The sequence below is a fragment of the Narcine bancroftii genome, chromosome 8, assembly GCF_036971445.1.
Source record: "Narcine bancroftii isolate sNarBan1 chromosome 8, sNarBan1.hap1, whole genome shotgun sequence".
In the NCBI taxonomy this organism is placed as follows: Eukaryota; Metazoa; Chordata; class Chondrichthyes; order Torpediniformes; family Narcinidae; genus Narcine; species Narcine bancroftii.
Window position 1 is genome coordinate 16,296,589 of NC_091476.1, and position 101,695 is coordinate 16,398,283.

The 101,695-nt window shown below is 39.7% G+C and overlaps 1 protein-coding gene and 1 long non-coding RNA gene across 3 annotated transcripts; both read right to left on the reverse strand.

Annotated features, from left to right (window-relative positions):
* Positions 1–273: 273 nt before the first annotated feature.
* arhgap20b (Rho GTPase activating protein 20b) lies at positions 274–89,385 on the reverse strand. Of its 2 annotated transcripts, XM_069892972.1 has the most exons (15): positions 89,089–89,385; positions 40,922–41,007; positions 31,991–32,161; positions 30,070–30,219; positions 29,938–29,979; positions 26,798–26,882; positions 25,258–25,335; positions 24,232–24,298; positions 21,568–21,756; positions 18,092–18,270; positions 17,312–17,473; positions 15,175–15,284; positions 13,270–13,459; positions 8,073–8,190; positions 274–3,761 (listed from the first exon to the last, which is right to left on the reverse strand). In XM_069892972.1, exons 1-15 carry the CDS (start codon positions 89,173–89,175, stop codon positions 2,023–2,025), a joined length of 3,453 nt encoding a protein of 1,150 aa, XP_069749073.1. In that variant the 5' UTR covers positions 89,176–89,385; the 3' UTR covers positions 274–2,022. The 2 variants fall into 2 exon arrangements, with proteins under 2 accessions (XP_069749073.1, XP_069749074.1); XM_069892973.1 differs by lacking the exons at positions 40,922–41,007; positions 89,089–89,385 and adding an exon at positions 34,566–34,841.
* On the reverse strand, positions 63,378–65,221 carry LOC138740399 (uncharacterized). Its single transcript, XR_011342886.1, has 2 exons — positions 65,003–65,221; positions 63,378–63,855 (listed from the first exon to the last, which is right to left on the reverse strand). It is a non-coding gene; the product is annotated as an uncharacterized lncRNA (long non-coding RNA).
* Positions 89,386–101,695: the final 12,310 nt, after the last annotated feature.

Here is a 101,695-nt window from a genome sequence, read left to right on the forward strand (position 1 = left end):
CTGCTGGGATTAGGTTCCACTGGGCAATGATACCCATTATTATCTTGTGTGCAGGCATTCTTTAAACATGGGTTGCTGGTTATTGAGCTGCTGGGGCATCACATCTAAACCCAATGTTACCTTTAAGTAACATCCAGGCACGCACGATGGATCAACGGAACTTTTTTTTCCCCCTTGTCCTTTCTGATTGAGATCAACTTCAGTATTATACGGAGTATTTATTCCTTTTACCTCTATGTTCAAATATTACAAAGATACAATGTATTAACTCATTTTTTAATAAAGCTTCATATATTTTTTAAAACTTTAGTGTTCATTAGTTGTAATAAATATGGTGTCCTACAATATTCTTCACAACGAGTAACATTCAAGGTAAGTAACAGTTCAGATTAAAATAAATGCAATAGTTTAACGTTTGCTTTGGAACTATACACAATACAATCAATGTTGTTCATGTGGGAACAAATGAACTGCAATTTCTTTTAAAATAAAAATTATAAACATCAGTGACATTGAGAAATGGGTACCATTGTTAAAAAACATCCAAATGCAACTCTTGTCAAAAGGAATGTACCGAACTGTGTTTGAGGGCTGCATTGCCTCTGTCTCATTGGAAATTAACTGCATAATCCATATAAAGTCAAGCAAAGAACCAGAGACCTAGGCAAATAAATACCCAATCCAATGGCATTCATCAGGAAAATAAGAAGCATTGATGCCATTTTTTATGTGTTTTCTCTTTTCCGTGTTTTGCAGGACATACGTGTGCAATCCTGTGGTGTATTAGGCAGTACAGACACCAGGTATATTTTGCTCATGACTGATACTAATGTACACATGCTAGATAACAAGTCTGCAGCATTGACTCTCCCTAGTCTGAGGAGAAGCCAATTGTAATATTCACCCCTGCTTTACTTGAGATGAGATCAGTAAATCTACATGGGCCATATCCTTGCTGATTATAAATTATACGATACTTATTGAACACGACAATCGGGGAAAAATGGTCAATCAACCATTTCAATGGTGTAGAAAATCTATATATGCAGAATTCTGGCTTCCTTCTAAGATGTACAGATTGGGTCCAAAGAGGACAATATCTGTTGGGTGGCATAATGGCACAGCCAGTTGAGCTGTTGTCTCAGTGCAAGCTACTTGAATTCAATCCCAATCTCTCTCTGCTGTTGTCTGTGTGGAGTTTCCATGTTCTCCCTGTGACCATGTGACTTCCTTTGAGTGTTCCTGTTTCCTCCCATATCCCAAATACATGCAGGTTGGTGGGTTCATTCACTGCTGTAAGTTACCCTTAGTATATACTGTCAGTGAGTGCTAGAATTTGGAGGGCGTTGATGGGAATAAGGGGAGAATAAAATAGGATTAGTGTAGGATTCACATAAATATATGCTTCATGGTCAGGTGGATTCAGTGGACTGTTGAGTCTTGACCTCAATTCTCAGCATGTACGCATGGAACTTAGGGGTACCAATTGTGTGTAAGGGCTATAACTGGAGTTCAACCCTCTAAAAACCTGCAGCTTCTCAGTAATCATCCCAATGCTTGCTTAGTTACTGCAATTCTATTTGTAAGAACAGTCAAATTGATTAGTCAATTGTGAAGTATGGATCTGCTTGGTTTAGGGATCAGAAAATAAAATCTTCCTGATTGGCTTGATATCAAAGAGAAATTTCCTAAAACCTGGATATATTTAAGCCAAAGGTAAACAAAGATGTCAGAAAATATGTTATGATATAAATTTGAAATGTTATATGCTTTCAGTATTAGCAATGTCCTTCATCCACAGTTTTAAAAAGTTTAAACATTTAGGTTTCCCATTAAAATAATGGGGGGAGGAATATCCTACAAACATGTAAGAATAGCTTCTCGGTCATTGTAATCGCGCCTGTGCACAAGAATCACCCAAGTCATCTTTCATGAAGGAAGTGGGTATGTCAGTAGCAAAATGTGAAGAGCTGACCAGGTTTAAAAAGGTGTTATGAAAACATTTGTTCAACTACTACATTTTCAAACATAAGATTCATCTGTGAAAATAGCATTTTCAAAGTCTTCCAATTTTGAACTGTATCGCCTGCTTTGCCATTCCTGCCTCCTCCTAATTAGTTCACTCTCAATTCTCGTAGTGTCTCTGAGGCAGTGTTTAGCCTCATGATGAAGGAAGTAGTCTTTGACAGTACTTTTAACTGAAGGAGGTAATACAATATGAAAAGTATGTCTTTTATTACTACCACTACTGTTGCATTGCTGAGGACATAGAGACTGACTAGAGCAGTCCAAAACCTCCTTGTCATTCTGTGAAGGAGTGTCTCTGGAAGGACTTCTGTTTAAGATGTCCTTAGGTATAAAGTTTTGCTCAGATGGTTTGGTCCTTTCAAAAATCTGTCTTCGCCCCACAGATTGAAGAACCAAGGATGAATTCTGTCCATAAAACACAGATTGTGGAATGTGGACCTTAATAGTCTGTCCTGATTGTCTTACACTTTCACTTCTAGATGGAACAGTATGATGTCCTTTGTCATCTTGCTCGGGATGTGTAACTTCAGGGTTTTGCTTCTCTTCATCGCCCTTATGCTGTACAGTTAAGACCTTTCCTGGAGCCATGTAGAAGGTTATTTTAGTGCGTTGAACATTGCAGCAACTTGGCTCCTCAGGTGATGTAACAAATTGTGTTGCGCTAGGAACAGTCAAGCTATTTTCTTCCTCATACATTTCTCCATTTAACATTTCTGTATTATTTTGGACAAGGGTTGTCTCGTTATGACCTTGTCTAGCATATGCTATATTTCTTAAAGCTCGAGTATCTTTCTCAGAACTCCCAGCATCCAATGACATTTGACTTTGATGCTCCATTGAGATTTGGACTGGATCCTCTCTCTCATTCTCACAGTTCACGTCTCCTTCTTTCCCTACTTCATTGTACCAATACATTTCATCAAAGCAGCCAGCCATTGAAGATAGCATTGCCTCAGGTAATTTGCAAGAAAGTCTATTGGATGTACAAGGTGAGAAGACCTGGTTTCTTCCCAAATTCCCTGACATACAGAGAAATGAGTCATTGCAACCAAACACTGATGAGTCTGAATAAGAGAAGGCACTCTCTATTGAACTAAGTGATGACTCTGAGGCTGACGTTGTTGGAGAAGATAAACTAGACAGGCTTGACCTTGTTGACAAATTCAATCTGTGGGGTTTAAATTGTTTCATTTTGGTATTAATCTGAGGAGACTTCCAAAATGTGTATTTCACTTTATTAGAAGCAGATCCTTTTCCATCATCTAATAGCTTCTGACTTTCAATCTGAAGCGTTTTCAACTGTTGTAAGTAGTCAATATGACGATGAGTCATGGTTGCATCACAGCTGGATTGGCGGGCCACTGGTTCATGAGACAAAGCAAGATGATGCGATAGGCAAACACTCGGCTCTGAGGAGCAACGGTCCCGAGCTGAGTCAATGCTTTGAATAGCTGCAAGTGAAGATACAGAAGAGCAAGAATATAAAGACTCATTTTCTGATTGCTCGCAGAGGTCTCCACTATCACTTTTCTCCAGCAGTTTCTTGGACAACACCTCTTCGTTGAAGAATCTTTGCTGACTCCAGATGTCTTTTGTTTCTTCAGCAGCATACTGCTTGGAATCATTCAAGGTGATAAAGATGGAGTTCCTTTGTAGTTTCTTTTGATGTTTACTTTGATCGGAGAGTACTGAATCGGCATCAGAAGAATACTGTGGATGGATTGAGTCCACATCTGCAAAAGGGACATTAAAAAAAGATGAACATTTTACATTGCTGTTTTTTTTCCAAGAACTACAACCCAACAGAAGCCAACAGCGGAACCCCTTCCAACATAATTCTTTTATCCACGCTGCTTACACTGTCAACCCACTACAGGAAAATAAATTTAATGGTGCACATTGGGAACGAATGATGTGTCATTCACTACTGGGTGCAGTAATCATTGGACATGGTGAACTTTGAGAATTGTGCCACTGGATATTGGATGGTATGCTAATAAAGAAAAACAGTGTGGCACAGGCCCCTTAGACAACTAGTCAACGCAATATGGGCTTCTGGGCTAATCCCATCTCCCTGCACTTGATCCATATCCCTCCAAGGCACAACTGAATGAGAAATTAATATTTTTAATTCATTAATTTTGTCTTCAGTGTTATCTGTTTGTTTGTAAGTATCACGTCTCGGTAAGGCAGCTTTTATTAATATAATATACCGTTGATCACTGAGCTTCATTATGGCATGAAATGATGCCTTTATATTTTAACTTCAATATTTGATTAGCAATTTTGAAAGCATGATTTATGTTTTTAAATGCATGCCATATACATTTCAATACAGATTTATTATCAACTGATTTTGGGGGGATGGGGTGCTTTGAAAGAATTTAATTCTGAAAAGATTTTTTGGGGAAGGGTGGTTCAAATGTTTTTCTCTTCTCTCTTTTGGGATGTGATAGGTCATCCCTCACTGGTGATTTCATTGCAAGTAGCCAACACACGGAAATTATACAACTTGGCAAAATAAGAATGTTTTTTAAAGCTTGGATGATTTATAATGCATCTTGTTTACTCAGAAATCTTACCCTCTCACATAGAAATGAACGGGAGTGTTTTAGCAATCTAATTACTCGTGCTGTTAGATTTTGTGTGTGTGATTTCACTGTTGGTTCCTGACTGAGTCAAAACCAACCGAGCAGGACAGGCAGCTCCAGCAGACTGATGAATTTTAAACCTTGTATTCCATTTACAAGTTGGTGCTGTTTATTTGCTAAACCAACTGCGTGTGGGTTTACGTTTATTTGCGATGTATTGCCGAATGTTGTTTTATTTGTATGTTCGTGTGATAGTGTGTGTCTTAACTGCATTACTCTTCACAGTCATGCACATTTCCCTAGCACTGGCCACAGCCAGAGCGGTTCCAGCTGTGTGAGGAATTATGGGTTTCGAAGAAGGCCATTGATCCCGCACTGAGCCGCCACTGCCGCCCTGAGCGGCCCCATTGTTTTTTGATTTCAGTGAATAGGAGAATTCCAACCGATAGGAGTGTTTGAAAGCTACAAGTTGTTGCAGTTTTTAAAATAATTTTAATATTGTGGCTTATTTCCCTTTGGTATCATTAAAGTAACATTTCTTTTGTTGTATCTCTTATTTCTATTGTTGTTTGACAAGCCCCCTTACCGTTTGGGGCCCCTAGGCTTCAGCCTGCTCAGTCTAATGGTTAATCTGCCACTGATTCCACCTTAAGCAATCCTTCACTAATCACAGAGCATTTATGGCATAGGGATTACTTAAGGTGCAATGTGAGTTTAGGGGGCAGTTTGTAAAGCATTGATCTAGACAAAGAGTTCAAGAGTTTCATAGCCAAATTTGTGGATATGAATTAAATGGGTGGAAAACAAGTTCTAATAAGAAACACGCAATAAGAATACAAAGGAATTAATGATCTGGATGAGGGGATTGGATGTAATATCTCCAAATTTGCAGATGACACTAAGCTAGGAGGGGTTGTGTGCACGGAAGAGGGGGTCAGGAAGCTCCAGTGTGATTTGGATAAATTGAGGGACTGGGCAGATACATGGCAAATGCACTACAATGTGGATAAATGTGAGGTTATCCACTTTGGTAATACAAACCGGAGGGCAGATTACTATTTGAATGGCAATAGATTAAGAGATGGGGAAGTGCAGAGAGACCTAGGGGTACTTGTACACCAGTCTCTGAAGGCGAGCATGCAGATACAGCAGGCGGTTAAAAAGGCAAATGGTATGTTGGCCTTCATATCAAGAGGGTTTGAGTCTAGGAACAAGTATACCTTACTGCAGCTGTACAGGGCCTTGATGAGACCCCACCTGGAGTATTGTGTGCAGTTTTGGTCACCTGATCTAAGGAAGGATGTTCTTGCAATGGAAGGAGTGCAGAGGCGATTCACCAGGCTGATACCTGGAATGGAAGGAATGACTTATGAGGAAAGATTGCGCAAATTGGGATTGTACTCGCTGGAGTTTAGAAGATTGAGAGGGGATCTCATAGAGACCTATACAATTCTGGCAGGACTGGACAAAATGGATGCAGATGGGATGTTTCCAATGATGGGAAAATCCAGAACCCGGGGCCATGGTTTGAGGATAATAGGCAAACCATTTAGGACCGAGATGAGGAGGAATTTCTTTACCCAGAGGGTGGTGAATCTGTGGAATTCATTGCCCCAGAGGGCAGTAGAGGCAGGTTCATTAAATGTATTTAAGAGGGAATTAGATCTATTTCTTCAGTATAAGGGTATTAAAGGTTACGGAGAGAAGGCAGGGACGGGGTACTGAACTTTAAAATCAGCCATGATCTCGTTGAATGGCGGAGCAGGCTCGAAGGGCCGAATGACCTACTCCTGCTCCTATCTTCTATGTTTCTATGTTTCTATTAATATAATTAATGAGGCCAAAAATTTGTTTATCAATTTTAGTAAAAGAAAATAGAATAGTAGATTATTGTTTAAATGCAGATAGACTTCAAAAAGCTGCTGTGTTAGGATCTGGGCGCTTGAAAAAGTGAAAGTGAGCAGGCAGGTATGGCAAATAATAAGGAAGGCAAACAATAGGTTGGCCTTAATGAGGTGGTGTGGGGGAAGGGGCATGTTGAGGTATTTGAGTATAAAATTAGAGAAGGTCAAATGCTAACAAGGTGAGTCCATTAGAGGGAAATCTAGAAATAAGGGCATTGATTCATCATAATAGTTGATTCATTTAAGACCAAGCTGAGGAAGAATTTCATCATTCTGAGGGTCATGAATCTGTGGAATTCTCAGTGTTCTGAGGGTTAAGTCATCGAATATATTCAGTGTTGAAATAAGCAGATTTTTGCTCAGTCGGGGAATAGGTTTATAGGAAACAATGAAGAGAGGAAGCCAAGATCAGTTGAATGATGAAACATGATAGAGCGAAGGTCTGGCCTATTCCTATTTCTTGGTATAAATATTCTACAGAGGATAAAATGGCAATATTACAAAACAAGAACAACTCATTCAATTCAACATCACTACCACGCAAAATGGGAAGAAGTGCATGCATATATTAACGAGAAATTACTCCTTATTTTAGTCCAAACATATCTCTAGTACAAGCAATAAAATTAAATATAGCGACAGAATACAAGTCTACTATACAACATATTTCTCGGGCTAGTCAGGAATTAAGTTCCAGACAATAAATGGCTTTGCAGTTGATGTAGTATGCTAATGAGCATTCCAGTGCTAAAGTTCCAACTCGACACCTAAACATGTGACTTATAGCGAATTAAATCATAAAGGAGCTTATATGGTAACCTAGCACAGGTTTAACCTTTTGTAAAAGGCTTCTTGCTCAACAGATGTTCTGTTATGAGCTGGTGATGATAAATCTCTGTAAAGATTTAAACACATATTTTCAAGACATCTGCAGAGGATCAGAGAAAATGAAAAGAAATCCACAGAATCCTTTAGTCCAGTGGTTTCAAACTGCCCTCCCCCCCTCCCTCCCCCCCCCCCCCCCCACACATTCCACTTTAAGTATTCCCTATGCCATAAATGCTCTGTGATTAGTATGGGATATTAAGGGAGTGGAAAGAAAAAGGTTTGAAAACCACTGTTTTAATTGACTCATTATGTGCACGGTTTCATAACTCCAAAGGAAATGGGCCAATGACAGTTTTTCTCAAGCAAAATATTTCAGTCACAATTGGGTCTAGAGCAGTGATCCTCAACCTTCCCTTTCCACTCACATCCCACCTTAAGCAATCCCTTACTAATCACAGAGCCCTGAAGGCAAAGGGATTCCTTAAGGTGGAAAGTGAGTTTAGGAGGGCAGTTTGAAAACCACTGCTTTAGTCCAACATTATACATGAGTGGCGGACAGGACTCTTTAAACCTCCATTTCAACAATTAAGCGCTGTGCCAAGATGATCACTATTCATTCTAACCAGATGTTAGGTTTCTGCTGCTGGAGCTTTTGCGCTTTTCTGTCCACATTTTATGGATCTGATAATTTAAAAAATCTAATGAGCAAGACACCACAAACCTAGAGAGTCCTCAGAATTGGAATGCTGGACATCTTGTGATTCCCCAAAGAGTGAATTCAACCCATTGCCAAAGATTCGATAAGAGTTTTCAATCATAAACTGTACAAGTATAGCGACCTGAAAGAAAGCAAACATGAGTTGATGCATCCCTGTATTGAACATATACTATTTCACACCAGTGATGTTCTATTTCAATGGGATGTTGCAGGTTAAAGGAAGAACAGGACCAAAGGGACTTTCTTGTTTAACTCCAAAGAGTTAATGATTAATTGTGGAAGTCAATTATTACTTCACCATGAGAATAAAATATACATTTTACAATTTTGAGCAATACATTATGGAAAATCTTAGACCATGTTAGTAAATAGTAGTAGATCAAGAATGTCTACTTTACAGTTAGAACAAATGACTGGACAACAAGGATTTAAAAAAAAACAAATACTGGAGAAGCAGTGACCTTTATGTAGCAAAGTTAAAGATACAGAACCAAGGATTCAGGCTTGAGCCCTTCATCAGGAGTTCTCCAGCATTGTGTGTTTTTTACTTCAACCACAGTGGCTACAGAACTTTGTGATTTACTTCAGACCACAAGGATTTTGCTTCCTGGACACTTTTGGGTGCATTTTATAGATTATAAGCTGCTGATCATAAAAGCACCTTAAAAATAAGGAAGTAGAAATGTAGCTACAGAGAATGAGAAGGAGAATAAATGAAATCTCAGTGATCATGTTGCAGTCTTGGTAGAGCAGTATATGAAGATCACTTCAAATTATAGAGTTGAGGTCATCAAGGTCCAAAATTGGAAGAGACTTAAGAACCTTATGTTAAGTATAATGATACTGACACATTTTGAGACTGTGAGTAAAGAATGGTGCAACTTGAATGTTGAAAAGTAATAGATATCCATAACCTCAATCACTGTTTGTTGAAATGACAATGCTCTTGTTCACGAATCAATGAGTTTTTAGGGAGAAACAGAATGAGGTAGAGCTTTGCTGTGATGGTGAGGGTTATTGTACTTTCCAGTTTTGTCAATGGGCCTTTCTCGTGTATCTGTCTTGAGCCTGAAAGCAGAGAAAATGCATAAACATTTGTGTGCCAGAATTAGGGAGTTAATATAAAGAGTTAGAGATAGATGGGTTATGAAAGAATGTTTGGCCATTACAGTAAGCCAGAAGATAATCTTCTCGTGATTAAGTGTCAGGTTCACTTAGCTGGGAGTAAAAACACAATGTTAGAGAATCTCAGCAAGTCAAACAGTGTCCTTTATGTAGCAAAGAGTTTGGGTGCCTGCCTACATTGTGCTCATACCTTAATGAAGGGCTCAGTCTGAAACGTTAGTTATAGTATCTTTACCTTTGCTACATAAAGTACTCTGTTTGACCTGCTGAGTTTCTCTAGCATTGTCTTTCTACTTCAATCTGCAGACTTCTGTGTTTTCTTCACTTAGCTGGCAACATTTTTGTCCTATTATTGAGCTGAAAGTACCATCCAGGATGACAGAATTAAATGATGCTTTATGCTAGCAGGTTAGAAAGTCCTTCTTGGTCACATGTACCAAATGTGCTCAATAGCGGAATCAGCAGGTTGTACTGTGTTCCACATCCAAAATTTAGTTTCATTGTACTGGAACTGTATTGTGCAACAGCTACTTTAACACGAACAAAAAATGAATTTTAAGTGAAGAAACCTATTGTTATCTTTGCGTGAATGTAATTAGTTCACAAAAATAGAATTGGTGAGTATTGGTACTATGAACCTAACACAAAAGCGTAACATTGATAGATCTGATCACCTGCTTGTACTCTACTATGTTGGAACTGCAGGATTGTGAAATCATACTACAAATCCAAGCAACCCCTTGAGTCGGAGTTCAATCTGTATCCGAAAACATGAATTTACGTATTCAACCTTATCTGGCAGTTGAAAGCAAATCCAGTTCAAATTGTCATTGACTTTAATGAATTGCAAACATCTCATGATTAGAATTCACAACTGCATCAAAGATTCTAGGTGAATGGGCAGGAGAAGTATAGACTAAATATTTGATTTGAAGAATAACATCCATAAATAGCTATTTCCTTTCAACTATTTGCCAAGAACATGATTGATAATTAGTTTATACTTTTGCTGTCATTCTATTCTCTCCCTTTTCATCTTGTTTCTCTTTACAAATGGGGAGGATCATGGAACGACGGTGAGATAAAGCTGGCAATTCATATCCCAACAGTCTGCTGATACAGCTCCCAGTCTAGTCAACAAACGAGTCTGAAATCAATGCATTATGTAATAGTGTTGTAGACTTGATGGCCCCAATACATTTAGAAGATTTTTGATGTAACATGAAACAAATCTTTATGATAGATATACACAAGAATATAGTGATAAGGAATGAAAATATCCAAATTATTGTTACATTCTGGGAAAATCGTTGTTTTCAACGAGGTGGACATTGGACTTTGACAACAATAATTGTGGCTTTTAATGTAACAAAATATCCCAAAGCTCTTCACCCACAAAAATAAAATCTGACATTTGAAGCTAGATATTGTAGCAGAAGTCAAGAAAAAGTTGGTGAAATTGGTATTTTAATTCTGCATCTTTAAGGGGAGAAGAAAGGTAGAGAATATAAATAATACAATAACGCAAAGGAGACTGGGACAAACTTCAGATCTCCAGGCACTGGAGGCTGAAGACATGAGCTATCAAATGAGGGATAATCAGTGGTGTAGGATCCAGAGGGCTGCAGTGGTAGAGGAGGTACTGTAGCTCCAGCACTATATGTTTCATCCTGACCTTAGACGTTGTCCACATGCAGTGCGTAGGTTCTACCAGGTGCTGTAATTTCCTCCAGCTTAGAAAGTTGTGGTTAGTAGGTTAGTTGGTGGCTGGAAACTATTGAAAGTTTGGGTGATAATAGAATCAGAGCAAAGTTGAAAGGCTTGTGAAAAAGAATAAGTTAAAGGAGAGAATAAGTTGGGGAATGGAATTGAAATTTCTCTGTGAATGGCATCCTTCTCTGTCTCAAGGGAAAATTAATGTAAGGGTTGAATATAGATTACAGAAGTAGGAGAGAGCTTTGGAGGGCATTGAATGAGAAATCTGAAATTGAAGTGCTACTTAAAAGGGAACCATTATTGGTCAGGAAGCATAGCAACAAGGGTTGAATTAAGGCACAGGAGGAAGAGTTTTGAATGAATGCAGGTTTGTGCATCAGAACGAGAATAGGGAAGTCCAGAGGCAACAAAATCATGAAAGTTTCAGCAGCAGGTTGAGTTGCCAGTCCTTACCAGATTCTGCTGTCATATGGAGGCAATGACAAGCCCTTTGGACACAAAGGGTTGCAATGATCCTTTCCAAGGGGGGGGGGGGGGTTTCAAGCAAAGAAAAGCAACAGGAAAACAAAATGCAGTGACAGGTCGGGATTGGGGAAGGAAATGTAGATGAGGAGGGAAGTTAAAAATAGTATGTCATTGACAGAACAGGGAGGAAGGATGAGAGAGAGAGGTACGGGACTCGTTTATGATCAGTCATAGTGTTGGAGTCCTTGTGGTGAACCTACTGGCAAAGAGTTGAAGAAATGGTAATATACTTCTAATACAGGATGGTGTGCAGTTTGGAGGGAGTCTTTCAGGTCCTTCATGTTTTCACCATGTTGCTGCCACAAAACAAAATAAAATTGTGACATGTTCATGACAATAAATTCTGATTCTGATACTGACCCCATGTTTGGAAGAAGTCATTTTGACTTCAGCAAATGTCTACAATGCATCTTATTGATGGTACATGCTTGACTGGTTGAGGAAGTGAACATTTAAGGTGGTAGCTAGGTTACCAAACCCATGAATCCTTTGTCTTGGATGGTGTTAAGTTTCTTACAGTACTTGAGAAGAGTGTTCTATCATACTCCTAATGTTGGCTTGTTGGCTTGTGTAAAGGCTCTAGGGAATCAAATGAGGAGTTGCTCAATTCAGAGTACTCAACTCCTGAGAAGTTTTGTCACCAAGTTCACTATGTAACTCGTAGGTTTGTGGTTACAATAACTACCAAAATATTAATGATGGGGAATTTGACAGTATTACAGATGAATGAGGAGGTGGTGTCTCTCTTGTTGGAAATTACCTTTGTATGGAGTCAATGCTATTTGTGAAAATGTAAAGTGGTCTGGGCCTTGAAAGTAAATGGGACTTGCTCACAACCTTTTCATTTTTGGTTGGGCTCCAAATTGACATTCAATGTAATATAGAAACATTAAGCCATACGATTCATTTAGATAAAAACACAATGCAGGAGAAATTCAGCTGGTCAAACAGTGTAACGTTATGAGCCCAGAGGACCCCAAAACCCAGCAGCAATAGAAATTCACCAAGACAAATGGTTATATAAACAAAAGTTGTTTTTAATTATCTTTAAACATGAAAACAGGATCAAACTTTAACTTATTACTATTAACTTAACTTAACCCTCTTCTAATTCTAAGCGCACATGTATGTAATGTGTATATCAATTCAGAAAAGTTCTTTGATTCACAGTCCAATCGCACTTCTCACTCCTCCAAGTTCATCGGTATCAAGCAATTCTTATACTGTGCACAGAATTTAACATTTATGAAGATCAACAGGCTTTGGTGCTTGAAAGATAAATGGTTACCACTCAGGAAGTTTCTTGTCGGTTTTCGGAGAGAGATTTGTTGCTCGTTGGACAGAAACTGATTCCTTCCGATCAGCCACTTCAGTGTCTTGCTGAAGAAACTTGCCCCATCACGGTTTTCCGGATGATAACCTCTTTCTTTCAGGTCCCTTATTTCAAGAGAAACATTATACAGCCACCCATCTCCTCTTGTATGGACTACAAGGGCTTTGAACAAGCTGAATTAAGAACTCACAACCCGTCTTCAAAATTGAGTTTTTCCACAAGCTTGCCAGCTTGTCTGGTTCCAGTCCCTGCTGCTGAACTGTAGAACTGAATTCTCTCTCTCTCTCTCTCTCTCTCTCTCTCTCTCATAACATAATCTGTCATAATACTTTATACTTGCTGAGTTTCTCCAGCATTTGTTTTTACTTTACTCACTGCATCTGCAAACTTTTGTGTTTTTTCTCATTCAGATAAATGCCCCTACAAACTTCACCGAATAATAGGATCCTTTAAGTTTCGAACTATCGAGAGAATTGTGGACATCCAAAATAAGTTTGTTACCTTTCTTGTGCATTTGCTCTCTTCCTCTGGGCTCATGGCACTAGGAAGCCACAGCATGTTTGGAGCTATACAAAGAGCCAGGTTAAAAGCTGTCATCTGGTTCTCTTCTGAGTGTTTTTCAATTCGATGCAAAACACCAAACAAGTGACGAAGAAGAATAACATTTGCTTCTGGGAGCTCCTCGATCAGACTGCAACACATCAAAAATAATTCATCTTCCTGTTATACCTCCAACTTTAACTTTATTTCTCTTAAAACAGGTGTTGCCAGACCTGCCAGCCTTTTGCACCTTGTTTTGTTTTGATTTCAGATTTTGATGACTTGCAGATTTTTTGAGGGGAGTGCATTTTCTGAAAATCTAAACTGTGCAATAGTAATTAAAACTGAGATTATCCAAAAAGCCCCAGGTTGGATTCCCATATTTGTATTGGTCTGGAGTACTGAAGTAGATCTCAGTGCAATTTGGCTTGGGAGAAAAAAAATCAATGGGGGACTGGACCTATTCAGTGACTGCTCTTGGGGCAGGCACATAATGGATAATTGAAAGAGGATCTTGAAACATTAATGTAAATTTACATGTGGCAGGTAAAATGTGCAGTTTATTCTTCGACCTCTCGACCCTGACCTTGGGTGCTGACCGTGCAAGGTTTGCATAATCTTTCTGTGTCCATGTGGGTCTCTTTCAAGTGATCTAATTTCAACCTATATCCCAAAGACATTTTGGTCGGTTAATATGTTTCCATAAACTAGTTCATTGGTGTTGGTAAGGCAGAGTTGACGTCGGCGCTAGCTTTAATAGGCTAAAGTATTGATGAAGCTGGACCAGTTAAAGTTGGGAGTCAATGTTTCATTGAGACAAGAATACAGCAGTATAATCTTTACAGGCAGCTACAGCTGGGAGCCAGAGAGGTCATGTTTTGACAAAAAGGCTGGAAACCATCCTAATAGTATCTTAACGATATATTTTTACAGTTTGGAAAAGTCATAATTAGGTGTTAATTAAATGGGGTTCCATTTAACCTACCAGATGAAATTTCACATTTCTAGACACCTGGTTGCAAAAGCAGTTCCTGACTTCCGCAAGGCCCTCCATCATTTGCAGGGTACAATGTACGATTTTGTTGAGAGCTTTTCATTAGTCTCAATGAGTTTTGTCTTCAATTCCACATTCATTGGATATCCCTACCAGTGACAATGCCAAAATGAAACATCTATTCCTAATTGCCTCTGACCTGAGGAATCAGTTAAAAGTTTGCCACATTGAGATTTAAGAAGTCATACATAGGCCAAACTGGTTGAGGATGGCAGATTATCCTTGCTGAAGGGTATTAATTAATCATTTGGAGAAACTCATGATCACCTGTAGTGAGACTAATGGTTCAGAACTCTGGAAGCTAATTAATCATTGAGTTCCTATGTCCCAGCAGAGCACCAGCAACACTCAGGAAGCTCAATGTCATCAACAGTTACCCCTTCTTCACCAAAGGCTACAATGTAAACCAGAACCTAAATGCAGTGCAGCCACTCACCAAGGATTTGTTTAGAAGCAACAACTCTAAAATCTATGCCATCCATCCGTGCCTCAAAAGACCAGAGCACTACCTGCAAGTTTCTTTCCAAGTCATGGATTACCTTCACTTGAAAATATATCACCATCCTAGTTCATCACTAGAACTTTCTATTCAATAGCATTGTGAGGGAAGCTGCACAGGACTGGACTAGCTGAAGAGAACGGCTAACAACCAGAGCCACTAAAGATGGCTAATATAATCATCAATGCCTACATTCCATAAATAAAGGTTTGCAAAGCAATTCACTTGCTGAGATTGCTTAATTTGGTTTGTGTTAGCTCTGCAAAGACAAAACAATTATACGTAAATAGTCGGAAAATAATGGTGGTCTCACTTCTTTATGGACTGTATTTTTCCTTCGTCCTTCTCATTTTCTATTCCTTCCATCCACTTTTCATACAATTCAGCTGAGAGAACACTGCCAGGGATATTACGTAAAAAATCCTATACAAAAAAAGTGCAATCAAGTTTTTCTCAATCTTTTAGCAAGAAAGTTTTCATTGATATATAAATCAAAAATCCTGCACAATGTTTTTAATTTGATTTTGCTGATATTAATAAAGGGTAAAATTAGCTGCACATGTATTAAAATGAAATAGTTTTCACCAGCTAACAATGATGCAACTATTAATAAAGAAAATGAAGAAAATGTCAAAAGTGAAGAAGTTTGTTACAGTATTATATTTGCGTAATCATCAAACTTTTCCGACCAAATGTTTCAGGTCAAATTGCTGGGGGGAGGTGGGGGGAGGGTCCATCTTTTACAAGGGTCAAACTTTTGATCTTGGTAAGTACCTGTGTCATTCAAGCTGCAGGAGCTCAGATGGTTGGGATCATGTGATTAAGTCCGTGCTCAGAGCATCAGGAGCTTAGATGGGCGTGGGGGTCGGAGCATCAGGAGTTTGGGTGGGTGAGTGGCCAGGGCAAGGTCAGATAGGTGGGCGGCGGGAGTGAGGATACGTGGCCATGGTGTCAGGAGCTCTGGTTGGCAGGCGGCAGGGGCAAGGAGTGTCAGGACCTTGAATGGGTGGACGGTCGTGGCCAAAAATAGGAGGATTGACTTTTAACTGGTCATACGTAAAACAGATTTTTGAGCCAAAAAATGGGGGTTGTCTATTACATGGTATCGACGATTACACAAGTATATACCATAGTTGTAATCTACATAGCATTGGATGAAGGTTTGGAAAGTCTTTCTGTTATTTTTAAAGCAGCTTTTCCCTTAATTTTAACTTTTCCTGTAAATCTTTTTGATGTTTCTGAGTTCAGTTATAAATAATAATCATTTAATTCTGTTTCTTGTAGTCTTGGTGCGAAGTAAATAGACTCAACGTATTTGATCGATTCAAGAATATACTTTCAACTGTGTGTGTGATTTGTAATCCCTAATATGCTGTTTGTAATGGAAAGCTCTTCATTAAACATGAGGCATACATGTAATTTAGTCTTCATGCATTGCATGCTAAGGGAGCATACAACATAATTAGTCTTTCATTGCTGTTTGACGATCTTGTTATGTGTAAAGGCTGTTACATTACCTGGATAACAACAAATACAGAATTTATAAGTGACTCCCCCTCCTCTGATGAGTGCTCTCATTGAATTAAATACTAGCAAATAAAAGGTGCTGGTTTCTAGCAAACGGTGGAGGGAGTGTTTTAACAAGTATGTAAGAGATATGCTGAGAATGAGTTTTTGGAGGGATCCCAGGAAACTTTGAGAAACATAATATTTAGTGTGCAATGGATACATTTTAAAAGTAATTATTGTAACTGGTAAAAAGTAGTTGTGCTATTACCCACAGCTTGTAACACTGTACGGTTAGTGCAAGGCTATTACAGTGCCAGTAACTCGGGTTCAAATCCAGCGCCGTCTGTAAGGAGATTATACTGTATATTCTCCCCATGCATGTGTTGTTTCCTCCCACCCTCCAAAATCATATGGGGTTTGGGCATGGGCTTGTGGTCTAGAAGGGTCTGTTACTGTGCTCCATCCCTAAATTTAATTTAATAAAACAAATTGTTATAATGCTTTACAGAGGCCTCTAATGACCAAGGTATAACTACATTGTGACAAAAAAAACCCCAAGAAATTATGTTTGTGGAATGTATCCATGCACACGCAGACATATAGAGAGATACTGCGTAGAAATATCAAAGTCGTTTTCTGACAAAATAGTCAAAAGTGTGAAAAGAATAGAAATTATTTTTACAAATTTGTCCATTTGGTTTTACTGGATGGGAATTATGTCTATGTGTCTAATCTATGTTCCAAGAAGCCAATGTTTCATGTTGAAAACAGAGGTCTGTTAGATTTACTCTTTTAAAAGAATGTAACACAGTTAGCAATATGTCATCAGTCTGAACTAACTTCTCCTTACCCTCAAGTATAATATCCAAGATAATATATAACATATTTAAGGCTCAATGTATAGCTTGTACTTTTGATTGGAAAGGCATGAAAACTCGTACCGTGATAACAGCAGCTGCCACAAAGACAGATTTTCCGTCGATATGCACCTCATTTCCAGAATTTAGTTTCTCCTTCAGTTCCTTGCAGGTCTTGGCATTGGCTGAACGTCTAAAAATGCCTTTGGTGGAAGGGCCTTCATGGTACAATAGAACAAGCATATCCTGTACAAAATAGCACCAGAATCTATTAAAATATCAGTTAATTGGCTGTGCTATTTTTACATACAGCTGAGCTACGGCAGGTTATTTTGGAGGATTGAAGAGATTTGTAAAACCTATGAACTAACCTTAATTGCAACACCAATGATAGCACAAATAAGGTGGTTCACTTTATTCTAATTAAGAGACTAACTTTAACCCTGCCTTCAAGTATTATCCAAGCAAGAAACACTAAAATACTAAGAAAAATATGATAAATATACATATTACCTAAGCCCAAGAAAAAGGTTAACAGACTTCATGCAAAAAAAAACACAAGAAAAATCTCCAGGATCAGGCATTTTGGCTCCACCAATTATTTTTGGTGCCATCACCATATCCCAAGATTCACGTAATATATAAAAATCTATTGATCTTAATATAAAACATGACTTGAAACCCTAACTAAAATAAGGGCAAAATACTTGTTTCAATGAAGCAATGCAATATGTAGGAACCAAAAAAAACCCATAAAATAGGAAAAAAGGCAGGAAGCAAATAAAATTCCTGATATAGCATTTTTGCTATATCAGGTTTCACGGTCATTTCTGGGGAGCAGCCATTGCCAGTTGCATTCCTTACCATGATTGGCTTTGGAAGGGTCCCATTCTTACAGATGGAGGGCAGTGACAGTCCAAACAGTTTCCTTGGTGTGATTGGAGATTCGGAGGTGGGACTGCTATCTGATTGGTTGCTGGAATTGCGCCTGAGAGCCCAATCGATTATTGACTTCTTCTTTCTAAGAATTTTTGGTGTTGATTCTGGAACACAATAATCAAACATGAGTGAGATTACAGTCATTTAAGCATTTAACAAACCATGAAAGAAAGGGTTAATTAAAGAAATAGCAAGTGGAAACAGGAGAGGGGATTGGCAAGAGGGGGAAATTAAGTATAGTGTATTTTGGTCTATTGCACTTTAGAATTTACTGGTGGATATTTGACTCCTTGGCCCTCTTGCTTGTGTGTAATGAAATATCTACTTTTTCAGATTGTTTAACATTGATAAGATTTGGCTGGTGCAGAGGGATAGATATGATTCTTCACTGAGAGTACTTGGATACAAATCTATTCTGGAAAGATGAGATTAATATGTTCATTTCAATAAGATTCATTTGAAACAGGCTTGAAGGAGCTTCAGATTTGGTACCAAATCGGTAACCTGGGAAAGCTTATGTGGAATCTTGAAAGGTTAATGCAAAGTTCTGACCACCAGCTAGATACTTGAGGCCTAGTACAGACAGAATGGATCAAAGGTCCTGTTTCCATGCCTGGTGATTCTATGATTCTATGACACCATGAGGTTATGGACCTATACATATTTGATGTGCAAACATTCTCCTTATTGCTCACGATAGATGCAAACACTGATTGACGCCAGGCACTGAACCTTGCTGCAGGCTCAGCAGTCTCTAGTGAGAATCAGAGACACTTCAAACTGGATAAAATAAGGAAGAGGAAAAGCATGCAGTTGGGCCCAGTCGATCTGAAAACTACCATTAAAGTGCCCTGTTGACATTGGTTTCTGAATTTTCTGTTACTGATGAAGACGATGAAGAAACAGCCACATATTGTTGACGCACTCTAACAGTAGAACTAAATGCAGGGATGGTTTTCATGTCATGATGGCATAAAAGTTTAAGTTAATTGCAGGCAGCTATAAAGGAGCCTGAGGGACACCAGCAGACCACTTCAATCAAAAATGTTACAGTGACTAAACAACTGGAGCAACAGGAAGAAATTATCTCCAAATACGCATGTTCTGTTCCAACATTAAAATAGCAATTTTATCTCAAAGGATTTCTTAATTACATGATAATATCATTGTTTCACTTAGACTTCAGAGTAGCAAGAGTGACCGGACAGAACAGAAGATTTCAGTTTTAATTCTGTGATCTTTGCTAACTTGGATGAGCTTGTTATTGGATTGCACACAACTAATCTCTGGGGTAGGGTGGGAAAATCAGCCAGAATCCCCAAATCTGGTGCACTTGAATACTTTCTAAAAGCAACTACCTAGAACTTGAATTCTGTAATATTCCATGATTATGGGAAATGCTAAACAGGGGTGAGAAACTGAAAATAGGAATTGATTTTCTTTTATAACTTTATTCCCTTTTGGCTAGCTGAACTTTTTTTCTTCCATAGCCCAAGCAGCTTTGAACCAATTACTATGGGTAACTGTTACACTGCCCAAGACAGGTAATTCTGCACTCTGTACACCTTGGCAACTCACTGGAAATTGTCTCAAGTCATCACACACCTCTGATTCCAATCTTTAAAACTGAAGGGTGCCTCATATACTCCAAAATGTACAGGGTTGGTAATTTAATTGGGAGGTAAGGGTTTTGCGTACTGGAAGGGCTGTGCTGTATTGTTAAAATTAAAATTTACAAAAAAATCTCGCCAATTAACCTGTTAGATCTTTGGCAATGATTGACAACAGGCTTATAAACACTGAGGCCAATTTTGATCTTGCACTTTTGATGCTAACATATTTTGTGTTTTTCGGCCCCAGTCATAGTTAATGTTGTTTGGTATTTTCCCAGTCTAAACAATTAATTGTAACACTCAAACTGCTGTAGTTTGTGAGTATAGGGTGTTAATAAGCCACAATGACATCTCTTTTTGGATTTTACTAACATTGGATGTTGACAAAAAATAGGTTTGTAACTAAAATAGTTACATGGATAATGACGGCATAAACATACTGAATAGAACTAAAACTGTTTTCTTAGATATTCTACCATTTCCCTGACCAATTGCAGGGCATTGTGGTACAGGTGGGTCAATTATAATATTTAAAAGATGCTTAGACAGGCATATGAACAGAAAAGGTTTAGAAGGATATAGGCCAAATGCAGGAAAAAGGGACTAGCTTAGGAAGACAACATGGTCAGTATGATGCTGTAGCAATCGACATTATGAAACTGACACATTGGCTTGTCAAAAAGAGAACCAGCAGAAGGAACTATAAATCTAGTGGACCCTAAGGCAAAATTTGCTACTTCCAGTTGATTTCAGAAATCAAATTTCTATAACACTGTCAACTACAAGCCATGAAATCTTTTGAATCTTGAGCTTTTGTCAGAGTCTTTAAGCATGGGGTTCATTATGTCCCTAGCCATATGTGTCCCCATGATGAGGAATGAGAAGGAAATTCTAAAAGACATGCAGGGTGGAACTATACCAGAGATAAGACCAATGTTGGGGGTTCATCTTAAATCCAGTTGCATGCCAACATTCATTGGAAATGAGGGAAATGACAGCTAACCATAGGCAAGGTTTTATTTTCAGATGATGATTGGCTCGAACCTCAAGGACAGACACCAATATCCAGTAAAGCTAAAAGGAGATGAATGGACAATGATATTGCAATGGGAAAGTTGTGGCATGGGGTAATGTTGAGAGGGGAAAGAGAATTCCAGTCCAAACTTCTGTTAATAACTTCACAACAAATGTTTAAATCAGTGGTTCTCTTTTTCCACTCACATAGCACCTTAAGTAATCACTTACTAACCACAGAGCACATATGGCATAGAGCATTGGATCGGAGTTCAATCCTCAGGTCCCTAAGGGCAGCAGAGAGGATCGCTAGGTCTCCCTCCTTCCCCTATCAACATGATCTACTGCGATCTCATTGTCTGAAGAGGGAATGCAAAATCATTGAGGACCCCCTCCCCCCACACACTGCATCTTTCAGCTGCTCCTGTCAGGAAAGAGATGCAGGAGTATTAGAGCCAGCACCACCAAGCTGAGGAACAGCTTCTTCCCAGTGAGAATTGCTGAATGATTGAATAAACTGCTCATACTAACCCTCTGAGACTCTACTATTTATTAAATAATATTTATATATTTTTATATGTATATATGTACTGCATATGGATTGTTTGTCTGTATGTATGTTACATCTGGATGTGTGTCTGCATGTTTTTACACTGAGGACTGGAGAACACTTTCGTCAAGTTATACTTGAACAATTGGATGAAAATAAACTTGAATTTTTCAATGAAAACCTTTGCTCAATAAGATTATTTTGATATTTCATCCTTAACTCACCTCTGGTCATGTGAATATCTGAATGGGGTCTTGGCTTCAGAATAAACTGACATTGATGAGCCTTTGGGAGTTCTTCGAGGAGGACATTCCTGTTACTTCCCTGGGAGTAGAAATTAACATCAGATCTCTCCACATGGGCAGTAAAGTCTCTGAGACAGTTCATTATAACACTAAATGGCTGCTCGTGACCTGAAACACAAATTGGAAAACTCAGACTTTTAATTTATTGCCAAAAAAACCCAGTGAAACAACTGTTTGTCCTTAAATTTCTTAGCAAAAATATAGTATCATAATCCTCAACCTATAATTGTCCATGGATAATGAATGTAAGATGATCCATGACACATCCCCAACAAACATTTATGTAATTCTCAGTTTTCCTGCTTTGAATAATCCCTCAATGAACACTGAGCAAATAATTGACAGTGCATTCACTTTTGCTTGTTGATAATATCAATGGAAATATGTGCTACATTCAAAAAAGTGACTTTGTGGGTTAATTCTCATTTCACAAACTGATGGACAACCTTTCAAGCCGAACTGAAAGGGTAATGGCAGTGCAGTGTCAGACAGACTTGGAAGGAACATGAAGCATACCATGTAGAGTAGACCTTGAACATGGAGAGAGCATGAAGGAAACTAACCAAGGAATGTACAACAGCAATTGGATGCTGGGTGAACCAGAGTGAAGAGGGGACTAATAAATGATCAAGGAAAAATGACAACATGAAAGTGATGCACCAGGTATGGATGAGAGGGAGCTTGCTGGATGGGACTTGAACAGAGGATGACAGCTGAAGGGAACCTGAAGGGTGATGGAGGCTTCATGTCATGGGGCCTGGAAGGAACGTAACATGGAGCTGGAGCAGATGTGAAAGGGTGCTGCCTCAGTGGGCCGTGTAGGGAGAGCCAGTCACAGCATAGACAGAGCAGAAGGGAAATGGATCAAAGCCGGGCGCAGCATTGATTGGTGTCCGAATTAAAAAGGGTGAAGAGGCTTATACCTGAAGTTAAAAAGAAGGTGGCAGCACGGCACCCAGGTGGAATTGTAATGATGACATCGTCGTGTTACTGAAGCGGATGCAGAAGGGTGATGGCCACGCGGACCTGGAAGGAACATGTGATCGTGGAATGAACCAGTAACATGGACTGAGTGGAGAGGAGACCAACTGAGGAATGTACGGTAGTGATGGGATGTTGGGTGAAACAGAGTGAAGAGGGGTCAGGGCAGCGTGAGGATGAGCAGGGTGACAAGCCAACGCAGCAGGTATGGTTAAGCTGGAAAGATCTGCATGGAATATGGCAGGGTAGTGCTCAATCAGAGATGAAAGCCTGCTGCTGTTTCTAGGGCAAGGAGGGGATGGTGATGGTGTGTATTCCACTTGGATCTGAAAGGAACATGGAAACGTGAGCTTCAGTGAACCTGAAAGGATGATGGATCTGGAAACTGTACATGGTAAACCAAAAACTGGGGATGGACAGAGCATAGAGAAAAGTCATCGCAGGAAAATGGCAAACTTGCATTTCTTTCCACTCACCTACCAACTTGAGCACCAATGGCATAGGGAATACTTAAAGTGGTATTTGAGTGGAAAGCAAAAGGTTGGGAACCACTAGTTTAAATATTTCACCAGTGTCGCATTGTACGAAAGGCAGCAGCCAATCAGCACCCAGAGCCTGAAATGTAACAATGACCTGGTGTTCTGTTTTAGTAATGTTGAAGGGGAGCATGTCCTTTCCTATCGCACTCCCACCAAAGTTTTGGTCTGAATGTCTGGTGTAGTTTTTTTATAACTAGTAACCTCTTGAATTTGAAGCATCAAATTTAAGGTCAAATAATAATTAAATAAAATTCACGATTCTGTTGACATTTAACATAAATTTGATATCATTGCTTCTTTTTCAGATTTCAGATTTATTGCCAGAGTACATTCATGGCTTTATGTACAACCCTGAGGTTTTTTTGTAAGAAAAAATAGATGGTAATGGGTGTGTGGTTGAGAAGGGTTAGATTGTTGTGGAGTTCATTTATATGAACCAACTGTGGGTGAAGAGCCTGGTCTGTGCTGTAATATTTTATGTTAAGGTGAAGTTTAACATTGCGAGGACAGCAACTGACTTTGACAATCTGTTCAAAACACAGTCAGTCAAATCCAAAACTAAGCTTAGACAAGTTACGTAGCATCGCACAGCCTGTCAATGGCCATGAAATATTCATCTTAGAAAGTCACGTCAAATGTATTTCAAGACATTTTAGTATCTCTTTGGGAATGAGGAAAGGGGAAGTGGTGGCTGCAGGTAGAATCATGGTGGAAATAAGAGAAGGAACATTGGACACTCCAAAAGAGGTAAACCATTAACATGAATTCAGGGAAACCAAGACCTAGGACTGTGAATGAACAAATCTTCAATGCGGACTTTTGTGTTTTATCTCAGCATCTGTCTTGGTTTTCTTTAGCGAACTCAGGATTGAAACTGGTCTGCCTGGGTGATTAGCTCGACCCAGCTTCATTTTACTCAGTGGGCCCTATTGCAATCAGGTAGCAAAAAAAAACTAATTCCACTTCCAAACATAAGAAAACCCTTTTAGTGGGCCTTTTTAAAAATTTTTTCTAAAACTATCACTTCAAGATTTAAAAAAAAATTCTTCAGGACAACACTCACCAATCAGCGGATACGGTGCTGCTTCCTTTCCAGAAATCACCCAAAGCTGATAATTACTTGCACTGTCCTGTTTGTTTTCAGAAAGAAAGTATCATTTATTACAAATGAAGTGTTACCAGTCCACAGGAACATACATTAACAAACAGTCCCTTAAAATGATTGAGAAAAGGTTGCAATCGATGGGGAAAATCAAATGAGAAAGAGAAGTCATCTCTTTTTGGGGTAGAATTGCAGGGGCAGGTCTGGGGTTGGAAGGAATGCTTTCCCTACCCATGGGTAGAGTGTAGATTTTCATTCAGGTTCAGAATGCAGGGTAGTTCTGAGTTGGTTGTAAATGAGTGGTAGAAAGGATTTCTGGAAACGTCTCTCGCTAATTGGCTGCTGAGCTTTTGTTCCTGGAGGCCTGTTCTCCTCCAGGTGGACCCAAGATCCAATTCAACATGTAATGGAAGTGTACTTTCAATTGGGAACCTGGGATAGCAAAGATTGCTGTCCATTCAGGAGAAGAGGCTATCAGGCACACCTCAATCCTCAGTGGGGAAAAGTTGGGAGGCTGCATTTGGAGCACAGGTGGGGACTGGGAGATTTAAAGGAATGCCATGAAGGAAAGAAAATTAGAGTTTAATAACCAGATTTTTGTTCTTTTGAGCTGAAGTGGGTATTCTTGAAATGGAAGCCACTCCTTAAGCTGGATATCAAAATCGGTCAGGCAACCATAACTGAAGCTTTACGTGAAATGACATCTACGATGTGGAATTTCCTCTTGTTAAAAATCTTGATTACTTGTGTCAAGTGATTGTCACTTAATAACAACAATTGCTGAGCTGACTCGTTAAATCTAAAGTTTACAAAGACCCTTTGATAGGGTTCAGAACAGCCACAGTCTGGGTACAGTCGAGGTTAGCAGTTGAATATCATTGTTTTCAAAACCATCCGTGAGATGCAGATTCCACAATCCAGCAAGACACGATACCAAATTATTCGGTAAGTATTGTACAATCATAGATATACAGACATTAAACTTACTTTTGCATGGAGCTGTTGAGCTGCCATTTTAATGACTTTTCTTGCTGTATCTGTGTTACCCACCTTGAGTGTTAATGCCTATAAATTAAAAAAAAAACTTCAAATGAAAAGAGCATTCTGATTTTTAAAATATTTGGAAATGAAATACTGTCTATTTCAACGGTAAGTGTTACAGTCTGATAAAGACCCTCTACACTGTGCCAAGCACTGTGCTTAAGCCGATGTAGTATTCTTTTACTGGTCACCTCCTATGGGAACTAACTTAATTTGATGGCAATAACCAAGTTAAGGGTTAGTATGATGAAAGTCCAGCATAGATAGAGCCTTCCCTGCTGGGAATGAATATAAATAAGTTAGGATCACACTGCTCCCACTCTCCCAAACAGACCCCAGATATTTTTAAATCAGATTAATTTAATGAATATAAATTTCTTGGGAGAACTTTCTTGGCTTTGCCAGAAGTGCTCCTGTCAGAGTATACTCTCGTGCTGGGAGTGAAAGGTTCAGACTTACATAAAGAGCACGACTTGACTTACTGAGTTTCTCCAGCAATTTTATGTAAACTACAATCACAGTGTCTGACTTAATAAAATTCTTGTAGGCAGCAGACACATTTTCTACCCTAGCAGTTAAGCGGAGTAAGAGAGTCGATATGGTTTAAGGCAGTGGTTCACTACCTTTTTCTTTCCACTCACATACCACCTTACTAACCACAGAGCACCTATAGCACAAGATGAGCTCTGTGCTCAGTAAGGGATTACTTAAGGTACTATGTAAGTGAGGGGAAAAAGTGGAGAACAACTGGCTTAAGGACAACATTGCGCTCACAGGTGAGGCTCCCTTACGGGTCAATATGTAGTATAATAAGTAACATGAGTGACCAGAGGGCTGTCAGGGTTAGGCAAGGCAGGGTTAAGTTTCTAACAGTATCATGGACTGGATGTGTGTACAGATATGTTTTCCTCCATTGTACAGCCCCTACCAGTTACTGTATATATGAGACTGGCCTGCCCACTAATGACTCATCCCTTAAGTCTCCTCCCCTTTTACCCTTTAGAAATCACTGCAAGTTAACAAACACTGCAGAAGGCAAACAAAATGTTGACCTCCATCATGAGGGGATACGAATACAAGAGTAAAAATATCAAACTGCTATTGTATTGGTCCCAGTTGAACCTGCACCTGGAATATTGTGCACAGACTGAGTCTTTCACCCAACGAGGGAAATAATTGTTCACCAAAGGTTTACCAGACAGATTAATGAGATGGGAGGGTTGTCCATTTATGAGAGACTGTGCCCAAACATTTATTCCTTCCTCTGATTATGAGACAATGTAAAGTTCTCCCAATGTAAAATTCAAGCCAGGATGGGATCTGCCCTGGTATGATGTCGTATGGGCTCTCACCATTCACTATTTAGAAACTAGGCAACAGCAATCATCCACAGCACATTTAAAGCCCCTTCTGAGCCTAATGTTAGAAACACAAGAAAATGTGGTTGCATCTACATAAATACAAAGTAAGAAGTGACAATACGTACGGAGGCACCACTCTGCACTGACATGACTAACATTTTCATTGATATTTTCTTTGGATGTTCATCTTGTTTCATCTCTTTGATTTGCCTGTACATAGTTTAAACAATCATGGTTAGTACCACTTCACGTAAACTGCCAAGAATAAGATGAATCTGTGAACAATCTGTTTTGATGCGGTAACAATGGAACATGATGCATTCTACAGGTAGTTAGCATTTTTTCTTTCATATGAAGTGATTGTTTCTTCCATCTGTCTTGCACACTTCCTTTTAGCTCCACCAAAAGAGTACAGGTTCATAGTTCCAGCCCTTTAACCAAGTGACTATCCTTCAGGGGTCTGCCTTGCCAAGTGTGTCGTAGGAGACCAGTTGCCTGCATGGGACGTCTTACGAAAAGGTGCATTCTCATTGGATGTTCACCTAAACTTTCCGAAATAACTCCTGGAATGCAATAATGAACAGGGGTCTTGGCTTTTCCCTCGCCTGAGATTCCTAACGCAAGTAAAGATTATGGCAGTTTATTTCAGTCATCCCCTGACCCGAGATCGATGGAATTTTGAAGCAATTTGTATGTAAAAAATAAATTGTATTCTCATTATGTTATTCACAGCTTTATTTTGATTTCGAATTTTGATTTCTCACTATTGCATAATTCTATCCTGCGGCATCAGAACTGAAAGTAGAGGCAGAGAAAGGAGGTGGGCACATCTGCATTTATTTTTTATAACTGGAATTATAAATGGCACAGCTCTCATGTTAAAGTGAGATTATTGGAAGTATTTATGGCATTGATGGAGCAGGGCTGAAATCTTGAAGGGTTATAGCACACAGCACCAACTATGTCATGAACAAAACTTCAAAAATAGTTGGTCATCTGTGATGAACTGTGGCGTCCTCTGCACTGTGTACATGGACTCTTTTCCTGAGTCAAGCTAACTGGTATGTTTTGGGCTACTGTCTTGCAGCATTGGTTGACTGGTTGGCCATGCTGTCCTCAACCAAACCAATTCAATTTTTTCAAGCATTTTATGTTTTATGTTCAGCATTTTACTAGCACAGATTTTCCAAAAAAGGGGACAATAGCATGAAGGAAGAGGCATTGATGATGTATTAATTACTCATTGCTCCAGAATGATTTTAATCAGGCATTAAGTAGCAACACTGAAATTTAGCAGGTGATTATAACAAAAATAGGCAATTTTTGATTGAACAATTATGAAGCATATGGATTGAATGACAGTGTGTCCTTCAATTTGTTTATGCAGAGCTATTTTAAGGGCAACATTAAGGATGTCATTAGTCACGCCAGTTTAATGCCTGCTGATAATGTTTTTCGACAGTAGGAAAACTTTATTATTTGGCTGTAGGAAAACTTTATTATTTGGCTGCAGTAAAGAAGGAATGATGTGAATGCTTAAAATTTCACAGAACCACTGACTTTCCCACAGGGCCAATAGTTGAACCCATTTTGCCAATCAGGCTTCTCTACAAAATTATTCAAAGGGTACAAAGGGAACCATAGAGCCAATGCCTGCTTCCTGATTAACTCCCATCAACAGCCACTTCACTTCCTGAGGAGACTAAAGCAGGCAAGGCTACCGGCCACCATTATGTCAACCTTTGAGAGGAGCATCCTGGCCGGCTGCATCACAGTGCGGTATGGTTGCTGCAGAGAAATGGATCGGGGGTCAATCCACAGGACCATAAGAGTGGCAGAGAGAGTCTTCCTCTCCCCCATCAATGTGACCTGCTGAGATCGTTGTTTGAAGAGGGTGCACAAAATCATTGAGGACCTCTTCCATCCAGCACATAACATCTTTCAGCTGCTCCCATCAGGAAAGTGATCCAGGAGTTTCAAAGCCAGCACCACCAGGCTGAGGGATAGCTTCTTCCCACGGAGAATGAGAATGCTGAATGACTAAAGAAACTGCTCACACTGACATTCGATATTCACAAAACAATGTTTATTTATTTATTTGTACATACGAATACTTCTCCTGCATATGTATTGGTTGTCTGTATGGGTGTTATGTCTGGTTGTGTGTCTGCGTGTTTTGAACTGAGGACCTGAGAACACTGTTTCATTGGGTTGTACTTGTGCAATTAGATGATAAATAAAGGAATTAATTTCCAGGGTAAATGAAGAGAAAAAAACTCAGACATCCTCATGTAACAATAAACCAGCAGAATATACGGCAAATTTCTCTCAACAATTGCATCTTAAATCTTTATATTTTTGGAATTACAAAAGACTCTCTAAGCCCCCAGATCTTTAGACTTATTACCACCTTTAGTTTAGTCTTAAATATTAGAATAATCTGACAAAATATCATGGAGGAAATGACTATTGCTTTCAATACCCACTGGACTCCCAATTCTAGATGTTTTCTCAATTATGGCAAACCTAAAATATTTATTAAAAGGGCAAATCACTCTTGCCAGCTTTGCATCCAAGCCACCTGCTCTTGGAAAGACCTTCAAGTAATTTATTTTCCTTTCTTATGATCAGCTCCTAATATATGTTACAAATGGCAATGTTTACAAATCAATGTAATCTTTGTTTTCTACATATCTGATGAGATAAGGATGTTTTAACTTTTTCAGATGGGTGAAGAATAGCTCACTGTTCCTTCCAAGGCCTTCCTTTTTTGGATGCTTTGAGCCTGCTGGCAGGCAGCATATGTCCATGAACAACCTTATGGGAAACTAGCATTCATAATCTTCTCTGGGCCATGTTTGGGGCAGAAGTGGTGGTAACTGGATATTGTGTACACGCTGAGTCAGCATTGTTCAGAGCAATTTTCTCCATGCTGCCATGACATTACTTCGGAATATAACGCTGGTGATCATCTGCAAGTTTTGAGAAATTTTTAACATGTGTGGAAATTAAGTTAGGTCAGATATGTGTCAGGTTATGACCCTTTCTAAAACTGAACAGATGGTAGATATTCACTGACTAGACTTGGTCATGAAGAACGTACCCATGGCAATTAGCCAAAACCAGTGAAGCTGTACCCTATTTCAAGAAGGAAATTGGGAAAAACTGTTTCCTATTTTCAGATTTTTGTCATAATCGCACCACAGAGACATCATCCTGTACAAAACAGATGTGTTTTGTTAGAAGAAAATTTTTAATTTCTTACCATTGCAGTACTGAAAGCCACTTTTCCTTCAATTCTGATGAACTGGAAGGTATTTAGAAAAAAAAAACATAAGTTTTTGTTAAGTAACGCCCTTCTGAGAACTTAAACAGAACAAAGGAACTGATCTTTTACCTAAAGGTGATCACACAGTTAGTTGTGGGCCATCCAATAACAAAGGAAGTTTCTGGAGTTGCTTTCCTCTCACACACTTCATCAATGCAGAAGGCTGTCCACATCTCACACAATCTGACCTGGTTCTTCAGCTTTAGGTTTGTCGATGACCTGTATCATATTGAAGAAGGAAGCAAAAATTCATCTCTGATGAAAGATGTCTGAAGGTCAGGTGAAAACCTTTTGAAGTTAACTAGCCAGTGAGATATGGTGCCCTAAGATTTTCTATGAGGAATTGCTAATTGGGGGTGTTCTTCCATGGGATGTATAGGGAGAAAAGAAAGAGGTATCAGTGGAAACAGATTGGAGTCAATCTATTTTCTAGTTTCCAGGACAGTATTTCTATTAATATTGATTATCCTCAACCAGAAAGATCAAACATCAGTCTTCAAGCACAACTTGCACAAATAATATGAAAATTAAATGTGTGCATCTACTTTGTAGTAGAGGTTTGGGGTGGTATGGTTAGCATCAAGGTTAGCACAATCCAGTGACCTGGGCTTGAATCCACCCCTGCCTGTAAAGTGTGCGTACATCCTCCCTTTGACCGCATGGGTTTTCTCCAGGTGCTCGGGTTTCCTCCCATGTGCCAGACGTAGGGGGTTAGTACGCTAATTGGTCATATGTGTGTCACTGGGCTTGTGGATCAGAAGGAACCGTTACTGTATCTCTAAAATTAAATTAAAATTAAAGGTCACGTAGCGCTCTTTATGGCACAGATAACTAAACAACATTTTGGGCCTGAGCCCTTCATCAAGAAATGAGAAAAAAGTCATCCTTATCACCTATATCCACCTCCTCAACCCTGCCCTGCCCTGCTCTATTTTATTCAGGCACCTGCCTGCTTTTTGCTCATACCTGGATGAAGGATTTGCAAAAGAGCTCCTGTCAGAATGTACTCTTGCATTTGGAGTGAATTTTAATAATCCTCTCATACCTTGATGAAGGGCTCAGGCCTGAAATGTTGGTTACGTATGTTTACTATGAAGAGTGCTGTGTGATCTGCTGAGTTTCTCCATCACATTTGTGTATTCAACTACCACAGTGTCTGCATCCAATGGGATATTTTGAGTAATACTAATCAGTCTGGTGGAGTTGACAGTCTGATTGGATCTTTCGTACTGGCATCCCATAAATGCAAAGCAATTAAACCCATGTATTCCAAACTGATGACACTCCTACAGCCCATCTACATGACGTGTCTGCAGCTGAATGCTCTGTGACCCTTGAAGGGCAAGGCACTTTCGAAAATGGTCTGGTCTAAAAATGCAACAAATACTTTGCAAATACTGATCGACACCAAACTAACCAAGTCCTATTCCAGCTTTGGAAGTATTGCAACATGGGTCTTTGTAGAATCAAAAACCACCCAGCCACCTGGCCATGGAAATACACAAAAGAACAGCAACACAACGAAAGCCATTCAATAATCATCCATATAGTTGCACGATCCTGGCACCGAACTATCCATATCTTTCACCAGCTTTTTTCCAATGGTTGATTTAAAACTGCTTTATCTGGATCAATGTCTACCATTTTCAGTGTGCCGTTTATACACAGAACACATACTGGAATATATGTTGCTTCTCCAAACAAATGAAGTCTACAAAGGAAGTTTTCCATTTGTGTTCTAGACTGCACATAGTTAATTCCCACAAGGGTATATTCCAGTACCAAATCTAAATCTTCGGTGTCAAATCTCAAGAATCAAAGCTTATGAAGATCTATGTGTTCATGTATAATCACTAACAATGGATACACATGTGACTCAATATGAAGGAACAATTAAATGAGGTAACACAAAGATATATTTACTTTGTTCTGAAAAGGAGTAGCATTTGAGATGTTGTCAAGTTAAAAACAATGAATATGAAGTCCTTACTTTAATTTAGTGATCACCAAGACATCACTAAAGAGGAAGAGGTGACGTTCCTGTGTCTGCAGTCCTGTTGTGAGCTGGACCCGTTCATCCATGATAAAGGCTGTGGTGGTGCTGCTAAAGGCCCGAACCAAGGATTTATGGTCAGGAGATGTCAGGGAAGTCAGTCCATCTCTGTAGAGAGGCACATTTTTTAAATGAACTAAATGATGGAAAAAACCTTGATAGATATTTAAGATTTTTTTATTTTGTCCATCAGCTATAATTACATTTTATACCTTGGATTACATCTTTCCTTTTATAATTATTGTCTTTTTTCTCTCTCATGGTGCGTTGCATAAATTTAATTTATACTTTTACGTACATGTGCAGATGGCAGCAAACAAGCATTTCACTGAATCTGCAGACTTCTTATGTACAAGATAATAAGCTCTCATCATCGTCCTTTCCCTTAGATAACTTCGGATGATTTATCATGTGGACAGTTTGTTTGAAATGTAAATTGTCACTTAAATACTTTCATTTTCCTTGAAAGAAAACTCAATCAATGTTATTAATATCTCTATAACCTCCCTCCCTCCTTCTCAACAAATGTTTGGCATAGCAGTCAGTGGAACGCCTTTACAGCCTCAGCAATCGGGACTGGGGTTCAAATCTCACGCTGTCTGTAAGGAGTTTGCATGTCCTCCCCATGTCTGCGTGGGTTTTTTCCTGAGGGCTTCAGTTTCCTCCCACCATTTGAAACGTACCAGGGGTGAAAGGTAATTGGGTATAAATTGGGTGGCACAGGCTCGTGGACAAGAAGGAGAACAGAAATGATGGAAATTGAGAGAAAACCGAGCGAACAAAATAACAGAAAAATATATTTTCTGAATCTTTATTGAATAATAAGTGTGAGTGAAATTAAGAAAAGAACAGTGGTGTGTTATTGAATGTTCTACAAAGTTAAGATTTGGAATGGGAATTTTTAAGATGGTTTATTCAAATTTTAATTGGCTCCATTTAAATGGGGGCCGATTGGTATTTGTTGAGAAGGAGAGGTGGGAGGTCATAGGGGTATTTATAGCAATGATTGGGTTTTCTTTCAAGGAAAGCGGAAGCATTTACTGCTTCTTAAAACAGAGTAGCGACAAATGCTGATTATGGAGAATGGGGAGGGTAGTCATGATTATAATAATTAGATGTTGATTCTAAAAGGACCACGTTTGAGCTAAACAACCTTCTCACTTTTGATAATTCTTAAAAAGTTGTTGATCAAAAGTTTTTTTTTCTTTTTGCTTCAATGATTGTGCTTGATCCAAAAGTAAAAGCTCCATTCCTCAGGTGTTGAAATCCTTTGCTTTTCACCTAATTTTCACCAAAGTTGGAATGACTGTGGGATCCTAGGGACAAAGACAAAATGGTGCTGGGAATTGTAACTAAGTTATTTGGCCTTGTTTCAAGGTTGGCATAGTGGTTGGTGTAGCAGTTAGTGCAAGACCTTTACAGCACAGCGATCGGGACCAGGTTTCGAATCCCAAGCTGTCTGTAAGGAGTTTGTACGTTCTCCCCATGTCTGCTTGAGTTTTCCCGGGGGCTCCGGTTTCCTCCCACTGTTCGAAATGTACTGGGGGTGTAGGTTAATTGGGTGTAAATTGGGCAGCATGGACTCATGGGCCGAAATGATCTGTTACCATGCTGTATACTTAAATTTATATTTACATTTTAAAAAATTAAATATTAGTAAATGAAGATCTAGTTTCTTACATTGTAGGCTGAATGAAAATTAGAATGGGTGAGAACTGAGTTGTAGGTTTCATCCATGCACACTGCTTTAGCTGAGTTGCAGACACATTTTAAAGCATGCACGTGGCAGGAATAATCTATAAGTGAAATCAATATTAAGCCAGTAGGTCTTGATTCAGATTCCTAATCTGTGGTAAGACAGGTAGAAGAACACTGGGAGTGTTGCAATTGAAAATGAGACAGAGAAAATTCATCAGATTCCTCACTCTTGAACATTCTTCAATAGTACCCGGCTGGAAGTTGGATGTTTGCAATATCAGGGAATTTTTGGATTCTTGAACTAAACAGTCCTTGATGAGCCACCTTGTTCACCTCATTTCCTTGTCCCTTAGATTGTACATAGTTTTATATGGATGGCTGTCATTGTTCCTGTTTCTATCCAGCAATGCATTTGGAATCTAAACACTTCCCTGAAGTTGCCATCAGTTCTTAAGTAATGTCCTCTGCTCATGGATCCTTCAACCATTAGAAAAAGTTTCCCCTGAAGCACACTTAGTTGTGCCTGGACAATTGAGCAAAGCACCAGAAAATCTTTGGAGAGTTTGGGGAATAATATCCTCATGGAGATAACAACACTCTCAGAAAACAGGAGTAGGAATACAGTATAAAGATAGAAGAATAAACTACTGAGGCAAAATAAAACAAGACTTCAAGATGCAAGGTGCCCTGTAAATTATATAAAGATAAACTCTTCTGTTTTGGTTACATAGTTTGTGTGCAAAATTTGAATCAGTTTGTTTTTAATTAAAAATATTTGGACAATATGCCAGAACTTGTAAAAGTTGATGATTACCAATAATGGCTCTTCACTTTTCTCGTGCGTCAGAATAGCGTCAAGTCGTTGACAGGGAAAGGCTGAACCTGCTTTTAGGTTGCATAAATTCTGGCTTCTGTAAACAGATCAGGAGCAAGAGAATTCCACTGATGCTCATGCAGTCGATGCCAAACTGACAACAGTTCATTAGAGAGCAATATATCAAAGCAGCTGTTTGGACTTTTCAGTCTTAGTTTCCAGGATGGAGAGATTGTTTGTGCAGCCATTTGCCAAATAAAGTCAAGAATTTCTGAGAGAGCAGAGAAGACTGAAATCCCACACTGAGCTTCAGCCACTGTAGTCAATGAAGTACACTGAGCATGTGCAGCACATTCCAAAGGATGTTGGGGCCTGGAAATGATGCATGTTGCAGAGAACGACAGTTCAGTATAAACTCCATCAGGGAGTTCCAGCTTTTCATTATGCTACATAAGCACAGAGTCCTATTGAGAGGTGTACCAGGAAGATAGTCTGTGACTAGATAACAGAAATTGGTCAAAGAAAGGAAAAGTAATTTAATTGCTAATGGGAAAACAAAAGGAGACAAAATGAAGCTAAGGCAAGTAAAAGGTGACCATAATTTATGGTTATCTTTAAAACTACAGACATACTTTATCAGAAATTGAATCATTAGAATTATAACCACTTTCAAAATTATCCACAACACTTTAATTTCTCTTCAGTTTTCTTCTAATTTTCTTACCCTGCTCATTTCCTGAATTGATATGATTTCCTGAGAAATGGGCATTTGGTAGATATTAATAAAGTACATTGGCTCACACAAACTTTAATTACATAAGCACTGGAAGTTAGTTGATTTGGGGAGATAGTTCTGGCAAACCCCTGGGCTGTGTACCTATGCCAGCAGGGTTAGGCAGTTTGACAAGCAGCAGTGAGAAAATGTCTTTTCATTGTTTTCTTTTTTGAAGTCATGATTGTTGAGGTCCAATATACTGTCTCTACTTCTGTTCAAACTATGATCAATTGAATCAGCTACAACAATGTTTTAGTGTAAAAAAAAGGTAAGGTAAAGGTTCCATTATTGTCACGTAATACTACATTTAGAATGTAATGTACATGAAATTCTTTAACCTTTGTCTACTGTAAGGTAGACAGAGAGTTGCCACTTTGTCCAGTGCCCCTCACAGAAACCTACAGCACCTGGTGTTCCTTGCCGGTCTTCCCTCCAAGTACTGACCAGGCCTGAGCCTGCTTAGCTTCCGAGATCACAAGATCACAAAATCACAAGACAAAGGGACAGAAGCAGGCCACTAGGCCCATCGTGTCTGTTCCGTAAAACTTCACTAAGCTACTCTACACTAGTTCCAATTTCCGGCCTTTTCCCAATATCCCTTGATGCTTTCACTAATGAGATACTTGAATATTTCTTGTTTAAATACTCCTAGTGATCTGTATGCAGGAGTGAGTTCCACAGATCCACGACCCTCTGGATAAAGAAGTTCTTCCTAATCTCTGTTTTATATGGATAACCTCTAATTTTCAGACTATGACGCCTTGTCCTCAATTCACCCACCAAGGGAAACATCTTACCCGCATCCACCCTATCTAACCTTTAAAAATACGAAAAGCCTCTATAAGATTTCCTCTCATTCTCCTATACTCCAATGTATACAACCCAAGAGCAGCCAAATGCTCCTCATACGTTAGCCCTTGTATTCCAGGAATCATCCTAGTAAATCTCCTCTGCACCTTCTCCAACAACATCACATCCTTTTTAAGTTAGGGGACTCAAAACTGCACACAGTCTTCCAAATGAGGTCTCACCAGTGCCCCATAGAGCCTCATCAACATCTCTTTACTCTTGTACACTATTCCTCTTGAAATGAAGGCCAACATAGCATTCGCTTTCTTCATTACCAACCCCACCTGGTCATTAACTTTCAGGTTTCCTTCCTCGAGGACACCCAGGTCCCTTTGCACATCCAAGCTCTGAATTTTCACCCCATCCAAATAGTATTCTGCCTCTTTGTTTCCACTGCCAAAATGTACAATTGTGCATTTCTCTATGTTAAATCTCATCTGCCATAATTTTGCCCAGTCTCCTAATCTGTCTATATCCTTCTGCAACTTTACAATCTCAGGCGTACTCAGGCCATTAGTGTCATTAAAAACTGTAGTAAATACTACAGTAAGATAGGTGGTAACTGGTGGATGACTGCAGGAATTAGTACTTGGCCTCAGCTGTTCAGATATCCTTCACTGATCTGGTTAAGAGAACAAAATATAGGGTTTTAAAGTTTGCCAATGACACTAATCTGAGTGGAATAGTGAATTGTGAGTGGAATGCTTTTTCTTTCCACTCACATATACCACTCTAAGTAATCCCTATGCCATGAGTGCTCTGTGATTAGTAAGGGATTACTTAAGGTGGTTTGTGAGTGGGAAGGGAAGGTTGAGAATCGCTGCTCTCGACCGAATTGTTACTGAAATATTTTGCTTGAGAAAAATTGTCATTGGCCCATTTCCTTTGGAGTTATGAAACCATGCACATAACGAGTCAATTAGGTACAATTAAAACAGTGGTTTTCAAACCTTTTTCTTTCCACTCACATACCATCGTAAGTATTCCCTTACTAATCACAGAGCACCTATGGCAAAGGGATTACTTAAAGTGGTATGTGAGTGGAATGAAAAAGGTTGAAAATCACTGCTTTAAGGCAACAGACATGTTGAGTGAGTGGACAAAAATATGGTAGATGTGAAGTTATCCACTTTGGAAGGAGAATCAGGAAGGCAGTTTTATCTAAATGGTGTTGCGAAGTGTTAACGTACAAAGGTGTTAAGAAGGTCTTCATTGCAAGAGTACAGGAGCAAAGAGCTGTGGTTAGGATTATCCAGGGTCTTACTGAGACTGACTGCAGAACAGGAGAACTGCCTGAAGCTTTCTAAGAAAATATATATTTGAAATAGAGATAGTGCAGCGAAGGTTGGCCCAGACCAATTCCCAGGACAGCGAGACTGCTTTTTGAGGAGTGAATAGTTCAATTGAATTTAGAAGCATGAGGGGGATGGATGGCGCAACACGACAGCAGGAAGTTCTGTCGTTTCGCAGGTCCAGGTTCAATCCTGATCTTGACGGTTGTCTGTGTGGTGTGTGCGTATTCATTCCACAATGGCATGGGTTTCTCTGGATGCTGTAGCCTCTTCCCACATCCCAAAAGACAAGCTGGTGGGTCAATGCTTATTTTAAATCTCCCCTAAGTGTGGGTTCATGGCAAAAGAATGAAAGTGCAATGTATAAAAGAATAAGTAACAGGTGTATAGGGCAATAATGAGAGGGAGAATGGGACTAATGGATTTGCTTCTTTGGAAGCCACATGTAATTGATGGGCTAAATAGCCACTTATTCAGTCACTAAAGTAAAAAGAAATCTAAGGCACTGAGCGAGATGGTATGCAAGATTTCCCTCAACCAGAGTGTCCTGAATGAGAAGCCATGGTCTCAGGATAATGGGTAAGATATTTTGAATTGAGATGAAAGGAAATTTCTTTAATAAAAAATCAGAATCGCCAATGTGACTTAAACAGCCATAGCTCAGGCAGAAATATGGCATATAGTCTTAAACCAGAGACCCTGGGATCCCCTAGTGGGGCAAATCCTTTGACAATCTGTTGGGGTGATCCAGTAAAGAAATGGGTCTGTGAAGATTTCCAAAAGAAACAAAAACTACAGATGCTGGAATTTGTGACCAAGCAATGAGAAAACAAAATTAATCAATATGTAGGGTTTAAAGTGGGGCTATCCCCAAAAATGCCCCTGACTCCTAATAGATTAGTCACATTGATGGTGGACAAGAAGATCCCGGACACCTGGTGCCAAAAGGGGGTCAGGTGTATTGAGGGCTGTTATGTGAGAGGGCAACTAATGAAATTTGAGCAACTCAGAAATAAATATGATTTGTCAATTAAGACATTCCTCTGCTACCTTCAGAAAAGATCTTTCTTGAGGGACAAATTAGGTCTATCCATGACCTAACCTATGTAGAGTGACATAGAGACCCTGATTCGAAAGGGGAACACATGGAAGTTCATTTCGGTGATGTATTTCAATACCAAGCAAAAGGTCCTAAAACAGGCGTTCACAAATCAAGTCAAAGATGGGAGTCAGATTTAGGAACAACGATTGATGAGCGGTGCTGGTCAGATCTGTGTCAAAGCAGCATGTCTGCAAGTATTAATGCACGGTATAGACTGATGCAGTATAATTTTTTTTTACCAGGTATATTTGACATCATGAAAATTGAATAAGGCTAAACCAAAAATTTCAGACCAATGCTTCAGATGTGGCATTACAACAGGAACCTTTGTGCATGCAACCAGGACATGTACCAAGGTGAGACCCTTTTGGGTCTAGGCCAAGCCCTAGAAAGAAATCATAGGTAAAGAATTCCCACAGGGCCCAGAGCTTTTCCTATTGGGAAACATAATGGACACAAGGCTTAAGATGAGGCTGTCCAAATTCCAAATCCAATTTGTATTAATGGCAGTGGCCAGGAAGTGCATAGCGGTTACCTGAAAATTTGACTCCCACTTGTGCGCTGGAATACAGAATTACAAAGCTGTGTTCCCCTGGAGAAAATTACCTATAATTTAAGGAAAAAGTATAACACCTTCCTAAAAAATTTGGCAACCATATTTAAATTTCATAGGAGCACCATTATAGTGGGCACCTGCGTGTCTCACCGCCCTGCCTTCCCCATCTATCTTTCTACTGAAGGAGGGTGGGGGTGGGGGTGGGGGGGGGGTCCATTCCATCCCAATTAAGTAAAGTCAAGAAAAATGTAACAGCCTAGGTGTTGGCTGCTGGGCCGTGACAAATCCCTGATATGTTTTCTACCTTTGTTGTGGATGTCTTGAATGTTGTGTGTCACTGTGTTCTGTTGAGCTTGGCGAAGGGAGGGGGAAGGGGGAAAATGGCTTGGAATCAATGGCGAATTTTATGTATAATTGATAACTGGAATTTGTGATTGATTACTGGAAACTGAGTTTGAAAATTTATAAATAAAATATTCAAAAGCAAGCAATAAGAAGTTGGAACTCAGCAGATCAGGTTGGGAACTTTTATCAGGATTCCCAAAGATCTTCCCGTGTCACAACCAATGTGTTTAAAATAGATTTGCAGGGGAATGGGAACCAGAGTGCCAGAGCAGATATTGGAGTGGAGGTGTAAAAAGATTATGTCGAGACTGCATATTCATGTTCTTAGGTGCATCTATTTCAATGCAAGGCACATTGAAGGGAAGGCAGAAGAGCTTAGAGCATGGATTGAGACATGGAATTATGATTTGTGGTCATTAGTGAAACTTGGTTGCAGGAGGGGCAGGACTGGCAGCTCAATGTCCTAGGTCTCCATGGTTTCAGACGTGATAGAGCGAGAGAGATGAAAAGGGGGAGGAGTGGCATTGCTCATCATGAAAAATATCACAGCTGTCCTCAGACAGGACAGACCAGAGAGATCACCAACTGAGTTTATACAGGTGGAGCTGAGGAATGGGAAAGGTATGACCACATTAATGGGGTTGTATTATAGACCCATCAATTGTCAGCAAGAATTGGAGGAGCAAATCTGTAGTGAGATAACAGACAGCTGCAGGAAACATAGTTGTGATTGTAGGAAATTTTAACTTTCAACATATTGACTAAGACTCTCATACTGTTAAAAAACAGCTGGGCGGTCTAGAGTTTGTCAAATGTGTTTAGGAAAATTTTCAAAATCAAAGTATCAAGGTACCAACTAGAGAGAGTGTAATACTGGATGTCCTATAAGGAAATGAGACAGGACAGGTGACATAAGTATGTGTAGGAGAACATGTTGGGTCTAGTGATCATAATGTCATTAGTTTCAATTATGGATAAGGTCCTCTGGCTGAGATTCAAAATTGGAGAAGGTCCAATTTTGAAGAAATGAGAAGGGTTCTAGAAAGCGTGGATTAGGCAGGCTGCTTTGGAACCACACTCTCTCCAAGAGTTAGTGATAAGGGCCCTGCACAATGTGTTAACAGAAATTCATAATAATTAGTGCATATAAATTTGTTATGATGTTGTTAACTTTCAAACAATTGGCTTTAAAAAAAAAGCTAAATGCACCTAAAGGACACAACTGATTATTTAGGAAATTAAAAAGGAAGCTTTGCCTCCTCATTCTGGTTCAGAAACGGTGGCATGCTGTGTTCTGTACCTTATCAATTTAACAATTCTGACATTTGTGACAATTCTTTTCACAATTCTGTTCATTTTGGTGGCTGCTCTATCTGGTGTTCTGCACACCTGGCTCAATTACATCTTTTAAATTATTTAGAAATATGAATATCCTACCTGGATGGTAATCGAGATCTGATGAGTGCTTTACCAAAAGCCATTGTAGGTGCTGAGCGTTTCCTCTCTACTGTAGGTTTCATCTTCTGTGAGATAAAAGGGAAATCATAATTTCATTTCCTCAACTTTGTTTTTTTAACATTGATCTAATATTACATCTATAGCCCACAATATTGAATACATTTTTTCTGCTCTTCATTTTATTGACATAAATTCAGTACAGTCTATAACATTGTCGAGGTTCCAACCCTTCAGTCTGTGGGGTGGGGGTGGGGTTTGATAATAAATAGTCGTGGTTTTAAAGTTTGGATTCATTTGTACAGTTTTTTCCATTGCAGAGAAACAAAGAACACAGATATAACACCAATTTAGAGGATGGGATCCTGTACAAAGTCTGGACTTTCAAGACTGTGAATATTGTAAGAAAATATGGTGAGTCCGTAGGTGACTCTGTCACTCCAATTAAGAAGCTCCGAACGCAAGGAAAAATGTGTGTAGAAGTACAGGGCCACAAGAAGGAATTTGTGTAAAAGGACAGGCCAAACACAGGCTGGAGACAATACAAGGTCAGGTGAATCTGACAAAACATCAGAAAAGTCAATTCTTACTTGAAGCTTATAGAAATCCTCTTTCGTGTCAATATAGCATACAAAATTATAGCAATAACAAGGATATTAGAGAGTAAAAGAAAAAGCTATTCTTTTTATGGAAAATTAGCTTATTTAATGGCACCCCACAGCATTGCTGATGTCTTATTTAATAAAATTGAGATAATACAGAGCTACTTTAATCGAGAACCATTAGTTTCAAAAGTTAGAAAACTGCGACAGGGTGTCAAGAAACAAAAGATTATTAAATGAGAGAATCAAGAGAGCCCCTGTAACTGCTTTACATCATTTGTGCAAAAAGTTTGATTCGTGAGTCAGCTTATCCACAATTATATTCACACATACTTCAAAGCAACAATTCTATGAGGTAAATTGAGGAACATGAGAGAGTTTCTTTAAATGCGGAATGTAGAAATGCATGCCGTGTGCAAGCTGGTGGATGCAATTCTCAGTTGTGTGGACTGAGAGGCTGGAAAGTCTTGCTTCAGTTCCAGCACAAGCAAGTATGAAGTCCAATCCTGATGTCGATGTAATCAAATGGACCATATATTGTTGGTCTTTGACAAGGCAGGCAAATCACAAATGCTATCTTTGTGAAAAGTACATCTGCTTTCTAATAGCAAGAAGGCAAGCTTAGGAAGCAATCCCAGCAAGGTACCCCACATATATTGAACTTAAAAAAATGTCAAGAAGAATGCATTTTAAATGGAACAGAAAAAATAACGTATTTTAAGATCAGCATGAATAGTCAAGATTTCAAGATGGATGATGATATTTTTACTGAATGTTCAATAATGGGTTGAGAAATAATGACCAAATATTGTGTAGGATCCCAGTGACCAGCACAAAATAGTTTCCATACCTATCTGAAGAAGTTTAACGATACTGGATCAAGTGATATGGATTGTTCTTCGTTGCTTATCTGCGGCTGTATTCACTTGAATTTAGAAGGAGAGGTGATCTTATAGAAATGAATAAATTATGAAAGGTATAGGTAAGATAGAAGAGTATGTGAGTTGTTTCCACTGGTAGGGGAGACTAGAAATAGGGGACACATCCTCAAGATTTAGGGTAGTAGATTTAAGATGGAGATGAGGAGCAATTGCTTTTCCCAGAGTCTGGTGAATCTATGCAATTCATTGCCTATTGAAGCAGTGGAGGCGACCTCAGTTAATATATTTAAGACAAGATTGGATAGATTTTTTTATACAAAATATGGAAATTAAGGGATATGGGGAAAATGCAGGTAGGTGGAAATGAGCCTATTATCAGATAAGCTATGATCTCATTGAATGATGGACCAGGCTTGACAGGCCAGATGGCCGACTCCTGCTCCTATTTCTTATATGAATGAAGAAGTTACATTGTCAATGATGGTTTTCACCTGCACACGTAGATTGACTAGAATCAGATGTGCTGTGTTCATTGCACATTCCAACATTCTCTAATATAAATATCCTGGGGTTTACCATGGACCAGAAACTGAACTGGCTACATGACACAAAGTGGCTACGTGAGCAGGTCAGAAGAACTCCCCAAACCTGATCTGCCATCTACAAGGTGCTAGTTATGGGTATGATGGAATACTCTCCCCTTGTGTGAATGAGTGTAGGCTTCAGCAACACTCATGAAGCTCAAAACCGTACGGGTCAGACAGCCTGCTTGATAGGCAGCCCATCCCCACTCCATACATAGTTACCAGCAGTTTTTACCATCTACAGCAGGGGTGTCAAACTCAAATTCACGGAGGGCCAAAATTAAAAACTTGGACTAAGTCGAGGGCCGAACTAAATATTTATTGAAAATTTTCAACAACATCTGCATGTTTTCTCTTCTTTCAACATATGTAATGTTAAACTTTAGGATATAACTTTAGGAGGATAATGTTACAGGTCAGGAGTAGGTAGCTCAAGTTCACCCATTGCTTGACCTGAGGGAAACATATTTGGTCCCTATGAAGATGTAGTCAGCATTCACAGGCTGCGTCCATTTTGGCCTGTATCAGGACTCAGCATTTCCTGCTCACTCCTCAGGCTCTAGGCCTCTATTCACCCTCGACCTACCATCCCTCTACCTGATCAGTCCTTTACCCAACCTCTACTCACCCCTCACTCCACTCGCTCTGCCTCTACCCACCCCATCCTATACACGCCCCTCTACTGCCTCTCCCCTCAACCTGTTCCTCCCTCTACCCGTCTCTCACCCTCTAATCACCCCTCCCCTACTCGCCCTGCCCCTCCCCTTTTACCTCTTCCCTATCCACCCCTCCTTCTACTCATCCCTCCCTCTAACTGCCCCTCGCACCACCATAACTTCCCCTGCCCATTACTCCTCACCTACACCCTCTGCCCATCCTGCTTACCCACCCACTCAGGCCCAGCGCGCTGCCGATCAGCCTTTGCGGACAGCCACCATCTCTCTCTTCACGTGCAGGGCCGAACCAGCCGTCCCTGGGGTCCGCGCGGGTGCAAGCGCTGAAGGCCGTGGCGACCGGGAGAAGTGCGCTCGCGCTGTGGAAGGGCCGTCTGGTGCCAGTTGCGCGGGGCTCGCGCTGCCCGGGGGCCGTGCGCAGCCTGCCATGCCCGTCGCGCCGACAGGAAATCACAGGCGCTCGCCAATCCGCCGCACCGCTCGACAGGTGGGAGAAGTGACTGGTTGTGTGGGGAGCCTTCCAACTGGCTTGCCGGCTGATGACATCGACAGACTTCTCGTGTTACAATTTCTCGTGTTACAATGGGGAAGGATGTGCAATGAAGGGGGAGGATGGTGGGGATGACATTACCATAAAACAGCATCGGCTCTCGCTGCAGGGCGGGCCACCTCTAATACATTTTTGAAATGATCTTGCAGGCCAAATATAATTATATAACGGGCCAAAGTTGGCCCGCGGGCCAGAGTTTGACATGTGTGATCTACAGGATGACTTCAGCAAATCGTTTAATAGTACCATCCAAACTCATAACTTCTACCAGCTAGAAAGCCAAGGGGAGCAAAAGTATGAGAAATTGCCCTAGTGGTTTAAGAAGGCAACTCACCACCTCCTTCTCAAGGGCACATCCCTAGAGGGAACAATTTTTTTTAAAAGTAGATATGTATTTACCACCAAACTCCAGGCTCACTTTTGACAGAGATTTGACACTGCAGTTCTCTGTGCCTTTGCAATGCGAGGAAAGGAAGAGTCATTTGACACACCACCAGTACTAAGAAAAAAGTGGAACGGAGAACAAAGTCTTTGGCCAAATTACGTAGACTGGTCGTTGTGTCTTTTTGCTACTGTTGAAAACCTGAACTTTGGAAAAATATTAAGGGAACTGAAAGACACATTGAGTAATAATGTCACTGAAAAGGAACTTACAATTGCTGGGAATTTAGTTACGTAAACTCTGAAATTGAGGAACAACTAAAAAGGGGTTTGGAGTACAATAGGGGAAAAATGCTGAGACAAGCAGTTAAGCCTGAGGAGACATGCCACAAATAAAGTGATCCAGGTTAGTTCATTTTCTGAAACTAAATTTTGAAAATGATATTACCATCAGAATTTTTAACTCAGACCTTTGTTGAGGAAAGCAAACCTCATTCTATGTTGAATTTGAAATAAAAAGGCAACAGAATCAGTGCTGAAACAGAAATAGTGCACTGAGGTTGGGGATCAATGCATTGTCCATTTCACGAGGTAAATTCAGGTTCAATGGTTTCAAAGTTACACAAACCTCACAGGTGTAAAACCAACAGGTGTGTTCTGCTGCAAAAACGGCTCTCAGAAATATTTTTGAAACAGCCCTGTCAAACAAAATAAATAAAGTTGACAAGCACACAGGGTTTGCAATTGCCCAACTTCAGTCTACTGAGGAGCTCAAAGAGGCTGCAGCATTTCAGCAAGGCCTATGTTGATAAGGTGAGTTGTGAGAGTGAAATCCTCCAATCAAGGGCAAGGAGGCGGCAATAGATACATTATGGCGGCCCCACCGCCACAGTCAGCAACTGGTCTCCGGGCGGCGAGCGCAGCGTGAAGCCAGCAGACCCCGCACAGCGGCACTGGCCCCAGTGACCGCACGGGCAGAAGCAATGGCTAAAGCGGCCTAAAGGGCCAGCGACCCCAAAATGGTGCTGGCCCCGCTGTACAGCCAGCAGACTGGGGTAGTGTGCAGGGAAGAAGGTATTGTCATGTAAGGGTGGACCCGCGTGTGGGAAAACCCGCCTTTGTTGTGCAGAATGTTGACGCCAGTAATCAGAGTGAACAACGGGAACTTGAATGATATAGAAGTCGGGCTTGAGCCCTAATAAAGCAGAGCTTAACCTGACCACACTTGTGAGTCCTGTTCTTCCATGTAGCGCGTGGCTACCAACAATCATTTTTCTTTCTTTTGCCTCAACTGACAACACTCTGAAATAAATTGTTAAAGAAGCTGAAAGTGCCAGAAGCAAGCGACAAATGAATTCTGGAAGCTCGCTGGAATCTGACCTCAAGAACTCATAACCAATAGTGATACAAAATGTGTTGAAGTAGAGATGAAAGACGTAGAAACTCAAGAAAGTGAAACTACGCTTGAATGTGCATAGTTCAAGTGCCAAAGGCATTGAGACAGTTGCAGAGCTAGTGGATTCACAGGTAGAAAGGTAAATGGAATGGAAAGAGGGATCTCACATTGGCTGATCTCATCCTCCAAAAAAAACCAGATAGATTGTGGAGGAATGTCAATGGTTTTTGATTAGTTCTGAATTCCATTTGGCAACACTACTACTTCATTTTAAAAAATTAAAATAGAGGAATTGTGGAATGAGTCATACCTCCCAAAATGATCTTTCAGAATGCTATTATAGAACACAAAATTACAAAAAAGAAAGTCTCCAAATATTTTGTCAAAATCTGAGAGGAATGACTGATTTCTTGAACACAACTTTAATTTCCACCAAAGCACCATTGTTATGGAGGTCTGAGAGGGTGAGAAGATCCATGGTATGGTTAAATCAGTCACTTGTACAAATGCAAATAATCTTTTCTTTTAAAACCAAAGGAGATGTCATTTCTAAAGGACTATTTGTGGCTTTAACCACTCTCTAGTTTGCAAATAGTCCATTCCTCCAGTCTCTGAGAAGCCACTGTGATCATCAGTCTCACCTCTTTCTAACTTGTGATGTTTAGGTGAATTTTCTAGGCATCTCACACCACAGACAACAGTATCAAGTTTCCACATGAACAGACTGGTCAAGTCTTGGCAGCACAGAGCTGGTGGCCATTGAGTGATACACAAGCAACCAGTGGAACCAGGAATTTGCAAACACTTATTCAGCCTTCTAGCCTGACATGTCAGTTATGGAAATTATTCCTTCTCAGACCAAGTTGTTCACTTGGAGTCTGAAGAAACATGTTGCTGATTCAAGTAATGAAACCTGCTGAACCTTTGATGAGATGAAGGAAAGAGCAAAGTGTGTAGTCAACCTCTGTATGGAAGGCACCACCCTAAACTTCACTGAAGTACACAACTCCTGAGCCACTGATGCCCAAGCTCTTCCTTTGAACATTTATAAAAAGACATCATCCTTTGCTCTGTTGGTGGACTCATCATATCATTCATTCAGGTGCCTTGCTGTTTGGTGTGGGCGATCATGTTTCTCCATCCCCCACAATCTCTGACCCTCCGAATTGTAATTGTCGCCTCCCCTGGCCTCCTTCGGTGAAGGCTCCATCTTTGAGTTGAGACCGTAGTCAATGTTGAGTTCATGATTATACTGAAGTGGTTTCGCGTTGCCTTCTTCATTTGCAATGTCCATAATGGACGGGTCACTCTGGCCATTGATCAGCAGATTCATCTGTCCCGCATTTTTTAGTTTTACAACCATAAATTCCAATCTGTAGAATCTGCTTGCAAAAGCCATATAACCATATAACCATTTACGGAACGAAAACAGGCCATGTCGGCCTTTCAAGTCCGCACCGGTTCACTAGAACAACTCCACTAGCTCAAACCTCCCGCTCACCACCACGTGATGTTCAGGTTGAAATTTTTTGATGCATTGATAAACATATCCAGATCTCGGTTTTTCAAATACACAGGAGTCCTCAAAGAACTTCATCAAATTTGTCAAACTTAGCATGCCCTTCTTAAATCCATGCTGCATCTGATGTCTATTTCTTCAAGCATTTTTCTGACTAAACTATCAACCAACTGGCCTGCAGTTACCTGCTTTTTGTCGACAGATTTTAAAATAAAATGTGCCATGCCACTATGGCCTTCCAATCTCCCGGGACCTTCCCAGAATCCAGAGAATTTGGTAAATAACCACACTTATCCATAACTCTCAGTACCTTGGGATGTATTTAATTTAAAAAAAATTTAGGCAATGTAATATTACAAAATTAATCTTAGTTGTTAATGAGCTCCATTCACCATCTGCAATCCATGGCTTCACATGACCTTGATTGGGAGGCTAAGCAGGTACTACACCTTGCCCAAGGGTGACCTGTAAGCTACTGAATGGAAGGAGCGCCTTACACCTCCTTTTGCTGAGCAATTGTGCAGCACCGACACCGCCACTCATCATATACTCCATATAATTCTTAACATTCCATCTGAAACCCTGAAACAAAAAATTTGAAGTTGGTAAAAAATGTATGTAGCAGCTCTAATGTATTTAACATATAATTTCATGTGGTGAAACTGGACCTCCTCCATTCACACTGGGGTTGACAGCTGCCGTACCGTTGCCAGGCAAAGTAGGTCAACCACTGAAGAATTTCTTTATTGTAAATCCAGTCACAGAAGAAGCTGTCATGGGGATGAAGGAAATTTTAGAGCAGCAAAGAATGATAATCCTATACATTAGCACATCCCAGCATGCAACAAACTAGTCCAATCATGTCCCATGCCAAGAGTGGCCCAAGCCACTGCGAAAATGAAGCACAAGATAGCTGCATGTAGATCACAGAAGGCCTTTATAAATAAGGAATTACTCAACATAATGGTGGCCATTGAAAAGCGATGGGAGCTAGGTGATGCTATGTGCAGAACATTGATGTGACTGTATCAATATACTGCATTGGTGCTCCCATTGTAGCCTTCTCTACATCGAAAAGATTGGACGCAGACTGGGAGATTGCTTTGCTGAACACCTTCACTATGTCTTCATCAGTGACAGGGATCTATCTCCCAGTAGCCAACCATTTCAGTTTTGCGCCTCACTCCCACGCTGACATCCCTGTTCATGGCCTCATGTACTGTCAAACCAAGACCACCCGTAAATTGGAGGAGCATCAACTAATTTTCCATATTGGCACTCACCAGCCAATGACATTAACATCAACTTCTCCGGTTTCTTCCAGCCCACTCACCATTCTTCCTTTCTCTTCTCCATCCCTGTCTTTTTACCTCCAACACTCCAACCCTTTCCTTCAGCATTCAAAGAGCTAACCCCCCCCCCCCCTTGTTTGGTGTTATGCCCTCTCTACCTTATCCACCTATTACTTCCTGCCTGTGGGCCTATGCCCCTACCCCCACCCCCACCACCATTTTGTTCAGGTGGATGCCGACATTTTGATGAAAGGGTTCAAACCTGGAACATTGGCTATGTATCTTTATCTTTGCTTAGCACTGTTTGACCTGCTGAGTTTCTCTAACATTGTGTTTCTACTTCAATCATGATGTCTGCAGACTTTCATGTTTTACCCTTTTATTTCAGAATTCAAGATTCAGTTTATTATTATGTAATAAAAACAGTCATGTTATAAAAAATTACCTTTGTCTGCTTTAAGACAGACAGTTTTGCCATTGGTAAAAATTTCTTGAAGCGCCTCTTATAGTCAGAGAGATCCCCCCCAGCCCCCCACCACCTTGCCCCCAGAGTCACCGAGTGTCCATGGATTCACCTCCAAGGCTCCCGCAACTTCCACAGCCACAGAGTCCAGTACAAATCACCCGCAACCCGAGCTCCAGATCTGAACCCGGTACCCCTTCAGCCAGTTTCGAGCCAGCCTCCAGCAGTCCTCAGTCTGGAGCAAGTCCCTTGCAGTCTGCAGCAGGCACATGGATTTCCTCTCCTCGAGTCACTAGCAGCATGTGTGGGCCCTTCAGCCACAGAATCCCCTCACTGGTCCGTTGCTGTGGTTACTGTCCCTTGGGCAGCCTCCTGTATTCCTCCTCCTCAGATGAGGGGGCGGTCTCCGGTGCCAATTGACTGCTTCCTGGAGCCTGCAACTCCTCGTGGTTGTGGTATTTTAAATAAAACCCCTGTTGGCTCCTTTAACAGGCTATTCAAGGCCTATACAGAGCTGACAGATGGGACAGTTGGACCCCGTGGGAGTGCTGTGTCTCTGCTCCCTGCTCTCCGTGGTTCCACTCCAGCAGTAGTGGTGCCGTAAAAGCTGCTCTGGCAGCCTCACCTATTTTTTAACCACCTCATTACCAAATCCCCGATGCACGTGATCCTGATTTTTTTTCCCCATCAATCTTTGCTGGAAGTACAGGAAGTGTGTGACGTCATCAGCTCTGCAACTGAGATCAAGGTAAAAGTTGGCTGCAATAGCATGAACTTGATGTGGAAAGGCCCGGGTGAATTTCATGACAAAAATGATCAGGTCTGTACCTCGATTAAACCTACACCAAGGGCTTTTATGTTGAACTAAATCAAATTCTTGACCATTACTCTTTGACTTTCTTGTGAAGAATGGGTACTTTGAAGAATAGAACTGTAACAGCAATCAGCACATTTCAGAAAAGAGGAAGGATTGAAAATGAAGCTTCGTATTTCCTTCAATGTTTTTAAATTAAAGATATTCCCAGACAAACACTTGCAGCATAAGCACCCAAATGCAAAACACTCAGAAAATGTAACTTGAATTCCTCAGAAACTTATAGAAAATAAATCATTATTTATGATATGGAGGTCACTGGCAAACTCTGGATCAATTTTCAACACCCAGCAACCCTGGTTTGATATAACTGGATGATTTGCTTGGCAATTTTAAAGAAGAATTCAGGGTTAACCACGTTGGGGTAGGCTGGAGCCACACAGACATACCAAAGCATTTTTCAGCTAATGACTCTTTTGAAATGTAGTCACTGTTGTTTTGTAGGCGTGTGTGGCAGCCAATTTTAAGCTTCAGTTGAATTATATTTCAAAATGTGATTATCAGTGATTAAAATAATCTCTCAAGCCTAAATTTCCTTCTCCAATATCTTGTGTTTACTGTTGTGGCGATGTTTGACTCTACATATAATCATACACAAATCAAATTGCTATTTTGAACCTAGGAAAAGATAGATCTCAAAATAGGTTAGCTCAAGAGACATTGCTCTGTATGAGAATGAGCTCCATCTATATAACCACCTTTAAAAATATTAAATTATAATACCAGCAATGTACAGTTTCATTATTTGGTACAAGAATATTTTGTGGCATCAATTGGCTGCATTAAGTGTCCCAACATGATTTGGGTTTATTGAACATCCAGGATATCGAGCAGGATTTCAACCATTAAGAGGTTTCTCTTTCTAAATAGAGTGCCTCTATGTGGGAACAAACTTTTCTCCAGCCTTTAAAAAAATGTCCATTTCAGATTTATAAGACTATTTAAAGCTTGATGAACTCAGTGCAGAGCAAAATAAGAATCATGAAACAATGTCTGGGGAGAATTCAGTGAGAAACACACGCTACACCTTCTGTTTAAAGCCTGTTGAGGTGGAATCCATTTTAATGCAGTGGTGTCAGGATGCTGATTACATACAACACCAATGTATTCTGCAGGAGGCTAGCAATGCAATATTCTATTAAGAAGTAATGGCCAGGTCAACACTGTATGCACTTCATTTAAGCCTGAGAACAGGTGCAAGAGATGTTAAAGAGAGTTTACTCTACAGCATCGTGCACCAAACATACCTGACTAGATTGCATAACCCGCAGTGTTGTCTGGCTTACCATTAAAGCTGCCCATGCCAAGTCCCCATCACACTTTTCCAACCTCTAAGAGCAAATAATCAGGAGAGAAAGATGAATACAAGACTTTTAAAAACCCTCGTCCACTTAATAAATACAAAATAAATCCCCAGAGCAAAGCATATAGGAAAATTTGAGATATTTGCCTGTTTCCACTGTTGCTTATATTGGCTCCGTCCATACCTTTCAGTGTTATTAACAACATCTTGAAAATGTTAACAGAACTGGGAAAAGTAAGAATTGAAGTCACTGGGTGGAAGTTAGTTCCACCAAATAATAATTTCTCAGCCAACTCCACCTTTCAAAGATGCCTTGTTGCTGGTCTCCTAAACATCAGCCATGACTACACAATTAAAATTACTTCTCACAAGTCTAAAACCTCTTCATGTGATTATGCCAAATGCAGAAATGTCCTTGAATGGAATCACATACACCATTGTCCAGAATAACCTCATCATTTTTTTTAACTAATGCATTCTATCTCCATAATTCTTGCCAGAATCATGGCACTTGTAATTTAAAGGTCAGGTATAAAACCAAAAGGCTCTCTTCATCAGTAGGTACTTGGATCACAACTGGAGGTTCCATGGTACTACTATTTTCATAGTTGATTTCGTTCCAACACGTAGACTAATGCTTATGAATTTCTCCCATGGGTTGTGTTTGGCCAGAGCTTTTCAGGCTTTAGCAGGTGTGAAGCAAATTGTTTCCAATGTGGTAAACATTATATAATCATAAAAATGTAGGGCACATAAGGAAGATGTTTGGCCTGCTGTTTCCATGCCAGCTAAAGGCTATTCAAACTAACCTCGCTTTCCAAGCCTTGTATGTTATAGACTTAAATAGGCTTACATTAATTATAGAGTTATAGTTAAAGAGTCTAGGACTAGAGGGTACAGCCTGAACTTAAAAGTATGTCCCTTTAGAACTAGCTCAGTTAACAAATATCTTAACCTTGAACAACTGATCACACATTCAATAGCATATATGGCCCGAAGCAGCGCCATCTTTAAAGGGAAAATCAACCAGTTGGTTGATTTCTACTTGATGTTCTTACAATTTTAGAAGGATTTGGCGCTTTCTGACATTCTTTCGAGTTGTTAAATCCAGAAGACGTGATGTGAGAGTACAAAGTAGTTTGTCTTGGCTTTATGTTTCCATGCAAAATATTTGCCTCCCCCACACCCCTCCCACTCCCATTTGTGGCTGGATCAGCGGCATTCTCTTAGAAGACTGAATGGATGAATGAATAGTGAGCAGAAGGTGGCAACAGAATCTAAAAGAATTATGGAAGTGGAATATAGCTCAGCCAAAGGGCATATCGATCCTGGCTCTTTGGTGGGGGGAGGGGGGGGGTGGAGGAACAGTAATCTGGAACTCAACAAGAACAGAGTGGGAGACTTTTGTACTCCAGTAAGAATTTCTGCCACTTATGCTGGTTAAAATTCCACCTCTGGTTATGTGATGAGTATTTTAATATCGGCTATCAAGGTCAGTATAATCAAGCATCAGGCTCCTTTCTATATGGACTATATCAACTAGTCACCGTTTTCTGTTCACTCTTGAATTTATGGTTTTATTGATGTTCTCAATTCCAAGAGAGTATTTCATTCTTTCCTGGCAAAGAGCAACATTTGGAGCAAGAACATGGATTTGCACAAACCACAGTTTCCCTGTGGTTACGTGGTCATTGACTTGCACACATCTCACAATTCAGGAATTGACACAACCAAGACGCACTGTGCATCCTTCAGCAGGTGTACGATACATCTTCCAAGTCAGGTGTTTGGCAGAATTCATGATGTCTTCATTCTGCGACAGACTACTGCACCATCTGAATTGAACACACCCTTGACCAAATGAAGGTGCTGCAAATTGTGATGAAGTAAATCATTGGTGAGCTATCTTCAGGACAAAGACACAAGGTTAAGGATGCGGAGGGGTAGGAACGAGGCTAAGTAATTGGCATGTGCTCATATTAGAAGAGATGGGAGTAAAAGAGAAGCAGGATGTGAGAAAATCTGCCGGCTATAAGTATATTATCATCTTCCGTGTTCTTTGTGTGAATCTCTCAAATGATGTCAACCATTCCATCTGATATGGATGCAAGGATATTCGGCAATACCCGTCTCCTGTTGGTTAGTTGCTGTTGCATTCACTTGTGCATCACATTATCCTACAGGAAATAGGATGGTTGATGGTTGATGAGCCTGTCATATCAATGAACAAATTATGAAGTGTGGATGTGCAACATCTAATAGTCCTAATTGTGTGAGCATGTAGCAAAATGCCTGCTAAAGTCTTGAATGATAGAAAGTGATGGGCAGATGGTAAGGCAGAGGGGAATTAGCCAATGTCTGAAGCTAATAGAGCTGAGGGTAGAGTTAATATTTGATGATTTATTTATTGACGTGTGAGGACAACGATTTTTTTCCAGTGTTGCACTGGATCTTCAGGCATTGACTCCTCCATCATTTTTGTCAACTGCTTTGTAAAGGTGTGTCCGCAGAGAGGCCTGATTCTCCACCTTTCCACCAAAATGCTCCCCTATGCAACATGAATTTTTAACAAGACATTATCAATGGCATCCTTCACCTGCTCCAACCACAATGAGAATCATCTCATCAAGAGGTGCAGGCTACCCTTTAAAACATACAGCTTATTCTAACTGGTGATAGATACTTGCAATATTGGGGCCCCTGATGAGGAATTTTGACAATCAGCAGCTAAATTAACACTGACTGGATTTTGAAGGCACTATTGTGAGCAGAGAGTGTGGAAATTTGGTACATTTCTCACAACAAGTTGGAGGGCCTGAGATAATTGCCATCATATTCTTGCACATGTTGGGGACTATCTAATCTAGCCCCCAGAAACTCTGCACGGAAACTCTACATTTTTCTCCTGCAATCTCTCTGAATTAGAACTGCAAAGTAAAGAAAGGAGTTTCAGTATTTAGTTCTTGCTGCTGGCACAGAGCTTGGGTGACTTCAGAACTCAAGCCTACTGCATCTGGTCTACATTAACCAAAGCCATTACTTACTTGTGTCTCATGAGCACTAGATCAGTGTTATAATTCTTCAGACCTGTTAAACAAAAAAAATTCAGCTTGCTAGAAAGCGCTGATTTATCTGCTATGACCTGCAATGTTTCCATTTCAGTGGCAGGTAGTTATTATGTCAGAACACAGCTAAATGAGCTGGATTAGATTGTATCGAGTTGTTTGCTCCCTTGCAGTTTTGTGAGTTGACATTTAAATAAATGGTAAGTCAAAGGGGAGAAATATCCAAATAGAGAGCAACTACACAAATAACATGGTGCATTAGAAACTTGATGGTGTGATGAGGGTGGAAATCGCAGTGGGGGGCGGAGGGGAGAGTAAAAGTGAAGTTGGTAAGATTGGAAGTGGGGCCATGACCTGAAAGAACTAACTTTGCCATTGGAAATACAGACAATCTTACTGTCCAGAATAAACTAAACTTAACTTTGTGCTCTCAGCACCAGATTGGCCTTTTTGGACACAATGTCACCTGACCATGCAAGTTTACATTTATTTGTCAAATTATACCTGGTACAGTGAGAAGGGTTCTTCCACGAGCAATCTAACATGCAGCCATATAAAGTAGAAAGGCAGAAGTCAGGGATTGTCGGATTCAGCTTGTGGCCAAATATTGAATTTTCCATAACAACAAACCAATGGGTTTGCCATATGTTAGTAAAAAGGTAATCTCTTTACACCAAATGCGTGACAACCCGTGATCCTAAAATTATAATGGTAACCATATTAATAAGCTACAATTTATCTTAACATCATTTTTTGGGGGGTCAGGTTGCAATTAGCATTCATGTTCTCTTTTTGGAGGAAAGTCATCAGGTAAATGGACCAATGCACAGCAAGGTTTCAATCCAAGTGCCAGATTACAGCAAACTACCCCAATAACAGGGATTGTGTAGGGCAGAGCAATTGATTTGGAACAGAGGACACCGACTAGAAGGCTTAATTGAAATGTATAAAAGGGCCTCAACAAAGTGGATGCACAGACCCTTTTGGCTTGGCAAAGAGATCAATTTCCAGGAGATTAACTAAGATCTAGGATTAGGCTGCACAACTTCTTCTTGGCCAGCGAGGATGTGAACATGAAAGAAAACTAGCCCCCTTTTGAGCTGTAGATTCCTCTGATTCACGATTACCATAGGTGGTGACAATTTCATTCCGACAGAACACAGTGCCTTTGAGAGAGAATTGTAGCTGTACAATAGAAGAGGAGAATTATAAGTGAAGAAGAAAGTGTTTTCCATTTCATCCAGCTCCATATTTCACGTTGAAAACTGTTACATTTGTCTCTTATTTAATTAGCACAAAATGACTTTGGAAATTAATAATTTCTTAGCTCCATTAACTAGATTGGTGACTGAGAATAGACCTTATTGCGGGGAAAGTAAATCTTTTTTAAACATTTCCAAATAATATAAAACCAGCATTGCAAAATACAGCTGTGGTACCCTGAAGTGACAGAGATTCATTTTTGTTTGCTCATCGGATTTTTCATGAAGATCTAAAGAAATGTGATATTCCAAATATTAAATAAGTAAGTTGAGATAGAGAACACTGTTGAGTTCAAAAGGTTCTGAAATATCCATGATATGTTGAGGAAGAAAGAACAGATGTTTCAGTCAGAGTCTTTATGTATGATATAAAACCAAAGAAAGCAACGAAAGAAGAATGAGAATAGTCAGGACACACTGCAACCTATTAACTTATCATGGGTCATGAACAGAACAATAAGTAAATAATAAATAATCTGGTTAAACACTGAGTAGCAAGAAATATTTGCTCTGTTCCCCCCTCCCCCCCAAAAAAAGTGTGTTAATGCACTAGTCAGTGCCAAGCTCTGTGATTACAATCTCTATTTTGTCCGGAAGTTAACTTGGTGAGACCATGCCAGAATGAGATTGGGGTTAAAGAAAAACTTTGGCAGCCTTGAGCTTGAGAGGGAAAGACAGCACATGCACCCTTTCACTCTTCCCATCTCCCACCACCCTCACCTGGTGAGTCCAGCTAGGAAGAATTGTATAATGAGTATGAATCCAAGCAAGGGCTGAACCCAACTGTGTGCAGCTCAAAGATATGGATGAGTCACAACAAATGAAAAGGTTTCAGAGAGAATATTGGCAATAGTATAATGAACACAGGGGAAAAAAATTCAAGAACAAGGAAGGTCATTCATTCTATTAAAACGTATAAATCCAGTGTCCATAATCTTCTGAGTAACCCTCCAATTGTAATACTGTATTGGCACTACTACAATGTCAAGCAGATTATACAAAACATTTATCACTCTATAAATAAAGATTCTCTTCCTAAACTGAAATTTACATCCTCCAGTTCTAGATTCTAGGATTAACATGTCATATAAGTTTCAATTTAACTTATCTTCATGAGTTTATTTTTAATACATGAATAAGGCTTATGACCTTTTCTTCAAAGATCTTTCTCATAGTTCCTTTTTCTATCTGGGACCATTCTTGTGGTTCTTTTCTATATCCCTTCCAATGCATGAGCATGCTTTCTGTGCGGAACTGAATGCAATACTCAACCAAAAGTATCTGACTTTAAAAGGTTTGGCAATATCTTTTGCAGAGATATACATTTTAAATTATATATTTCGAGTTGTTTCCTCTCGTGATATTGGTGGAAGTAGTAACATCTATTTAAATGTGCACAGATGCACAGCTGCCTCATCACCAGTAACCAGGTTTCTGGAGCTGAAAAACAGAAGCCCTAAGCGGAATGCCCCTGCCGTTTCATTTATCATCCTGCCACCAATGCTTGAAGAACCCTTGCATATGCAAGTCCCAGACTAGAGAGGGTAGTCATGCAGTTTGATCTTGATTTCCTCTGTGTTATTAAACTGTTTACATTTTTTATTTCTTTAAAAATTTAAACATGCAGCACAGTAACAGGCTCTTTCGGCTGATAAGCCCATGCCGCCCAATCACAAACTACAACCCTGGAACAATTTGAACAGGGGGTGGAAATCAGAGCACCCGGAGGAAACCCATGCAAACATGGAGAGAATGTACAAACACCGTGCTGGAGTCAAACCCCGATTCCCGGCTCCGTAACAACATTGCACCGACCGCTGCACCAAACATGGACACACACAGACACAAAAATGCATATACTTACCCTATTTAGTTTGGTTACTTTCGGGCAGCACATTAGATCAGCTAGTAGAGGCACTACCTCACGGAACCAGGACCCAAATCTCATCCAGACCTCAGGTGGTGTCTGTATAGAGCTTACATATTCTCCCTGTGGTCAAGTAGCTGTTCCTGTTTCTTCCCACATCCCTAAAACATGCGGGTCAGTGGGTTAATTGGCAGGTGTAAAAGGCTCCTTGTTGGTGAGTGGTGGAAGTGGTGGGGGGTGGGCGTATTGCTGAGAATGGAAATAAAATTGACATTAATGTAGGATTAATGTAAGTAGGGGTTGATAATGGAATTAATTGTAATGGGTGATCAGTATAGACTCATTGGGTGAAGGACCTTTTTCTGTGCTATAATTCTTCCACTATGCTATGTGGAAAATTAGATGAGATGCACAAAGAAATGCAGAAAGGTACATCCAGGTAAATTGCAATTACTATTGATTTTAATGCAGATCAATATTATTTCAATAAAGTTGATGGTGGCTGTGATAATACAGATTCTATCACCAATGTGTATATGTTCATATGTACAGATGGTGGTGTAGGATGACTGTGATTGGCTGAGAGTGTAGCCACACCTACTGGCAGGTCTTAAAGGATTGCTCCTAGCCAGACCAGGTCATTCTGAACTGGTTGACCTACTTCTGATATGCTCCAGTCTTTTAGTTAATAAAAGCCTTGGTTTGGATCAACGTCTTTGGTTCTTTTGACGCCTAATCACATAATGTTGATTTTTTTTCGAAATAACTTTATTAAAAATCTATAATTTCTTGAATGGAAAGATGTATCATCCATTTCCAGGTTATTTCATGTCCCTTCCAAATATGACAAGACATTCTTTGGATTGACTCACCCTTGTATCCCCAGAACAGTCGCTGCATTGGTGTACTCTTTATCGACTACAGTTCAGCATTTAACACCACCATCCCCTCAAAACTGATCAGCAAACTCCAAGACCTGAGACTCAACATCCCACTGTGTAAGTGGATCATGGACTTCCTCAGCTCCAGACCACAATCAATGAGAATAGTAAGAACATCTCCTCCACAATCTCCATCAGTTACAGAACACTACATTCTTAGCTCCCTGCTCTACTCTTACACCTACGACTGTGTGGATTGGTATGGCAATAACACAATTTTCTGACAACACCACTGTAGTGGGTTGTATAAAGAAAGGTGATGAGTCAGCGTACAGGATGGAGATTGAGAACTTGGCTGAATGGTGCACCTACAACAACCTTGCACTTAATGTCACCAATACTAAGGAGCTGTTTGTTGACTTCAGGAAAGGAAAGCCAGTGGTATACAATCCACTGATCATTGGGGGATCAGATGCAGAGAGGGTGAGCAAAATTAATTATTCTGTTATTTTATTTTAATTTTTTTCAAGACTCATACAGAACATAATTACATACATCATGTCAATAATACTTTAAAATTACAGTTTCATTTGTGCCTAAATCTCATTCCCCCTTCCTAACTGCTAACATTTTTAAAAGTTGTCCAAAAAAAGAAGGGGTGTTTGATCTGCCTTCATTAATTAGACCATATATATCCATACCTTCAAGAATTCAATGCTATTAACCTAACTATATTATTTAAACCCTTTCATGGAAGTTAATTATATTCTTAAGCTAGTATGATTCAAATAAGGTTGCCATATTTTAACGAACATGTCACATTTCTTTCCAAGATTATGTTATATTTTCCAGAGGGGGTACAACTTTGTATTTCAATATGGTGAGCAAATTTGTTCTTGTGAGTCACCATCTCGGAGGAGCTTTCCTGGAATCAATGCACAAGTAGCGTCGTGAAGAAAGCACGTCAGCACCTCTACTTCCTCAGGAGTTTGCAGAGGTTTGGCAGGACACCAGAAAACCTGGAAATTTTCTACAGATGTGTGGTGGAAAGTTTGCTGACCAGCTGAATCATGATCTGATATGGGGACACCAATACCCCTTAATGTAAAACCCTATAAAAGGTTGTGGATGCAGCCCAGGATATCATAGGTAAAACCCGCCCCACTATTGAGAACATCAATAGGGGGCACTGCTGTCGGAGATCAGCAGCAATCATCAAGGATTCACGCCACCCAGCACATGCTCTGTTCTCGCTGCTGCCATCAGAAAAGAGGTACAGGTGCCACAAGACTCACTCCACCAGGTTCAGGATCACCATCAGACGCCTCAATAGCAAACTCAATCAAGGACTCATTTAAGGACTTGTGTACTTTATTGATTTTTTACAAAATTTCTCTGTATTACACAGTCTGTTTATATTTGTTATCTGTTTACAGTTCTTTATTTGTTTGCATGTATACACTGTGTACAGTCTTCTTTGCACCACCAATAGGTGGTAATTCTGTCTCACCCACAGAAAAAAGAATCTCAGGGTTGTATGTGATGTCATGTATGTTGTCTGACAATAAATCTGTAGCCTCATGACTCCTCTGCAACTTGTTTTCAAAGAAGAAAACATCCAGAACTCATTTTTCTATGCTGGAAGTTTACAGGGAATCAACATCTGGGCCTATAGTTGTCAGCCCTTGGTTACACCCAGCACCCTTTTGGTGCACCAGAATTTCTAGGCCTCAAGCAGGCAATAGGTTTCACTGCATAAATTGCTTGTGCCAAAAATGAAATTTGACTGAAATTTGGAGATTTAATTCCCTTGAACTTTTGTGAGCAAAATTATGAGCCTCGATCCCCTTTGATGCTTTAGTATTTAGTAAATCACCGCCATCTGCTGTTTAGCTTCTGTTTTCAGGTGATAGGTGAGTTTTAACATTGCATACCTTAGGCATTCAGTAATTTTACATTCTGATTAACATCGTGTATCATTTAATGTTATTCCAATTCTTATTCACTTCTATAAAAAGTGAAAATCTGTATCTGCTACAGGTCGTCCTATTAGTTATCATTTTCTACAAATGGTACTGGAAATAATGATGGATTAAATCAAGACCACGTGAAAGATTCAAATAAGACCCATTTGCACTTTTTTAATTCAATAAGCATCCCTTGGGAACTTTTTGACCCTGAAAAGTGGACAAAAATCAAGGACAAAATTAATAGATCAAATGTTTGATGGAAACAGGAGTAAAGCCCTTTTGTCACTCCTCATTCTCAGTGAACTTGCTGCCATTTTTCTCATGGTTTTGAGAAAGCAACTGATTAGGAACTAGAAAGGACAGGAAGCAGAGTTGGGAAGGAAGCATTGTTTTTTTGGGGAAGATGGAATCCACATCTGCATTTCAACCCAAAGGAGTACAATAGATCAAATATGTTTCAAAAGAAAGACCAAATAGAAATAAAATTAGTGAAATTGAAATGAAATAAAAATGGATTTTTTTGGGTGAAAAATCAGTAAAGGCCAATAATGGTGAGGTTTGTGTGTGAGTATGTCTTAATAATAATGTTTTAATGTGGTGCATTTCCACAAATGGTCATACTGCGTTCTTACTGGATGAGGGATCACATTTAATTCGTAATTTGCCACAGAGGCAGTAAACTTAAATAGGAAGTCTACAGTAGTACTCAGGAACACTAGCGATTAGGGGTTAATTATTCAGCCTTGTTAAATAAATGCTTCTTTGTATCACGTGCAGGCATCGCACGCAGAAGACACATTACAATAGCCTTATCTCAAATGCAAAAGGAGTGCAAAGGAAAGTGTGAAATCAAAATTAACATGAAATTCTCAGCCACAAATAAAAATTGATGAATTACTATTTCTGCTGGATAACTCCAGTGATATTTGCCTTCATTTTGTATTTCCATTATAATATAGGAAGCGGTTAACAGAAGGTCCTTATTTAAATTTATTTATGGAAATAGTGTCAGCTTGGTTCTTTTGATACTGCTGGTGGCTTCAGGCCAGAATATTGTGGCTTCAAATCTGATCAATCTGTAATCCAGGCCAGAAATCTAGTACAATGCTAACTTATTAGAGTTAATTCCCTTTCAATTTTCTGTTAAGCCAAGGTCTTATTCAACCGCACCTAATGTGCTGTTCATTTAATTCAGAATCCTGAAGTTATTGTCCAGAGCTTAAGCTATTAAATCCATTTTTCATGGCCCAGTGGTCGACTTGGAGAACCGAATAAAGTAAGCTCTGTAAGTTTTCTTCCTATTATGAGAAACAGATTGAATGCTGGAAGCAGAATTGTAGATGCCAAACCTCTGGAAATCAAAATAAAGGGACACCAGTATAAAAGTAGCTGGGGAGCTGCACTGGTGCTCCTTCCAACATCTATTTCTTCAGCGTGCACTCCCAAATATTGATATTCTTGATTTTATTGCTGTTGATGAGGTGTTGGTATTTGCCTCCATAACTATCGTGGCTCGAGTTTGTTTGGAATGTATGCACGTAAAAATATTGTTTGTGTTTGGCCCCATTGTCCCTGCCAAACCAATGGATGGAAATGCAAGATTGTTAATTTTACAAAATATAAATCGAAAGAAAGATAAATAAATAATACAACTCCAAAGCCCCACTACCATGGCCCACGTTCAGTTGATCCTGTAAAAACATAGTTGCCTCTGCAGGTCAAAAGTCTTACTTTATGTAGGAAAGGGATCAAGGTTGAGCCTGAAATGTTGGTTATATATCTTTATCTTTGCAGCATAAAGTACGTTATTTAACCTGCTGAGTTTTTCCATCATTGTGCTTTTACTTCAATCACAGTGTCTGCAGACTTTCGTGTTTTACTTCAGTTGATCCTGTGTCTCACCAACATGACAAGAATCAGACCTGGCCTGGAATTCTGGGAATCAGTCAATTTAAGTACATAAACTACCCACTGGTCAGAGGGAAGTAGAGAACAAAAAATGTTCTCCACTTGCATGCCAACAGATTGAGTCAGAAGTTCATTCAATATCAGACAGATCCAAGAGTCGGATTAAGTGTGAAGCAGCCCATAATGAAATTGCCTACCAACACGAATGAACGTTCATGTCTATTTCACACATGATAAGTGTTTTTACAGACGATAATTTGGCAATAGAAATAACCTTTAGATGAAGGGATGTAAATGAAAAGGAATAATAATTAGAGCCCAGCACTTTAGGCAGGGTTGTATTTCACAACAAGCTTATATGCCAAAGTGATTGATTTGATATATACCTTTAACCTGTGAGGAGCTGACTCAGGTCCTCTCAAGTGTTCAGTCATTTTAATCTGTGTAGTGAAACAAACACCCACTTATGGCAGAGTAAAAATTAATTCTTGGAATACATTTTATAATTTTTCCCATCTTGAGCCACATAATTGTGGAGGAGCCAAACTTTATGACATGTAGGTGCATGTATTAATTTTAACTAAAGATCTGAAAACTGATAGAAGTCAATCAGTTGGATAATCTGTCTGCTTCCACCTTTTCATTCTTACCAATTTTCCATTGGTAATAAATGTTGAAACCTACCTCATTGGATGAAGTTTTACCCATCATAACTAACTCAGGATGCACAGAATATTACTCTCAATATCGAATGAAATCTAGAAAAAGAAGGAGACCTTAAATAAAGCAAAGAACTAAATGGATTGGGACTTCAATCATCCACCATCTCGGGTTCACCACTGGAATGAACATGAAGACACATGGCCACAGAGGTTACAGGAGCGCAAAAGGTGAATGCACAGACAACATTACGACCCCAGAGGACCACAAAACCCAGCAGCAATAGAAATTCACCAAGACAAATGGTTACTTAAACAAAAGTTACTTTTAATGATCTTTAAACATAATAACAGGATCAAACTTTAACTTATTACTATTAACTTAACCCCCTTCTAATTCTAAGTGCATGTGTATGTAATGTGTGTGTTTAAGTTCAGAAAAGTTCTTTGATTCACAGTCCAATCTCACTTCTCACTCCTTCAAGTTCACTGGTTGCAGGTAATTCTTATACTGTGCACAGAATTTAACATTTATGAATTTTCACCAAGCTCTGGTGCTTAAAGGTAATTGATTACCGCTTAGGAATGTTCTTGTTGGTTTCAGAGAGATTCGTTGCTCGTTGGACACAAACAAACCAATTTACTTCCATCAGTCACTTCAGTGTCTTGCCGAAGAAACTTGCCCCATCAGGGTTTTCCAAGTGATAGCCTCTTCTTCCAGGTCACCACTGAGTTCCTCTTGTTTCCCTTATTTCAGGTGAAACACTCTAGCCAGCCATTTCCTCCTGTATGGACCACAAGGATTTTTAACAAGCTGAACTCAGAACTCACAACCTGTCTTCAAAATGTGGTTTCAACAAACTTCCAGTTTGCCATGGCCGCAGAAACCAGTTCTCTCTCTCTCTCTCTCTCTCTCTCTCTCTCTTTCTCTTTCTCTCTCTCTCTCTCTCCCTCTCTCTCAGAGAAAGCCTATTTGGTCTCTCTGCTTGCAAAACCACATGACCTTCTTAGAACAGCACACTGCAACCAGACAGATTGCAGCACCAGGCTTAATCTTCTGAGCCCATTCACCTGTTGCTTTCAAAACAATAATCCATCACTCCATAGCAGGTCCTGTGAAGTGTTTGTGTTTGTTTATGACCTACACCTCTCCCACAATCTATTTCCTTCAAAAACAATATAAAATATGATATAATCCATCACAATACAGTCTGAAGGGACTCTTTTATGGTTCTTTTCTCTTCTTGGTAGGGGTGCTGAGCTAATGCCATCTCTTTCTATGCCTTTAGAGCAAACAAATGCTATCATATTTTGTGTATTTATGTTCATGATAGTAAAGGAACCTTTGAGCCTCGAATCTGCTCTTGCAGATGTGAGCATGCTGTGCCACATTCAACTGGGTGTGTTTACAGTGGAATGGGAGGCACAGGTTTCACTTTTTCCTGCTTACCCTTCAGCCAGTCCTTCTGCTTCTGGTTGTTTGTCTGTCTGTCCAGACGCCAACAAGCTTAGAAGTGTGAATCACAAGCCATCGCAGAGCTACAACAATTTTTAAACATCTCTCTTTAAGAAAAGGGTTGGATGAGACAGTGGGAAACTTACATTTCCCTAACTCTTTTGTGCAATGTGGACTATTAGAATATAATTCTACCTTAGGATGAGGCTCAAGGCGACTAAGAAAAAAATACTCAGATCTATCTGGGACCTTTCACAACCTCAGAATCTCCAAAAGCAGTTTACATCCATTCATTACATATTACATACAGTATATATTACAATAGGGACTCTTACTCTAAGGTTACACAAACCTTAGTGCAACTTCTGTTTTAATTATTGAGTCAGAGATTTTTTAAAAATCCAGAACCGACTGTCTTTCTTCACAAAATGTCTTGAGCTATTTTATGTCTATCAGACTTCAAATGATCATCTCACCAACAGACGCAACTTCCGACATTGCAGCATCCTCCTCTAGATTTTGTGTTCCAGTGACTGTTGCAAAATGGGTACAAAATAGTCCATTGTCAGCCGTGGCCGACATTAGTAAAGAAGCAGGAATTGTCCAGGCAAACTACTCTCACCACCATCCGCCTCAGCCCTGCTCATTTAGCCGGTTCAAAGCTTTAAAACTCTAACACTTCCTCATCACCTTCAATATTTTGGTTTCACTGACAGCTGGAGACGCTGTCCCCGTTACAATGAATGATTGTCTAGCAAACCACGATGAGACAGAGAAAGAGAGAGCAGGAGAAACAGCAAGAACATGGCCAATGTTAAAAATAATTTACCATTATCAAAACTGCAACCTACTTCTCCCTAAGTTCCAACATCTCTAAAGGCCAAGCAAAGTATTGATTGGCTGGGTGTTACAATCATGAACAGTGACTTCTTTGAGAAGTTCTTGTGATAAATAATCGTGGAAGCTTCAAGCATTTTCATCTTATTATATGACTTTTTTTCCTTCTCTTTCTCTTGTTTCTCATTCTCTGCTTTCCCTATTTTTTATTTTTATTGGATCTTTCTTCCCTGCATCCCTCTCTCCCCATGACTCACAGTTCCAGCAACATTCCATTGTTGGCAGTTGCCAGGAACCAATAAATAAGGGGCCACCAGATGTGCCGACAACCACAGTAAAATGAAATGTGGCCTCTAACCAGCACATAGAGGTTATCACATGTTCATAGTTAGGATAGCTAGAGCAGAAGTTATTTTGTTACAGCCCAATTTCTCTCTTTGCATTACGACATTACTAGGTACAGTTCCAAGAGTATAGTACACTCTAGTAGTTTACTCTTCCTTCCTTTGCTTGTTTAGGGGGACATTTCTTGCAGGCTGTTTCACAATCAAAAGTAATCTCATTCTTGCTCTTCACAGTCCATGTGTTGGGGTGGGAGAGTGAGGAGAACTGTATTCCATTCACGTAGTAATGCACGCTAACCCAAGGACTGTGTTAAATTGTCTCACTTCCCACGCCAAAGGAGATCAATAAGCTCAGCAGAGAAAAAGCATAGAATCTGGACCACTTACATACTGCCTGATAAATTGACTGAACAGTAATTGACCGATAAATTAACGGAGCAGACTCGTTCGGCCGATTGGCCTACCTCAGCTCATATATCTTGCGAACAGTTGGAAAGACTGCTTCAGAATTCCCATTGAGCCGCTATCATGGTAGAAGCATTGTATTCCTGAACCATGGGCTGTTAAAGTTTGTTCTTGGTGTTAACCAATCTATGAGAACTGAGCTTTTTTTTAAAAGAAATCATCACTCCACTGAAAATAAGAACAAATTTAAAGTTTGAGTTTTTTGAAAGAAAGAAAAAGAACTGAATATGGAATTGTATCTTGTAGTACCACAAAAATTCATTGTCCATTTCTACAATATCCTTTGTCATATATAAATAGTCAATTGTTTTGCATATTTTATAGCATGCAGAACCATTGACCCTTTAAGAAAATAGTGCAACTGAGAGAATATGCTCTTCCCAGCTACAAAGTGAATGGAGCAAATCTGTTGACACTTCCTGCCAAAAGAGTTAAGCAAAGAATCTGTGATTCCTGCTGATATTTAAAGCAACAGAAACTCAAACAGAGTGAGAGCAAGCGAAGTAGGCCAATTCCTTCACGTTTAATGTATGGGCTTGTCAAGTAATAACAATTTAATGCCAGCATCTCTTCTTTAGTTCTCTCTCCTCTGAAGGGATTGAACTAGGCTGGAATTTCATTTCCATAAAGAGCAGTGCTTCCATGGTCCCTCGCCCGGCTGGTTATGTCACGTGTGAGCCAAAACCACAAATTCTCTCAAAGTTCTGGCAAAATGGAGTATTTCAAAAATCTGCTTAATCTTTAATAAATGATACCTATCGATGGATACTTTCAAACAATAGATTAGCAAGAGAGACCATCTTGTCAGATTGTCACCTTCCAAAATGTGACACCTATCCCATTTGTATCAATTCAATTGTTAACCCAGCTACAGTCAGAACAGACAAGGATCAATTATGGTCTTAATGGTTTACTAGTTTAGAACTTTAAATGTGGTGCAGATGAATGAAGACATGCTCCAAACTTCAAAGTTCAGATTTAAAGTCAGAGTAAATACATAACATCACATACAATCCTGAGATTCTTTTCCATATCTTTTCCATGAAAATTCACTTCTCCTTGAATACCTTGTCACTCAATTCTTCCTTGATTTCCTCTTCAATCTTCTCCAGCCCATACAGTATAATATTTTCAGGAAAATAAATCTCTGGCCTGATCGCTAAGCACAGCTCAATAGTGAAAAACTAGAGAAACTTCCCAAATGTCATTTTCCCATCTCCTTACCTCAGATTCAGATGCCTTAGCAAAGCCAATCAATTATATCAGTCGTTTGTTTATCTTTCCATGCCAAGTAAAAGTGATGAGGCATCATGACCTTTAAAGCCAAAGTAAAACACAACTCATGCAGCAGAGCCAAATAGGCCAGGTGGATAGTAAAGTTAATTCCAACCATGTTTTGAATGAGATGATTCAGCCATTCAGTAGCTGGGGATAATGAAACAGGATTCTGAGTTCTGGACAATCTACCCATATTGCTAGCTCTAATCCATGATCAGTGATTTCCACCAGGAAATAATTAACATTATCCTTGATTGGAATTTCTTTTTCCTCTGATATCTTCGCCCAAACTGATCATGACATATTGAAGCCCACCATGGAACCCCAACTGTTTTTACATATGTATTTGGCCAGGCCAAGAATTGGGCTGAAGTCCTTGACACCTGACACCACGGAGAACTTTCATCTCTTAAATGTTTCAAGGATGCCCAACATTGGTTAGCTTTAAAAAATAGGACTGTTTTAACAATTTTGCTTTTACACAGAGCTGGGATTGATGGTTAATTTTGTTTATAATCATCTGACTGTACATATATAACCAGATGAAACAGCATTTCTCTGGACCACAGTGCACACATAATACACAACACATAAAAATCTCATCTGTATATAAACAAAAATTATAATATAAAATAAATATGGATAAATATTTTGGAATAATTTACTTGATTCATTTGTAAGAGACCCAAGGTTACAGGATCCCATTCATCAATCTCGCAGTCCATGGGAAGAAGTTATTTCCCAGCCTGACTGACCTGATTTTGATGCTCTTGTACCTCCTTCCTGATGGTCAAACATCCAGTGTGATAGATAGTAGCGATGATCAATAATTATTTGAGCCCCTATTTAAGCATCCGTTCCAGTGAAGGTGGTCAATAGAACCATAGAACATTACAGCACCAAAACAGGCCCCTTCAGGTCTCTGAGAAAGTGAGGAAAGTGAGACCCCAGTGACCTTCTTGGTCTCTTTATTGACTTCAATTCTGATGCTTTGCAGCTACCAAACCATACAGTGATGCAGCCAGACAGGACTCTCTCAATTATGCATCTGTAAAATGTCTTCAAGATGGGGGGCCCAGTAACCTTTTCCTATATAACCTCCTTAGAAGTGTAAATGCTGCTTTGCCTTCCTGACTAATGAGGAAGTGTTGCACCATTACAGGTGATACTACCAAATAGCAACAAATTTATATTCAAAAGAATTCTTGAACACATTTTTGTCTCCATTGACAATGTATCATGATGTTTTGGCTGCGTAGCTGATATGCCGTCAGTCATGATAGCGCAATATTCTCACCACCAACACCTTTTGCAAGAGAGAATATTAACTGGCTTCTGTTCCTGATACCTAAACTACTGTAGGTTCGGAGAGCTGCTGTCTCAGGCAACAGAAAACTTAGGCCCTATCCCACTGCCAAAATGCCACAAAATCTGTGTTTCTGCATGAGTGGCCATTTCCTGAACCCTAACCACAACTCAGTAAAACCTTAACAAAGTTTTGACCCACTGTACCATCCAAAACTCCTAGAGAAAGAGAGACATATTTAAATAAAATGATTCACTCCAGCTGGGCCTCACAATTCACCCTAATTTGTCCCTCCCTTGGCACACAACTGAGAAAACAATGATTTGATGAGATTTGACTTAGAGAAACAGTATTTGACCAAACATTTTCCAGACACAAAAATCTAATCCAACACTTTAATGAAAATATGATGTTGATATATTTCCAGTAATGATCATTGTTAACTCATTCACTATGTACAGCTAGTATACAATAAAACCTTACATACACTACTTCTTCTGGCTATCCATCACGTAGGATAATGATGGTTCCGTTCCTTTCAATCAATTTGAGGGTTTGATATGTGCATTTTGGAGTGGCTATATAGGTCAATCCTTGACAGGCATTGCTTGCCACTACTTGGCAGGTGAGGCCTGGAGGGCCAACGGGGGCAGAAGCTCTGTTGTGGTGCTTCATGGTCCTTTCCTCTGTTACCTCTTTGAACTTGTTCTCAGCAGTGTCCACACCTTTCCACAGGCCATCTCTACCAACAGTGTCAAATGCTTTGGTTAGATCAACAAATGTGACATAGAAGCTTATCTGCTGCTCAACACATTTATTTTGGAGCAGACACAGTGAGAAGATCATATCCAGCGTACTATGGCCTGTTCAAAAACCACACCAGCTTTCTGGAAGGATATTGTCATTGATGTTGGACACCAAATATCTAAGGATGATCTTATCACGAAGCATTTTCCTGCAACTGAAAGAAGAGAGAAGTCATGATAATTATTTCAATCTCTCTTGTCTCCCTTGTTCTTGTAGATAGTCACAATTGATGCTTCTTTGAAATCTTGTGGTAGTTCTGCAGCTCCCCACAACTTTGTGAACAGCTGGTGCAGGCACGATGTCAGTGTGTTACCACCATACTGGTAGATCTCGGCTGCAATACTACCAGGCCCTGGTGCTTTGTTGGGTTTTAGCTGTTTGATGGCCTTGTGAAGGGTAGGTGGAGCATTTATGGCTCAAGGGTGTACTCTCCCCAGTGCTTCATCAGTGATGATTCCTGCTCTATTCTGCAGCTCGTAGAAGTGTTCTTGTCATCTTTTCATGTGCTCTGACCTCTCAGTGAATATAGATGTACTGTCTTTGCTCAGGAGTAGTGAGGTACCTTGCTTTGATGGACCATACACAACCTTGATTGGTTCATGGAAGGTTCTTGAGTCATTACCATCAGCAAAGGCTTGTAACACCTGGGCCTTGTTCACCCATCACTGGTCTTTCATAGCGCTGAGTTGCCTTTGCACTCAAAAATGACACAATTTATTGAACTTGAGTTTGGGTGTTGAAGAAGAGCTTGATGTGCAACTGACTTAGCTCTTAGAAAGTCTCACGCAGATTTGTTGTCTTCATCAACCCAGTCCTGATGCTTGTGCTTGACTTTCCCTAAGGTGACCTGGGCAGTGCTGTAGATCGTTTCTTAAAAAGCATTCCCATGCTCAGTAATATTGTCTGCTGGATTCTCAACCAATCTGATTAGCACAGTCTCCATGGAGGATTTCAGGGTGTCCACATACTCACAGTGTTTCAGTTTGGTGGTGTTCAGCTTTTTGGGTGGTTTGGCCACATTCAGTCTGCGTGGAGGTTTGATTGATAAATATAGATCCGACTAGACCATATGATAATCAGTTGAGCACTCAGCTCCACACTTAACTCTCATGGTACGAACATCAGAGATATCTTGTTTTTGGGTGATGACATAGTCAATAAGATGCCAACATGCAATGAGATACCAGATACCAGCATGCACCATTTATTTCTGACATTGCATGAATATGGTAGCTGGATTTGAAATATTGACCCTCCCTAACAATCCAGAGGTCATTGAATCATACCAACAGGCCCTTCAGCCCAGCTTGTCCATGCCAACTAAAGTGTCCCACCCACACCAGTGTAACTTGTCTGCATGTCCACCAGATCCCTCTAACCCTAACCTAACCAATTCTTTCTTAAGAATTCTTTCTTAAACATTGCAATAGTATCTGCTTCATCCACCTCCTCCGGTAGTCCATTTGCCACAGATCCCACTTACCCCATCTTACCCAAGTATCTGTCCAATTGTTTCTTAAACATTGCAATAGAACCTGCTTCAACCACCCCCTCCAGTAGCCCATTCCATAGACCCACCACTCTCTGTAGAAAAGTTATTCCTCAGATTCATGTTGCTATGGAATTTAACTTCAGCTCAGTTATCTTGAATTGGTAAATCAGTCCTCCCACACCTCTGTCCATACTCTCACAACTGGTCTCATCCACACAACTGCTAGATTCTTATAAAGCCCATCTGTTCACTATTGCCCTTTCGGTGTTGAAATCAGCTATCTTTCCTGAGCTTGGATGAGCTCCAGACACATGGTGTAGAGGCTGACACTGAAACAGCCCAGCAAGACATTGTTAAGTGCAACATTAAAAGAGGATTAAATTGCATGATTCATTTGGCACACAGCATTGTTCCTCCAAGTTCAGTTGATCTTGCAAATTCTTCCTCACAAACAGCTGGGAACTGGTACTGTATCTAAGTTGGAAAGCTGTCTCACAGGCCATCCAAGCAACAATCTGACACATCGATACAGAAAAATGTGTGAGTCTCGTTCATCACATTCTCCAAGTATGCCCTGAACCGATGGTATACTGGAGGAGGTCGCTCTGGGAACAAATCACATAAAATCTCAATGTTTGGAATGTCAGACGGGAAAAGGAAAACTCCTCCTAATTACCATGTCCTCTATCAGTAGATGAATCTGCTTTCCTTTCACTTGAACAACATGGTATGAAATACAAGTAACAGGAGCACAGGAAGTACTCAGATGGGGACATGGATGGTTTTTTTTTAGACATACAGCATGGTAACAAGCCCTTCCAGCCCACAAGCCCATGCTGCCCAACTTACAACCTTCATACATTTTGATGGGTGGGAGAAAACTGGCGCACCCAGTGGAAACCAACACAGACAAGGGAAGAACGTATAAATTCTTTACAGACATCGTTGGATTTGAACCTGGGTCGCTGGTGCTGTAACAGTGTTGCACTAACTACCATACTAACCATGCTGCCCTAATTTTCATTATGTCCATTACCAAGAATAACTCATTAGTATCATCACAGCTTATTAACCTCAGAGATGAATTTCAGAGATGAGGTGAGAGTGAATGCTCTTCCCTCAAGGCTCAATTCAACTGAATCTAACATCAGGACACTTTTGTAAAACTGAAGTCCATTGACAACAAAGGAAAAATATTCTGATAGAGGGATTCAGAGGAAAATGGTTTTGTTTGGTCAGAGATCAATAACCTTAGCCCCTAGGGGCTGCATGACCACTAGATACTTCATCAATGACCATCCTACCAACACGTGCAGAATTAGGTATGTTCACCAAATTCCATTCACAAATGCTCAGAAGATTAATGCTGACATCAGCAAGACCTGCTCAACCTTCAAGCCCTGGGTGAAATGTGGCAAATAACATACAAGCCAATAGAGAAAAATGGATCTTGAATCCTCACTCCTTACCTTCATTGTTATTACCTTTGCCAAGTCCCTCATCTTCAATATCCTGTGGATCTTTTTTTTCAGACATACAGCATGGTAACCAGCCTTTTTGGCCCATGACCCCATGTGACCCAATAACACCCAATTGACCTACATCCCGGTACATTTTGAAGGTGGGAAAAAATCAGAGCCCTCTAGAAAACCCATGCAGACACAATGTTCAAACTCCTTAGAGACACCGCGGGATTTGAACCCAATACTGATCGCTGGTGTTGAAACAGCATTGAGCTAAATACTATGCTAACTGTGCTGCCATTATTGATGAAAAAAAATTTTTGAAAACCCTCCTGCGTATTCTGTAGTAAGTGACTCACATCCCGAGGCTGCAAAGACTTTCCGCCATCTGCAAAACACCAGTCAGCAGAAATGGAATACTTAGCCCCATTCACACTGGCACTTTACCCAGTAATTAATGCCAATCTGCTGGTTAACATGCCAGTGTGAATCCTCATGAACTGGCATGCGAATCAGCGTACTGGTGAGACCATTGTGAAAGGGACATGGGGTATGCAGGACATCACTGCTGGAGGATAGGCGCCCTTTTGCTCTGTGATGCTGTGTTGGGTGTGAAAAGGCACAGAGAACTGGTTAACATTGGTCCAGTGTGAATGGCGGAAACGCTATTTTGAATTGGTTCATTTAACCGTTAATTTACCGGTTAGCCAATGTGAAAAGGGCTCTTTTCTCTTGCCAGGAAAAATACAGCTCCAAATATTAAGAGCCTCATTCCTATCATGGACAGAGCACAACTGAATGTTGTCGGTCATTAGCTAACATTCACACTTCTCCCTAAGTAACATCCTAATCATTTGTTACCTCCACCACCGGCTATAAAAATGCATCATGGTTACTCACCAATCATTCTAATATCATATCCCAAACCCATGATCTCTACTTCAAGAAAAACATAGCAGGTACATGAGGACACCCTGACCTATAGGTTCCCCTCCAAGGAATGCACCATCCTGGTTTGGATTTATTTTGAAGAACTAACATCCTGGAACTCCCTAACAAATAGCTTGGGAGTTCATTCATGAGCAAAGATACTGTGGTTCAAAAAGGTGGCTCAGCACCATTTTCTCAAGTGCAATTGTGGATAGGCAATAAATATTAGCCTCGCCAATGATGCCCACATATCAAAAACCAAATAAAGAAATAACAACAGCATTGAACACATTTTCAGATCCAGCTCTGAATTGAGAGCATCAGTTGTTTTTTTTTAATTTTATTTATTTAAAGAATCATTAGTAGTAATACAGAATACATTCCTTAAAGAAAAATTTATATGAATATATATAGAAAAAAAACAATAAAAAAGAAAGAAAAAAATAATTAAAACCCTCAAAAAAATTAAATCAAATCCCTACCCACCCTCCCACCCCATCAGGCACTCTCTTAAGGAGAGCCAAAAATATATAAACAGAAACTAAGAATATATAATAAATCAAAATATATCTAAATGCATATATTCCAAATATGGTGACTACTTTTTAACAAAAATAGAATAATTATCGTGCAGATTATATCCAATTTTTTTCCATAACAATACAAGCTTTCAATTCATTATGCCATCACATTATATTAATCAATATCTTATCTTTCCATGTACTTGCTACACATTTTTGAGCTACTGACAATGCTAAATATACAAATGCAATTTGAAATTTATCCAACCCTAATCCCTTTAAAGGAATCATATTAAAAAAAACCATTAAAAAAATAGATAGATCTAATGGTAACTTAAAGTGATATAATTTTTCCAAAATTAACTTAATTTCTTCCCAGAATGGTTGTACATGCACACAAGACCAAACAGCATGTAAAAAAGTTCCAGTACATATACCACATCTAAAACAAGAGTCCGAATTATTAAAACCATCTTTTTTCAATTTCTCTGGGGTTAAATACAATTGATGTAAAAAGTTATAATTAACCATTCCATACCGCACATTCGTCAATTTAGTAACACTATCATGACACGTATCTGCCCAGTAATCTTCAGGGAAAACAAAAGCTAAATCACTTTCCCATTTAAACTTAGACTTCTCCCATTCCAGTTTTTCTATATTGTCTTGTAATACTTAGTACATAACAAAAATATAACCCCTTTTTGGTATAGAAGAAATCAAAGACTCGAATTCCATCAGTACAGGTTAAATCATCTCTCTACCATATATATTTTTCACTAAAGCTCAAAGTTGATAATAAATAAATAAAGAATTTTCAGCAATATCAAAACGCTCTTTCAATTGATTAAAAGAAAGAAACTGTCCTCCTACAGAACAATCCTGTAACATTTTTATACCCTTAGAATCCCAGCTTTTTAAATGACTATGAAAAAGAAATAAGCTGATTGTTATATAGTGGAGTTAAAATTGACAATTTACATTTTGATCCTAAAATCTTTTTTTTAGTCCATAGCTTTAATAGATGTTTTAATATCGGCATATTACATTCCCTCAACAAATTTACATTCCATCGAAATATAAATTGATACACCTCAACTTCACAAATACAAGCCATCTCAACTTTAGCCCAACTCAGGGGTTGGTCCAAATCCATCAGTCTACTAATACATTTCAACTGAGCTGCTACATAATAATTTTGAAAATGAAGCCCACTTAACGCATACTTCCAAGTAAATTTATATAATGCTCCCTGCGGTAATTTACCTTTCCATAAAAATTCTCTCGTGACTTTATTTAAATCCTGAAAAAATCCCTTTGAAAGAGAAGACAATATTGATTAAAATAAATTTTGAATACGAGGAAAAATATTCATCTTAATACAATTAACTTGACCAATTAAAGTTAATGGAAGATCTTTCCACTTAATTAAATCTGCTTTAATCTTTTTTAATAAAGGAACAAAATTTAATTTATATAAAGATTGATACTCAGTATTTACAATTATTCCTAAATATTTAATTTTATCAGACCATTTCAGTTTTATAATGTTTTTAGACTCTGAATAGTCTCCTTCTCTGACTGGCAAAATTTCACTCTTGTCCCAATTAACTTCATATCCAGATAATGTTCCATATTGTAATAAATATCCCTGCAAATGTGGCAATGATTGTCCTGGGTTTGTTAAATATATCAAAACATCATCTGCAAATAAATTAATCTTATACTCTTCATCCATAACTCTCATCCCTCTTATCTGTTCATTCTGTCTTATTGTTTGAGCTAATGGTTCAAAACCCAATGCAAACAGGGCTGGTGACAATGGACAACTTTGTCAAGTTGAAAGCATCATTTTAAACGATGATGAGACTTGACCATTTGTCACCACCCTAGCAATTGGGTTCATATATAAAGCTTTAACCCATCCAATAAAAAAAAGAGCCAAATTTAAACTTCTCCAATACTTTAAATAAAAAAATCCCATTCAACCCTATCAAAGGCTTTTTCTTTTTTTTTTAAATTTTTTTATTTTTCACACCATAAATCACATTAGCCATGATATACACTATTTCTTTTCACACATATACAGTGACTTTTTCTCCCCCCCCCCCCTTTCCTCCCAAACCACCCCCCCCACCCCCCCCTCTCATCCATTTTAGGTATACAATCTAGGTTGCATTAAGCCAGTCAGACAATGTTGTCATTCAACAAAATTACACCAGAAATTCTACTGAGTCCATTCTTTTCTTTCCTTCTCCTTCCATCAACTTAGGTAATGTTTGTCCCCGGTAGGTTTTCGCTATTGTATTTAATGTAAGGCTCCTATACTTGTTCGAATATTTCAATATTATTTCTTAACCAATATGTTATTTTTTCTAATGGAATACATTTATTCATTTAAATTTGGTAGTTTCTTCCTTTTAATTTGGTTATGTATTCCATTAATATTTAAAGACATATAGTTCAGCGTAGCCCTTTTATATTTTGTTTATCTTCTCTTTCCGTTTTTCCATCATTACCTTTCCTCCTTTTCCATTTCTGTTTTCTTATTTTCAACTCTTTATAAGACAACATTCCTACAACATCTAACATTTTCCTTATTCTCCTATTTCTATCTTATTTGTCCCCAATCTCCCCTTCACCTCCTGAGTTGTCCTTTATCCCTTGTCGGACAACCACATCTCCCCTCTCCATTTGGATTTGCGAATCCACTCGCAAGCGTCAACTGATTTTGCAGTGACCGCTATTTCCCCCCACCCCGCCTCCCCCAGAAAAGATTTCACTTTTCATATGTCACAAAGGTCCCTCTTTTAATTCCCTCCTTATTCTCTCTATTCCATTACCTTCCCTTATTAATTCTTGTCTATACTATCTATATTTTCCTCTAAGTACAGATACATTCATGTATGCTCATTGTCTCTATTCACTCTTATACCTCTTTACCTGCATACATATCAATCGTGATCATTTTTACTCTCATTACCCGTCTTCATCCCTCAGTCTATTTTTGTCTTTACCCACATACATATCAGTCATGATCATTTTAACTCTCATTACCCGTCTTCCTCCCTCAGTCTATTTTTGTAATTGTTCTGCAAATTTTCGTGCTTCTTCTGGTTCCGAGAATAGTCTGTTTTGTTGTCCTGGAATAAATATTTTCAATACCGCTGGATGCTTTAGTATAAATTTATACCCTTTCTTCCATAAAATCGCCTTTGCTGTATTGAACTCTTTTCTCTTCTTTAGGAGTTCAAAACTTATATCTGGATAAATGAAGATTTTTTGCCCTTTATACTCCAGTGGTTTGTTGCCCTCTCTTACTTTTTCCATTGTCTTCTCCAGTACCTTTTCTCTTGTAGTATATCTTAGGAATTTTACTACAATAGATCTTGGTTTTTGTTGTGGTTGTGGTTTAGAGGCCAATACTCTATGTGCCCTTTCTATTTCCATTTCATGCTGTAGTTCTGGACATCCTAGGGTCTTAGGGATCCACTCTTTTATAAACTCCCTCATATTCTTGCCTTCTTCATCTTCCTTAAGGCCCACTATCTTTATGTTATTTCTTCTGTTATGGTTTTCCATTGTATCTATTTTTTGAGCTAGTAGTTCTTGTGTCTCTTTAGTTTTTTTATTAGATTTCTCCAATTTCTTTTTTAAGTCTTCTACCTCCATTTCTGCTGCTACTGCCCGCTCTTCCATCTTGTCCATTTTTTTTCCCATTTCTGTTAAGGTCATCTCCATTTTAATTATTTTCTCCTCTGTGTTGTTTATTCTTTTTCTTAAATCCTTAAATTCCTGTGTTTGCCATTCTTTAAATGACTCCATGTATCCTTTAATAAGAGCAAGTATATCCTTTACCTTGCCTATCTTTTCTTCTTCTATTTCACCATACTCTTCCTCTTCTTCTTCCTCTGGGTTGACCATCTGTTGTTTCTTTGTTGCCCTTTCCTCCTCTTCTTTCTTGTTTCTATTGTCTTCTGTGGTCTCTTCTTGCTGCAGGTGTTCTGCAGCTGTCGTTGCCGGCTGTGGAGATCGACTCCCCAGCTGGTCCCCCCTCCCGTCGGTGTGTTTTTTTTCATTCGCATCGCGCATGCGCGGTTGCGCACTTTTGCTCGGCTCTGCGAGCCATTTTTGTAGTCCATTATTTACCGACCTGAGGGAGCGGGTTTCTCTCTCCGCAGCGGGCCTCTTCGGACAGGTAAGGCCTTCACCTTTTTCCTCCTTTGTCTTCTCTTCCTCTCTTCTTACCGTTGCTTTCGACTTTTCTTTTTTTGTCGCCATCTTCTTTCCACCTTTATACTCACTTTTCTGTAACTTTTATTTCTGTGCCTTTGTGTTTTCTCTTGTTTTTCCCGACTTTTCTGGAGAGGGCTGGAGTTCACCGTCCGGCCACTACTCCATCGCGTGACTCCTCCCTCAAAGGCTTTTTCCATGTCAAGCACAACCACCATTGAATGGTTGGGCTTCTGTCGATATGCATTGACCAAACTAATCAATTGAAGTATATTACCTGAAGCATTTCTATTTTTAATAAAACTATCAATTTAGGTAAATAATTGGCAAGTTGATTTGCTAACACTTTTGCTATAATTTTATAATTGATGTTCAATCAATAGGTCTATACGAAGACACTTTCAATGGGTCTCTATCTTTTTTTGGGATTACAGTAATTAAAGCACAAAAGCAAGATTCTGGTAGCTCATGCTGTTCAGTCACTTGTTGTAATACCTCCTCAAACACTGAAGATAAATCTTCATAAAATGTTTTATAAAATTCTATGTTTTATGAATCATGTCGAGACGAGTAAAAAGAAAAATCCTTCTCTGTAGGATTAACCCTTTTCCAAATAGTCGCTCCAATTTGTATTGCCATCTTTGATTTTTTTATACTTTTTGGGGATATATTCAGCAAAGGATCCAAAACACAATTAAAATCTCCCCCAACTAAAATATTTTTATTAGTTTGATTTAATAAAAAAAAGCATCCGAAATAAAACACTCATCATCCACGTTAGGTGCATAAATATTAAGCAAAGTCCAAGATTCAGTAAAAAATTTACAATTCACCCTTAAAAGCCTTCCAGCATTCCCTTCCATAGTTTGCAATTCAAAAGGCAAATTCTTATGAATTAGAATTGCTACACCCCTTGCCTTAGAATTAAGTGAAGAAAAAAAACACATGTCCAACCCAATCTCTTTTCAATTTCAAATGTTCTTTTTCAGTCAAATGTGTTTCTTGTAAAAAGGCAATATCAATTTTCATTTTCTTAATATAAGCCAAAACTCGCTTTCACTTAATTGGATTATTAATCCCTGAACATTAAAAGTTGCAAATTTCAAATTAGACATCCTTACAAACTAACAATATAATCATTTACTACAAAATATCGTTCCCTGATAGTAACTTAAAACCACTCTCCCTCCCCTAAATATTTATTTTTAAATGTTAAAATAATTTAATTATCCCCCCAAAAAAACTACCCAAAGGTAGTAACACCCTAAAAAACTGGGTGTGCTAAAGCCCACTAGTGGCAGATGACTATCAAAGATTTCAATGCTATCCACCTACCCCAGCCAGAAATACAATCCAGTACTATAAACATATTCAACCCAATGACTCCATTCCCAATGATTATTCTGGATCTTCAATGTCAATAAGACTTTGTGTTAAAACTTCTTTCTTTCCATTCTTCCCATTCTGCCCATTTCCATTTGCCTTCTTTTTAAACGACGGTGGCGAATCTCTTTCATGTCCTCGTAAATCCGGTAATGAATTAGCAAAAATTAATGTATCATGATCATTCTCAAAAAATTGAGATTGAAAGTTGCCATAAAAGAATTTTAACACAGCAGGGTATCAAAAAGCAAATTTATAACCCTTCCGCCACAATACTTTAGCCGAATTAAATTCCCATCGTCACCTAATAATTTCCTGACTCAGATCTGCGCAAAAAAATACTCTGTTATTTTGAATCATCATTGGAGATTGACTCTGTCATGCCTCTGTACCGCCAACTGTAATATCATTTCTCTGTCCTGATAGTTCAGACACCGAACTAAGACCGCCCGTGGCGTTTGTCCCAGTAACAGTTTCTTTTGTAACGCTCTATGTGCCCTCTCCAATACTAAACCTTCCGTAAAAAACTCTTTGCCCAACACCTCGGGAATCCAATTCTTGAAAAATTTTATTGGATCAGACCCTTCAATGTCTTCTGGAAGACCCACAATTTTCACATTATTTCTCCGACTTTGATTTTCCAATGAATCAATTTTTTCAGTAAGTCTTTCTTCTGGATTACCCAATCCACAAACAAATCTTCTCCATTTTTTCCTTATTGCGTACAACTTGAATTTTACATTCAGAAAAAACTGTTGCAATTTTTAAAAAAAATTCCTGCATTGTATCCACTGATTTAATACATTTACTCTTAACTGTAGATATATCATCAGACATATTAGATATTTAGTTGTCACATCCAGAAATCCTTGAGTCATTTGTTTAAACATATTGTCCATTTGATAGACAATCCCTTCCAAGACTGTGCAAACAGATTCCATTCCAGATTCCAGTTCCACATTTTGAGGCCTATCTTCTCTAGACTCCACCTCCAATTGTTCCCGTGAACTGCACGTTAAAGGTAAGTCTTCCTCCTCTTCCAGTGTCGTCGGTCCCTTCCCAGTGCGGCTGTGGGTCTGCACACCCGACGGCAGCATCCCGACCGCTCAGGCCCCCCCACAGCCCACACGCAGTCCTGTAGCTCTCGGACCCTTGAAGCACAGCGCATGCCCGGTAAGGACAGAGACTGTTTCCAACGCCATTCTGCATGTCCCCAGCACACCCGACGGCAGCTCGGGCTCAAGGGCTCTTCTCTCAGCCAAGTCACCACGCGCCCAACATCGTGAATGCGCGGATCGACTCCTGCCGAGCTCATCTTGTGGAGACAAGCTCGGCGCCAGTGTAATACTCAGCCTGGCAGGAGTTCTCTGTGCTTTGGAAGTTCAAAATGACAATTCTGTGGCTTCAGTTGAACAGGTAGGCCTCAATTCTTCAGCACTTTTAAAAGGTAATTTCTTCTGTAGTTGAACTTTCATTTTTTGAACATTAGTCGCCATTATGACCCACTAATGTTCCCAAAAATAAAGATACAACTTTTAATCACTTATATAAACTTTAAAGACGGGTATTTAAAAAACTGGCTGAAGGTGTGGGATCGCACGTCTGCCCTCTACGCCATCTTGCCACGCACCCCACCCCTCGCCCCGAGAGCATCAGTTGTGATCCATTCTTCAAACCAGGATTAAAATTTGTAGGCCTGCAATCTCAGCACTACTCCTGTGGCAGTGGAGCAGGGGTTATCTTGGCAAATCTCCAATAATTTAACCACAAAACTATAGCAGCATCTGATAGACCCTATTAAACATTTCATGGTGCTATTTGAAGTATGTAGGATTCTACCAGTCCCTTCATTAACCTCCCCCACCAAAAAAAATGATAATTAAATAACATGCTCTTCCTTCAATATCATGATAATGTGTGCCTGCATAACAATTGCGAGACGTCAAAGTCACCTCTGAATTATCTTCATGTAGGAATTCTTGTCAGTCATGAGCCAAAAGACCGAAATACTAAAAGCAAAAATATGCCTTGAATCTCTCAAGCCTGATTTGCCTTTCATTGAGATAATGGCTGATTATCAACACAGGCCAATGCCAAGTATATGTGCTTAGCCCACTGCTCTACTCATTATACTCCCATGACTGTGTGGCCAGGCACAATTCCAATGCTATCTACAAGTTTGCCGATGACACCACAGTTGTCGACAGAATCACAAATGACAATGAGGTAGCTTACAGGAGGGTGATGGATCAGCTCATAGAGTGGTTTCATGCCAACAATCTTCTGCTCAATGTTAGCAAAACCAAGGAGATGATTGTGGACTTCAGGAGGAAGTCAGGGGAACACGACCCAGTCCTCATCGAAAGCTCAGTAGTTGAGAGCGTCAAGAACTTCAAATTCCTGAGGATCTGTCCTGGAGCCTCCATCTTGATGCAATCACAAAGAAGGCTCATCAGTGGCTATACTTTGTGAGGTGTCTGAGGTGATTTGGTATGTCACCAAAAACTCTTGAAAACTTCTACAGGTGAACCATGGAGAGCATTCTGGCTGGTTACATCAATGCCTGGTATGGAGTCGCCAACTTTCAGGACAAGAATAAACTCCAGAGGGTTGTTAACTCGAGGACATCTACATGAGGGGGTGTCTTAAAAAATCAGCTTCTATCTTCAAAGGACTCCACCACCCAGGCCATGCCCTCTTCACTCTTCTACCATCAGGAGCCTAAGATGAGCACTCAACGGCACAAGGACAGCTTCTTCCCCACTGCCGTCAGATTCCTGAATAATCGATGAACTAAAGACACTGCTTTACCTTTTGTGCACTACTATGTTTTTTTTCATTTAGTAACATTGTAAGATGGTTATAATATGAATGTTTGCGCTATGACGCTGATGCAAAACACCGAATTTCATGACTTGTTCATGACAATAAATGCTGATTCTGATCTGATGTCACAATGCCAATCTGCAAATCCTCTGATTCCCTTACTGCTGAACAACTGAATAATTTCTGCCTTGAGTATATTCCAAGAATGAGAGCCCAGAAAAAACAGGCCTGATCTGAGACGTAAATGATTGACACCTTGATTTGAGACTTTAACCCCTTACTATGGTCCCTCCAGCCTCTCAGCGTGTCAGGCCACCCTTCATTTTATACTGAACAAACAGGCACTCTTTCTCTTTCACAATGGCATCATTTTTTTGTGGTTCCTTCCAAACTGCAAATATGGTACCAAAACTGTCTTTCATATCTTCTTTACATCACACTCAGGATTTCTCACTCTCTTTTCCAATGAATCCTTCACCTCATGAACCCATGATTCACTCCTTTTTTAAAGATTCTTATCATTCCTTAAACCCTATCAGTTACAGGTATTGTATCCTAACTCAAGCTTCTTCAATATAAAAAGTTTTTATTTTAAAATGACATGTTGCTGCAAGGAGAAAATTAAATATGTACTGAAATACATAATTTTTTACATAATCAACATTTTACTAACCAATGAAAACTGAACCTCTGGCAAAATCCAAGGAATATGGTTTTAAACATGGTTATCTAAACATAACAAAAATCACTGACATTTTAACTGCAGTTGCACATTAATTGTAAAATTATAAATGGTAAATGGCAGTCTCTTCAATCTGAGGCACCTGCAAGCTCACATCAAGACACAAGAGCAACTTGTCCGTGAACTACTCTTTGCAGACGATGCTGCTTTAGTTGCCCATTCAGAGCCAGTTCTCCAGTGCATGACGTCCTGTTTTGCGGAAACTGCCAAAATGCTTGGCCTGGAAGTCAGCCTGAAGAAAACTGAGGTCCTCCATCAGCCAGCTCCCCACCATGACTACCAGCCCCACCACATCTCCATCGGGCACACAGAACTCAAAACGGTCAACCAGTTTACCTACCTCGGCTGCACCATTTCATCTGATGCAAGGATCGACAACGAGATAGACAACAGACTCGCCAAGGCAAATAGTGCCTTTGGAAGACTACACAAAAGAGTCTGGAAAAACATCCACCTGAGGAAACACACAAAGATCAACGTGTACAGAGCCATTGTCATACCCATGCTCCTGTTCGGCTCCGAATCATGGGTCCTCTACCGGCATCACCTACGGCTCCTAGAACGCTTCCATCAGCGCTATCTCCGCTCCATCCTCAACATTCATTGGACTGACTTCATCACTAACATCGAAGTACTCAAGCTGGCAGAGTCTGCAAGCATCAAATCCACGCTGCTGAAGACCCAACTGTGCTGGGTGGGTCACGTTTCCAGAATGGAGGACCATCGCCTTCCCAAGATCGTGTTCTATGGCGAGCTCTCCACTGGCCACTGAGACAGAGGTGCACCAAAGAAGAGGTACAAGGACTGCTTAAAGAAATCTCTTGGTGCCTGGCACATTGACCACCGCCAGTGGGCTGATCTCGCCTCCAACCGTGCATCTTGGCGCCTCACCATTCGGCGGGCAGCAACCTCCTTTGAAGAAGACCGCAGAGCCCACCTCACTGACAAAAGGCAAAGGAGGAAAAACCAAACACCCAACCCCAACCCACCAACTTTCCCTTGCAATTGCTGCAACCGTGCCTGCCTGTCCCGCATTGGACTTGTTAGTCACCAACGAGCCTGCAGCAGATGTGGACATACCCCTCCATAAATCTTCGTCCACGAAGCCAAGCCAAAGAAAGAAGATAAGATAAATATTGGATTTAGTACAATTGTACATATTAGATCTACTCCATATATTAGATTTCCCAACAAATAATTGTAATATCAATTTTAACGTTGCTCTCATTACCTTTTTCAGAAACACAATTCCATCTCTCCAATCACGGAAAATGTTAATCATTTATAGGCAACATTGAAGACTGTTTCCAAATGTAGTCTGATGAACTCTGGTAATTATATACTCAACAAGCTCAACAATCTATCTAATTAATGTACACCAAATTGGTTACCCCATCTCAAGTCATATTGAAGTTTAAGTGTGCTGGTATAAAGGTTCCTCTTCAAAACACACTGGATCCAAACTTGGAACTACAAATAAACTTATGGCTGAGTCTATTTTTTTTCTGCACAAGGTGAATGACTTTTCTAGAGGGAAATGGAATACTTTTTTTTCTGTTTAATGAAGGTCCGTGCACTGACTGTCAGATAGACAGTGATGTTTTGACCACATTACAATGTAAGGTCAGAGCATTTGCTTTGTTCTTTCCAGATTTGGCACCCTGGGCCAATATTAAACACTTTAAGTGTTGGAAAGGTTGCTGTGGACTAAAGGTTCTGTTGATTGTGTCATCCCCTCTGAAATGCTTTTCCATTCTGACAGGAACCAGTCTGTGGCAGCTCTTTGAGATTACTGAATGCTTTCATTTTAATTCTTGGACTATATCCGCGTGGAACTGATTGACAGCACTCAAACCTAATTCATTGAAGATGCCTACAACAAAATATCATAGTGGCAAGGAAAAGTCCTTTATTTCATCATCTAGGCAATAGACAATAGACAATAGACAATAGGAGCTGGAGTAGGCCCTTCGGCCCGTTGAGCCAGCACCGCCATTTTACAGATCATGGCTGATCACTACCATCAGTACCCCTTTCCAGCCTTATCCCCATAACCCTTAACTCCTTTGCCCACTTGGGTCCCAGAAGATAATGGCACTGTTTTGCCGTCTGTTTCAATTAAATTCAAGCTGCAAATGTTCTGACATTTTAATCTAAAAAAATATTTTTACTCTGTTTAAAAGGCACTTTGTTTGGATTTGTGTGATGGCATTCATGAAGTACAGCAGAATCCCCATTACCCAGAATTCAGTCAACCAGAAAATCAAACAACTGGCAAAAAACAATCAAGGAAATAAATAAATGTTTCCAACAAATAAGACCAGGTGGATGGACCCTGCGGGAGAGTGCTGAGACTTCATTGGACACACACAAGTTTACCCCATTGATCTAACTATGCCCCTCAATGCGCGCACGTTATTTTCACTGTTGGCACTGGCGTGGAGGTGAGCCAAGTTGTTAGCATGAGGAAGGTGCGCCAAGGGACAGACTGAGACATTTGAGCCAAAGCTGGTGGGATGTGGATAAGACATGGGCAGGGGGGAGGGGGGTAGATGGCAGTGGTGTTGAGACTTTGCTGTTCAAGGTTTATATTTTAGACCCAGCGTATAAGATTTTGATTTTGATTTTGAGGTGACATATTTAAGTTTGCATTGTCCTATACACCAGCATATATGGTAGGTAAAAAAACACGTTTAAAATTGGTGGGGGTTAATTGTGATGGCAGTACAGTTAACATAGGGCTGGTGCAACACTGTTACAGAGCCAGCGACTGGGGTTCAAATTTAAATTTTGTAATTTACAGGAATCATCTGATTAAAGTGAACTTTACATAATTAAAGAATATTGTTTATTTTTCAAATTACTTTACATTTTGCACCATCTTTTGTTTTTAAATGTTGTATTCTTAATTCAGGTGTATTAGATAGGCATTGGAAGAGTGAATCTCAGACAACTGGAAAATTTGCGTTTCCAACATCTGTGATTCCCCATAGGTGCCGCATAATGGGGATTCTACTGTATTTTTAAAATACACATCAGTAAGTTTCATTAATTAAACTCACACCATCTACTTTTCTGAAGGAATTAAACAGCATCCTGAGAATAATGTCCAATTTGAAATGGTCTACCTGTTCCAACAGATATAAAAGATCTGATCGCATTGCAGTATAAGAAAAATAAGAAATTCTTCCACTTTGCCAAACAATTTGCCCACAAAAATGTGTTAACTTTCAGTATTAGTAACTAAGAGTTAGAGGAAAACTTATCTTTAACCTTTAACTTTATTTTAATTCTTATAATATAATAATGATTTTTATATCATTTTGTGCAAAATTGCTCTTTCCAAGGAATTATTAAATCAAGGCCTTATCTGATTAGGTTAATGTAAAAGATTTCATTCAAGTATTCAAATAATAGAGGGATTTATTTGATGTCACACGTATGTCTCTCAATCAGTTCATCAGATTATATGGGAATCTGGATTATATGGAAATTATATGGGAATTATATGGGAATCTAGATTATATGGGAATTATATGGGAATCTGGATTATATGGGAATCTGGATTATATGGGAATTATATGGGAATCTGAATTATATGGGAATTATATGGGAATCTGGATTATATGGGAATCTGGATTATATGGGAATTATATGGGAATCTGGATTATATGGGAATTATATGGGAATCTGAATTATATGGGAATTATATGGGAATCTGAATTATATGGGAATTATATGGGAATCTGGATTATATGGGAATTATATGGGAATCTGAATTATATGGGAATTATATGGGAATCTGGATTATATGGGAATTATATGGGAATCTGGATTATATGGGAATTATATGGGAATCTAGCTCTGTGCTTTTTCTTATTCTGCAGCAATGATCACATTTCAAAAGAACTTGATTTTGCTTGAAGCACTTTATGAAATCACAAGGACGTGAAAATTGCCTAAGAATGCAAGGTGTGTATGTGCACTGTATAATGTATATGAGAATAAACACGTTATTATCAATATCATTGCCCAGGCATTCATTGGACCCGTAACATTAATCCCTGGGGGCCACAGCACATTTAATGCAGTCATGAAATATTTTTATGTTTTTAAGTAGTCGATAGGCGAGAAACATGGAATAAATGAACTAAACTTGACTGCTTCACTGGCAAGGGAGCCCATAAACTTTGAGCAGAGTCCTCAGGGAGCCTAATCAAAAAAAGGTTGAGAATGGCTGCCTAAGGAGCGACAGGACAACAGAAGTCAGTCTTTCTTAATGACATTTCTTTGGGCTCCCCTAATCCTATATGGAAGGCATGGAAAGGTAATGGAATAATCTCCATTTATTTAGACATATCCAAAAGAGCATTTTGTTAATCTCCACAAACACCCATTTTCTCTGTCACCAAGATACAGTTAATGTGGAATGTATAATCTAAAGATAACACTGCAGATAGCAACCAAGACTTCCTTAGCACCACTCCTTTGTCATCTCAACAAGTAAGAGTTAAAAGTATATGGCAATACAATTACTTCCAAGTTTCTCTCAACACAGCATACCAAACTGGACGCACTTTTCATTGGGTCAAAATCCTTAAACTCGTCACCTAACGCCAATGGTGTGTGCATTCACTATAGATAGAACAACACTGAAATTATTAAAGAAAAACAGGTGTGTTTTTTTTAATCCTGATGAAAGGCCCGGGCCTTTTACTTCTTATGGATGCTGAATACCCCGCTGAGTTTCTCCAGCATGTTTTTGCTTATTGCACTCAAAATATTTGCAGACTTTTTTGTTTAGCCTAATACATAGACAAAATTTCTGGTCCAGCTTGACCTCCTGATCCCCGAGTGCTCTCTCCTCATTGATCCCCAGCCAGAACAGCAACTCCACCCATACTCAGTCCCATGCCACCTAGACCGTTTTCTTTCATGACAGACAAAGTACGCACGCCCAGACTCAAGTAGGTCATTCTCTGTGTTTTTCATAATGGCAAATGGTCCAAAGTTTGACCTTTCTCATGTAAGACCTTCTGCATAAAACCTGGTCCTCATGAGTTTCTGAAGTTTGTAGCAACTCATCTCCAAAGAAATGTATGTGGCTCCTTCATACACCAATAGTTTAAAGCACCCAGATTGCATTCAATTGTTGTGTGACAGTTTCAACCTGACTTCATGACTATAGCCAGGAAATCTGTAACATGGGTTAGGAGAGCCACGAGATGGTTTAACATTCTAAATCCAACAGTCACAAAGGTGCAGGGAAGGTTTCCTGAATATAATTAAGGTCCCTTTTCCACACCAGATGGTAAAATTTTTCTTTGGTTATTCACAGAAAATTAGTTCGTTGGCAATGTACAGCAACAATAAATAAATCCTCTGGTGCAGAATGGAATACATTGCGGTTGTTTGCAAATGAGGTTTAAAATAATGAATACTATAAGTTACTGTTGAGTCAGCAACACTAATAAAAGAGTTGATAAGTTAAAGATGGGTTATCCACACTAACCTAGTTAGTTCATAAATAGTAAAGTATTAATAAGTTTCATATTGGAAGGTTCAAACACTATCTCCACATGTGAAATAGCTCAGAAGCATTCACTTTTCCCATTTGTTTTCCCTGCAATCTCTTTAAACTATTTAATTCAATTGAATAAATTAAAGGTAAGGTTCAAAATATTGAAATAGATTTGTTTTGCATCCCAATTAGCTGTGATCATAACCGACAATGGAGCCATTTAGGCTATCTCAAACTGACTGACTACATCATTTCTATTAAAAAGAACTTTTCAAGGGACATCTAAAAATACAAAGGGAAATAACTTCATGGTATATCAAGCCCTAGCTTAATTCCTAATATAAAACAACTACCTTAATACTTGATCTTCTTAAAAATTTACCTCCGTGTTAGGAATTATCTTTTCAAACCAACCTTTTCTGTCTCTGATTTTCCAAACATTTCACTTCCACTTTCTGCTTTTTGTTTCCTCTGGTCTCCGTTATTCTGCTGAGGAGTCATGATGCTGACTCGATCCTTAACTGCACATGTTTCTTGCTTCCCATGTCCAACAGGAGGAATGATTTGTGCACTGTATTTGCTCTTGCAATCTGCATAAATCCCCTGATAATGATCTGACCGGACTTGCTGTTTGATCTCTGATGAGAGTTGCACAGTTTTTCTTTCCACTGAGCTGGGACAGACTCCTATTCTGATCCATGGACTGTTCCTCCTCACTGACTAAATAAGGGCATCCTCATCGAGCTATGCTTCATTTACTGTAACCCTTTAGTGCTGAAGGCTCAGCAGCCTGGGTTACTCCTGGTTTTAAAAAGGGAAGAGTGGTTCACCTTGTTATTTTTCATTATTCAGGACCTTAGCTTTTGTATTTTTAATATGCCATTAATTAATAAATTAAGTCAGAAACTCCAGTTGCTAAGAGTTTATGATCACAAACCCAGAGTAGAAAAGTGTTAATTTCAAAAGCATATTCTCTCTCTTGCAATAGCTCCCAGCTCCATTTTCAGTAGGTTGATTGCAGAAGACGAAACAGAAAGATTCCATGGTGAACAATTGAACTGTTTCTCTTGATACTGATGCAGTAATTGAGACTATGAAGATGTTAGATAAGGTCATGATAAGACTTGAGGGCTAAGTGCTCATGAATGAACAACCTACTGACACCTTGGTATTACCCTGCCCCATTGCAGAGATTCTAGGTGATTGGTATCTATCAGCAGTTTATCCACCGACGCGCATGCCCACCTTCCTTTCTGGTCTTTTAAACTGCTGCCCTGAGCAGGCAGTGGGCAGCAAGTCAGCCAACAAAAGAAAGGAGGAAGAGAACTAAAAACGTTTTGAACATCGCATCTGGTGCTTCCAGTTCAAACTCTAAATCATAATCACTCATCAAAATAAACACTCTCCAGGTCAAAAGAAGACAGATGGTGGTGATTTTTGAAATGCTGAGTAAGATTACTATCTACGAATCGGCATTTTTGTGAAAGTTGTTATACGTTCTAGAAACAGGGCTCCATTTAGATGGTGCCATGTATGATGTCACTTAAGTAATGGGAGGATCTAGATGAACACTAAATGGTGTTTGTCAGATACTGGTTGTGGGATATAAACGTTGGCTAGGTTATCCCTGAACTGCCAGCTGCTCGGAAAGTATAATTGCCCAGACATAATATATTGGAAACTGTAGCATTTACTGTGTGTTCATTACTAGCAATGAAGAGTCTCTTTGCAGCAGCAAATTGGTCTGATTCACCTGAGAGCAGACACTGACCATAACAATGCATCTATTTCTCAGTCCTGGACCAGAATGTTCAGCCAAATTTTTGTGTGCTCATGTGTGGGAGGGTTGGAGTTGAACCCAAAACCTCTTAATGAATGATAAGAGTACTAACAACTGAGTCACCACTGACACAATTTTTCACGAGTGGTAGCATTTTACTTTCAAGCGACCACGGGAATATTTATCATCCTAAAGCATCAAGAGGTTCCCCATTTATTCAGCTAATAAAAAGAATCAAGTCACCCATACACAGGAAATTCAAGAATGCAAAGACTGACCTTTGAGCCTCACTGTGAACAGGAAAGTTGAACTGGATGACTGGCATGTTTGGATTCGGCTCTGACTTTTAAACCAGAGGGTTTAATTACATCTTTCTAAGGCAACATGAAAAACAGTATCAAATTTCATTTTGAAGCTGTTTTGGTTTATTTGGTTTATTCTTTATCTGTTGGAATGAATGCTGGCATTTTTATATTTCTAGTGGCAGATACAGTTTTACAAATATAGAACACAATATTGATTCACTCAAGATTGGAGATGTTATTTCTTTCATGTAGTTCAGAATCATAATGTCCAGGAGTACAGAAAGCTGCAGAAGGTAGCCAGCTCCATTACAGACATCTAAGTGATAGGTGGTAGGGTAGATTGTACATGTCCACAAGAAGGCAGCTAATATCATAAAGGATTCCCACCACCCTGCTCACAATATCTTCTCTCTGCAGCCTTCAGGTGGAAGGTGCAAAAGCCTGAAAATCATCACCTCTTGGTTCAGGAATAGTTTCTTTCCAACCACTATTAGACTCTTAAACTTCCCCTTGTTATACTAATCATGGTCTGCTCCAACAACCAAAGGACTATCTGCTCTGCAACACGTGGCTATTTTTGCATGAGGATTGCTGTGATCATTTATTATCTATCTATCATATGTATTTATTGTATTTGTTTAATTAAATGAGGTTTACTATTATAGGTTTTTTCACAAGATTTACAAGAACCCAACAAGATGTGGGAGCAGAAGTAGGCCCATCAGCCCTTCGAGTCTGCTCCACCATTTTATCATGAACTGATCTATCCTCCCACAGCTCACTCCCCAGCCTTCTCCGTTTGACCTTTGATCCCCTGATTAATCAATCTCTGCTTTTAAATACATCCATGGACTTGCTTCCCCTGCCACCTGTAGCAACAACTTCCACAGATCCACAACCCTCTGCATCTGTTTTAAATTGACAAACTTTTATTGTTGAGTTGTGCCCTCATGCTAGTCTGTGCTACCATGGGAAACAACCTAGCCACATCTACTCTCTCCAAGCCTTTTAGCATTTGAAATGCCTCTATGTTTCCCCCCCACCCCTATCCTTCTGTACTCCAACAAGTACAGTCCAAGAGCCGACAAACATTTCTCATATGCTAACTCCTTTCATTCTATGTATTTTTCTAGTAAATGTTTTCTGAACCCTCTCTAATGCCAGCACGTCTTTTCTCAAATAAGGCACCCAAAACTATATGTAGTACTCCTCGTCTGAGTGCTACTGCTATCATGTAACCCAGTGCTACCCGTTGATAAACCAGCTCCCCTACCAGATTTGTCTGGTGCAGAGGGTGGCTATACACCCTGCAGGATGAAAAGCAAGACCTGTCAAAGGGCGGATGAACCCTCTTGAAGGGTTAACGGCCATCTAGCAAACACATGACATGAAGCGTGGAAAGGACATCCCTTGTATCGAAGCTTGGTCTGGCCATTCATTGCAATAGAACTTCCCCTAGCATCCTTGAACTCACCATCTCGCTGGATGTCGAGAAGGTGGGTCTGGACTTGTGCAACCTCCTACTCACCTAAAATCCATTCACGCACATGCTGTTCACTTCTGAGGAGTGGGGCATTCTCATATCAAACCCCACAAAGTGACTGAAAGAAACCATCATCATCCCATGGGATGAAGAGCTAGAAGAAGAATACACGGTACCCCAGTGCCCTACGGAGTCTCACCATATATCCTCTAGAAATGAATGCCAACATTCATTCGCCTTCTTCATCACCAACTCAACCGGGAGGTTAACCTTTAGAATATACTGCCCAAGGACTCCCAAGTGCCTTTGCACCTCTGAATTTATAATTTTCTCCCTATCTAAATAATAGTCTGCCCGTCTACTTCTTCTACCAAAGTGTATGACAGTACACTTTCCAAATTGCATTTCATCTGCTACCTCTTTGCCCATGCTCCTAATTTCTGTTTCCCCAGCACCATCTGCCCTACCACCTATTTTGGTATCATCTACAAATTTAGCTACAAAGCCTTCTATTCCATTTACTGTTGGGCTACACAAATAAACGTTTTGACACATATATACACTGCTAATGTCTATCACAATAAACTCACTATCAAAGTGCGAGGAATTTAATTGGGTGATTGCAAGCTTATCTTTCAAGAATCCATAAGTTGTATGAAGGAGGGAAGACCCAAGAGAATGAGAAGGGTTGTTCCAATCCATTTAGTCATTGGTTTATCTAAATGCTCATTGCCAGCAGAATAGCTAAAAACTGTTAGAATACTAAACCTGATCATGCAATTGGATATCTATTGACTTGGCATCTGCTTCTATCTCAGTTCTCTTATCAATTTAATCAGTTGGCACTTTTTAAACAATACATTTTAAAAATCCTGTATAGTTATTGGATTGCTGATCTTGTAACATTCAACTAATTCTATTTTCAGACTGACGCAGAAACAAAATAAAGTGAGATGGCTGATATGGATGCTGCATTGAAGAGTAAATGCACCCATACAGTACATTACCAACTTATCCAACATGAATTCAGCAATCTCACCCCACTCTAGATAATGATAATGTACAGATTGCACTGGGATTCCAAACTACTGCAGAGGAGAAGATTTAACCAGGTGCTTACTTTGGTGCCATGATCCCTCCAATGCATCTATCTTAAGCTAGGTAACTTGTATGAAAATGCTATGCATTGCTTCAAGAACTATCATGAACACTGATGTTTTTTCCATTTTTTTTAATTTTAACTGCATTTCCATGCTGGCCTGAGATTACTGTGTTACACAGCCGAGTAATGAAGATGGATAAGTCATGATTCCTGGGCAAGACGAGTGCAACAAACAGGAGTTGTCAGCACATAAAATGTTCTGCATCCATCATTTGTGATATAACTCGCTTAATCTTTTAATTTTGAACATTCATTTCAAGCAGTGAAATTTGAAACAAATTTGCTGACAGCCACGTGTTTAGATCAAATGTCTGAATTTAATTTGATTCTACTGTTACTAATTGTCATAGATGGAAATGACAACTATTTTGAAATTCAAGATTCTTTTTAAATTTTTCCAGATAAAATTAGAACCCATTATATTTCTTATAGCTTCATTGTCCATTAAATTATGGCAGATTGTTCACATGTACCTGCAGAGAAGATACAGAAAATCATTGCATTATCTTTTGGATAGAAATATTTCCAACTTGTTGCCTTGATATTTAAAACTTTTTGTACCTGAGTTCTGAATAAATTTTCAAATCCTAAAGATTCGATATTTTTTAATGACTTGCATTCGTAAAGTAGTCATCCTCTTAATATTCTAAGAACAACTCTAGGAAGAACTATGGTACATATTATTCAAAGAGCTGACTATTGACAAAATCAGAATCATTCCAAGGCTACCTATGTCCAACCTAAACAATTTGGTACCAAATAAATCCATGAATATTCTTTTTGGTAATGCAAGGTATGGAGTTTTCTGTCATTTAAGTTATAGGTTAGTACAATTTCCCGTCAAACAAAAAAAAGCTGGTCAGATATTAAGCTTAGGAGATTTGTCACAAATAATATATAATTTAAATTCTGAAGACAGTACACAACTTCATGGGCCGAAAGGCCTGTATCGCAGTTATGTTCCATGTTCTATAATCTGAAGTTGCAATTTAAACACATTTGTTCCTCTTCCATCTGTGGGTATTTACTGCTTCAACTCTAACACCGAGGCAAGTCTGAATGGTGAATGTTGATAGAGTAGCATCAATGAGGAAAATATTGGAGCCAGTTTATACGCATAACACATTTGCATCCCACATCCAATTACTTTTTCACCACGAGAATTGGCTGATGTCAGCAAAATGAAAAGCAAGATCAACTACAAAGTCAGGCAGGGCCACAATGTTTATTTGTCTATTTTGGCTAAAGGTTTAGAACAGAATTGTCTTATATGAATCTTTATCTGTCTCATATTTTTCATTTTTAGCACAATCTTTACACAGCATCATCTAAAGTAACATGATTGAACTAATTCTGTATCACAATTGTTTTGGTTGATTTTCATTAAATTGACACAATTTTCTTTAAAGAAGGTAAGCTCATATTCTGGAATAAATTTATTATCAGATTTTTAGGATTAACTACTGCATGTTTGATAATTATAAAAGTAATTTTTCGTTGACAGCTATGCATTTTTAAGAACATTGATGTCATCGCTCATTATGTAGAGATCCTGAAAATCATACTTTTTCTTCTCAAAATTGGAAGGCTGCAATGTTATAGCAGAGTGTTTAATTACAGTGTTGCTTCCGGCCACAACAGCCCATTGTTTACTGCTGAACAATAAGGGGAAACAACTGTTTTCACATGACCCTCTCCACAGCCTTCCACAAAATATATGTGTACACACATTCACATTCACAAACTTACACAGTCACACACTCAGAAACCATAGCGAAAGCAAGGGCTTCATAATATTCCTCGCGCAATTGGTCCTGCTGGACCCAGTCCAATTTGACAATATATGAAGCATACAATCCAATGATATTTACTAAATACCCTGTATTCCATCCCAAATCTTTAAACATGTTAAAATGAAACAAAGAATTACATTTTATCGTGCCTTTCTTAAGCCCCTTTCACACTTGAATCGGCCTTTCAATGCCCCGGAATAGGAATGGCGGTTTGGCCTTTCACACTAGACCACTCCTAACTAGGACACTGAATGCTTTCACACTTGCAAGGGTTTATCCCCGGCTGGTGTCTGCAGATGCCAGGGATTGTACTAGAGGTTAAGGCTGGCAATCCCCAGCATGAGATGACATCATCTGATGCTGGCGTTGAGCAGATTTTGCTTTCACACTTGCCACTTTAAAGGCCGATTGGCGTTTGATTCCTGGGATCACTGGCAAGTGTGAAAGGGGCTTTATTCTCAAGCTGTTTTTAATTATTTCATTCTGGACACTTTTTCAGGCAATTTCAAAACACAGAAGCCATTTGTCTGCATTAGCAAGTCTTTTCAGTTTCTCTGCACCTATCCCTCAATCACACTAAACTCACTGCTCCTCATTCAGGATGTTGCCCAGGCCTGCCACTGTTTAATGGGTGAATTTGAGCCTTTTACCCTCAATGTTCTTCAATGAGCTTCAAGCAACTAATTATAGAATTAAGCCTAGGAATAGGTAAACTGTAGCCAAGGTAGGTAAACTGGTTGACCGTTTTGAGTTCTGTGTACCTGATGGAGATGTGGGGGGGCTGTTAGTCATGGTGGGGAGTTGGCTGATGGAGGACCTCAGTTTTCTTCAGGCTGACTTCCAGGCCAAACATTTTGGCAGTTTCCGCAAAACAGGACGTCATGCGCTGAATAGCTGGCTCTGAATGGGCAACTAAAGCGGTATTGTCTGCAAAGAGTAGTTCACGGACAAGTTGCTCTTGTGTCTTGGTGTGAGCTTGCAGGCGCCTCAGATTGAAGAGACTGCCATCAGTGCGTTACCGGATGTAAACAGCGTCTTCATTGTTGAGGTCATTCATGGCTTGTTTCAGCATCATGCTGAAGAAGATAGTAAAGAGGGTTGGTGCAAGGATGCAGCCTTGCTTCACGCTGTTGTCAATGGAGAAGGGTTCGGAGAGCTCATTAATCTATCTGACCTGACCTAGTTGGTTTTCGTGCAGTTGGATAACTATGTTGAGGAACTTGGGGCAAGGCGCTCTAGTATTTGCCAAGCCCTTTCCTGCTCACAGTGTTGAAGGCTTTGGTGAGGTCAACAAAGGTGATGTAGAGTCCTTTGTTTTGTTCTTTGCACTTTTCTTGGAGCTGTCTGAGGGCAAAGACCATGTCAGTAGTTCTTCTGTTTGCGTGAAAGCCACACTGTGATTCTAGGAGGACATTTTCGGCGACACTAGTTTACCTACCCCAGCTGTACCAGTTCATCTGATGCAAGGATTGATAGCGAGATAGATAACAGACTCGCCAAGGCAAATAGCACCTTTGGAAGACTACACAAAAGAGTCTGGAAAAACAACCACCTGAAGAAACACACAAAGATCAGCGTGTACAGAGCCGTTGTCATACCCACGCTCCTGTTCGGCTCCGAATCGTGGGTCCTCTACCGGCATCACCTACAGCTCCTAGAACGCTTCCATCAGCGCTGTCTCTGCTTCATCCTTAACATTCATTGGAGTGACTTCATCACCAACATCGAAGTACTCGAGATGGCAGAGTCCGCAAGCATCAAATCCACGCTGCTGAAGACCCAACTGCGCTGGGTGGGTCACATCTCCAGAATGGAGGACCATCGCCTTCCCAAGATCGTATTATATGGCGAGCTCTCCACTGGCCACCGAGACAGAGGTGCACCAAAGAAGAGGTACAAGGACTGCTTAAAGAAATCTCTTGGTGCCTGGCACATTGACCACCGCCAGTGGGCTGATATTGCCTCCAACTGTGCATCTTGGCGCCTCACCATTCAGCGGGCAGCAACCTCCTTTGAAGAAGACCGCAGCGCCCACCTCACTGACAAAAGACAAAGGAGGAAAAACCCAACACCCAACCCCAACCAACCAATTTTCCCTTGCAACCGCTGCAACCGCGCCTGCCTGTCCCGCATCGGACTTGTCAGTCACCAACAAGCCTGCAGCAGACCTGGACATACCCCTCCATAAATCTTCATCTGCGAAGCCAAGCCAAAGAGGTAAACTGTGAACAATCTTCCTCCTCTGTCATCTACTGGAAGCACTTCTTCCAGTCATGAGAATAGAGTCAGAGAACACAAATATGTATTATTATAAAATAAAAGGAAACTACATACAGGCACTTAACCAGCCATCTGAACTAAGGACCCAATGAGAATGGCCATTGTGTTATTATACGTGAATAATAAAGAGCAACATCGCCCAGGAGGCCGCGCGCGCGATTGGTGTGGAAACAAAATGTTGACTACGACAGAAGTCGAGTGCATTGCTGTTCAAGCAGCTCAAAAAAATCAAATTAAAATCATGCAAGGTTGTTTTTCTTCCAGGAATAGAAGCGTGTAAGTAAGAAAAGACAATAGTTCCCATAAGTCCTCCCATACTGATGCAATTTACCAGCAATCTAAACTAATTGATAATTGAAAAGGCTTCAAACAATAATTTAACAGTTATTTAGAGGCTGGTGGAGTGGGAGAGACCATTGAAAAATCGTAAGTGTCTATATTTTTACACGTGATGGGTGAAGATGCCTTGGACATCTATAATAGTTTCCAAATTGATGAGAAAGCTTTCACATTGGACACTCTGATAAAAAAATGAGCAGTATTTTGTTCCAAGTAAAAACATAACATTCAAGAGATTCAAGTATTTCTCCTGTGACCAGAAACAAGGTATGAGCTTCAACCAATACTTAACCAAGCTTCACACTCTGTGAATTTGAAGATTTGAAAAACTCACTCATTAGAGACAGAATATTTGCAGAATCCCAGATAATGGGCTTAAAGAAAGGCTGTTGAGTGAAAAAGATGTGACACCGATAAAGGCTGTGAGTACGTGTAGGGCAGCAGAGACCACATGAGGACAAGCTAAGGAGCTGCACAGGATAGACAGAGCAGCAGAACAGCAGGAGTTTCCCAAAGCAACATCAAAGTAAAGAGGTAGGCTCAAACAGAAAACGCAGCAGATGCAGAGGTAAACATATTCCAAGGTTGTGTCCTCCCTATAGAAAGTCCTGCAATAAATGTGGGAAGAAGAATAATTTTGCAAAGTGCAACAAAACAGCAACTACCAAGAGAAGAGTGCACACAGTGTATGAAGAAATGGAGGAATTCTTCAAGGATTCACTCAGACTCCTGCTGCTGGTAAAATGGAATGGATCGTTCCAGTGACTGTGAATGAGGCAGTAATTCCAATTAAGTAATTCCAATTCGACACTGGAACCTTAGTGATTCTGTTCTCTATGGACAATTACAAGACCCCGCCATAAAGAGCAAGATTTATCCAGTGAAATTTACACTGGAGAGAACATTCCAGTAAAAGGGGGCGGCATGGTGATCTTCAAAGACAAAGGGCGCCATCTAAAGTCACAGGTACTGATGGTAGAAAAGAGGGTTCAGGCAATATTAAGTCTTAGTGCACGTGAAGAGCTCAAACTGGTGAAAAGAGTTTTCATAGTGGCTTCATAGACCAATGATGAGCATACAACACTCATGGAAGTGTATGCAGATATCTTTGGGGGGCTTGGATGTGTAGCTGCTGTATACAAGATCAACATATATGAATCAGTGGCTCCTGTTGTCCATGGATGCAGGAAAATTCCGTTTCTACTTAAACAAGAACTAGCACTTGTGGAATGAATGAAAGTCAACCAGAATGAAGAACCTGGTCATTGTGCAAAAGAAAAATGTAGCATTGCATTTATGTCTGGACCCAAGAGATCTCAATAAAGCCAACAAGAGAGAGCATTTTAAATTGCAGACATGGGTGGAAATCATGTTCCGGTTTACGGGTGCCAAGTGGTTTAGCAGGCTCGACGTGTCATCAGGGTTTTGGCAGATGAAATTCAATGACACAAGTTTGAGGCTCCACAAGGAAGATACCACTTTCTTCGGCTACCATATGGGATTTCGTCTGCACCAGAAGTCGACCATAAAACCATCCACGTTATCTTTGAAAGTATACCTGGAGTTGAGACCATGAGGGATGACATCATTGTCTGGGGGTCCACCAAGAATGAACATGATTCACAACTAAGGCAATTGCTTGACATGACACTGAATGCCAATTTGAAATGAAATAAAGAGAAATGTGAGTTTGGCCTAAAGACACTGACCTTCATAGGACATGAGATATCTGAACAGGGAGTGAAGGCTGATCCAAAAAAGACATCAGCCATTGAGAATTTTGTGAGGCCCCAAAACATAGAGGAGGTGAGACGTTTCTTGGAGATGGTGATCTACCTGGCTAAGTTCATCCCTCTTCTGTTGACTGTGTCAGCACCACTTAGGACACTACATGAGCAGAAAAATGAGTGGACCTGGTCACATGAGCTCCAGGCACTCAAAAATTCCTAAAAGAAGAGCTTGTATGAATATTTTATGATCCGGATGGGCATACCAAGATCTCAGTTGGTGCTTCCCGACATGGCCTTGGAGCAGTACTACTGCAGCAGCATGAGGACACATGGCAACTTGTGGCCTATGCATCAAGGGCTTTAACAAGTGCAGAAGCCAACTATGCACAGATAGAAAAAGAGCTTCTTGCCAGTATTTATGCATGCTAAAGATTCCATCAATACATTTATGGACAAGCTCCTAAAGTGGAGACAGACCATAAACCACTGCTCTCAATCATGTCCAAATCACTGAATGACTGTCCCATGAGAGTACAGCGCATGTTGATTAGGCTGCAGAAATACGATGTGAATATGATCTACATGACAGGAAAAGACATGTTTGCAACTGGCAAGAAAAAAAAGAGCAACCAAGAGGTTAATGCGGAAATGATTATCACCTCATTTCCATTATCCCAGGATAGAACAGAGCAGATCAGAAAAGCAACAGAGACAGATGAAACAATGAAAATGCTCAAAGATACAATACAGAAAGGATGGCCGGCAGCTAAGAATAACTGTCCCACGGATATTCGGGATTATTGGGCATGCAGTGATGAAATGTCAGTTGTGGCCTTCAAAGACCACAATTTGTGATTCTAGTGTTGCTACGTAAGGAAATGCTCCAGAAGATATACAAAAAACATCTTGGTGAGGAAAAATGAAAACATAGTTGGTGCACTGGCCAAGAATGAACCAAGGCACAAGCCAGACCACTGCTTCATGCAAAATATGCCTTACCTATAGACCAAATCAGCAGGCAGAACCGCTTGCACCACACCCTGTACCAGACAGGGCATACTTCAAAGTTGGAGTCGATTTGTTTGACTGTAATGGGAAGAGTCATATAGTGGTAACAGACTATTTTTCCAATTATCCAGAGGTAGCAACGCAGAAGTCAACACCCAACAAAGCAGTTATCACTTTCATGAAAAATGTGTTTGCGAGGCATGGAGTTCTTTGTGACATAGTATCAGACAATGGTCCACAATTTTTGAGCAGTGAATTTGATTCCTTTGCCAATACTTGTGGAGTTTCGACAAATAAATTCAAGTCCACATCACCCAAAGTCTAATGGCCTAGCAGAGAGTTCTATCGAGGTGGTGAAGAGCCCTCATGAGGTGCATGATAGACGAAAAGATTTCCACAGAAGTCTAATGATTCACAGAAGGGCGCCACTACACAATGGCCTTTCTCCTGCCCAAATGCCGACGGGTCGACGCATACAGACCAACCTTCCAATGCATGAAAATCTGTTGACACCTAAAGGAGCCCACAGGTCATATAAGCTAAAGTGGAAGAGAAAGTAAAACAGGAATAGTATTATTATAAGACAGCTTAAAAAGTCTACCAGTCCTGAAGCCTGGAGTTCAAGTGCGAATCGGAGATCAAAATTCTGGCACATGGTCCATACAAGGATATGTGCAAGGGGAAATAGATCCACATTCCTACCAGTCAGAGGGATGGTCAACTCTGAGAAGGAGCCGTGTGGGTCTACGACCACATGCTCCAACCCATGGTCATGACCCATCACCTGTCAGTACACAAAGGGGCCAGCACATGTAGGAAAGGAGCATATTGTTCAGAGTTCACAGAAAGACACAAAGACTAACACAGCAAATGCAATCATTAAACCAGTGAAAACACATACCAGACCAAAAAGGACTGTTCAAACACCTCAGAGACTGATTGAAAGCTGCTGAGTGGAAAGAGACTGGCCATGGAATGTAGATACCCTTGTTGAGTGGCCAAATTATTGTGTTTGTGTTTTTATTTTTTTTTAAAAGAGGAAAGTTGTACTACTATGCGTGTATAATAAAGAACTGCATCGCACGATAGGCAACGCGTGCAGTTTGTGCGGGAACAAAAAGTGGATTATGACAGAATTCGA

Coding starts and splice junctions, on each gene's coding strand:
- arhgap20b (XM_069892972.1), bottom strand. CDS start 89,175: ATGACTCCTCAGCAGAATAACGGAGACCAGAGGAAACAAAAAGCAGAA. Junction 24,299..25,257: donor CTCAACAGCTCCATGCAAAA/GTAAGTTTAATG, acceptor GAAAACAAACAG/GACAGTGCAAGTAATTATCA. Junction 18,271..21,567: donor AGATATTCACATGACCAGAG/GTGAGTTAAGGA, acceptor ATTGTGTTCCAG/AATCAACACCAAAAATTCTT.